At 43.3% G+C, this 144,179-nt stretch overlaps 2 protein-coding genes across 3 annotated transcripts; both read right to left on the bottom strand.

The window, feature by feature from the left end:
• Positions 1-1,117: 1,117 nt before the first annotated feature.
• Positions 1,118-42,561, bottom strand: LOC146173761 (venom metalloproteinase antarease-like TserMP_B). Of its 2 annotated transcripts, none has more exons than XM_084583395.1 (10): positions 42,399-42,561; positions 39,344-39,471; positions 36,974-37,045; positions 29,497-29,618; positions 21,701-21,747; positions 11,367-11,475; positions 9,282-9,452; positions 5,465-5,594; positions 2,577-2,690; positions 1,118-1,313 (listed from the first exon to the last, which is right to left on the bottom strand). In XM_084583395.1, the coding sequence occupies exons 1-10, from the start codon at positions 42,466-42,468 to the stop codon at positions 1,203-1,205; spliced, it is 1,074 nt and encodes a 357-aa protein (XP_084439521.1). In that variant the 5' UTR covers positions 42,469-42,561; the 3' UTR covers positions 1,118-1,202. The 2 variants fall into 2 exon arrangements, with proteins under 2 accessions (XP_084439521.1, XP_084439520.1); XM_084583394.1 differs by having other exon boundaries at positions 39,335-39,471.
• Positions 42,562-50,305: 7,744 nt separating this feature from the next.
• Positions 50,306-61,761, bottom strand: LOC146173762 (uncharacterized). Its single transcript, XM_084585262.1, has 10 exons — positions 61,499-61,761; positions 60,640-60,905; positions 55,740-55,995; positions 54,763-54,831; positions 53,375-53,464; positions 52,888-52,977; positions 51,966-52,000; positions 51,742-51,879; positions 51,137-51,252; positions 50,306-50,328 (listed from the first exon to the last, which is right to left on the bottom strand). The coding sequence occupies exons 1-10, from the start codon at positions 61,712-61,714 to the stop codon at positions 50,306-50,308; spliced, it is 1,299 nt and encodes a 432-aa protein (XP_084441388.1). The 5' UTR covers positions 61,715-61,761.
• Between the last annotated feature and the right edge of the window lie 82,418 nt (positions 61,762-144,179).

Below are 144,179 nucleotides of genomic sequence, written 5' to 3' on the forward strand. Positions count from 1 at the left end.
TTGGGAACACTCAACACAGTTGGCTCAAAATTGCATTCAGGAACTGAATTACTCAAGCTTCAAATATTAAATGAAAATATAGGGTAATGAGCTGTGGCATATAAAATTGTCACTTTTAAAAACCGATGGAGCTGGTCATCCTTCGCCCACAGCTTATTACTTCAAGCAAGTGTTTGCCTTGTGTTTATGTCCGTTTCGAAACGGCAATGGTTCAAGAGAAACTTTATAGCGTCAGTGCTTTCTCATTAGTACAATATCAGCTTTAAAAGAAGAAGTTAAAATAAAGGAGAAGTCAATGATTATGAGTCTATTCAGATTTGCGCTAGAGGCATCTTTCGAAAAACAGGTAAGACTGTTGCTTGAAAACCTTACGAATGTTATATTTACTTTCAAAATATCTTTTTTTTTCCGCTACATTGGGCAATTTATTAGCAGCTAATTTTTGTTACGTCGTCAGTTAGGCGAAATTTGTTGCTTCAAGATATTTTCAGCTAAATTTACGTGGTTCAGAATAGCGCCTTACTAATGACACCAAAAATGAAGCACTCGCCTTGATGGTTGCTGCTGCAGTATGGTCGAAAAATGCAAATGAAAGAACGCATTTCAAAAATACGGAAGAAGATGAGAGCGGCACGGTGGGTGCCATTAATTGGTTTTAGAAATTATTGTCCTACATTTAAAGCATCATAGCCGTTAGTACTACCATAAACGAAGTCTTAATGAAGAGACAGGACAGATACCAATCTTTGGGCACCGCTGAGATGCTCCGCTCAGAGGTCTCCACTGCTATAAAGCATTGAGAAAGTCTCGTTCAGAAACAGGCATATAACGGTATAAAATATGAGCATATAAGAACAATTTAGCATAACCGCCCTTTAATGCGACGCTACGTGATGTGCTATTATTAGAGAGGAAACGTGATCAGGGCCAGGCTTATGGCATTCCGGCTAAAAGCACTTAGAAGTTGCTTGACGGTAAACTAATAAATTGTAGTTAGGTCATACGATTCTTAGTAAAGCGTGATGTTTAAGCAATAGTAGAGTTATTAGGATTGTTACCACACAACTTGTCACATGGTGTTGCAAGAAGCTGAAACCAGAACGACTGATATCATTGCTTGACGTATTCCGTCATTCAGTGTTGTCATTTTTATTTACTGAAACGTAAGTGGAAACCATTCTAGCTTCTTCTTTGGATTGTCCTTAAGTTGTGAGAGAAGGTATGCACTTTGTCTTAATTTTGGACACACTTGCGACAGCGGAAAAATTAAAATTTTCCCAGTTTTTCTCTGTGCATTCACCTTTTCTGCATGTCTGTGAGTGATGAAAGCAGGAAATGTGACGTCAATGTACGGGAGGCCAAAAATACAACAAACAAATAACACAAGATATTAACGGGAGGATGTACTAATAAAGAAGACCTGTTTGATATATCGGTTCTGTTAATACGCCGTAGCCTCAGAGAAAAGGTAGATTCGTCCAATTATTTTCAATGTTTCTTCTTATGTTATCGAATACGTCCTAGAATGATTTCTTGCAAAAACATTCTGATCGCTGAAGCACTACCCCATCATAATCATTTAAATGGAAGCCATTTATAGCATTGTGCTAGTACTAATGCACGTAGTATGATTTGGCTGCATGAGCGCTGCAAGATTTGACAGCTATGAGTCACTTTACCTCTAACGCAGGAAAGTGGGGAAGGTCATTTTTCCTTCGTTTCTTATGTGTTGAGCTCTATCACAACCTTCAAGACGCGTCCACTGTGCCGTCATCGACTTAGGTTAAAAGCCTTCATTCATTCTACATTACAACGGCACATAAGTTCTAAAGCCAGGGTTTCAACCTTAACTGTGGAAATTTCAGAGATTACTCCTAGGGAAACTAAAGCTGTTCCTTAATTAGATTCTGTGCTCTATAAAACGGAACTACCCTGTTACTTAAAACGGTAATCATCATGTCAAGGAAATAACGCAGGCCATGAAAGAAATAATCTGAAGTCTATGTGCTTCTACATGGAGGTTTATTATTCCCATGGTAACATTCGGCTCTTCAGCACTTGTACATGCTACTTACTTCCAAACCCCTGACCATACCTTATCGTTCACGCAGTCGTGATTAGAGTGCAGTAGGGTTCAAGGGCATTCTCACACATTCCACAGCTGACATCCTCATGACCGCTAGCCATGGCCCAAGACATGTGTGAAGAAAGCTAACGTAAAAAATGGCATGCCTCGGCGGCAGCCGAATGATTCCAGAATCAAATATTCAGATTAGCAAGTAGGTTCAGAAATATTTTTACAACACCGTTTTACAAGACATGAAAAAATATACATGAATAGCGACGTAGTTTTTAGCGCCACTGAATGACCCCAATTGCGTGTATTCTATAATATCATGGTGAAGATATTCATTGAAATTCTGCATGTTTTTCATAAACCCCAAAAGAGAAGTTTTGCAACATTTTTTCTGTGATAATATAACGAAGCCTTTGTGTACACTTTGGAGCAAGACACAACATAGAATATAAAAAAAAACCTGCTAGGAAGTAACGGCTTGCGTGCGGTATGCCCTCACCTTGCCTTCAGAGCATTCCATTCCATCTAACAACTTCTGCTCTACGCACCAAGGACCTGCATCCTCACGCTGAAAGTTGCAACATCTTATATAGCATCTTGCATAGTCGCTTTCCTGCAAGTGAAATGTGGTCAAAAATTAGCGGCAGTGAATATAACTGAATGCTCAAGTCAGAAGATCAAACGCAATACCTTTCTCTCTGTATAAGCAAGTGTAGAGTTTTTCTGGGATTTTTGTTCTACCCTTACGTAAGCCATTCTTTTGGTACCAAAACTTGATTTAAATATTTCTTCATTTCACAGTGGGTATGCACTTATCTGTGACCAGTTGTTAAACATAAAAATAATCAACATAAAGAGAAATATTGGTGTCCTCACTATGATCAAAAGTATACCTTTGCCTGATTATTGAGCTGGTATGAATCACAGAATTAGGAACACTTAAGCTTCGCTTTAGCCAAGCCGTATCTATGTGACGACGTGCCCTAAGAGTAAATTATCCGCCCCTTCTAAAACGTAGGACCTGTGGCGCCATCTGGTTTTAGTGTGTGAAACTGCATCTCGTATGGTTTAAGGGCCTTCAGGGACAAACTCGGCAGCAACGAAATGAAGCCAAGCCATGGTGAAAGCAGAAAAAGAACAATGTGGTTGAAATAACCATGTAGACAAACACATGTAGACAAACACACAGGACGAGGTCACACATACAATTTGGCTGAGCACTAAAGTCCTTGTTATGTCGCTTGTGGCAACAGAACCCCTTGATTCTTCATTCTTGACAGAAACAGCTGGTGCAGCAAACTATGCTGTACGCTGCGTATCTACACGACACGCATATAATGCCCGTGCGTGTAGCCAATGAGCACGCCGCTTTTCAATTCTTAGAGCAAACTCAGGTTTCAAATCGATCATTATCTCAGCTGCCGTGCTGCCACGTTTCGGAGCGCGCATTTTTGCTCGCCATCCTGGCCTGGGGCCATTTGACGGGCAGCTGGAGAGCGAGCACGTGAAATCTGCGTTAAGGTTTCGAGAGATGCGGCAGTCGGTCAAAACGAATGCTCTGAATCCGTCGGAGAACCCTCTGCGAGAAGCAGTTGGACTGCCGTGCAGCGCCTGCGGCTAGATACAAGTTCAGTGCGAATGAGTGTGACAAAAACTGCAATGCAGCTTTATTAGTTCCCTTCCTAGATGTGGGCAAACGTGAGGCGGCAGGGCCTCAGTCCTCTGATGATTCAGACATTTCGGCGTCAGGATCAGTTCGCCCAAGCTGCCTTGATGCTCTAAGCCACGAAGCTTAGCTCTACCAATTTATAGTTCCTCATCCGTTTTCATCCGAACATTTTCGTCTAACGCAGATAATTCTTAAGAAAAAAAATACACTAGCCTATTATACTGCGCATATCATAACGAGTGGTAATACAAAAATCATCATCACAAAAAAAAAAAAAACAAGGGACCTAAACATTTGTATCAAACTGTTTACAAAACTGAATGGCGTATAGTGGGCTTGCAAGGTAACTGGTAGAATGAGAAACCTTCAACCAGACTGATGTGTTTCTTAACCGTCTTCGAACATGTCACAAAAAAGAACAATCTACCTTTCCTGGCAGCCATCTGCCTGTTGTTATCGCTTAGCACGTCTACTAGTCGAGATATGAGAACGAGCAGCGGATCGCCTAAAGGCTTTCATTACAAGAGAGTGTTTATAGCTGGTTGAATCTGAGTTTAGCGGAAACATCAGCGCAGCGTTTTCATGCTTGATAAGCAAATTCTTAATGGACAACATTTTCCTAAAACGAGTAATGACCAATTGTATTTCGCTCCTAATAATTAACTTTAGAGAAGAAAAATATTGAGGATTTGGTCTAGCTCCTTTGCAGATGTGATGGTGTTCTCCAGATCTACAGGATGTAATTGTGTCAGCACCTTCTTTACATTTAGTTCGGCACCTGTAGTCATAATTTTTTAATATCTCTGAATACAAAACCAGCCTCAAATATGTCATAATGCCCTGCTCCTATTTCTTGCCCTGTACACCCGTCAGGGCTGAGCCAGAGTGAGCGTTTACGAGACGGATTTTTGCTTCACTATGGCAGTTAGTATGGTCCCTCGTATCAATGTATAAACAGTCGTGCCGGTAACGGTAAATTTACATTCTTCACGTGAGGGTACATGCCAACTGCATCACGCAACAATAATTCAGTAGTTATTTACTTGGATGTCTGTGCATCTGCAGCCACTGTTCGCACAAATAAATGTTTTCTTTCCACATTCAGTGTTTCATAGCCTATCACAAAATAATATTCCCTTCGAACATATTACACGATAGCTTATTAACAATAATATCTCAAAACATTTTTCCTTTGTTGTTTAGGTCGTCGTCAATACTTAGAATTTGGACAATGAGTCATAAATAATTAAGGGTTATTACCAAAGGGGGGATCACCAAAACTAATTATTCAGATTTTTATTTCCTACAATTCGCAAACACGTTTTCGGAGCTTAAGGAGACCGTTTGCTACAACTCCGCACGTTAAAACAGTTATTTATGAGTTATGGCCCTATTTTCATATAGTGCTTTTGCTGTGCTGATTTGTAGCAAAGTAATCGCTTGTCGGCATTAACACGACTCACTCTTGGATGCAAGGCGAAGTAGAAAACGGGTTCTTTTAGGTTTTGCTTAAGTACAGATAAAACTTTTAGGTGACTCTACAATTCTGAGTGCGATAATAGTATCCACCGGCTGCAGGTTTCAATGCACGGTGTCTTAAACGCCTTACGCACCCCCCCCCCCCCTCCCACAAAATAAAAAGTGCAAATTCTTGCAAGGGCTGGCGCCTGGTGTTCTGGAAAGTCAAATAAAAATGCGAAAAGAAATGTCTCACGCACGGGTGCTGGCGCTGCTCCTTGTCCTAGAAGAGCCGTGCACAGGTTGCTGGTGGTCATGTTCCTTCCGGGAAAATCCTTAGTTCTCTCGTATGGCTCTGCGGTTACAGTAATACAGCCTGGGGGAAGTGTTCTGGAGAGAACAGCAAAAAACAGTTTTTTAGCAGAAAGTGGGCTGAATCAGAGGAGCTAAACAGTTTCATTCCTCAATCCAAAGAACCCACCATACTGAACACTAACAATAAGAACGGCAAAAGCACACGCCCTTTCGCGAACTGCTATGGCAAATAGGACTTCATATTTATGGCAAGTGAATACCCGCTGCATGATGCGGTGGGGTGGTCTAAAATATGTAAGGCCCTGAGCGTTCATAGACGCGGTTTTACTCCCTGCTGCAGGGAGTTTCTTTTTTCGGCCCCTAAAATTGTAGTCTACTACATTCATTACATAAACGTCCATATGAACCTTTTTTTTTGTTTTATTTTGCTTCGGGAGGGTTTCAATATCGCGCTTGCTTCTCCCTCCTACTAACCAGAGAATGCCGTCTTTTCGGCAGTTGGTGCAGCGTATAGTGCACTCTAGTAGAATTTCACTGTGGCTACCACATGCTGTCGAACGCGTGTACGAGCTCAGTGTAGCGTCGCCAACACGGCAATGCCAATTCTTTGATTAGAAGAAGTAACTAATAAAGAATGCAAGTAATCTAAGCTCGCAAAGGTATGTAAAATAATAAGAGTGCAGTGAACCTTTTTTCCTATTTATGTAGAAACACCATAAAGTTGAAACAGTGCGCCAGCATCGTGGTGTATCATACCTGATACAAGAGTAAATACCATTATTACAATGTAATGTGGTGGATTATTGCGCATATGATGGACCCAACAATATTCTCATTGATGTCCCAATTTTTGAAGAACAGCTTCCAGTCACATTGAAAAAAAAATGTTTGCTCTACCTATCAAGTTTCTGCAAGAAATAAAACATGCCCCCCTCTTGCAGGTTTGCAGTTAAAATTATTAAATAATATATAAGATACAATATGCGTAAAGGCGTGAAGGAACGCATTAAACTCAAAAGGGCAATATGAAAGTACATCCATTGTTATTAGACATTGGAGAGCGTTTTTAATAATAGTCTGTAATGACACCAACGTATGGACATTCAAACCTGTGCTTTCAATTTAGGGAACAAAGGGCCTAGCGGAGGAGACATGGCCAAACTTCTTAACCCGATATACTAACGTCGTTCTGACCCCTCACGTCTCCACAGTAATTCAAAATACGTTTTTAAGACGCGACGAAAGATATCGCGAACATGTTCGGTTATGTGCTAAATAGAAAAAAACATCAAGGCGTGTCGAGTTTATTGACTTGGTTTCTTTGTTCATTGGCGCTACTGAGTCAGGGGGGGTGGTCATGATGGGACCCTATTTAATAATTACTGCTTGTTAGCATGTCCTCAAACATAACTATCTTTTTCACAGAATTGATTCAGTCTGAAGTAACATATTCTGGCGCCTGCATTTACATAGAGACATATAGCATATAATCTTATCTTGAAAACGTTGGAGTGATGGGCTCCACCTTTCAAGTTTCACGTCAACAGGCATCACGTCTACGCAGGAAATGCCTTGATGGTGGTGTGCATTGTAAAAATTAATATGTTTGATTTTTACCTATTTTATGTCTGCATCATTCTGATGGGAGACTTTGCTGCGAACGTTACAACAAACATAAAAGTTAGTTTAGCTTAGCAGGAATACATGTCTTGCATATCAAATATCCAGTATCAGTGAGGTGTTAATATTGTCATAAAGTGTATTCAGGTGGCGCCCTATAGACGCAGAATCTAGAGACTCGTGCACTTGTTTTTCCAACTGGGGCTTACGGTAAATTAGCTCTTGACTCTTTGATTCTACCCTCTCACCTATGAACGCAAATCCCCGTGTTCTTGACAATATCATAACTGGATGGAAAGAACATGAAGACACGTTAGGGAAGACGAAATAGGAGGTGGTACATGCGCTGAACCAGAGAGAGACTGACTGCTGACACAGTGTCCCCGACGTCCCGTTTTTAACGAAGACTTTCAGCGTAATAACTTGGTGGAGACTTTATGGTTACAACCAATCTCGTCAGGAACGGCTGTACCACTCAGACCTCGCTGCAATCTACACCTTGCCGGTTTGCCATTTTCCATTTCTGAGATGTCCCTGGACGAGGACGCCGCGCCCAGGTCAGAATCGAACACCATCTGGCCGCATTACCGCGAGCTACGATCCTTCGCGAGTGCTGCGGTGAGGATGTGGACGAATGGCTCAAGCACTATCAATGCGCCAGCCGATATAATAAGTGGAACGCGGCCGCCCAACTTGCCAGCGTGTTGTTCGCGCTCACATACACGGCTCTTGCGTGTTACGAGAACCATGAAAGCTCTTTCGCGTTGAGACCTGCACCCCGTTCATAGAGGCGGTCCTGAAGCTTTACAGAGTCACTTCACTTCGCAAGTCTGAAGAGAACAAAGTCGGCCACTTGCTTAAAGGCTTCGCCGTAGATATCTATACCTAACTCATCAGTAAAGAGAACCTGGCATCGGTATGGAATGTGATCCATCATTGACGCACATTTGAAAACCTTAAGGTGCGTAGTTTTAAGTTTGGTTGCTGTCCCTATGATTCCAACCATTGACTCAACATCCACCAATGACCTCGCCACTACCAATCGCCAGATTGTGCGTGACCAGCTCGCCCGTGGCAGAATCTAACCCACCGTCCCACTAAACAGTCATATAGGTATCCGCTGCCTCAGCCTCAGCCACTGTTTCTCAACCCAGCGGACTATGATGGGTACCCGGCGCACCAGCAGTCTCGATAATGCATAGATTGCATATCCCCCACGATAACACCACGACGTACGTATGCGCTGGAGTGAGCCAACGTCAGTCATCTTCGAGGAGGACGTGATATCTAATGCCTTCCATATGGGTCGTCGCGGCGTGGAGCTTCGAGGAGCGAAACCCATGTTTCTCGCAGATTTAATGGGCATTTTGTTTTTCATTGTTCTAAAATCAAATTCTTTCTTGCGTTATTGGTGCTTACGTACTTGGGCCTATCCTTGTCTCTTTTTTGTGTATCGTCATATGTTTACACTCATCAGTTACTTCAGGAAAATCATGAACCAACAAGGCCCAACTGAAATTTTATTGGACCCGAAAGTTGTGGCTTTTTATCTAAGGATCATGAAAGCGAGTTTGCATTCTTCCGCAAAGCTATACAGCGGTGTGATTTATAAACCGTCTGAATATAAAACAAGGACTAGTGGGGATATTTGAAAATAAGGTTCATGCCTCATTTCTGACTGTAACGCTTTAGTCTGCGAATGATATCTCGCGATGTCACCGTTGTGTATTTAAATAACTGTAAGGGGCGTGTTGTAGGGAAGTCTGGAAATTAGGATTGAGAGAAATAGAGAAGCAAAGAAGAACGTGGGAGGAAGAGGTACCGCAGAGGAGTGCTAAGGTAGAATTTCGACTTCCTGGAGATCTTAACCTTGCAGTGACATCGCACAGCACACCGACTAATTTGCGTTTCGCCTCCATCGCAGACAGATAATTTTCGCTTCATTTGACAATTCGGCAACATTACGTTTCCGAGTGGTTTTCTATGGCGCATTCTACATAACCAATATTGAATATCGAATGCTATAAAATTAGGTACATAGCTTTCTGTCATGAAATAATGTAGGCGTATATTCTTCAATACACAGACAATCAACACACACTACAGCACTGCTTCCTTATACAAAAAAGAAGTTCGGGTTACCTGTAACGGGCTCGAATTTGGTCCATGCTGCACTTTGAGAGCTTGTACTTTCTGACACCAAGTAGATCTCCATTTCCCATAAGGTACCCTTGACTCGAAGGACACTTCTTCGCTCCAGGGACCTCATAATGGCGCTTAATTGGACCTTGTCCATCATGTGTTGCCCCTATTCTGTGAGAAGTTGAGATGCAACAAAACTTTTTCTAGCAAATAAAACTTCTCGCGATATGGAATGAAGCATGACTGTCTCAAAGAAGAAATGGCCATAAACATGGCACAAAATGAAAGAAAATTGTTAAATGTAATGCCTCACAGAAGTATTGTTTCTCTTGAAAATACATTAAATATTTAACTTAGAAAATCTCGATGGCCGTCGTGGGTGATGAAAAATGCTAAGCACCAGGTAATGCTAAATTAATGAAGGAAAATGTCTGCACTGGCAATGAATTATTGCTATAATACATGGACACCTATAATGCATGCTATGTGCATGATTTATAATATTATATTCATGGGGCTAGGCGAAACGGCTACGGCGCATGGGATGGTGCATCACTGGTAATCCTTCTTTGCCGATAATATGCAGTGTTGAATGTTGAACTTGCCGTGGAACGCCGTAAAAAAGGAAACCGAACCATTTCTGGTTGCCTTATTTTTTTTTTTGACACATATGCTCACATTGCGCCGCAATACAAAACCTTTAGCTCTTCCTACTTCTGAAATACATCGGATGTAGCCGGCAATACCTCGCTATCAATGTACACTGGAACCAGAAATAATTTAAAATGCTTCTACCCTACCCAAATACTGGTACAATAACTTAGGAGCTTATTTTTGCGACAAAGCGAAAAATGAGCGTACGCAGTTTCGCGTTCTAGCTACCAAAATTCAATAATAGACCCCTTTCATAAATGTTAAGTCGGCTTCACCTCTATGCTGCATTCCCCACTAATGGCAGAACTGCAATGTATTGAAACATTGTATTATGGCCATAATTCATATGATTTATGCATCAGAACATATTCGCATAACTGCCCTATTACCACTAAATGCATCTGTGTAGAAGCAATATGCGATTTCAGGTCTATATCGCCGTTTTTCTGGCAGCCAGTGACGCCATGTTTGGGGAAAGAAGCAGCGTGGGAAAGCCTACTTAACGATTTTTGCAAGGGGTCTATTGGCAACAGTGACCTGTGAAAGCCTAAGGCTTGCGCAACAAAGCAACAGGCTTGAGCCTGCCGTTGTTGCAAGTTGCTAAGTCGAGAGAGGAGTGTCTCCCTATTAGCTTCTAGGGAACAAACAGGAAACAACGTAAGGGAGCTGCTGAAGGAAAAGACCTGTCATTTGCAAGGTTTAGAGATGGAAGGGTGAGCTAAGACTTTCTAGCTAACACAGTTGGTGTTTGGCAGGATGGAGAATAGTGATAGGTAGCGAGTGAGACGCAGTGAAGTGATTGCTACTCGAAGAATAAAATCTCTAATTATTTAAAATATGCTTAAACTGCTACTGCTATAACGAAAACATATTTAATATTTTTATCAATACCAAATATTAATACGTGTTGATATGGAGGTAATTGATTAGAAAGGAGAAAAAGAAACAATCATATGTTGCTGGCAAGATCCAAACCCACGACTTTTGAATATACAAAGGCCGTTTTGTCACGTTGCAGCAGCTACATGTGGTAAATTTTATTCTACGTGCTAGTCAACCATCTCAATGAATAATATTTCACATTTATTAAAACAAAAATATCTCTAGTGATTTCATCGACAGCGCTAGCCTTCGGCTTCAGTCGTATTCATCCCATTAAAATAGGACCTGACTCCCCGCCCTCCTATCGTTGGGGCTGCTACAGATTTATGACATTGCTTGTAAAGACATACCCAATTAATTTTCCGCAGTATAAAATAATCGATAAGAGGTTCTTTACAAAATCAGAAGCAAGTTTTCCAGCATATGAAAGGTTCAAATGTTTGTCAGCATTTTGAAAACGAAGTCATACAAGATTACAGAGGTGCATCACAAAATACAACAGACACAAAAGCTAAGCGCTTCTATTTTCAACATTGCATTTATACTTACAAATGGGCCAGTTCGTGGGCTAAAGTAATTACAGCAGCGTAGGAATGCGGCTTGTCGTGTACAATTGCAATTTTCATATCTGTGCAAACAAAACTCGTTCCTGCGAGCCCTGAAAAGGTATGCACAGGATTTCAAGACACATTTATGACCAGAAGGCTTTCTAAGTAAACATTAGGAATGCGAACTCAAAACCATCATACCTTTTTGTTGTAGCATTAAAATACCTTATGAATTACAAATGATTTCTTTGATCCTGATTTTGTCTATAATTTCATTTGACGCACAAAGTGGTTAGTAATTTGAGGTTTGAGGACCTAATCTCTTGTTTGCTGACACCATATAGCCATTTCCAAAGCGCCACTTATCTATTAAATAGCAAAGTACAAGATTCCGACCATGCCGAACACGTTTTTATAGCGAGTACTCGGGCCTGCCTCGTGCATCCGAAACCATTCAATACAATACCAAATGGCCCCGCCTGACTCTCGAACGCCTCGGTGATCAGCTCCTGCTGCACAAGTGCGGATTAGATCGGAAAGGTACGCATACTCTATTCCTCCGCCTCGCTAAAATTACAGCGCTAACGCCGGCCTTGGACCCCAGTGCACTTGATAACATGTTCCGCGATGGGATTACTCTTGCGCCCAAAGGTTTTGCAACGACAGCCCACGCCTTATTAGAGTACAAATATCAAAACCTGAGCAGAAAAGATCTCACTGGACCAGATCTCATTGGACAACTAGTTCATGCGAATTAATTTATTTTCACTTCATGCTATCGAGGACGCGTGTCATAAAAGGCGTTTATTGGTCAAGGTGATATGACGGGGCCGAATAATGTCAATGCCGAGTTAGAAGGTGCTCTTGTCGCAGGTGGCATTTGGAAAGTTACGTAGACAAGCACTGATTGTTGTCAGGTTTGTATACATTGAGCTGAAGTCACGTGGCCGACTACGAAGATGCGGTGGTCTTACAACATGGTTAGATATGATGGTTGGATTTGAGGGAGTTGGCAGTCACTGCAGCTAGTTTGCAATCATGTACACGATTCATGTATACCATCACTGAAGGCAGATCGAAGGCTGACTGTGTCTGCTATACTGGAAAATCAAAATACATTGTAGAAGTCGCAGGATCGAGTCCGTAAAGGTGCAGGTTGAATTGCCTATCTTCTGTACGCGCACATATATCAAAGAAATATCGAAGGATGGAGTCAGTAATAGGTGCAGGTTGAATTGCCTATCTTCTGTACGCGCACATATATCAAAGAAATATCGAAGGATGGAGTCCGTAATAGGTGCAGGTTGAATTGCCTACCTTCTGTACGCGCACATATATCAAACAAATAGCATATTGAGCTACATTCATAGAAACTTGGAGCAGCAAAGTAACTAGGCGAAATGATTTTGGCACGTATAATAAATGTATGAAAACCACCCAGACTAGTGAAATTTCTTCTAGAACTATTTTTAATATGTAGGTACAACCATAGAGCCTACAAACTCTAAACGTGCCTCTAGAGAAATCTGTCTCCTCTCAAGCTACTGGATGTGTGGTGCAATCTAAGGGCGGCCCAAAGTGTAGCGGTGTTGACCTTGTGGGGTAACTGACAGAAACATGAAACAGCAACTTTGCTGTGACCGTTGCCGAATTTAAATCGTAAGGTTTCTTGAGCGACATCAAATTCATTTTTTATATGGGCTCCTAAAGTTTTAAGGACTGGGTTCTTCCCTGAACACAAGTAAAGACTTAATTTGTTTCATTCCTGCGAAAACCCTTACTGTTGGCGAAATATATTTCAAATGAGTCATTTATATTCAGATGCTTCCATAAAGTTGCATTAATCTCCTCAATGTTGCAAAAAAATTTTATTCAGGAAAATATATTTTCATTAATGTTCTACAAGTACACCTCACATCAACTGAGCTCTTCAAAATTAAATTTGTCATCAACAGGCTACGATATGAAACGAGAGTTATAAATATTACTGCATCACTTTGTTTGAACTTCAGCGAAGTAAAGTGACTTTCTTGTTGCAGTTCTGGATTCTGCGCTCGCACTTCCTTCATTAGTCCTAATGAATTCTCGCTTGCGTTTTGCAGAGCGACAGGGAGGGGCGGAATGCAGTAAAGCAAGCTAGTTTGTTATTCTGTAGTGAAAACCAAAAAATATACGTGAGCCTTCAATATGTAACGTCTTTGGTTTGATGCTATAGATGTGACCATGAGATATTAGGCAGTGAGAACCAGTGAGATGACGAGAAGAATTTGGCTCGGTGTGCCCGCTGCTTGAAATATATATATTGAAATATCAAAACGCGAGGCTCCAACTCTATTCCGGTCTGCATGTTTCAAACCTAATGCACGGATTACCTTATTTACTTGGAGATATATCTAGTATTATCTTTATAACATATTAAGCTTCCTCAGCTTGACTCATTGCAGCAAAAAGCACTTAAATAGCCCCCCAATAAATCTGGACAAGCTATAGCGTGCTTAGACTCAGAATATTGCGAAATTTTGCCGGCTCTTGGGAGCTTTCCAATTTCTATAGATTTTTCATCTACCGTCCAGATGCACCCCTTGCTAGCTTCCCTCAGATATTGCTAATTTGGGTCCCACATCGTACATATCTGGGCAGCCTAATGAATGAAAAAATAGTGAGAACAATCTTTATTTGTGAAAAAACGGATGCCCACATAGAACAAGCATAGCAAAAAGTTGGCAGCGCACAAAAATCCATAATTGCCTCAGATTTAGAACCTAAAGATGTTTTAAACCTCCTGTCGGTCACCTCCTCCAAATCAAAGCTATACCGCCATTGTGGCTTTTATTTAGACAAGCTTGATTTTCCCTCATGAATGTACTGCTCTCAACAGAATATTAGGGAATTTTGAGCGTTATACGAATCCCCTTCTTGACCAACTGTAAAAATAGAATGCTGTATTATCTCACATACCTTTCCAATATGAGTCTCTTCCTAGAACTGGTCAATCATGGAGCGCTCAATTAGATCTATTTTCACACTGACCAATTATACCGCAACTGATGGTAGGAAAACTTTTATTTTTGCCGTTTTTCGTCAAATATTGCCAAGGTTGGTAAATCTGCGAGTTAGCTCATTGCAAACCGATGAGCTGACACAGTTGTTGATGTGTACTGTCGGCAATTATTCCAGGAGAGGGGGGATACGGGTGGTTGGTACATGATCACGAATGGAAAGAAACAGCGTTACTAAGACTGGACAGGAGAGTAGACAAACATGCGACTTTGTTTTTATGCTCTCCTGTCCAGTCTTAGTAACACTGTTTCTTTCCATTTGGCAATAATGCACACTTGAAATAAACCTGGCTGTGGAAGTCTTGTAATCTATAGTAATAGCGTATGCTTAGAATCGTTGTGTGAATTTAATTGTTAGGAGGCGCACTTATTGGCACGTCGATTATTCTATACATATATAAAAGGGCAGATTCCACAATGGGTTGAAGTCGTTCCGGAGTGTCGCGCCCTGCAATCTGCTAATTTATATCCTACAGCTCCATTCCATGGGAAAAACTGATTGTGAACGTCTTGTTTGTAGACCAGAAGGTTCGAAAATATCTCGTATTTGCCTTAACGTGCGCTACAAGAAGCTTATGTGGGAAGCCAGGAGACGCGACACCTTTCCAGCCTTAATACTTCCCGTGTGGCATTAAAGAGGCCCTGAAAAGAAAAGCTGTTTACTACAATTACAAAAGATGAGCCAGCGATAGGCATTCAATCAGGAAAGTTTTAGTTTTAATAATGGGGTGTTATAGTTGTAAGTTGTGAGTAAGCATTGTGTTTGTAATAGGTTTTTATTCATAAAAACTGAGTATATAAGACAAAAATAGAAAAAATATTTTCTGTCCTGCATCCAAATTAGGGTAGATTACGCTCACGTGTAAGACTGCTGACACAGCGATGCTGTTTTCGTTTGGTTCGACTAAGTTATACGTGACTCTACTTCCAGGCTCGTCATTTCTCCCTGTTGTAGTTGATAGTCGTCGCCCCATCAATGAGCCCTCAGTAATCAGTAAGTACATGTTATTACTTCAGTACTATCATTCATTCATGTGGAAGTTGGCGAAGGGCATTTACAGCCGCTTCAACCATGCTCCCTCCTGCAACGCCTACGTGATTTGCGCCTACACATGCAAGGCAGTGGTAGTTGTGGGCGCGACCACCATGCACTCCGCCTTCAAGCTTTGTCGAAATAAGTCCAACGACAGCATGCTTCGGGGCGGATAGCGCAACACCTTCAGTACTTTGTTCAAGAATGTAAAGTTCGTCCTCGTCGAAAAAATGTATATCTTGTCAGCTTACCAGCTCCACGCGATCGACATGCTTTTTTATTATACCACGTGGTTATTCCCTCCCCAAAGGGTGCATGTGGTTGTAATGGATTGCGTCCTCGGCGACCGGGTGCGCAAGGCGTTCACAGGAGACGTGATTACTGTTAACACATGCTGCTGCTCGAGGTCCAAGAACAATCCACGGCTTAAACAGCATCGATATTAAAAAATCTTCCGACGATTACGTTAATTCCTAATGCGAAATTTGAGCTCAGCTCATCAGCTGTTTCACTTTTTCGGCATATTGAGGCAACGATTTCGAACAAGACATGTATATACAATTGCAAACGTTTTTATTTTCCAGACATATTCCTTCAAGAAACACTCCTCTAACCGTTCTTGATTCTCTTGAAGGAAGCTTTGTGGTCGGAGAAATGGAGAGAGCAATTAAGTTATCGGGAGGTTGCGGGAGGCAGTGCGTGGGTCCATGGGAACGTTGCACGGCGAATACATATCAACGGCTGACTGATGCCGCTGACACCGCTAGCGAGTTTATTCAACGTGGCTCTGCGTTTTGGCTTGGGTTGTATGCGGAGCCGCTTACAGAGGACAAGGCCGATGACGACGCTCTAAAAATAATACAATATATATATATATATATATATATATATATATATATATATATATATATTGTAAAGAAGACAAAGAACGGAAAACGCTGCGGCATCGCCAGCACCATCGCTTGTCTCCGGCGCCCATCTCTCGTGCTGAAGCTGTGCCCTGCGGCTGGCAATTCGACCCTGCTGTGTCCGAATTACTGGCAGCGCTAGACTTTCAAACCAACTATTAAATCCACATTTCACTTGGTGGAGGTCAATCTGAGGTTTCCTGTACCCATCTCGCCCTGGAACTTCGCAGCAGAACGTTGACTACCCCAATGACAGAGCCGACTTCATTGCACCTACCTCCGCCCGTCACCTGCACAGGTGCGCTTGGTCAACGGGATCCCGCTAAATTCAGTGGAAGCAGCGATGACGACGTCGACGATTGGCTGACCACTTACGAACGGGTCAGCCGTCACAATAACTGGGACGACAACCGTAAGCTCAACAATGTCATCATTTACTTGAGCGACGTCGCTAATCTGTGGTTTAGAAATCACGAGTCGGACTTTACTACCTGGGCGAATTTCTAGACAAAATTTTTTGGTTTCTTTGGCCGCCCCGCCGACCGAAAACTCCGCGCGGAACAGCGTCTTCGGCCGCGACTGCAGCTGCCCGGTGAAACGTTCACCAGTTAGATTGAGGACATTGTTGATATGTGTCGTCGCGTTGACCAGGCCATGACCGAGGCCGTTAAAATACGTCATGTCCTCACAGGAATTGATGACGGCGCTTTCAACATGCTCATCGCGAGAGGCCCCACTACGGTCAAGGAAATCTACGACCTCTGTCAAAGCTAGGACGAGCTCCTGAAGGAGCGTGTTTTGATTCGCCAGCCTCATGCATCACTCGCTGGACTAGCCGCGGAGAGGGAATCATCTAGCCTCTCTGAAGACATCAAGGCTTTTGTACGCCAGGAGGTTGCGCGACAACTGTCCCTGCAGCCATATGTTAAGGAGTCGTCAACAACTGGCCTTGTTCCGGAGCTTCGCCGCGCAATCCAGCAGCATGTATCTTAAGTCCTCCCTAATCCTGTTCCTCAATCAGCTCCGGTTGCACCCTCAATGCCGTTCCCCACGCCCACAATTTCGTCGTCCGGCGTTGCGCCACTGAACTACGCTCCAGCGTTCGCGCCGGCTCCTCCTCAAGTATTGCGTCGCACGTATGCCGAAGTCACTTCAAGTCCACCGCCTGAGCCAGCATAATTCTATGCTTCGCCCCCCATGCGGTCGGCACCAACAGCTTTTGCTCCCCCCTTGCTTCCGACACGATCTCCATGGCGCACTTCAGACAACAGGCCTATTTGCTACCACTGCGGCATCCCTGGGCACACTACACGCTACTGCCGGCGCCGAATAAATATGGCCTTTGCTGCACGGCCTGCGCCACCTTATTTGGCCCCCCAGTTCCCAGTCCCATCGGGTCCTCCAACAGCACCCACTGATCCTCCGGACTTCCTCCGTCGTCGTTCGCCATCACCACGTCTCCGCTCCATTTCGCCAATGCGCCGACGACCCGCTACCCAGCCGGAAAACTAACCGCCGCAGTTCGCGAGGCACGAACTGCGTATTTGACAGTTTTTCATTCCTCGTCTTAATCCCGCAATCTTTCTTGGGGCGCACGACGACCGTTTCCCACCTCATTGACACTGGCGCTCATCCACCTCTCCATCAGCGGCCGTATCGCGTGTTCCCGACTGAGCGCCATATTATTGCCCAACACGTCAATGACATGCTCCAACGCGGAGTAATTAGAGAGAATCCTGTGGCCCATGGTCGTTTCCTGTGGTCCTAGTTAAAAAGAAGGATGGCTCCATACGATTTTGTGTTGATTACCGCCATCTCAACAAAATCACTCGTCGTGATGTGTACCCCCTCCCACGAATCGACGATGCCCTAGACTGCCTGCTAGGCGCAGAACTCATTTCCTCACTCGATTTACGCTCCATGGCAGAGGCGGATCTTCCTAAGACCGCCTTTATTACTCAAGACGGACTATACGAATTTAATGTTATGCCATTCGGACTCTGTAACGCCCCAGCCGCATTTGAAAGAATGATGGACACTGTACTGCGCGGCCTGAAATGGAACATTTGTTTACGCTACCTTGATGATATCGTCGTCTTTTCAACCGACTTCCCGACCCACCTGACTCGACTTCGCCAGGTCTTCACCTCCCTAACCCGCGCCGGTCTTCAACTGAACTTCAAAAAGTGCAGCTTTGGTGCCCGCCAGCTCACAATACTCGGACATGTGTGTAAAGATGGAGTTCTGCCTGATCCTGAGAAGCTGCGCGCCGTCGCTGACTTTCCGAAACCGACCACTTTGAAACAACTGCGAAGCTTCGTGGGCCTCTGCTCGTACTTTCGTCGTTTTGTTCGGAATTTCGCAACCATCATAGCCCCCCTTACACAGCTCTTGAAAGGCACCCCTAACCTCTCCTCTTGGTCGCCAGCCTGCGATGATGCATTCGCGACACTGCGCAATGTTCTGACGTCACCGCCAATCCTTCGCCATTACGACCCTACAACACCTACAGAACTTCACACCGATGCCAGTGGTGTCGGCCTCAGCGCCGTCCTCGCCCAGCGCAAGCCTGGCTTCTCCGAATACGTTGTCGCCTATGCAAGCCGTGCTCTCACCAAAGCCGAGTCCAACTACTCCGTTGCCGAAAAGGATTGCTTAGCAATCGTGTGGGCTGTAACGAAGTTCCGCCCTTACTTATACGGCCACTCCTTCGCGGTAGTTACAGATCATCACGTTTTCTGCTGCCTCGCGTCTCTCAAGGATCCGTCGGGCCGTCTCGGGCGCTGGGCTCTCCTGCTTCAGGAATACGACATACGTGTAGTGTACCGCTCTGGCCGCAAGCACTCTGACGCCGACGCTCTTTCTCGGCCACCGGTGAGCTCGCCTAACTTATCGTCCCCCCTCAAACATCCTTGTCAGCACTCACTATTGAGGATATGCCTTTCGAGCGACGATAAGATCCTTGGGTTTCTAACCTGCTAGATATCCTCAGGCACTCCGCCGACAGGCCTCCCATTTCGCCATTCGGGACGGCCTTCTCTACCGAAGGAACTACAACTCAGACGGCAGAACGTGGCTTCTTGTCATTCCGCGCCACCTCCGCTCCGAGGTTTGTGCCCACCATCACACTGACCCGCAAAGCGCTCATGCCGGCGTCCTCAAAACCTATGATCGAATTCGTCAGAGGTACTACTGGCGGGGAATGTACAATTTCGTACGTCGCTACATTCGCTCTTGTACCGCCTGTCAACAACGCAAGATTTCTCTCCACCCTGCTGGCCCTCTCCAGCCTTTACCGTGTCCAGCTCGCCCGTTTGATTGCGTGGGAATCGACCTTTATGGTCCGCTACCATGCAGTGCCACAGGTAATCGATGGGTCATCGTCGCCGTCGACCACCTGACCCGTTACGCCGAGACTGCTGCACTTCCCGCGGCGACAGCCCGAGAAGTAGCCCATTTTCTTCTGCACCACTTCATTTTTCGACATGGCGCCCCCCGCGAGCTACTGAGTAATAGAGGTCGTGTCTTTCTTTCCGAAGTAGTCTAAGAGCTCCTGTCGTCTTGTAAATCGATACATCGGGCTACAACTTCGTACCACCCACAAACAAACGGCCTCACGGAGCGCTTCAACCGTACGCTTGGGGACATGCTCGCAATGTATGTTACATCTGAATCTGGAAGCTCCAACTGGGACCAAGTACTGTCATTCGTAACGTTCGCGTACAACACTGCCACCCAAGCAACAAATGGTTTTTCGCCCTTCTTTCTCTTATACGGCCGTGAACCATCTTGTACTCTGGACACACTTTTGCCATACCATCCAGATACCTCTGAGTACAGTGCTTTGTCAGATATTGTACAGAAGGCTGAGAAATGCCGTCAGCTAGCTCGCGGGTTTACCTCCAACACTCAAGGCTATCGCAAAGATCAGCGTGATACCGATACCTCTGCTCCCACGTTCCTGGCCGACAGCTTCGTTTGGCTGAGCGTTCCTGCTACCAACAAACTAGACACCAAATACCACGGACCTTATCGCGTCTTGGAACGCACATCCCCTGTGAACTACGTCATCGAGCCAGTCACCCCTTCTTCCGACCACCGCCGTCGCGGCCGCGAGATTGTCCACGTTAGCCGCCTCAAGCCATATTACAACCCTCTGGTCGTCTCTTCTCCCTGAGTCGCCAGGATGGCGACTTCTTCACGTGGGGGGAATGTAAAGAAGACAAAGAACGGAAAACGCTGCGGCAACGCCATCACCATCGCTTGCCTCAGGCGCCCATCTCTCGTGCTGAAGCTGTGCCCTGCGGCTGGCAATTCGACCCTGCTGTGTCCGAATTACTGGCAGCGCCAGACGTTCAAACCACCTAATAAATCCACATTTCAATATATATATATATATATATATATATATATATATATTGTAAAAGAAGGCTAGGTCGAGACGGCAAGGACAGCGAAGCCTTGTCCAGCGTTTGTAGACCGATCACGAACCCAGGCACGTGCCGGAGCCGGCGCCGCGGGACGATGATGATGGTATGTACAAATGAAAGAAGATCCACAGAAGGCTCACAATATATATATATATATATATATATATATATATTTATATATATATATATATATATATATATATATATATATATATATATATATATATATATATTACTGGTTAAAACACGCGAGCATGTGTGCTCGAGCATGCGAATGAGCCTTTCCCCACCTATGGTTTACCTGATTCAATATTTCATTTCTTGATATGATGTCTTGAGTCCTTGGTTTTGCGCTTGGCTTTCAATTTCGCACAAACGGCCTCGGATTCGGCAGCCTATGAGCTCGCTGGAAAAGCTTCAGCTCTCACTCTTTGACCGTAATTCATTCATCCGTTTGTGTAGTCAATAAAACTGATTGCTGGACTAGTTGGTGTATAGTCACATGTGTCTGGTGCAAGTGTCTGGGTTGTTGCGTCTTTTTGTTGCGCTATTAAAGTTTGTGTAGTCGTGTGTAGTAATGTTGAAAATTCTCATGGGAAGTCCAAACGCAACAGAAATATTACCTGAAAGGGGAATTTGGAACTCGCTTCGGTATCTAAGCAGAGCCACATGGCAGAGGACACATAGCACCGATGGTATGTAGTCCTGTATATTCCCGACCTTCAAAAGATGTATCTCAGATGAAAACGTTTGCGTTTAGTAATTTTTATTATCAGGCCTTAGAAAAATACTTGGATTCCCTTTATTATTGAATTTATTGATCTGTGTACTTAGCACTGATTTCCTTAACACTGCTTTCTTGATATATGTTACACGATCAAGTAATCTTTCAAAATATGACCTACCGCTTGCTGTTCCCTTTTTTCTACCTTGTTCAACTGCGATTTTGTCTCTGGAACAAAATGAAAAAAAATTATCTGGCAATGAATTTGACAAGTTGAGGCGCAATTATTTATCAGTGCGATGCATCCTGGCTATTGTTGACTGTTAGAAGCTTTAGTTTCATATCTGCGTACATTTAAGGCTAGCAAGTGTTTCAGTCTCTGCGCCTATATGCTGAATCAGTTTTTCTAACTTCTAAAGCACTAACGTCCATTATATGAAGTGCTAGAGCTAGGATTTCCTTCGTCAAGTTTGTTTTTCTAAAGCCAAAATTGCATACCAGTATGCCTTTGAAAACAAAATAGCATGTTTAAATCATTTGTATGCAATAAACATATTTATGGCGCATGTTTCGCGAAATATTTGGCGCAAACTTAGCAAAGGCATTCGTTATTTTGTAATTTTTAATCAACATACAGGTGGTGCTAAAATCCATCTTGCAATGTCTTATGACGGGCTTTTGAAGAATATTAAATTAATAAATATTAGCGGCAATAACAACCATCCTAATGTAAACAAGTACATAACCCACACATTAAAAGTGTCCCGCACGTTACACTCCCCCTTTATAAATTCAATCAGCGCGAGTCCCACACTCCATCTTTTGTTCCTTCTTGCAGCTGCCAGCCAGTGCTAGCAATTGTCCATCACAGAATTGCGTATTGTAATGTTGCGCAGAAAACCACCCTTCCTTTGGCGACAGCCTAGATGAGAGCGGCAAAAATGGCATACCAGGCAGACATTTCTCCAGATACTAGTCTGCTTCAGATGCAGGAGGAGCTTTTATCAATTGGGTCATGGCAGGAATGCAGAATTTTCTGTACCTGACTGAAGACGTTCCCTTCAGTTGCTCCATAGCTGCCAGAGTAAACCCAAATAGGTCCTTGAGTACTTGTCCCGCAAAAGCTGCCCAGCAGAAAAAATACACTACCTCATAGTGGCATTCGAACCCCAGAGACGACACCATCAGCTCTCGTTTCCCGTTGCCCCTCTGATTTCCGTCATTGTTCAAGACTCTATCAATTCGTGAATTCGCAGTAACTGTTTTGTTGTTTTAGCCGCGAGACGTTCTAAATAATTAAAACAAAACTAGCTGGCAATTTTCTGCCCTTGGTTGAACAATCACAATAAATTCATGAAAGAAGAATCGGCGCTGTTCTCTAAGACGCATTTACGATTAACCGCCGCAGAGTCACTTACGATGGCCGGCTTAACGCGACCGGCACACTGTCTGCCCAACTCAGTATTGTTCCGAGTCGAACGCAACGCAAAAGTTAAAGTGGGACCCTGCGGGTCTCACGTATAGGTGGGGGAAAATACCTTATATCTTCATTAGCCGCTAAGGGGGAATGAATTCGGAATTTGCTTCTGGGCATTCTCATTTAAAATGGAAAACTCATATTTGGCTTGCCATCATAGAGGTTAAAGCTGAACCTAGGGAGTAAAAGACTCCAATTCTCAAATCCCGCTCAAATGCGTCCACTGTGGAGATCTTGAGGGCAGGCGTAAGGCAAAGGCAGTTATATATATATATATATATATATATATATATATATATATATATATATATATATATATATATATAAGTATATATATATATAGTAAACTTCGCTAAAAAACTCAATGCAGCTCGCATATGCCGCAGTGAGAATATATATAGAAAATGGGAATCCCCCCTTGTGACCCCCATGGCCCCCTTGTGGAATACTTTATAGCAGAAGAAACGCACATGTGAGCTTTAGGCCAGAGGAAGCTGGACTAGTCTAAAAGGTCAAGCCCAAATACAATCTCAAAAAATGTCCCCAAAGAGCTGTCACGGGACTGCAAAGTTGACATGCCCGTTTGCTGCCCACATGGGTCCGACATCGTGTCCTGCAGAGCACATGGAGTGCATAAAGCTAGAAGAAGAGGTTTTCCTCACAACATCGCCAAGAATCTGTATGAGTACTGAAGGGCTGGAAATAAACACATCAGCATTCTTTTCACTTCGATGGTTTGTGAGGCACTGGAGGGGAGATGCAAAGAAGTTGTGGGACTTGAGCAGAAAGAAAACCAGCTGGCCAGAATGGGCTAGCCGCATAAAACCGCTTTATATTGTGCATAGTTGATGTCTGGGTTGAAATACTGTGAAAACCCCCCAATGCCCTCATCAGCTATTTCTGAGGTACGCGAAGACAAAGGTAATCTATATTCAAGTTCCGTGCTTTAAAAACGGGACAAACCTTAAGTTGACCCCGAGTTGGCCTCGAAGTGACCCACGTAGCGGCGCTTATCATGCCGACATACGTCTATGGGGTCGAATGGGAGGTACTTTGAGCGATATTATATATTGTAGAATTATCCGTGGACCCTATTCTCAACACGCATGAACGCTCTTTAGCGCCTTATTATTTTTCTTAGTGGTTCTCATGATATAGTCACGTGTTTCAAATTGGTTGAGCTAAATTCCAAGCTGTCGAAATGGCTTTTTTCGGTAAGGTTAAAAGGACGTGGTCTATTAACGCTGCCTAGATTGCAAATATAAGTAATAATGGGGAGAGAAAGAAGGTATAAAGGTACATATGGTAGGGAGGAAAGCACCTTTGCTTTTACTACAAATGGGATGAAATGTACTCCTTGCTGTCAAAGGGTCCTTTCTGAAATCTCATTGGCAGACGTCGTATACCGGAAAATATGCCATAATGACGTTTTATGTCGTAAAGAATGTGCTGCTGTTTCGGTTGCCGTTGCTGTAAATGATTAAAGTTGGGTGCCACTTTTATTACTGCCTTAAGGTGACGAAAAAAAAAAACAACGTGAAAAATCTGAAGAGAAGTATAGTCTGCTGTTAGCTCCCCGCAGGCGAAGTAAGGTGTACAATTTCGTTGTATATGTAGAAAGCATTGAAACGACGCCAAAAGAGTACTTTTCAGCTTTGCAGCCTTTCAGAGAATAAATAATGATTATAAATTTACAGCCGCAAGAGGGCTCTAAATGCCCTCCCGTTGCGAACGCTTTGCCCTATACAGGAACCATCGATTCGCGCGGTTGTTGCCTAGCGTGGAAATAGTGGCATACTAACTCAATTGGTTGATCTGCGCGAGACGAGGGATTTCTTAGACCACCGCGATACATTTGAATTATCTTTCTAACTGTTCGTGAGTGTGACAACCTGAGGAGGCATAATTTGTGGTTGTTGTGCAAGGAACAATGCGAAGACAGGCAGCGAAGGGTCACCAAGGACTGCTAAAAGTCAGCAGTAAATGTTCCCTTTTGGCTAGCACTATGCATTCCCTTTTATGTTAATAAAACGAGCCTTCCCACGATGGAAAAGCAAGCAATATAATGAGAGCTTCCTTTTTTTAATAAAGTATGCGCCATAGCTATGACACATGTTTCCATGTCATATTTGTTGTGTTTCATGTAACGTTTTTCTGATATATGCATACAGGCTCACCATTTGCTTATTTTTTCGAAAACAAAAAAAGTACCCCAGAGCAAGCTATTATAATATGTTCTAATCATATTATGTTTTTCATTTGTTAATTGACGTTTTGTGTTCTTTGCTCTTGTTAATACAGCTAGAAAAAATTCTGCATTTATTACTTTGCATTTGACCGTTTGGATATTATGCACGCGGCGTCACCCTGGCTTCATGCCATGATTTCCTCAGTCATCATGCGCTTACTTTCCCTTTTCTCCCTTTATCCCCCTCTGCACGTCTAGGGTAGCCTACTGGGCATAGCCTATACAGTTAACCTCCCTGCTTTTCCGATCTTTTGTTTATCTGTCTCTCTTCCTCAGGCATCTTTCGCGTTTCGCCGGAGCCTTTCGCGTGCCATGAAAATTGAACCGGCTAAGTTTAAGGCCCAAAGGTGTACTTTCCACTTTGCCGGTTATATATCCCTCTCCCTCTGTGTGTGTGTGTGTGTGTGTGTGTGTGTGTGTGTGTGTGTGTGTGTGTGTGTGTGTGTGTGTGTGTGTGTGTGTGTGTGTGTGTGTGTGTGTGTGTGTGTGTGTGTGTGTGTGTGTGTGTGTGTGTGTGCGCGCGTGTGCATGTGGGCATGTGTGTGTGTGTATCTGTGTGTAGAAGATACACACATGGTTTCCCTCTCTCTCTCTCTGCATTGCTTTCCGCGACCTCAAGCCGACCAAAGATGTTAGAAAGTTAAGCAGACTTAATAACCTGACGGTAAACGTTCATAACCCGGCTGTGCGAAAAAGATGGGCCACACAGCCAGTAGCAAGCACTAATTGAGACTTTGGAAATTGACCACGCTGTCCGCATGAACACTTGTTCGCGACTGCTGGAGCTACTTCGCATTCATTAGATTCCTTCTGTTTTCGACAAAGTCCTTAAACGTTTCAGTCATAGCATTCAAATGCAACTGATAAGTGAACATGGCGAAACTGCCCCTCGCGTAACAATTAGCATCAACTCGACTTTCGTATCTTGATGACCTGGTACTTAATTGTGCAGCTGTTTGCTGTAAGGGATAGTTCTGTGTCAAATATCAAAGAAAATCTGGAGGTGCATTTAAAACTGTGGACATGTACGAACGAGGAAGAATATAGTCCTACCTGTAAAATGTTTTTGAGCGAGCGTTTCGTCACATATATATATATATATATATATATATATATATATAGGGTCTTTCTGCATTATGTTTTTCCGTGTTTCAGCATTGCACCTTGGCTGCCATGCATTACTCAGCATCTGAGAGCCATGTTAACGGGAACTAGCTTGACATTAAAAATCGAGGGCGCGTAAGCCGTTTTATATAATGGCTGTCGTGAAATTGCCTCCGGCTTGGTGGCAATGCATGCTAAATTCAACGGTAAATTGAATTCAATCTGTGAGCCGTTACACGAAAAATGGTTGCGTTACAATTTTGGTAGCAATGTTGGGATAGCAGCCATCACATTAATGTCATCAATAGTGAAAATATAGAGAGGAGCGACATGTATAGTATAGGCTGACATGACGATGGGCTTATTTGAGCATGGGTCTATATAAATCCAAGTGATACTTCGTATTGTCATATGAGCCTTTTGATAATGTTATGAATTGTTTTGCTTCAATTGTTGTGCAGCTAATCATGACGCATTTTTCTTATCACCTCTTGCTCACTGAAGCTTAACTACCTTTTTACAATTGCCTGAGATTATAGATATTGTTACCCACCTGACAGAAACCGTCAAGTGCCTACAGTATATATTAAATGAACGAAAATGAAAAAAAAAAAAGAACTTCCACACGGTGCACTTAATGTATGTCGATGCACTAACACGAAACATTTTTCTTTATGCCCCTACATGTGGCTGCATGTTCGTTTCTTTGTCGGTTGGCGTTTTTTACCACGACTCGCGCTCAAAATTGGACGTTTTTTAGGATCGAGGCTCAATTACATGCTCCGTGGCAAGAGCCACACGAGATTGCTGCGCCGGGGTGTTTTGTGTCAACCTTGCTAGATGACGCCCCGCGTCTCTGTAAAGGGATGTCGACTCTTTATATTTGTTTTTGTTTTTTCATTTCGCTTGCGCATATTTTGAAATCCATCCGTCGTCCTCCGTACCTATACGAGAGAACATGTTTCCGAAATTTTTGTTCAGTTTAAAGTCTTTTTCTTACATACTGCATCCGTTGTTCTTTCCCTTAACAACCTCCGCCGTGTTTACGCAAGACAAGAATTATAAAAACGTACTGACGATGACGACGTAGAGTATCCGCCAACCAAAATCACACCCAACCAGACATGGTTCCGCGGTTGACACAGTGTTTGTCTGCCGCCCTTTTAATTGTTCCGCTGTTCACACAATGTTTATCTTTGCCGCCGTTTTAGTTGTGTTTCCTTTGATGATAATGCAGCCTAGGAACGACTCAAAGCTTTCTTTTAGTCTGTACATATACTCTTTCTGTGCATGACCACATTTAATAAAGGGCATGCATGAAATAAGAAAGGTCAGCGCAGGGTAGTGGTTCGCACTATTACCTTCGGAATGAACGGTTGTGGTTTGGTTCCTAGTGCTGACACGAGTTCTTTTTTTTTTCTTGTCGGTCCGTGCGGACAAAATTTCTCAACATTCCCATAGGACAGGTTCTTTCCATACGTCCTGTCAATGGCAACGGCAACCATAAGCCAACAAGCGCTTTCGCGTTAATAAATATGCGCTTAACAATGACGTTTGTAGCCACAAAGGCATGTACGCATTGTATAAAGTCTATCTATTTTAATTCGCGTATTCGGTATTATACCTGCACACCAAGCTCTCCAGCAAAGGTAACCAAGGTGCTGACTCAGCGTAGCGGATAGTAGGGGTGGCGTGCACAGTCATTTTTTTTTATTTGGGAATGTGATTAGTTATTACAAAATATTAAAATCCGAGGTATTGGGCATAGCATCAAAATTTCAGTTCAGAAGTTTTATAATAACTTGAGAAACCCCGACGGGTTTGCGCAGTGGATACAGAGCTCAACTACTGTTTCCGAAGATGCGGGATTGATCCCGGCCTTGACGGCAGCTTTTCTGTGGAGGCAAAAAGCAACGCGCCCGTGTGCAGTGCGATGTCAGTGCCCGTTAAAGAGCCCCAGGTGGTCGAAATTGCTGGAGTCCCCCACTACGGCGTCTCTCATAGCCTCAGTCGATTTGGCCCGTTAAACCCACAAACCACAACATATTAGCTTCAAAGCCTACTAAGTGGAGTGTTTGCTCCTTGCATAGAATAGTCAGGTTTACTTATGAACCTCAAATACCAGGTGTCGTGTCAATAGGTCCTCACACATATCTGCCCTCTAACGCACAGGCAAAACCAAATAGAAAGCGTGCCTTAAAAAAAGGAAAACTCAAATACGCGCATAGCGTCACTCCCATAGCAACGTTGGCCCAGGGAAGCATTATTTATTCGGCAAGTTTTTTACACAGTTAGTAATAAACGAACCTTACGGCAAAGAAAGCATTGTGCAAATATCTCATTCATCTCTTCCTCTAAACTGATACTTCGGCATTGAGAGCGTGTCCCCGAAGCCGTTAATTATAGAGTTAGATAACTAGTTTACCATCTTATTATTAGATAATATTTATATTAGAAATATAGATATTCTTTTGAAAGTCACGCAATTGGCCCCGTCAGCAATTAGCCTCTCTGGGCTAAGAGCTACCGCGTTTGAAAATTTCAGAGTGAAATTTAAGTGCTCTCTAGTGTGCAGCAACTTGGAAAAAACCGTAACGCTTCACCCCGGGAAGTTGAAAGACGGTTTAAAAAAATTCCTAATCTCAGGCTTCTATTGACCAGAAGTTCTTATCTGCAATACAAGTCGCCCTCTTAATCGAATATAATGATTCATTTGAAATTAAAAACAAAACATGCGCGTGTTTTTTTATTACATTTTTATGTTCAATATTTGAGGTGGTTGTCTATGTCACCTGTGATATTAAAATGATGACGGTTGAACATAGCCACGAGTTACATTTACATGCATTTTGAAAATCAGGCTTTGTTTGGGCTGATAGTTTGGGGACAAAGTATGTTTCGTTTGATTTTTGGCCAGTTATTTTTTGAGGGGGGGGGGGGGGAGATGATTGTGTTTGAAATTAGGTAAAACGGCTCCGTTGTATTGCTATTCAGAAAAATATAGTTTACTGCTCCAAATAAAATACGCATTTCCTCTGATACTTAGGACCGCATAATTGTTTCTAGCACATAGAACCTGATATCTATAAATATACTTTGCTCAGTAACTAGAGTTACAAATCTATCTTTCCGTTTCCAGCTTACTTACTTTGTAATGAGGGTTACAACATCGCAGATCCTAAAACAGCCAGTCTTCACGAGCTCCATCATAGTACTACGTGTGTTTGGGCCATCCACAAGATGGTTAACGTAGGTTATAACCTTTGAACTCTATGATAAAACAAAATCATGAAAACGTTTTTTTGGCATATAAAATATATGGGTTTATATAAATATGGCTTTAGTTAGGGACAAAAACAAGATGGAATGCTCCAAGTAATTAATGAATATAGTGACATAGTTTGCGTAGTGGCGCATCCTGTTTGAGAAAAAATGAGCGCAGTTTTCATGACATCAGTCTTAATATGTTTTGCGTCTATTGTGACTAACTTATAGCAAGCAATATATTTTTGGTCTGGGAGGTTGCAGACATTCAATTCATGCACTGTTTATAATTCCTTCCCTTGTTTACGAACACTAGAATACATACATTGCTGGCAACTGATATCTATTGACCGCTGGTCTAACCAGCAAACAATTACAGGGCCTTGTATTTATGCACCCTAAAAAAACAGGCTGAAGCGGGGAGTAAAGTCCACTTTGGTCCTGGATTCGGACCGTTATTACTCAAGAGGAGCAACTGCGGCAAGAAGCGTGCAGTGTGCAAATTGGACGGACTAACATTTAGTCCTGGCTCGAAAAAACTAAAAAGAGGAGGAACGGGAAAACGAATTGTTCACTTATTCCCTGGTCACTTCTCTGCCTTTCTTCCCCCCTTTTCTGGCACGCGTTTCGGGTACAGGGCGCGTGTTTCTGGATCGATGGGCAAAACGTGAATCCTACAGAGGGGACTTAAACATACAAGGAGAGGCACAACAAAAGCGACGACGAGGGAGTGATTTTATCTAGAAAAACAAGCTAAGAGGCGCAATGGATGATTTTGTCCATTGGGCAATGCCTGTTTCGGCGCCGCGGAAACCTCGATATGAGGGGGCATGCAGTCACTGCCGGTCACTACCGGTCACTGCCGGTCACTGCCGGTCACTGTCGTTCGAAATAGTAACATGTCCTACCCATTAGCTGCTGCGATGATTCGAACCACGCTACGTCGGAACTTTATATCTAGATAGTGTAGCTGCGTTACATGCGAAGCAGTTGCAGCCCCTGCTTCTTGGCTATCTTAACGTCTATTATCACTCGACTGTTCGTTATTTTGTGCTGCCGTGCCATTTTGGTTTGCGCGTTGGAGAAATTATCTCGACGCACGGCGCGTCAGGGAGGTGCAGCGACTTCAGCCTGGAACCATGTCTATCTTATTGCGGTAACTATAACGTATGTTTACTATGTACTTGCTGAATTACTTTCTATGGCTACGTGCTGTGTTATACAAGCACATGAGCCGGGCTCTGGTTAAAGCGAACGCTCCTTCATGTGCGAACCATGTATCTGTGAGGTGGCTGGCGTGCACTAAAAACATGAGCTACATGACTACATAAGGCGTTTTACTGCATTTGTTTGTACAATGGTGTAGGCACCAGCTTGTGGAATAAAGTCGTGGATGTTTCCACTTATGCTTCTGTGCCGCTGCCTTCAGACAACACCAGTTTTGCGCATCACAGAAAAATTATTATTAACTGCTTCTTTTCGAGGACTGTGGTCGTATATCGAGCGTCACACTTATGAAAGAAACATTGTCACTAGCATCCTTGTAGCGACGCTAGACTATCTCCCGTGTATGTCTATTCTTTGAAATTTTTCAGAATAATATTGTTACGGGAAATATTCACAGTAAGGCAGTTGTCCACGCCACTGAGGACAGAGTCGGTAGGGCTAGGGGAGTCGACGGGATGACGGGACAAGCAGTCTGCATCTTGGTGAAGCCGGCCGGACTTGTACACGACGGAAAATGTATACTCTTGTAATCGAAGCGCCCAGCGCCCCAAACGGCCTGTAGGATCTTTGAGGGAGGAAAGCCAACACAAGGCATGATGGTCTGTTATAACAGTAAAGTGCCTGCCAAACAAATAAGGGCGGAATTTTGTAATAGCCCAAACAAGTGCCAGGCACTCTCGCTCTGTGATAGAATAATTTTGTTCGGACGTAGATAAGAGGCGGCTGGCATACGCAATCACCCTTGTATGGCCGTGTTGTTGCTGGGCAAGTATAGCTCCAATGCCGTGGCCACTTGCGTCGGTGCGGAGTTCAGTATTGGCAGATGGGTTGAAATGGGCCAAGACGGGTGGAGTTGTGAGAGCAGCAATAAGTTCCGAGAAAGCTGCAACTTGTTCAGGCCCCCAGGAGAATGAAACGTCTTTCTTTAGGAGATTGGTGAGAGGACGAGCTAGCGCTGCGAAATTCGGGACGAATCGTCGGAAATAAGAACATAGGCCAATAAAGCTTCGAACATCGCTGGATGAACGTGGAGTGGGAAAATCTCTGACGGCACGAGTCTTGTCGGGGTCAGGCTGAACGCCAGCAGCATTAACCACGTGACCAAGGACTTTGATTTGTCGGTGACCAAAGCTGCACTTTTTGGAGTTTAGTTGCAGTCCCGCGCGGCGAAAAAGCGCTAGGATTGTAGAAAGACGACGAAGATGGCTTTCAAATGTAGACGAGAAAACTATTACATCGTCAAGATAACACAAACAAGTGGTCCACTTGAAGCCTCGGAGCAAAGAGTCCATCATACGTTCGAAGGTTGCTGGGGCATTGCAAAGGCCAAAAGGCATGACTTTGAATTGATAGAGGCCGTCAGGGGTGATGAACGCTGTTTTTTCACGGTCTCTCTCGTCGACAGAGATTGCCAGTAGCCGGAACGTAGGTCGATGGACGAAAAGTAGCTGGCTCCGTGCAAAGAATCAAGCGCATCGTCTATACGCGGAAGAGGATACACATCTTTTCTGGTTATCTTATTTAGATGACGATAGTCAATGCAGAATCTCCAACTGTTATCTTTCTTTTTGACCAACACAACAGGGGATGCCCAGGGGCTGCTGGAAGGCTCAATTATGTCGTTCGCCAACATTTTGTCGACCTCTGTTTGGATGACGCGTCGCTCGGCAAGCGAAACACGATAGGGCCGCCTGTGAATAGGACTGGCGTCACCGGTGTCAATGCGGTGACTGACAACTGTGGTTTGACCCAATGGGCGGGTACCGAAGTCAAAAAGGTCACTGTAGGTGAGCAAAAGCTGTTTTAACTCTGCGGCGAATTCAGGCTGGAGATCAGCTGCAATCATGCTTTTAACTGGATCAGTGCGCGATGTAGAGGACGAGGGAGATGTTGCAGGGACGGCATTCGGATTATCGGTAGCCAGAGCTGAAATGGCACAATCGGTCATCGGCGACAGCTCTGCTAGTGAAATTCCCTCGGGCAGAACCTGAGTAGATAAGCTGAAGTTAAGGACCGGGAGGGTAGTACGGTTCTGGGAGATGTGCACAATCAGATGAGGAAGGGTGACGTGCCGCTGCAAGATGACATCGGTAATGGGACACGCGAGATAGTCGCCGTCTGGGACGGGTGGGAATGGTGACATAGGGATGTAGACGGCAGCTTCAGGAGGTAGGCGGCAGAACTGTGCTGATCGAAGGCGGGGTGAGCAGGAGGGGTCTTCAGAGCAGAGCGGAAGGTCCAAGCGAAGTAGGCCGGTAGAGCAGTCAATGAGGGCAGAGTGGGCTGTTAAAAAGTCAATGCCAAGGATAACGTCGTGGGGGCATTCTTGGAGGACGGTGGACAACACTGGAGCATGACGACCACCAATGGTAACTCGCGCTGTGCAAATGCCAACCACGGCAGCAGGGCTTCCATTGGCAACGCGAACTGTGGGCGAGACGGCTGGAGTAAGGACTTTTTTGAGGCGACGGCGAAATGAGGAGCTTAGGACGGACAGTTGGGCGCCGGTATCAATGAGAGCAGAAACGGGAACACCATCCACAAGGACGTCGATGCGATTATTTTGTAGGGCAGGGGTCAGCAGAGGTTTTTCAGTCCGGGTCACAAATGCAGCGTCACTTCCGGGAGCTGCATTGGCTAGTTTTCCGGTATGTGGCTGGAATAAGACGGGGACAAACGGCGGCGAGGAAGAGGAGAACGCGAGCGTCGGGTCTGCGGGGATGGTGAACGGTTGGCATCACGAGCAGGGACACCGGGGTCAACAGTGGTCTGGTCGGGGCGAGGTGAGGTATAGCGAGGGGCATAGTCTCCGCGGCGGTCGACGTAGTTGAAATGACGAGATGGCGTTTGCCAACGGCTACGGCAGTGACGGGAAATGTGGCCAACGCGGGAACAAGTAAAGCAGATGGGACGATTGTCATGGGTACGCCACTCATTTGGATTGCGGTACCGATATCGGGGCGAGAAACCGGCAGTAGGTGAGGCAGCTGCAATTACTGGAGGGGCAGGTCCTGAATCCACGGTGTCGGTGCGGCAGGTAGAAGGAAGACCCATATTGGCAACCTCTTGGCGAACAACAGCCTGAATGAGTGATATTGTAGCCAAGGTATTGTTGGGGGTATGCGAGAGTGAAGCTGCAGGAGTCATTGCCTCGAGCTCTTGGCGGACGATGCGGGTCAAAGTAGTGTCATTAGTTGGCGGTCGAGGAGGCGGAAGATCGACACAGGAAGAGCTGGCAGCCGTGTTCGGTAGACGGTCGAAACGATGTGATATGCGTCTCTGTTTCGCTTGTTCGAAACGTCGGCATACTTGTAGTACAGAGTCCACGGTGGAACAATCCCTGCATAAAAGGAGGTTGAAAGCATCGTCGGCAATGCCTTTTACTATGTGGCCGACTTTATCCTCCTCAGGCATGGCGTGGTCGACTTTGCGGCACAGGGATAGCACGTCCTGTATGTAAGTGATGTAAGACTCTGTAGACGTTTGCGCGCGAGAAGCGAGCGCCTTTTTCGCGGCAAGGTGACGGCCAATGGGCTTTCCGAAGAGGTCGTGTAGCTTCTGCTTACAGATGTCCCAAGATGTGAGGTCCTCTTCATGGGTCTCAAACCACACCCGCGCTGTCCCAGTCAAGTAAAAGATGATATTAGCAAGCATAAGTGTGGGATCCCACCTGTTGTGCTTGCTGACTCGTTCGTATAGAGCCAGCCAGTCGTCGACATCAACGTCGTCGGTCCCACAGAAGGTTCCGGGGTCACGGGGATGGGCCATGACGACAGCAGGTGCGGCGGCAGTAGATGTAGCGGCGTCAGTAGTCATACTGGTGGTAATAATGCGTCGGCCACTGCGGAGATCCAGCTTCTGACGGGGATCGAAAGATTGACCTCCACCAAGAGATGTTACGGGAAATATTCACAGTAAGGCAGTTGTCCACGCCACTGAGGATGCTCACAGCACAGCACTCGCACAGCACAGCACTCGTCTTCGTCTTCTTCTTCTGGGGAACTGTCTCACTTCTTTTTCGTCAGCACGGCCAGCGAATACCGCTCAGTAACAATATAATCTTGAAAATTCAACTCTACAAGCCGCCATTATATGTCTCATCGCGTATCGATAACATTTGTATAGTGGGAGTGCCAAATTCTTGAACTGCATTGTACATATTGTTACTTGAAGATTAAATCTATATATTTACATTACATTTACAAGACGGCTTAAACTGGCAAAGCAGCGAGCAGCACCACGGAAACAGTCCCACGTCGTCATCATCTATCTACCTTTTTCTTCCGCGAGGTCAGGAAGGGAAACACTTCTTCCTCTTCTTCCCGTAACAATATATTCCATATGGCTGAAGCAGCACTGGACTGGAGCTGCCTGCCTGGTACACTGGTGCTTTCCGACGATGTCGAAGACTTCAACAGAAAGCTGTGTACTGTGCAACAATGGTTGATTCTCAATACCTAATTTGAGTCATAATGTCTTGCATGTCTAATTGTGTACTTTGGCTTAAAGGCGATAATGTACGAGTTGCACACACCTTAACATCTGCTTCTTCTTTATGGTTTTATTGCAAATGCAGACTATGCTATATGTTGAGTGTTATTATGTTTGTATTTTCTTAATTCCAACTTGTCCTGAGATTCTGGCGTCAAAATATTTGCTACTAACGGGTGCATACTTTGTTTTGCTTACCAGTGTTAGAATTTTACCGTGCGAATTCTACACTGCCAATCTAATTTGGCTCTTATGGTAAAATTTCATGTACGTGTTTTCTTCTCTCCCTTTCTTTTCTTTATTTATGCCCAGCCCAAATACCCTCTATATTGGCGACTGGGTAAAGATGGTAATTGAAATACATAAAAACTTTCCAAACTGAAGTCAACTATCTAGTTTTGCCTTTCTAGCGAGGATTAAAGCGCAGTCGACCATAGCTAGAATTCCCGTGGTTGGCGAGGCAGCCTGTAAATAAAATGTTGGTCTTAGTGGTTGATTGGATATTCCTTTGAAATTTGTTGATCTGTACCAACAATTATCCTTGAGGCAGTCATATTTCCTCTCTCAAGGGTTACTCTGAGGGTAAACAGTAAATCCTGAGGGGATAATATTTGCACTCCAAAGATCGCTACTGGGGATCAACCTTAAGGGAATAATTTTTGCTCTCCTTAGAATCCTTTTAAAGGATCAATTGTTAGTGCCTTTGAGAGAATTTTCAAGGAGGAACCGTTATCTTCATACAGTTTCTCTTTTGCAGACTAAACGTTTATCCTCTTGCAGTGGGTCCTTTAAAGGATTATGTTTGTGGCAAATAAGACGAACCACAAAAGGACTAATATCCCAATCCATGTCAGTCCTTTTTTGTTAGAGTGTTTTCTTCGTTGTGACCTTTCTTGTCTTACAGTTGCAGGGACAATGCGACTCGAAGCAAACAGACAATAGGGAGAAAGCGGAAAAGCACGCTTAGGTGCGTCTTGGGCTAGCGCCTCACACTTAGTTGCTCAGTGGCTGGTTGCTACCTGCCTATCATCTTCTGCTAACCTTTATGAAAATACATTATTAGGAAGAAAATTCAACGCAGAATTGAAGAAATGCCACGTGACTAAAGCTAACTGTGACAAGCAGCTTTTCAGTATCTATAATAGTTCATAGGATCCACCTTTCTATATGCCCTGCAGCTCCGTGCGGAGAGTGGTAACTTTGTGAGTAGGTACCTCTTGTAGCATCGAAGTTCTCTGAAAGGCTCCTTTTTGTCATTTCCAGACGTGCGAAGAACATACATGCAACGCTTTTTTCTGTAAGGCTGTGCTGCATTGTTAAATGAGAATATTACCAGGTGGGGAAATGTTATTAAAAATTGCTACTAGCGATATGTGTGCACATCAGCGCACGTCTTTCATCATTTTCTGGTCGATTTAGATGTTTCTCGAAAATGGGAATCATGTATTTGGCAGCTTACATGGACAGTCGAATCATGAATACAGATATTCAATGGAATACTTTATAATATTTTGGTATACAAGATTGATTATTGAAAATGGAGACAATTGTTCCGGCATGCTAAATATTTATGCTGCTGTACTATGTGCTTGGGAAGAAAGGAAAATAAACGATCCCCAATATTCAGTAGGTCGGGTACTTACGTTCCAAACTGTGACCCCATTAAGTTGGAATTGAACTTTCGGGTTCACCATCTCTTCGTAGATAAGATTAACCTAGACAAAACGAATGAAAAAAAAAAAATTTCTTCGCAGGTCACTGTGCGCGGCTACGTTGAAAAAGTTTAAACAACTGTTTTTCTACGCTGGGTCATTTGCGAATACGTAAACCACAATTGTACTCTGAATGAAGTTCAAAAGTTTAGCGCTGCAGTACAATAGATGGAAAAAGATTAAGCTTTTCATAAAATAGCAACATGTTGTTTAATCGTGAAGGGTAATTTTGAGACAGCACAAAGCATATGGTTTGCAATAAATTGAAATGCAGCCGCATTGCCAGCGGAAGCATGCCTCAGCGATTGCTTATAGCGTTTCAAATATTGGTGTCTAATATGATTGCTTTAGTTAAAATTTGCCGAAACAATATTAATTCGCAGAGACGCAGACGCTGAAAGAGAAATGTCTGCCAAACTCGTAAGGTACACCCGAGTTTGATATGAGCAGAAAACAAAGGTTACATTGACAGGCGGCATTCCAAAGAAAGGCGGTGAAAATCCAGGCGACTTTCCGGATTCGGACAAAAACTATTGGGCCGTAAAATCTGCCCAATTAGTCAAGACTTTTTACAAGGCCCTTCAGTTTTTATTACTAGACGGGGCACTGTCTGCTAATGACACCATTATGTAGTGTTAAAATCGAACACAATATTGCGCGCACCATAAACAACCAGAAACTGTTCCCGGAGAATGTGGCTTGCCAGGAGAATGGGAATTTATGTTATGATATTTTGTGCCAGCCGCCATAATTGCCTATTGTTGCTGCTTGTGTTGTGAGAATATGAAAGGTGCATACTGCAATGCTTACCGGACTGATGAAAAATAATGGTAGTATGATTATCAATTTTGGACAAACGTTTTCAGATGCGCAACGCTACGCATGCCTGACTGCGGAACTGAGCAGTGCGGGGGTATGTTTTAAACCAAAGTAAGAAGACCGCAGAGGCGCCCGGGCCACGTTGCAGTTTCTGAAGAAAAGAACCCTTAAAGGCATCAGGCCAGACAGATCGGTCTACCCAGCCGTGAGAAGGGAAGCGGCCCAAGCCTTCCGCATTTCACGCAGTCGAAGACTTCGCCCAAACTAGTTCGCCATTTTGCTCTTAGCAGCATTTATGACCTGCCCAAGAATATAGCTCGAGATGCGTTACGGCGAAAGCTTTTACATATTTCGCATTGTCGGAGTCCATTCGGTCATACTATACCTGCCAATGAAATGTTCTAATATTAAAAATAGAAATTCTATCTCCACCGGGAATCGAGTCTCCATCCTTCTTGTCCACCAGCCGAGCGCTTTAAGCAATTTCGCCACCCCTGGGATCGTGAAACTCACATCATAATTCTTCTTGTTTACCGTGAGGATTATAGTAGTAATTACAATGTCGCTGCAATCAGTGACAGTGACAGCGATGATATTAGCAATAATAATGACGATGAATTTAGTTGATCATGATAATGAGAGAATACGTGATGCACCATCTGCACTTGCAACGTCTTAGGCTTTCGTATTTCTGCCGTGTAGATTCCACACTGCTCTCGGAACTTTTCAGCAGATGATTTTATGCCGGAAGCTGCACTTCTCCCTTGCAAATTCTGAATGCACCTGGCGTTGTACAGGTGACCTTCAAGAGGAGCAGCGGAGATTGCTCCATGACGTCATGCCACGCGAGTCGCTGCATGTGCGATGTATGAAGCCGGCGGTGGATTTTTAGCGGGTCCCGGTAAAAGATTTTGGACAGAAAAGCTCGAAATTAAAAAAAATTATGAACGTGTTCTTTTTCTAATTTTTGAGCGCGTAAATGCGTAGCCTACCCAGAATGCTAGAGAACTTGAGCCATTAATAATATTTCTGTCGATGATACCAGTATAAATAATCATTCGCATATTTTCAGCTTCTTCCTGTTACAAAATGAACGCGTTAGAAAGGTATGGGCTATGGCATGGTGGCGACGAATAGCAAACATCTCATGAACGTGGGCTTATTGATTACAAATGACCCATTCTGAAAGGCCCAATACTTCCCCTATTGTGAGTGCACTTTGCACGACAACAACGCACATTTGCAGTAAATTGCGCAATACGCTAAAGCATCCTTTTTGTGTTTATAAGCAGCCACCAGTTTTCATCAATGTGTGCTTCGCTGGTCCCTATGTAGAAAAATCTACAGACTCAATTTTCAAAGCTAAAGTTCGCTTTTATCTGCCGGAAGCACGCTCGAATAAAAAATGCAAATCACGCGAAGAAAGAATTGCACGTGACGCGTAATTTATTCAGTAGGGTAGGCTCAGCGTACCGAATTTATCATTGCTCCGAAGTAGGCAGCCATCTCTACGTAGTCAGAGTAGTCGTCCCTGTAGTTCTTCGTTGCAACAATGCACACCTCAACATTAAAAGTGTCGCTGTTTTCTTGCGCCTCATCCTGGGATGATGCTGAAAATATAAGAGGTAGTAAGATAAGCCAGATTAATAAACTTATTATAAATCCTTACAGTACAAAAAACACGTTACGCTGCGTAACTACGCCAAAATGAAACTGAAGATTAACTTTGGACAGCAAATATAATGAAATGAATTATAAACTTTTTTGCACTTGCAGCGAGATGATTTGATAATGGAATCAAATCCGGATTTGTGTTATGTCGTGTGCCAAAGCCAGGCAATAAAGAAAAACAAATCTGGGGCGTGGCGCATGGTAAAACGCTGGGCTGGGAATCCAAGGGATGGAGGTTCGATTGTCCAGTTATCAATTTATCAATTTATTTTATGTTGGGATTCAATGGTGATTGGGCATGAGACTTCTAGTTGGTCACTTCGATTTTGGCGGCTCTCGCGCATGTGCACTACGGGCGGCGGACAGACGCGAAACTCTGCTCTGACCAGCGAAGTGTAGCTTTAAGCTACAATATCGTCAACGAGATGCCCTCATAGATGCTGCTGTGCCGTTCCTACTTCCTGCCTGTGCTCGGAATGACTGATCATTTGCTTGATGCTAACCTTGTTCGCTTAATATTTTGTCAATGCAATAAACCAACAACTGACCACAGTTCCCTTCGTGATGCAACGGTATTCTAGAACTTAGAACAGGAAGGAGGAATTTTTCCGCGATATTGGCTCGAAGGAAAAGGATTACGTCTTGCATAGATCCCTCAGAAGCAGCGTGCAGAGGCAGAGTTGAGGCAACAAAATAATCTGGTTTGGTTTGTTTGGTTTGTGGGGTTTAACGTCCCAAAGCAACTCAGGCTATGAGAGACGCCGTAGTGGAGGACTCCGGAAATTTCGATCATATGGGGTTCTTTAACGTACACTGACATCGCACAGCACACGGGCGCCTTGCTTTTCACCTCCATCGAAAAGCGGCCGCCGAGTTTGCCCTTGTATTCACTACATACCTGTTAAAAGCTTTTACAGTAAAGCCGGTTTTGTTTTCTCAGTGGCGAAACCAAACAATCTCTTCAATTTTATGGTGTTAAAACGCGCGCTATTCATTGTTGTTTCAGATGAGATACATTAACTAGGCGGCGACTGCAATATTTCTTGGTACTCAGATTCGTAGGCCTTCATAAGACACAAATACACACCAGCTGTGGAAGAATGATTGCACTGGAAAATTTCATTGTGCCATAGTACCGCTTCGCCATCGTTATAATGTGTGTCCTACGCCTTGAAACATCTGTAGGGACATGCCGACTGCATTCCGCTGTCTGGTACACAGTTACAATGCAGGTTGTAGTATTTTTATGTTAAGTTCGCTTTCGCAGATATTTCATATATATATTCGACTGTGGCGCTAAAATGCCTGTTAAGCCCCGACGGTCAAGATTGTTAGCGTCCGTCAGCATAGTTTTTCTGGAGCTGGCCAACACGTTGTGTCTGGCTCGGCGCTAAGCCCTCGTGTGTTCGGTCTTCTCGTGTATATTGTTTGTTTTGCGCTACAATATCGCTAAGCCCGGGACGTCAGTTATGGTTTTAGCTTACAGGATATCTCAGGTCCAACCTGTGAATTTTGAAAATCTGCCTGTACGACCTGCTACACGACGACTAGCATCGCCGAAGATGACGTGGCAGGCCTCTTAGGCTCAGAGTCTAACTGCACGTCCCCTGCTTTCCTGGGTTCTACAGACCCAATAAATTCCCGAAAAACTTTAACACAAGCAGGTGCATTAAACTTCACCAGCCTGCTGCGACCATTAGTGTAAGCGGACGATTCTAATAAAGTTATGCAGAGCTGGGTGCGTGCTCAATTTGTAGGCTATCGGTTGCTTGCTTACTTTAGGTGGAATTTACTTCTCTGCAGCATCATATTCATTGTGGAATGTCTTTGGCATACACAATGCACTAACGACTTCATTGGATTGAAAGACAACCACCGTAAATGAAGTAGCGTGAGTATCTATAAAAGATTATCAGCTATCGTGTGTATGTCTTCTTTCGTCCTTTTTTTTCGCGCTACGCTCGCAATATGCAAATGCTCCAACTCGCCCAATTTTGCATCCAAATTTTGTAGCGAGGATACAATTGTGAGCTAGCAAAGGAAATGAAATAGGGGATAACACGTACATACTTCCGAAGTGCGGCAACATGCAAGTGTTTTCTACTGCTCTGCTACAGGCGTCACGATGCGACACAGTTGCTCTACTTTACGCAACATCCAGAGCTACCTATTCATTCACATCAAGCTTTAATCTTCACACTACGTGGCAAAAGGAGGCTCCGTCACGTTGAATATTTGCGCGACCGAAAAGCCGGCCCAGCTGTTCACGCGGCCGTAGCGGTGTGGCGGACAAAGCAAAATATAATATATTACAAGTTGCTCTAAAGCACATTCAGTGTACACCTTGTATGATGTAATGTGGTAGTCAGGAACGGTAAAGCGCGTAGTTAGAGTACGTCAGATATATTTCATCTACGACTTGAGCAAAGAATGATCTCGGTGGAGCGGTCAACAAGCGAACGAATGCACCAAACGCGGTATAACCTGAGTCCTAGCTCCTTTGTTGACTGCGCACGAAACCATGAAACGTCAATCATGTGGTGATAACGCAGAATGAATCTAGATAAACCAATTAGCCTGGAAGAGATACGAGGATTAAATAGTGTATCTCCATAGCATTACTGTATCATTCGAAGGCGCCGTCACAGCTAAGGAAGATTGCGAGTTCAGCCAAACACGAGACATTCTGCATAGGCCGCATGACGCGTTTTTCCTTTTAGCAAGCTGGTTATCTTTTCGTGTGGAGGTATGTCTGCGCCTAGAGGAAGCTGTTCAGTAATTTGCGCCTTACTTCACAATACATTCGATGTTGAACACATGGCCGCATCCTTTTACTATAGGCGATACAAGCTAGAAAAATGCTTACCTGCATCGAACGTCTTGAAGAAAATCTGAAGCAGAATGTAAATACAGAAATGAGAGTGCATGCCACGCATGAAAGCCCCTAACAATGTCTTAACAGGCTTCAAACGCACTATGCTTTGTTCTCTCAAAGTGACGGTGCCACATATGTTGTCACATATCTTTTAAATAAAAAAAAAATGAAGTAGAAGTGCATTGAAAAGTTCGGAGGAACTCTCTTGACCTTTTCAGCTCAAGAGTCGTATTGTTAAGCGTAAAATGTCATTACAGATGGTGGCGGTTCAGGCAAGTAATTTATTCTAAGAAGGACTGTTAGGAAAATATTGAGGAAGGTAGTGCTGCTTTGCTTTACCTTTTTGTCTGATTTCATTTTGTACTAGCCAGTAAATGTGTTTGTCCATTCTTTTATTGAAATGCGGCCGACGACTAAGCCAGCTCATCAAAAATGAATACACGTTTCGAAGAGAACTTGAAGAATAAAAAGAAGCTTATCGGATCAAATTTAATTAATAGAGGGACAACAACAGAAGTAAATAAAATCTTATATTAGACATGTTTGCATAGCCTTTCGACACAGTTATTGCACAAAAAATAAATCACATTAGTGGAGATAGCAGACCGTTGCGAAGACCTGATTCCAGTATTCTAGAGCACATAAACAAAATATAAGGCTTGAGCACGCAGTTGCTTCTGCGCGAGTGAATCCCGCATTGTAATTTTTTTAGGTAGAAGCTCTATATCAGCTAAGACTGACATGGGCCGGGACGGTATAAAATTAGCTCAATTGGTGCACAAAATATGTTCGCGGGACATGGTCGTCATCAACATTCATACAAAGTGGAAACGTGTCATACTGGCATCGATGTTGCGTATTATTTATTTATTTATTTATTCAAATATCTCACGGGCTTCGATTGGAGTATTAATTTAGGGGGGTTACATAACTGGGGTGCGAAACAGGAGCATGTAGAAGATGGTTATTTTAACATCGTTATTTTCAAAACGTTAACATTATACAATGGCAAACACAAGAAAAGAGAACAAAATTTGAAAAGCACACTATAGAACACACTTCAGTAACAGCACACTTCAGAACAAAATGTTGCTTAGTTTTTCTTTGAAAATAACGTAATCTGAAGTGTCAACAATGTTATCAGGAAGACTATTCCAATGAATGATGGCACGGGGTAGGGCCGATGAGTTGAATGCAGTGGTTCTTCCTGAAAGGCGTTTAAAACTGAGGTGATTATGCCATCGGTGAGATGTGCGGGCCCGTTTTGTGAGAGGTAGTGTGAAGGAATGATGGCCATAAACAATTTTATGGAAGAGACAGATAAGTGCTATTGCTCTGCGAGATTCTAAGAATGAAAGGGATAACGACGCCTTAATGTTAGTTATACTGGAATGTCGGCAATAGTTGCGAGAAATGAAACGAGCGGCACGATTTTGTACGCGCTCTAGGGAATGAATTAAGTAATGTTGCTGGGGTGCCAAATGGAAGATGCGTATTCAAGTTGAGGGCGGACAAATGTTTGATATGCCAACTGCCGCGTGTAAGAAGGTGCACCTCTGAGGTTGCGTTTTAGATAACCTAATGTACGGTTAGCTTTGGCGGTAATGTTTTCTATGTGGGTCTTCCATGAGAGATTTGGTAAAAAGTGCACGCCAAGGTACTTGTATGATGACGCAAAGGTGACTGGAGTGTGATTAAGCAAGTAAGTGAAACGGTGAATTGTCTGTTTACTGCTAAATGTCACTAATTGGCATTTATCAGTGTTAAGGAACATTTGCCATGATGCGCACCAGTTATTAATGCGGTGTAGATCTTTTTGAAGGACGATGTGGTCATTAGCAGAGCGGATTTTTCGATAAATGACGCAATCGTCAGCAAACATTCTGAGTGTTGAGGTGATGCTTAACGGTAGGTCATTGATGAAAATCAGAAACAGTAAAGGGCCTATTACACTACCTTGCGGTACGCCTGATGTTACATCAATTAGAGGGGAGGAATTGTTATCAACAGAAGTGAATTGTTGACGAAATGATAAAAAGTTTCTTATCCAAGAAATTGTTAATGAATCAAGGTGTAAGGATGAGAGTTTCGCAATTAAACGTCAGTGTGAAACGCGGTCGAAGGCTTTAGGATAGTCGAGGAATATACAGTCGATTTGAAGATTTTCGTCCATACCGTGAAGCAGCTCATTAGTAAACTCGAGTAGTTGTGTCTCACATGATAACCCTTTTCTGAACCCGTGTTGTTATGAATAGAAGAAACCGTTGCCTTCTAAATGTAGTGCCGTGTTAGATGCAATGATGTGCTCGAGAAGTTTGCAAGATATACATGTCAGCGATATTGGGCGATAGTTAGCAACATTAGTTCGGTCACCAGGTTTGAAAATTGGAATAACTTTTCCAATTTTCCACTCGAATGGTATCTCTCATGTTGAAAGGGATTGGCGAAATATATGAGTGAGTATGACGCTGGAATGAGCCACGGTATGTTTCAAAATTTTTTAATTAATCCCACCAACACCACATGAAGTACTTACTTTTAGATTGTTAATCAATGTCGCAACACCATCAACAGTAACGTCTATTGGGCTCATGTAGTCATAGTCATATTCAGGTGCCGATGGAATATTGGAATAGTCTTCCTTCGTGAACATATTGGCGAAAAAGTTATTGAAGGTCTGAGGGCGTTCATCTGGAGCAATGGGATCTCCAGCCTCATTTATCAATGTAAAATCTGAAGACGTTTCGGAAGGTGATAATGTTTTCCAAAATTTTTTTGAATTGTTCTTAAGGAGGGATAGCAAATCGTGAGCCATGAACTTATGCTTAGCTTTCCGTATGGCCAAGCAGTTCTCTTTATCGGCATTTTTTATGTTTTTGCCGTGATTCGGGTGTTCTCAGCCGTTTAGCTGATTTGAAAAGTCGTTTTTTTTTTGTTCATCAGCGTACGAATATTCTTGTGGTACCACGGCTTAGATGAGCTAGCACGGAAACGTATTCGGGGTATATAGGTGTTCATTAACTGCGTGAGTTTATCTTTGAACTGACGCCAGTTTTCGTTAACAGATTCATTAGAAAAGAATTGCAGAAAGGAATCGCAGAAAGTTTGCAAGCTGAGGTTAATGGCATCGTAGTTCGCTCTGTTATAGTCGAAGATGTATTTCTGAGGTTGGTTGCGTGGGCGGGATGGCATTTTTATAGTGAAATGGAGCAGTTTGTGATCACTGAAACCATCCGTGAGGGAGATTGGGCTAACATTGTCTGGAGCCGATGTGAAAACAAGGTCTAAAATGTTAAGGCCGCGCGTAGGTTTAGAAAGAAGTTGAGTTAAAGAAAAGTCTAATGTTAGTTCAAAGAAATTAGCCGGGTCCTGTGCCGATGCAGTTAAGGTATTCCAGTTGATATTCGGGTAACTAAAATCACCGAATAAAAAGTGTCGGCCTTTGGGAAGTTGCTTCTTATATATGAGAGGTTAGCATACAGATTTGCTACGAAATTTTCTGAGCTATCTGGTGGTCGGTAGCATATACCAAGAAGGGACTTAATAGATGAGGACGTGATACAAACCCATAAAATTTCTAGAGGGGGCGAAATGTTGACACGAAAGGAAAGAATGTGATTTTTTATGGCGATCATTACGCCACCACCCCTTTTATTAGTTCTGTCATTTCGGTAAATAACAAAATCGGGTGAATCAGGTAAGACTTCGTCGTCAGTTATATCCGAGCGCAGCCACGTTTCTGTTAAAGTTATGATGTCAGGCTTATTATCTTCTAGATACGAGTAGAGTTAGGTGCGCTTTGGGAGGATGCTACGTATGTTAGTAAATGATATGGAAAGCGAAGGGATGACGCCGTATGAAGGCTCTGGATGATAGTCTGCCTTGTGTGCAACCGCTCTTCGTTTTTGCTATAGGGTGCATTGTTTGACAGTGTCGGAAGCAGCGTCGTACATATACACATCATTGTTAATGCGCAGTTTATCAACTCTAAGTTTAAACGACCCGCCCTCCGGCTTTGCGAAATCTAACAGTCTTTTGCTAGCCAGGCGCGTTGGGAAAGAAAAATCTTCGCGAACAAGATACTGCGTGTCTTCGAACTAGTAGCCTTTGTCTATGATATGCTGTTTGTCCTTGCAGTGCGCGAACTTGACGATTATCGGTCTACTTTTCTCTGGTTGGTATCGACCAAGCCGATGGGCCCTTTCAATTTGTGTTGGCTCAAGTGTGCAGCCATGGTGTTCCGCACACAGTTCCAACACCTTCGTTTCTGAGCTGAACCATGTTTCGGACTGGTCGTCAGGTATACCAAAGAAAAGCAGGTTAGAGCGGCGAAGTCTGTTTTCTGTGTCGTCACATCGAGATGTAATTATCTTTAATTGCTCGGGTAAATTTGAGGGACCTATTGTAGACAGTTCTGTGGATGGCGCTGAAATGTTTGATTTCATTTCTGCCACTTCTACCTCGACTGTGCGAATTCTGGCAGAAAGCTGTTTTAGCTCAACGTCCACTGATGCTTGCCACTGTTTTAGGGCGCGTAGGTCATTCCTGATATCATCCTGGCCAGATTCAAATCTCTGGACTGTCGCAAGCACAGTTGCGAGAACGCTTTCTTGATCGGTGCCAGGCAGACCGGGGTTTGACTCTACGTCTCCAGAAAGCGCTAAGAGAATGCTGGTAATACAGAGTGCCACTCTAGTCCTACAAACAGTGAGAACATTCAACCAGTGTCTGGGGCACGACACCACGAACAAAAAACGATTCGAGGTTTTAGCAGATAAAGAGTCATCATTGTAACTGACCTGGAAGAACACGAACGGTGAGTGCTTCATGGTGAAAGCGATGTCGTGCCCCAAGAAAACGCTGTCCAGTTGCAGATTATATCCCGCGCTTCCAACGCTGATAGCGGGGTGGGTGGATGTACATGACTGCAGTTGCCGGCCGAACTTGGCAATATCGTCCAGAAACGGCGGTTTCGTCCAGCTGTCGGCTCTGGTCGCGTCGGGCAGCGTCCAAAGTTGCAAAGGATCCGCAGCCGGTGCATTCCAAGGGTATTGAAGAACCAGGGAAACCTGGAAGAACACGAACGATGAGTGCTTCATGGTGAAAGCGATGTCGTGCCCCCTATAACCTCAATTTGTACTTTTGTAATAAAAATACCGATCATTTGAAGGCTGCGAAACTTCTGGTGCGTCAAATGTAGGTCCTTGGTTCACCTCTACAATTCTTCCCCTCTACTGATATCGCTTCGCTAGTAGCGCGGAGCAGGAGGCATTGCGTAAAAACGTTGTTACAACTTTCGTTGAGTGAAAGCATGCTGCCGAGGTATTATGAAGAGTCAACACGAAGGTCAATTCTGCTAAAGAAACTCGTGCTAGTAGCTGCAGCTACGAAGAAAGACAATCTAATTAGAACCCCCTTTTTGTTTTCGGAAAGGAGCAGCCGAAGAGAAGACTGAAATAATGCAATTTTCTCATTACAAAAGCATAAAAGCTGATGATGCTTTTGACGTCTCCTGCGTATTTAAGTGCACTACCTTTCTATTCATCTTGCGTCCCTTATACCTACGTGTAAAAAGTCGCGAAAATTTGTCTTAACACGTACCGTGCCTTTCTGTAATTAGTCCCACCAATAATCATTGAATATAAAGAGAGGAAGGGTGTTTGTACACGCATTCCTGAAAATCAATAAATGAGGTAAAGACATGTGTTTCGGTCTCATAATGCATTGGTGTTAGACTTTTGTTTCAGAGAGCTAGCTCTATAATGTCTTCCTGTCCGCGTTTCGGGCGCTCTTTGACCTTTGATTGATCCTTTCCAAAGCTGGCGCCAAATACTTGTGCTTTGCATGTTGATGATGATTTCTTCAATTCCATGAAGTTCAGCAAACATTGCCGTCTTCATCTCTCGCAGTGTAGCAAAAATCGTCGTTACTAGATACGAGAGCACAATCTCATTTCCGTAGTCGATCACGTTTCATGTAGACTTCAACACAGCCATATGCTGTGCAGTAACACCGGCGTTTTACACAAGTTAATCTCCTAAACACTCTCAAACTGTGCATTGAGCATCATAGTCTTCATGACATTTCATCTGAGCCCTCCTTCCTTTCTGTCAAGTAAATACGTCATGAATACATGCTGTCTAGCTAAAGACAGATAACATAGCCGTGTCTGAGAGGCTGCCGGGACCATCTAACCACCAGAAATAAGAGCAGACCATTTCGGAGAAGCTTATCAAGCACAGAAATGAGTCGAGATTGTAGTGAGAGCAGCGACTATGGCTGCGACTGATGGCTAACAGTCGTGAGGCTTGTTTCAAGGATGGTCGAACATGTACATGTTTTTTTGGTACAGATTTTGCACAAAAGATAAAATGTGACTGTAATCTGACTTTGGACTCTATCTTACCTTATGTACTTGAGGGTAACTGTGTGGGTTTCAGTGCACTTAGTAACAGCTGCTTAAGTATGTTCAACGAAGTTATAATGAAGTGCATGACTCTCTGAAGCGAAAACAGAGAAGAAATGCAACATAGCTGGCATGCTGGCTTGTACGCCTATTTTTCATGCATAGTCATTATATAATGCGGATTTGTTTGATGCGACTCCTGCATTAACTGTTTAGAAATTTTAAAAATTCAAAGTAAGCAATGAAGACACTGCTGGGGCCTTTCCTATCACTGCTTCTAGCTATTTTGCTACGAATGAGGTGCCACGATCTTGTGTTAGATGTGGAAAAATGTATGAGCCAATCAGTTATCTAGCATGCAGTCAGCGCTGCAATGGCTTAAATTCTTTGTACAGCTGCTTTAAATCTTAGCTCATGGAATGCCAGTACTCTCAGAAAGCAAGATAGATTGAACTTGCTAATGTGTTCAGTAGTTTTGCTGAAGAGGAAACTGGTAGCATTGTACGTTCACGCACCCCTGTGACCTGCAAGAAAACGAACGGTTTGTATAACCGTACTGTCTGTTAGGTCGTAGTTTTGCCTGGCTCAGGACTATGGTAATCATTAACTTAGAGATGCTTGAAGCACAATATAAAAGTTTTTTGGACATAACTGTTAGTTCTAAATCATAATGTGAGTTGAAGTCAACAAGATTCTAAATCCATGAGTATGCATGATTTAACGTAAAAATTGTCCCAATAGGGCTGTTAGAGCCAGTTCCCTTGCGCAAGAAAGCGGAATTCGCCGCCAGCATTTTTTTCTCTCGTTCATTGGTTGGAGCAGCCAAAGCCCGTGTTCATTAGGGCAGTGCAGTGGGTAGCCGTGGTAGCTATTTTCGAACTCTTTGCGTTTCATGTCAGGTTAAGCGTGTTGTCAAGCCACAAAATAAATTCCATGTACGATGATTTATTAAATGTCGTTCACTGCTATATGATGCACTTAGCAAGACGAAACGCTGAAAGTCTTCGCGTATGTCTTTTTGCTCATAACCTAGTAGTGCCGGAAAACATGATGCCTACAGTTATCGGTTCACTGTAAAAGAAAAGAGCCTTCACTTCAAGAGCAGATACGAATCAGTGCATTGTGAATTGCATTTTTCTTCTTAGCTTGTGCCTGAAACTCGCAATAGCCATTGAGGTAATTACGGGTTATTTCAGGGTGTACAAGATATTTTGCTACGAACAATAACGTTAACAACAGCGACCATAAAGTACAGTAGAAAGGAGAAGAAAGAGCACGCACTAGCACTACTTTCTAATAAATTTGCATTCAGTGAATGGTCAGTATAGATGCACCCAAGGAAGGAACGACAAACAGGCGGCTAACAACACAAAAATATTCGAAAGTGAGGTAACGTGGCTATAATACGGCATCTCCTCTAGCGAAGGAGCTGCTATCGGCGTGTTGAGACACTCCCCGTAAATCCTATATATTTTCAAAGCCTCCAATATGCTCATGTCCTTTGCTTGGGGAAGGCTGTCAATGAGTACAGAATTATCAAACTCTAGTCCACATTGGCCGCCTCTCTCGAAATCCCAAACGCGGCCAAGAATTTCTAAGAGTTTCACGCTTCTGACAAACGTTAATTGCTTGCTCACGCTATTGCCCGTTCTCGTATCGTCCGCTCTTTACGACGCATTAGCGACTGCAAGGCAAGGGTAGTTGACAAATTATTCATTTTACACAGTAAAATACCTGTTGGCATGTCGTATCTGACCACTAAAATTAAATTTTCCAGGTGGATTTTGACCCTACGACATCTACCTGTACTATTTGCGCAATCTTGAAGTGCGGCATGACTAGCGCATTCCAGTGGACAGTTTGTGCAACGTCCATTTTCAGGAGCCTAATGAACGCCGATATAAAAGCTAGTAGTGTTTTCTTGCCTCACGCCTCATACGCCCAGCGTACATGAGAACCTAAGCATATAAGCCTCATACGTAAAACTGTTAGGATAGCACCTTAACACATAAGGTTGGGTACATGTACATGTACATTAAAAACATGTTTTCATAAATAGTCTGACAACCGAAGTCGCCTGCGCGACGTTTAAGCGTCAGTTCGTGCATTAGTCAGGAAGTGGGTTTTCGATCGAACAAGTGGACATTCTACTGTTTCATACCTACTTTTAGTAGAGTGTCGTATCTCGAAGGCTACTTTTTTACACTTTTTCTTTATTACACCGATAAAAGGAAGCAAAACATTCGCCTGTATCAGGCGTCCAAATTCTTCTCGAGCTGTACCATTCGTACCATTCGACAGTACACGTCTGCTGCGCACTCACCCGCTTGTATGTATACTTCCCTGGGCACGCTCGTTGCTTCATTTTGAACCACTGTGGGTGATGAAGCGCCAGGCCTTGATCGCAGGCGGAGAAGGTTCACAAAGTGCACATTCACACTGGCAAATGCGCAACAAAGGCGGGACAAGAACGGAAAGAGCGCTGACCTATATTTAAGTACAGTGTGCTAGAAATAACCTTGAGTGAAGCTTATATTTTCTCTTCCTTGATTTGCCTTTGTTGCGCTGTTCTTCGGTATATTGCATGCCATCTAGCTAAGATGTGAGCTTTACGTTGAGAAGATACTCCATGGTTTAAGAGGCTGGAGCAGCTCCCCTAGTTTAACAAACATTAAACTGGGCATTCGCCTTCACATGCTTGGTAAGGTATTGGTATCTCCGGAAGGTGGCTCAGTCCGGAATTGCTAATTCATGGTTCAGAAACCAGGTTTTTGCAAAATCTGTCACGTAAAACCACACGTTTATAAGTTTCAAGGAGTCGTTCCACGGGTTAAAAGCACTGACGCGATCGTAGCTGTCAAGCCAGTCTTCAACGTCGTCGCCGCGGAGACCGGCAAACATCTGCGGGTCGCGCTGACGGCTGCTCACAGTCCAAGTGGCAAGGAAAGCTGAGGTGGAGTTGAAGAACCTATAACAGCGGCGTTCTCCACTTGGGTCATGTCGATGGTAGTAACGATCAAGCGGCGACCGGAATGGAGCTCCAGGTAGATGCTGGTGACGAGGCTGCTGGGGATCAAGACACACCTCCATCACGTGTAAGGACGGGCTTGGCGCACCAGGTTTATTGGAGACCTGAAACCCGAGCCGCACACCGAAGCGAAGCACACTCAATGATGACGATTGGTATCTACACGCGCGAAGCATAAAGATGAAGCAGCACATACACCCGTGTAAAGATGAAGCGCCGTACAGTGCTCACACAATTTTGTCATTCGCCTCTGCCTTCACTCCATCAAAAGCTGCATGCAATAACATCAAAACACTCATCTATTCACATACAATAGTCGTCATGATACACGATATATTTTAGCATACTTGAAAATAGCGAGGTAGTTGGCTCCTCTATGCATCTGTTTTCAAGCGAGTGCAGAGAGGCATGTGATAAAAGAAATATGCAAGAGTGACGCACCGAGGACGTATTTTAAAAGGATGCTTTCACTACTGTTCTGTAATGTTTAGTTTTTTTTTCTGAACGCTTCGTTTATTATTGATACCATAATTCTTGTATCTCCCAAATTGTGTGTTCACCTGTGGGTTGTGTTATTTTGTCAAAGTGCAAACAAGCTATTTTGATCCTTCGCATGCACATATGCTATGGCATGTTTCCTTTACTAGATTTATTCCAATGTGTGAAACATTTATTCTTGTACAAAGCTTAGTTTTTGAATCTTTCAAAGTTTGTACTCACTGGTGGGCTCGTTAGTTTTGCATGCCTTTAAGATAATTAAAGTTTGGAGACCGCAAATGCTACATTTTAGTCTTCCCATGTACGCATGATGATGATGATGTACACATGTCGTGCAGTGTAAGCTTCTTTATTGGTGTAATTGTACATGTTCTTGGTACAGTAGTACTGTAAGTATTCAGACGAATTGTAGTAGTCGCGGGAGCTGTTACTGTGTCTTTATTACCGTCGTCCTTGTATTGTTTCATGCAGCAGAGGGCCTATATTTGCAGGAGGGTTGGATTAGGCGAACCACTTTCCTTTTGTGTTTGTCTTCTTCAAGCAACTACCTTTCCCGTGGGGACTTCCCGGGAGCCCCTGAGGTAGGTCTCATTTGTCTGGACTAATAAAACAGTGTAAGTGATGACGGCGCCCATGATCTGTAAAAATAGCGTTGGTGATGTAGGTTGGAAAGGGAACGGCATGATGGCGCTCTTGCATACCACTTGTGCCTACACTATTAAAATTCACAAATGGGTGCCTGTATGAAATAAATGCTGTTGAAGATTTGTAAGCTATAAAATACGGGAATGTTGCAAGTGTGACGTTGGAATTTCTGAAATAAGTGGCTTCTTCCTGCACCTCCTAGGCAAGAAAAGTCATTATAAGTAACCCTAATATCTTTTCAATGAATATTTAAGTGTTGAATATAAATATTTTTTGAAATAAGCTCTCATTCTATTGAACCGGTTCGCGTAAAAGAATTTAGCTTTTGTATATACCCTCTCTTTTCAGCGAGAAACATTCTAAGCAGATGTACATGGATATTTGTCTTACATCTGCAAATGTGGACAGGTCGACGATGAAGAAACCACAAGCAGAGAAATGTAGGTCGTCCTTTTTAATGGCGTGGAGTAACATGTGGAGCTGAAAATCAAACAAAAGATGTGCGGAAACAAGTCTGCCCATGCTATTTACATTGTACATGGCTACACAAATATCGTGAGTTTGTAATGTTACTTTTAGCAAAACACTCAGAATAGGCAGATGGCGCACGTCGCATGTATAGCAATCTTATTCGAACCTCTATCAGATAAATAATTGCATCAACTTGAATTTACAACTTTATCTCACAGCGGTGCTTCTGATGTTCAAAATAATGAATTAATAGAAACAATTTGAGAAGGCAAATAATTCAAAGGACCCGATGGAATTTATTAAGAAAGATTTATAAATTTCTTTTTAAATTATTTCCGCAGAGGACTGTTCACGAATGCGCGTTAAAACCATTCGAATAATTTGGTATTGATCACATACATCTCTTTTCTAAAAAATATTGCCTTCTCAAGTGCCCGGTTCTCTACAAGTAACAAACTATATATTTTGCAAACCGCGGCACATACATTTTTGAAATAAGTCTGAGCGCCCTTACATTCTCTCTGTGGTGTATGGGTGAGCTTTTGTTTTTAAAAGTAAACCAAGTGGGCAATATTGCACAATACGTCAAAAGCTCGTTCCAGCGTTATCTTCGGGAGAGAGATACGCCAGGGCGCGTAAAACAGCTAGTAGCAACATAGGTGTACTTAAGCTCTTTCCGCAGGGTCTTTAGGATATTTCTGCAAGTTTCTTTTATTCTGAAGCTTGGAAGAAACAATTGGCACTGAACTTTACTACATATTCGGGTGTAAATAGACTTCGAGAGCCTTTCAAGGTGTCTGCTTTATCTGATTCCATTCTCTACTGCAATAAAGTGATTGCTTGGCACACACTTATTTCGCTTTCATAATAACCAAGTATGAGGAGCCCTACACTTACATGTGCCTGATGTAAAAATCATCTCGCGGGATAATGTGGCTTAAGAAAAGCTGCACATTTGGTCGACAGTAATCAACTGCAGCATTGTAACAAATGCGTGAATGCTAAAAGGGGATTATGGCAATATAGTGAGTTGCTTACAATGAAAACGCAAACAGTTTCCGACATCATGACGATTATGAAGTTTTCATCATAGAGGAAGGAATGGAGAGAATTCATGGTGATCTCTATAGAAAGAATGGTGAAAACAAGTTTAAATTTCTCTGAATTTCGAGAAATGGTTCTTTGTTTCCCATTCTCCACACAGCAATTATTATCGATAAGGCACTGACTAGAAGAAATAGGGGTACAGGTTGATTACGACACCAGTAATATGTGTGGTACATCGCAAACAAATATGCAACGCATACCTGCAGCAAGAGGTCTTGAGAGTAGTCCTCTAAAGGCATTCCTTGCACAATGTTTCTCAACTCAGTCACCTGTAAAACAAATGGTAACGGTATTATAATTATGTCCTGCCAAAACTTCAATTTATTGCAGCTTGTAGCCAGGCATGTTTGAAATTAAATTTACCCTTGAACTGTCTTCCCATAGTAAGCCTTTCTAGGTTGCCCTACAAGCATAAATTCAATACTGAAGATAATTCAGTGCAACCATTTCTGAATTTGGATGCTGCATTAGAAAAAATTGAAAACAAGCGGCTACATGATATTCATTTATTCTTCTAAGCAACGTTACTCGTATTGATCTCAAACGAAAACTCCAATTACTGTCCTTCTCGCTGTAAAGCAGGACATCCTGCATTAGCCACTATAGATGACATTGGCGCTGGTGAACTCTGTGGCGGTTAGATTGCATGCAATATAAATATTTCAGAAAAATACGTTCGAGCCAACATATAGGTTGGCAGCATATGGCTGGTAGAAAAAGCGCAGAATCTTGAGACACCAAGTTTTTTATCGCAGTGATTTTGGTGGGTAAGAGTGGTCGATGTAGTTGACTTACAAACCTTCTTCGAATAGGATTCCTTTGCCACTTTCGGTATTTGAGGGCAGAAAGTAGAAATTGGCGTCGAGTAAGGGCGCTTTCTCTAGAAATTTAATTGCACAAAAAAACTTTTTAGGTAAAGCACTGAAATGCGGTCTATAATGGCAACTCCAGTCCTCGCGGGATATATCTCTCACAATCTGCTGTAACGCTAGCTAGCTAACGTTTTGGGTTTTATTAAACGAGAAACAATTTACCTGAAGTGTTCGCGAATCGTCTTTATACTGCCTCTGTTAAGTGTAAAACAGCAAGTTATTAGCAAAAAACTCTATTCCGAACGGTTTGATTATGCTTCTGTGTAGTATGTTGTTTACGTGCTCTAGAAACACGCATTACGTACAGCGCACTTCATACGGTGATCTATGATGGCGGGCAGCAGGATACTGATCCAGTGGAAGAAGCCGAAGACTGAGAAGAAGACTCTGATACAGAACTTAAGCTCTGAAATAATGGTATAGTATGCTGAGGCACAGAGGATGGCAACGCTGTAGGCGTATCCGTATAGCAGGCTCGGCCCTAGTATGGAACTTGCAATGTCGGCGCAGTCTTTCAGCAGGTGCAGCTGGACACGCATGTGGTCTACCAGGAACACTTTGCTGAAACGGTATCACAAAAAAGATTTCGAAAAACTACTTACTTTTCTATGCTATGTTAGCTTAGGACAACATAAAGGAACATTTACTGAAGAAAAATATTACGTCCCCCTTGATTTAGTTTTGAAGCTGCCGTTTTTGCTGCAGACAAGTTAAAGCGTGCATTTAATGTGCGATATCTTTTAAGTAAAGCAAATGGCTGTTACTTCATTTCAGAGCGCTTCGTTGTATCCCTAATACTTGAGAATGAACTTGATACTGTAAGCCAGGGAGAATAAAATCGGAAACTGCGTTGAAATTGTTAAGCTAGAATCTTAAACTAATCTGTTCATTTTTATTTATTGGTGCATGCTGCTACAGTCACGGTATCGCTTCATCGTTTCCAGATTGGTGGCATATGTAAAACATCAGGTCCACTAATTGTTCTTAAATAATATTTTTGAAATCTTGTGCAACAATCTAAAAGTCGAGTACACTGGTCATAAAGGTTGCTGAGCAGAAATGGGATCCTAACCTCGCAGGAAGCAACCAGCTTGTTTTAATAGACGCAGATATATTGTGCAAGATTCAGAGGATACACAGCGCAAACTTGTCAGCTGAATTTGAATTGTGACCCGGTAGTGGGTGTATATCAGCGCTCTACAAAATACAAAAACTAAGTGATTTTTTCCAGCCACTATATATTTGTTCAATGCAAGCGAAATGTACAAGTAGAAATAACTTCCTAGCCAACTGGGGACGTTTATCACACCTAGGTGACATGAGCGTGATAGCGAAGCACTAGCTTTCTCATCTGGCGTAGTTTTCGTTTCACCCAATCCAAGCTAAGAGCATCTTGGTAAAAGATTACTGTGGCTAAATTCACTGCCGATGTGTTAGCTTACTCGAACTAGTCACAGACAATGACTTCAAGTTTAGATCCTAAACAATTGGCTTCAGTATATAATACATGCGAACCATAATCTACAGCGAATCTGTCTTTTTGCTCAATTACATGTTTCAAATTGGTTTTAAAAGCTAACTTAGTACAGGGGAAAGGCAAGAACACTAGTTGATATCAGCAAATGTGTTCAGCGGGTTCGCAACGACGACTTATTCAGATGAAGCGGATAGCGTTCGCTTGATACGACCTCATCGTGATTTCGTGCTAAGCGTAAAAGATTGCAAGCTGGCGTCTCTAAACTGCACCCGTCCGCTAATTCTGTTCTGTTCTTTCGATAGAGATGTCCACATCCGCAATTTAAAAACATTATTCCTCAAAGCCCTCAGCCACGAAACATCCGCCATATCAAAATTTTCCTGTGTGTAGCAGACAGTTCCGGTTGGTGAGCGTGCTGCTCAGGCTATCCAGCTCCCGTAATGAAACCTGAAATATCACGCAATGTGGTCCATTGCGAATACGTCAGAATTGAAAGCGGTCATAAAAATATCATTTCAAAATACACAATTTAATATTGTTCCTATTTCCGTGTTATGCTCGCGCTGTTGGTTAGCGGCGCTAGCTGAATCATGTAGGCCTTTTAGCGTCTTGTTCGTAGTCGTCTTCGCTAAAACCGAAATGCTGTTCAGTTTTTGTTAATGAAAAAGAATTTGAACGTATGATATAGAAACAGGTATAGCTGCCCTTCTTCCGTTCCGTGTGACTCGATCGCTAACGCTGTGTATGCCGGTGTTTTGCACGGTGTGTTGGTATTGTTCCAATATAGGGAGGGGCAACAAAATAAATAGACCTTTGTCGCTCTCAATAATTCAAAGTTATGAGGTTTCTAACAATTGCATAATTGAAAATAGAAACTGTACACAAACAGTTTGCCGTATTTTTTCTGTTGTCTTGAGATTTCACGCCTGAGCGGGCACTGGCTGCTAAATTAAATAGAAATCTCTTGCTTTCTAGTAGGTCGCTCCTGTAGTGACGATAGGCAAATGTCTTAAAGCGAGGCACACTATTCACAAAAAGTTCTCACCAGCATATGCACAACAAAATGAAAATACTGCTTCAGCGGGATAGCAATGAGCCAACTCCCCCTATTATACGAACAATAGCCCACAGTCACTGACACTGACGAAATAAACACATTATTAGGCCTTCAGGATAGCAGCGGTGAGCTAAATGAGCACGGAAGAGAGCAACCTCAAAATAAATACGCGTTTTATTATAAGGGGGGCCTGCAAATTATTTTGGCATTTGTCTTAGAAACCTACAAGCTTGTATACGTATTTCTGAGGCGTAGGTTCTACCAAAAACCGTGAGGTGAAATGGTTTTTGAGCAACCTTTATATGCACTAATCATATCACTTGACGAAGAGGTGATTTTTTTTTATAATTGCAAAGCTTGTTTTGTAAACTCGAGATTGATACCTTTGTGAAATTTGCGCAGTTAGATTTTACGTTAAGACGGACATGACACTCACGATTGAGATTAGTGATTTTACGACGAAATAAATGAAATACTTTATCAACGCGTTAAAGTTTATTTACACGGACAAATACTTATATCAAAAATGGGCGTCACCCAAAGTAAAAGGTGAACCAATTTTTTAAAATTATTTTTGACGCCAATGCGGTTGTACATACATAAAGTAAAAAATGCGGATTCGCGAACCGGCTCTGACGTTTTCTCGATTTGGCTATTTATAGAATGTTGACTTGCGCATGTCTTAAAAACTGTTGACGCCATTCGTAATGTTGATTATATACTAGATATTTGCATGATACTGGATATAGAGTGGTATACAGCGGAGCCATATTGTAGAGGGGATATGAAATTGATTGAGACTATTATCAGTCATTTTATTAGGCAATGATGTCATTCTACCAGTCGAAAAAAACTACAAAATCATGTCTAAAATACGACAAAATATTCTGTACTTCTGTCGCAAAAGTCAATTTTTTCTGTAGTTCTGTAGTTATCTGTAGTATGTTTCTATTGTCTCTAGTTCTCTAGCACTTTTCTGTCGTAAATACAGAAATGTCTGATGTTACAACAGAATGTTCTTTTGCCACAACAGGTTTCCTGTCAAAAACCGCACAGAAATTCTGTGGGAACAAGAGAAAATTTTCTGTACTTTTTCCACTGGGATTTTTCAAAACATTTTGCAAAATTAAGAAATTTATTAACTCGTCTGAACCTCATAATTGTCAGAGTTGTATTATCATTATTTTATTGCCTTGTAATTTTTGAAGGTAACAAAGTATCATATAAATCTAGTCGATTGTATACTAATGACTATGCCTTCACCAAAATAACAGCCGTCTTAAAAAGCACAGCACCTGCAAAGATCACACCGAGGTATATAGGTAGGCTTTAAAGCAAATATATGCAAATAGTAAAGCGTTACTTTCGTAGTAGTTCTCAGCATGGGCGGGTATGATTAAACGGATATGTATACCCTAGAAAGTGTAAATCTAGTTTTGCCCACCGTGTTGTCGAATACCAAAGATGGGGCGCCTAATTTTTCAAAGAAGGTCCTCAGTGAATTGACACAGAAATAGTTATGACCTCTGAATGGCTATGAGGAATGAGCAGCCACATCTGGTTAAACATTGTCTGGGATGTAAAGTTGTAAAGTGAGGAAAAATAAAAAGTGCATTGTAATGTTTCATCACCTACATGTATTATACTTATACACTCACAGAGGTCAGGAGACACGGAAAGTTTTGAAGCTTTTCATATTGCAAAGGACCAATAGCTTTTCCATCAGCAAATCGACTGTTCTCCTTTACGATAGGGACATTTTTTTTTCGGTAATGCTTTAGGGTATTATGCGCATATCGGCGGGGGGGGGGGGGGATTAGTTGGTTGGTTGGTTTGTGGGGTTTAACGTCCCAAAGCAACTCAGGCTATGAGAGACGCCGTAGTGGAGGACTCCGGAAATTTCGACCACCTGGGGTTCTTTAACGTGCACTGACATCGCACAGCACACGGGCGCTTTTGCTTTTCGCCTCCACCGAAAAGCGGCCGCCGAGGCCGGGATTCGATCCCGCGTCCTTGGGAACAGTAGTCGAGCGCCGTAACCACTGCGCCACCCCGGCGGGGTGGGGGGGGGGGGGGGGGGGATTAGTGTCGTGTTTTATGGTATTTGTGGATTTCATTCCTTTGGTTGTTTCTTTATACAGACAGATTTCACCGAATAAACCTCCAGTTGCCAGTCCTTGCTCGTACTGTGTCCCTTTCTCTTGTCTCTTGTTTTTTTGAACTGTTTACATATAAACAAAATAGGAATTCCTTAGCTAGGTAGATTTTTTTCGATATTTGTTAGAATATCAAGCTTGAGTCTAACGAGGTACTGCAGATAATGTAATCGAGTCAACAGAAAAACTTCCGATAACCACGTTGCCTCGTTGTCTTGTTGATAAGGTGTTCAAAAACAATTCTACAAACAAATTGTGTTCAATAACCGCACAATATAACCAACGAGTTATGGGTTCATCTTTTAGTATGTTTCAAATTTATTGGGGCGTCTTTTGAAGGGACACAGCTCGAACCAACAAGCTTGCATGGAGACACTGCAGGAATGTTTTCACTAACCTCCTGTCGAAACACTACGAAGGTTGCATTCAAGAACGAGTGTCAGTGATGGTCTAAGAACGAATTAATTTGCTCAGTATGCTTCAAGTGCAATGGTGCAAAGTTCATATATCAGTACCTGGTTTCTGGCGTTGTTCTGGAGCGAAGACACCGGTCCAATGTCATGGTGATGCAGCCAAGGTATAGGGTGAAGGTCTGAGAGAAGTACATCATCAGCAGTCGAGTGCTTGTGCACATAACAGCCAGGCAGGGAACGCCTAGGAGGGAGTAACTGATGGCAATATGATAGGTAAATATGTCCACCTCACGGCCTTCGTCCACCAGGATCGCTGTTCCGAAGTCGGAGTAGGTGTTCACGGCGATGTACTGAACAATCACGGCGGACTGCGAAATGTGGAGGGCAGCGCTTGAGAACATAATGGGGGAACGTTACACTATGCACCCTACATAGAGGCAAGTGGTTTCAATGTAACGCTTAATCATACCGCACGTAATAACCGCAAACATAATTTCATATCAGCGCTGTCATAGAAAGCCTATTAGATATCAGACTGGCTGTTTCTGCAAAAGGGACTACCAACTGCAGCTCGGTTTTATTACAATCCTGGGGGCCATTTGCGGCACTTTGTTCAGCGAAAGAATGAAGGCCTTCATTATTTAGAAGTTGACGGTGCTATTGTCTTCAACAAGAATGTAATCGCAACATCATGCTCTCGACAATCTGCCATCCTGATTAAAATGAAATAGGAAACATATGTCACTGATCTGCACCATTGAAATGGAGAAATAATTCATTTATTTCTGCGGCGGTGAGCGAGCATAAAGATTAGTCATAAACCAAATCTCCAAACATATATACATTAGGCGACTTTCTGATCAGCTGGAGACTAAAATGTCCTTCATAAGCAGCAGCAGCTAATAACGATGGAGTTATCTGAGCTGCCTACGACACCAATAGTATATGAAAGGCACCCCACCTCGTAGAGAACCAAAGTCCAGGCGAACCTAACGGTCTGTCGATGTACGTACGGTGGCACTGCTGTGTTGAGCTCAAAGAGCTCGCATGTCTGGACCAGTTTGACAAGCTTTGGCGCCTGAAGCAGCAGCAAGATGTTGTTGAGAGCGCCCTCAAGGGTCATCAATAGTACACAGATGATAAATATGCCTTTGTTAAGCTGGTCGGCGGGCCGCATGCCGTCCTTGTGCCTTTCAGACTCGGCGAACAAGACGACACCGACCACTGCAACGGTCAGATAGTGAGATAAGCCGTGTAAGAAATTGCAATGTTCGGTGTGCCGGAATTTCTGCTGTTGCACTAATGCTCAGGATGGAATGAGACGATTGCTCAGACTGCTGGAATGTTTGGAGTATATGCATTTGAGTGTGTATGGTTGTGTACGTGTGTGCATATGTGTTTTGTGTGTGTCATGGGAGGAGAGTTGTACCTCTGAACATGTTATTAACTCATTTACTTGGCATGTATTGCAGGCGCTGAAAAGTGGACAGGAGGACTAAGAGTAGAATACACTATTTCAGAATAAATGTAAATTCTAGTTTTCGAAACATAAATCTCACTGTGATAAATTTTGGCACAACTATTTACTCCATACCTAACTTGCATTTTCTTTACACATTCTAAATAAAAGCCATGCCATTCACTCTGATGTTTTTGAACTAGCGGATACTTCCAGGTATTATAAAACAACAAAGTACCATCTAAAGAAATGGCAATACCATCAACCCGTGATATGCTTGTTTCTTTAATGACGCGTATTTACAAGCTAACTCTGCCAGAGTGCACTGGTTACAAAACATGGTCTTAGACCTGACTCGATGCACCCGTCAGACATTTCGCTGAAGAGGTCAAAACCCCAATACCTTCCCTAGAATATCCGATTGTTATCAAAATCTTCAAAATCATAAAAGAGCAGTGTGCGGTGCAGGAGGAAAGTAATTTCTCTGCCTGCTTCCACTGCGTAGCCGGGCGGACTGTAGCAACTACATGTTGCCTCCGTTCACGTTTACCGCGAACTATTTCTGACGTCATCTGCCAAAATTATTCTCTAACACTCGTTCTTTGAAATCTCTCCTGCTGTTGCCTATCAATTACAAATAACTTATAACAGTTGTGTAGCTTTTGTAAAGTTGAATATAAATAATTCGTGCATATTTTTGACCAAACTGTTTTCAATCTGACCTTGTCATTATAATATTATTTTCTCCTCTATAGCCCTCAGCTCAGACGAGAACTTAGTTTCAAACCTTCTCGTTTCACTTTCAGCTTAAGCGTCGTGTATGAGTGATGTTAAGACGCAACAATTAAGTTAAAATGAAAGAATTGAAAACGTGAGTTTAACTGCAAAATAACCTCCCCTCTGAGGTCTGAATTATAGGATCCAATTTAAGTAACGGCTGAGTCATTGAGAAGTCATATAGACAAATTTTTCTAGAAGCCTTCTCTCATCTATTAGGACATAATAAGTTGGTTCCTCATAACAAGGTACTTTTAATTGGTCATTGCTCCACGGCATCCATTAACTACCTCTTCTGAAAACCAACGCATTGGAATCGTCATTACTATCTCTGATATTTCCTTTACCGTTGACAGGGAGGGAAAATACCGAATACTTAAACTGCCTTACGAATTGACGCTGGGGACTGAATCTCTTAATGCGCTTACCTCATTTGATCTACATTAATTATTTTTGTGGAATATTTGAGCTAAAGGTTTCTTCTCAGTCTGGCTAGTTCCATCCATAATACTTCTTACATTAGATTCGGATTCGTATTGTGTTCGATAGTTCCGTATACTGTTTTATAATGGGGTACAGTCTTTTCAGTTTAACCACCGGCCCGGCATGATGGTGCAGCACTTGAGTCTGATGGGCGAACTTGTGGTAATGAAGGTCTATTAGACCCGGTTGTCAGCCAAGGAGCATGGCAACCACGAACTTTTACTGATGTATTTGTACCAATTCATGCAATAAAGAAAAAAAAAAAAAGCATGGTGGTGCAGCAATTAACGCGCTCGGCTACGGTTTCCAAGAATAGGGGATCGAATTCCGGCCGTGATGGCCGTTTTTTAATGGAGGAAAAAAGCAAGGCATCCATGTACTATACGGTGGCAGCGCAAGTTAATGAACGACTGCTAGTGTAAATTTGCTGGGCCCTCTACTACAGCATCTTTCATGGCCAGCTGAGTCACTTTGAGATGTTGCACCCATAAACTAAGCTGACGAAGCTTTTATTTCCTACGTAAGGAGACAAACAACACTCTCTGTTACCGTTAGAGTGCAGTCAGTATAAGTATTTTATTGAGGGTTAATCTACGCCAAAAATCGTGAGAGTGTTTTTTCGATTACGGTGGAATTCTTTGTTCAGAATCGGTTTTGATCATTCTACAGTGATATGTACCACAAACCTGCCTTTGTCATCTGCCTTGAGGAGGTGACTGCTTCCTTGATTATCAACTCCATACGTGTTGGATACAATGAACCAGGAACACATTTGCGCGTGGTGTAAATTTTGGCGGAAACAACAACCGTAAAAACAGGAATATAGTTCAGACCGCAATTCTGGTCTACAGATAGCAAAGCCAACCCCCCTCCCCCCTTCCCGCCCTAAGCAATTCCCCAATTATCAAAAATAACAAAAATAAAGCTTGAAAAAGAATAAAAAGTATATGCATTGAGAGGCATCGTTACACAAGAACAAGTACGGCTCGAGCACCTGTGTATGTGTTACACCTTGTACTCATTGGCATGTACTACATGCAGCTTGCATTTACAGTGGAAGACAAAATGCTACTTCGGACACGAGAGTCACCCAGAACTATTCGAACTCAGGTCGGATAACAGCACGTCTTCTGTTTGGTCAGTCGGTTCTCTATTTTCAATACAGTGTGCTGTTGTATTATATAGGATGGGGGTGGTCTGTAAATAGAACGGGAACCATGTGGACGGTGTGCTGGGAAAAGTAATGCGGTGCCAGTAGTAGATGAAAAGAACTTTATTTGAGTGATTTGTCAGGTCTGCTCACTCGGGCTGCTGTTTTCAGTGAGAGTGTGAGATGAGAAGAGAAGGAAGCCACTCTGTACGCTGGGTCAAGCGCGCTTGGAATTGGCAAGCAGGCACGTTGGGAGGACCTATTTATTAGGGGACTTTATTTCTATGTAGCCTAGTTTTTCACGTAGTTAGTTAGATTACAAGGGTATTCCAGTAGACATTCCTGAGATACCAAAGCGCAAATCGAAGTGGCAATGTGTAAGTTAGTAGAATATTGCATGTTCCGGAGCGAGCCTTCACTATGATACACGCAAATAGGACACATTGACGCTGTCCCCTAGCAGGAATAAAGACTTAGCTTGAGCGTCTACTGTATTTGAAGTTATTAGCTCGCCTATTGAGATTATGTATGGCGCTTGCGCCCTACATATTCGAATATAATACAACTTTAGTATCACATAATTAAGGTCAATAAGCGACTCTCAGTGAATTAGCAAGGAGATGGTTCACGAAGCATATAAACTGTTCTCGGTGGAACAACTTACTGAGTAGGTAGTACCACATACAGACCGGGTACAAGAGATACCAGCTGATCCTTTTCGCCTTCACGTCAGAGAAACTGGTGGATCCAAGGTTCTCGAGGAAAAAGCAGCCCACAAAGCGATACACGCGGCCCAGGATACGAAGGCCAGCGTAGAACGGATTGCAAGTGTTGGAAACCAGTGACTGCCGTGCAGGTGGTTTCTTCTCAAGGTCAGCTGCTGAAACCAAAGCCAAGGTGGTCTGGGGAGTGTCAGGTGCAACCTTAAACTGGCCAGCCCATAACATTCTCGTCACTGCAATGGGTCTCCGCTTCCTCTTGACCGACAGGCTGCATACAGGAAAGGTTCCATACCTTGGCTTCAGTACTAAACACGAGGAAATTTAGAGAGGCTAAACGTGATGAACTCGGGCGAGGTCTGTTATATTAGATAAGCGTCATTGTCGTTCAGAACCTTGGGCGTACTGTTTATACGCATAAAATTGTGGTACAAAATAACGGGTTTCAACGAGCACATTCTGTTGAGGCATATATAGCAGCCTTCTTATATGTTTACCTAGTCATAAGTGCATAGAAACTAAAGTCATCAATATATTCTAATTCTGCTACAGCTTCGCCTCTACGTTATATTCTCTGAGGGAACTGTCGCGGAACCATATGCTGTATTTTTAATTTCTACAGATAATATTTTAAACTTAATTACAGATACCTTGGCGCAGTCTGTGCAGGTGGATTTTATAACAAGGGAGACAATATGTATCTGACAGAGCTCAGTGTCGCGTTATTTTAGAAACAACGATCTGCAAACAGGTAAACAATGGCATCCCAGTGTTGTAAGGTACCTGGTTTTTGTTTTAATGGCAAGCTAGAGTGCAAAAGCTGTTTAATAATTAAGCACTTTGAATTCCGAGGTAATTTAGAATATGACGGCATACTTCTCGACAAACGTTTGCTAAACATTACGATTTACGAAGTTTGTTTGTTTTGTTAGTGGGATACATTTGAACTAACCAAAGGCATAAAAAAGAGAAAGTTCCTGAAAGTTGAATAAGCGAAAGATTCATGCCGGCAAAGAAACGGTGACCGAGCTTGTTTTCAATTTTTGATGAATCAATTATGGTCAACACTTTAAAGGTTAAAATCACATAATTATTCAGTGCAAAAATTGGTAACTATCAACATAATTACTTAAACTAGTTCATGCAACAGACAGTTTAAAAGAGGTGAGGCTCTTACTTGTGCCTTTTCTACAGAACACGCGTTACGCGCAAGGTCCCTTTGCGAGAACGCCAGGTTCCGTTTGGCACAGGTAAATGCGGAGGAGGCGTTTTATGTGCTTGCCAGACAGTCGCCTAACACGTGCTCGTTACCAGCCTGGTACCAGAAACAAGATGGATGGAGACTAGTAGTGAACTATGCCGGTTATCATTTTTACGCCTTCGAATGAAGACGCGACACTTCCCACCTTGAGAACTTAGGCGTCGACATCCATCTTCTTTGTAAGCTGCAATGTTGCTTTTGTGTGAGTGCAGTGCCACTCATATGGATTGCTTGGGGTTTAACGGGCAGTATCGATTCCTTCCAACACAGCGCCAAAGAAGCGACGTATATTTTATACGTCGCATTGACACGCTGCGCCACTTTCTTTGCTTGCGACTATGGAGGTTTTTGAAACTTTGCTGTCATCGATGATTCCTATAAAATAAAGCCTTACCCAGTAGGATGGACAAGATCTATATATGCATAATAAAAATTCAAATATCCCAATTTCTCAATGGAATAGAATGGAAAGGAACATAATACCGAACCATTGATTGCTATATGATTTCTTACCTGATGAGTTGCTTGAACACCAGCTGTCGATAGAAAGTGAGACCACGAGTTGTCAAACAGGAAGGATCAAAAATTTCTGTCCACGTCAGAACTCAAACCCCAACTGTTTAGCGTTTCATTCGGGTGCAGTAATCGCTACACTACGCCGACGTCCGGTAAAGAGGTTCATGTTTCTTTTCTCTAGCATTAGCGTTCTGGAGGGCGGTTGCAGGAATCGAATAAAAAACTTTGACTCAATACCAAAAGTATGTACGTAACTAAAATAAAAAAAGAAAAATGAATTTAATTTAAAAGACTAAAAAGGCAAATAAAAATTGAAAAGGAAAAATACAGAAAAAAAAATAAATGAAATGTCAGCAAACATTAAAAACGCTATTATAAAATGAAAAGGATTAAGTACGTTAAACACCACCCAAATTTTATAACGAACCCATGGTATTACTAGGACTAGAAATCGCAATCCTTGTGTACCTCCACACGTAAGCATACTTATGTACACTGCTGTAGGCTCTTGATTTTTATCTATGCTGAGCTTCTGTTGCACTTATGAGAGCTGAGCGCGTTGGCCTAACTCTGCTTTAAATAAGGACTACTATAAGGGCGTTACCTCTTAAAGAAGCCTCAATTTTCGTGCTTGATCATAACAGCCAAGAAAAGTTTGTTTTTTTTTTGCTTGGTACATCAACCAGTCAATTTTGAGAGGGTTGGGCATAAAACAGCGAAGGAGTTTGCTGGTTGCAAAGTAACTTATAGTTCTTAATTTTTATTGGCTGCATCTCTACAGCTTATAGGGATATATTCAACTTTGGTACAACATGTTTTCATTGATAATTTCTTGCACTTATCCTCATGCATCTTGTTGAGCTCCGCAAATTCTATCAAGTGAGCAGCTATTTCTCCAGCAGGTCTTAATTTCGCCAAAACTTTCGAGGAACGTGGCATAGACGAAAAAATTGCTTTCTGAGCATGGCTTTTTTTGCCAAGAAATTTGTTTAGAAAGAGGTCATAAAAATGTGCATCTCTGAAAAATAAATCAGTCATATTTTACTTACATCCCGGGGCGATTGTGCATACCACTCTTTGCAGAAGAGTCAGAAGAAGCTGACAGTATTCCCCTTCAAGATGTCAGTCCTAACCGCAGGACAGGACAACGAACAGGAGTGGCATATTAGGAGCTTTGCTAGAGTGGTTTGTTAAAGAAAGTTATGGCTCCAAAGTCGTGTGATGTCCGAAGAACCAATATGCACGGAAAGCTGGGACACTCGGGAGGATACCCAGAGTTCGCCGAAAGCTGAAACCGATATTACAGCAGGATGTAGCGACGAACATTATACAAATAATCTGAACGTATGCCGTCATTTTAATACGCTTATTTCAATGGATCATGTGTTCTGCTCTCTTCGCAAAACCTAACTGGCTGGCCGTGGAAAAAATGCGCCTGGCGCCTTTGCATTATTGCTGCACCGTTTTAGGACTTCATCGTTCCACCTACTTCATTACTTATGCATTTAGGTTCGCAGAAAACCTTATTTTGGCTATTCCTTATAAATTTTAGAGTTTTCAAGGTGACAGCGGATCGACATACTTTATTTTGGATGGAGAAATATTTTCCGAAGGAAATCAAACATGATTGCAGCCCGGAAGAAAGGAGCTAACAGCACTCTCAGGCTGATTCTAAAAATGTAACGGCAAGTTGACAACATTACATTTTCTGACAGTGGTTTGTAAAAGCTGACTTAGCGCCTCTCTTTTCTCACTCTCTTTAGTTAGTAAGTTTTGACTACCTGTTGTGTAGTTGCACTAGACTTTGTCTAAAAGGTTCAATGTAAGCCGCCATTGCTTATTCCGTACTATTCCAATTCATTTACTTCTGTTAGAACCCGAGAAAATGAGGGCTAGCTCTGAACTCGAGTTATTCTTCTACGTACAATATCGGTCACACCTTTGTCGATAAAAATAGTGATAATGATACCAAGGGCTGTACCTTGAGAGAAACTATTTCTTCAAAGAATAATCTGTAACAATTAGGAAGGCTAACCAGCTACTATTAGCCTGTTCCGCTCTTGGGGTATAGTGGGTGTGACGCGAGTGTCGAACGAACGAACTAGAATGGTTGCTAGGGCGAAGGGTGTCACGCAAAGACGCAAGAGTTCATCATCTTTACTGAAACATAAATTAAAGACGCATTCATAAAAATATTTGTGGCTTGCTACCGCTGCAGTACTTTTTCACCAATTCAAGTTCTACGCTCCACATATAGTAAGAAAGATCGATATGGGCATGATAGAGTGCAAATATTGCGAACTCGTGCGCGGCGGTCAAAATCCAAACGTGCCGACTGGAAACTTGTTCTTTTTCTCAGTGGCGCCAAAGGCACGCCATTTCTCTTTCATCTCAAGTCACGGGGTATGACCGAGCGGACGGTAAGAAATGCTGCGCCGTGTGCAAGCAAGTGTATGCTTTTACTTATGCTTTTGTCCTTGAGAGAGTAAACGAAGAGCTCATTGAAAACAAAACGCGGTGTCAAGCAGGTTTTGTAGGCTAAAAATCCAAACAGCATGTCAAACGCCGTGACTATGGAAAGTTTAGTTGAAAAATTAAATTACACATTTATGCTACTTACAGAAAAACGGTCCTAAAAGCAATGCTGTGACTATGGCAGCATCTTCAGGCAACCGGATTGATTATCCGGTGTGTAGCGGCCAGTACAAGATTTACAATCGACGACTGTAGTGGTGGAATGCCACACGTGGCTACTGCTACTGTCCAGCCAAAGTATAACGAGCGCACCAGGCAGTTATTTTGCTTTACATTAAAGGACGTTTGCCAGACTGTGATCAGGTGGAGGTATTTCACTTTACGTCAATTTACTGAGCCCTCAGTGCTTCCGAGAGTGGCCGGCCAATCCTGAAACAGCATTTCGAATATTTTTTTTTTACTTCATACTTCTAATAAAATTGATATTACCCTCTCAATACAACCATGCATGCGAAAGAGCAAGCTCAAAACCGTTTTTTATGCCGTGGTTCAACTTGATGGCCGGGGCCAAACATAGCTGTCAGTCACAAATATTATCTTATGACACAATTTCTAGGAATGACGATTCCCAAGCTCACTATGATGATGCCATAAAGACACATGTACACCCCGGCAATTATTTAACACTACCGTGCGAGCGTCGATTGCCTAGGGCAGCGGTGAAGTGCATAAATAAACAAAGCGGAAATCCGGTGAGGGAACGTGTAGGGCGGTGTTATCATGCTGCTTTAGCGAGCGTCGTCTTCTTGGCTGTTCTGCTCCACTGAAAGCAACCCCTCGAATCAAGTTTCATGCCCGAGTTCCGAAAGAGCTTGTTATAACTCTTGTGTGTTTGTGGCTTCGATTGGCGCAAACATGTAAGGTTCAAAATAATACACTTGGTTCCTGTTTCATTTGCGGGCACTGACTCGAGGAGTTTTTTTTTTTTTAAGTAATGAATCGTGCCCATATTTAATGTGCTCTGCAATAGACATTGCGCACAAAAACAAGCAGTGGCAGCTTCTATGGGCCCCGATATGTCTACCAGCCGATTCTGGCTGGGTTTACATCGCAGTAATCGAAACAGCGTATCAGGTGAAGCGTACTACAGCAGCAGGAATTGTGGGCGGACCCTCGACCTTACATGCTTTGTCATCTCCTGCATCTTCTGGCACAGCAGCGCCGGGCAGTCAACGCTCGCGTGGTACTGTTAAAAAATTGGCCGGGTGTACCATTAAGCACTACTGGCCAAAACCAAACTATATATCAATGCACACTTATGCAGTGGCGCTTGATGAAGTTTTCGCAAATCACAGTGCTGCGCGAAACACCTGCGATGCTTTTTGAAAATTGTATTAATCTTTTTCTTTTTTTCACTGTTGTAAATCCTAGCGATCGTTTTCAGCTGCTTAATATATGCATTCAAAATCAATGTATTTACTCTAACAAGTATACAGTCTAGAGATACAGTAAGATGTTTATGCCAGCTATTGGAGCGATCCGTAAATCTTCTGGCACGCCCCACGCAGTGAGTATCCTGTCGCCCTCTGACCATTTTGTCACTCTTCTGCTCCTGGCAAGGTATATGTACTATGGTAGTGAATGCTCCATAGACGCCCATACGTTAAAAACGTTGTGGCGCATGGGAGTCAAGCGTCCAATGAAACCTGGGAGGCCATGATATTGAATGACGTCACGCATACGTTTACTTTGGCGCGAATTTTAAACAGCCTTTTTATAAAACTGCCTCGTGGCATTGACGAGCCTGCATCCTTTGAAGGTTGTTGCCTTTCAGCGCGCGCCAACGTTTGCCATCTAAAAGAACACGAGTTTCTCTTTACGCCCTTTTTATGAGCAGTAGATCTAGCACAATGAAAGTGGCTGGTCAAATTAGCGGCGTAGAAAGGCAGCAATACTTCCAAACATAGATCAAGCATGATTATTCATAATGCAAATACTGATGCGAGTCATGCAAGTACTTTGGCAATGTACTTTGTCCCTCAGGACAGCAAGGTGTGGTCCAAAAACACCGGTGTAACCGGACAGTCATACCCAGTTACGTACTCAGTTCGCAACAAAGCGTACCAAGAACACAAGTATGGTTTTGATATGCATGGTTTATTATATCAACCAAGAAAATACAGCAATAAGGCACAAAAATAAAAAATGCATATCACAGACAGCACGAACAGTAGCGCTGTTTAAGTGAATATCAGAAATCGCCGATTATCAGCATCGCCGATTATCAGCATCGCCGAATATCAGCAATTTGGCGCTCGTTATAGTTCCGGGTAGAAAACATAGAATTAAAAATGGCACTTTCCGGGGCCATTTTAAACTCTTAGTAATGTACATTTATTTAGGGTGTCATTGGTGCAGCTAACCCTAGGCGTTTTTACTCACAACCAACCGCAAACAAGAAGCTGTTCCAGGCGAGAAAGCAGGCGGGGATTGCGTCGCATAATTTAACTCTGAATGACAGGGAATATGTACAGCACTTTGTAGCACTGCATAATTGTTGTTTGCTAGCACTAATAAGGGCTGCAATGCATAATCTCTTTCTGTTTTCTTTTCCATCAGTCTGTGCGCAAAACGCAGTGCAATATTGAATTTTGTATAGGTTACTTTCTGTTACATAGTAGAGGGTAGAATAATGTCCTACCTAGAAGATAACATAAATCAAGTGCGTAACAACTGGAATAACCTAGGTTAGTAGGTGACTATCTCGGCTATAGGCGCAGAGATGTAGGGCGTCGCGATTTTTAAAAGGAACACGCGCTGAAGGACAGGGGACAGCACCTGTGCACGCTTCTAGACGAAACAAATGTCCTAAGTTTATGTTACAGCTGTTGTGCCGAATGACCCAAGATAGCCCAGGGCACTTATCTAAAACAAAAAGGAACGCATTTGCCCATCATTACTGAAGTAAATTACCCCTGTTCATTTGACCCCATTAAGCGCTATATTCCTTTCCTGATATTGAGCAGATATCGTCTACTGAATGAGATGGAGCCTTAATTTCTAATACTATAATTAGATTTATTCGTTAAGGGTGTTTTGTACTTGTGTTGTAATGAATGGTCCACGAGGCTTTTATTCATGTTTTCTTTATATGACATCGACTTCCTTATATGATAATTATTATTCATTACCCTAATATTTATCATACAAGCAAATCGATGACAAATAAAGGACAAGGGCTGGGGCGGCCATTACCCCGTCGGTAACACGCAGATGGGATCTCAAGAAGACATCGGACCCACCACATGCCCGAAGCGTTCGACAAGAGCTGCTGAAGTGAGATTTCGCAATCTGCTGTGGACTTGTGCAGGGCCAAGGGCATCAAGGACACAGATTCTGAGCGAAGTGGGACTAACCGCAACAAGGGAACAGGACTTCTCCAAATGGCTCACCGACTACTATAAGAGCAGGAGCCTTCTCCGGTTCCTTGCAGAAAATTATTTGCATAGGTATTTATAATATGCCTCATGACAAGTTTGCGTAATAAAAAAAAATATTATCTATTCTTAAATGTTTGTATGCATCTCATGTAAAAGAACATTTCTTCACGAAAGTGTACCGGTGTATCAAACTGCTGAGATGAACAACCTCAGTTTCAAATCTGGGTTTATTCGCTTTATTGATAAACAGGCAGTCTAACACAGTTCTCACACTTCGTTTAAAAAGAATATATAGTAAATATTGAAGAAACTTTTCTTTGTTTGAAAAGTTTCTTGGCGCGAAACTGGAAAAACAGCACAGAAGAAATTACCCTACAGACGCAGCCCTATTTTTTATACGACAGCTGGGGTTACAACTGCATGTCGGTCACAATAATAGCGTTTGAGTGCGAAATATCTGTGACAGAATCTGCTGATCACTTTTCCAATCCATGTGTTGCTAGAATGAACAACATTCCCTTGCAGTCACATCAGTCTTGGCGCACAACCGGGCTTTGTGCTCCCAAATTACTAGCATCAAAAGTTACCAGATTTCTCACGCCATCTGAAACCAGACATTTTTGTAATGCAGTGTGCAACACCGAATTTACAAGTCAAGTTGATTGCAAAAGCAGATTAGGACTCGAAGATCAAGCGAGATTTTGGTATGCTATACAGTGTATTACTATTTTCTTCTCAAAACTTACCAAGTAACAACTGTCTATGTCAGGCGCTTCTGGGCAACAGTTTCGTGCAGCTTTTTTATACTGTCAGTCAGACATTGCAGAGTGCTAATACATCCCAGCAAAGTGGAAGATGTTGGAACGGCTGCACAGCCTTCTCCTCATATGGCGCGTTTGCGGTTGTTTCTTAGCCACCAAGTTCAATCGCACAATCTTAACCGCTCAAGAATGAGCTGGATGTCTTGTTACAGCGTTTTCTTTCTGATCTGCGCATCACTTCTCTTTTTGTTTAGTATATCGGAGATTTATTCCAGAACGCTAAACGTGAAGGGTGCAACCGTCTCCGTGTCCAACTCTTTCTATACGCGTATGAAAGCGATTGTTGCCATATAAAGCTTGATTGTGTTTTCGGTCATGACCTTCAGATCTGAAGCTATCCTGAAGTTCTTTCGGAATGAACAGTCGTTTCATAGGTCGCTGATTCTCCTAGCCCGTCATCGCCCAAAAATGAAATGCTTAGACACTCGCGTTCTTAAGGCTTTACTAATTGCCTCCTTAATCACGTATATTCTCTATATCTTCATTTTGCTAATGTGACTCGCTTACCGCCGAATCATCCAGTACATCTACAAAATTGTGTGAAATGCACTTTTTTGACTTGCGATCACGACAACGAAGCCACAATTTGAGCCATGTGTGAAGTGCTGGTTAACTATGTCGCGATCAAGGCAGACCTCCTTGAGGAGAAACGAGATTCAGCTCTCACCATTAAGGACGTCGAAGAGTTACGAAACAACATTTTCAAAATACAGAGGAATACAGAGCCTGACAGAAGAGATCAATAAAGTCTTGGGTCATTGCATCTTGATGTTCTGTCTGCAAGCATTCAGTATAGTCGCCATATGGAGCTACGTGCTGGTCCGGCTTGAAGTCGGTTATAATATAAGGCTCTACCTCATGCTTTGCGGTCTCCACCACTCGGCGTCCGCCATGGTGGACCTTGCCTTGGTGAGCCATGCTTTCGAAAAGGAGGTATTAACGCAATATGCGTCTCGTATTAAACGTCCTAATTATCGGTACATAGTCTGGTATCCTGCCTCAATTTAGATGGAAGGGCAATTCACAATGGTAAATTAATGCTGCACACAAACACGCAAAGCACATCAGTTAGACATCACCTTATGTACAGCCTCTTTTTATTGCGACTTATACATATAAATTACACTGGGCGTAAATAGGATATTTGTCAAGCCTCGATGATGCCAAAAATATACCCTGCTTGTAATCTTTACGTATCGATATCGTGGCTGGAGAATGCTGCATCCTACCTATTGCAGTAAAGCCGTAATGGTGTCTTATTACAACTAGAGTTTAGCGAGCAACAACAGAGCGCACCAAAATAGCCTGCTGCCTAATATACTGAGAGAAGTAAAGAATGTTACGTGAAGCAAACCCAGCTGTATTTATTAGTGTGTCACTGTCGGGAGTGACTTGAGTATATCCTTTAGCACGAGCGGTTAGTTACTGAAATTTCTGACACAAGGGGAGTAGAAACATGCTTCACACCTGTAAGTCATCAAGAGTCAGCAAAGCGTTGTGGACTGATGTCAGGTTGTTGAAATATGTGCCGCAGGGCAAACAGATACACCCTATTAGGAAACACATTCACTTTATTAGAACACCTGCTTTATTGAGCGCAGAGTTATCCATCCTTTAGTGTGCATCTAAATTGAGGCAGAATAGTAGGCTATGTACCGATATTTAGGACGTTTAATACAAGACGTATATTGCGTTCATACCTCTTTTTCCGAAGCATGGCTCACGACAACAGCTTTCGATAACTATTGACATATTGCAATACAATTATCTCTAGCTAGCATTTGTTTCGTTATCGATTATAAGTCATTCGACAGTTACGAGTACCTGTTGTTTCAGACTCAAAAAATAAAGATTGCCCTAGCTGACGTAGCCAGGGCTTACACGTCACCAGAATGCATACCAGAGGTATGAAAGGGATATTTTTGGAGAAGCCAGCTTAAATATTTCGCCCAGAGAAAAGCAATGTTTAAATAGTGTCCTGCAGATCATTGTGCAGACCCATTATCCAAAGTGCAAACCACCTAGATAGATAAATGGTATACTGTTTTCGAAAGACATACATTCTGCACCATTAAATAAATTCAAGTAGCAGGAGACATAGCAGCGGCATATACTGTCCACAGCATCAAAAATTTGACGCGAACTTCAGGACCCCAGCAGTTTTTTACTATGCTAATTTCAGAACAATTGGTTACATTTTGGTCCAGATTGGTGGCAATGAATTAATGTTCTTGTGATCTTTTTAATAAAAAAGCAAACTTCGTGGGCATGGCCAAAACAGCTGCCCAATATTTGGGTCGAACATTTGACTTTGCTGTCGTTGGTGTTTCCTTTTTATCTTCCGAGATAAACTTTGTGCACGACAATATTGAACCTCAAGGGATGTGTCTGCCTGGATGGGAATTTTTCACCGTTGACTTGGGGATGCTACTGGCTGTGAGTAGTGCTCCCTGTTTATATCTACCTCATTTATAAATAACAATGAGCAAACACGGGAGCGAACTTTCTTGGATTCACATTGATTCATTGATTTCATTAAAACATGATAGCATATTTTATTGTTATATTTATAGTATTAGAAAGAAGCTTTCGCAGCGTGGTAGAAAATAATATATATGTAACTATTATGAAGTTCATGCAGGAAACTTAAAATTGCATTGTTTCTAGAGAGCCTACTCGAAACAACTGCACATTTATATCAACTTCAACAATGCTGCACAGAGGTTCCTGCCAGAAGCGTTCATGCAAATCCTACCTTTGCATTCTTAAGTGTTTCTGGCTGGTAACCAGACATGCTAAGTTGGCTATTTGATGACGCACAAATCACTTATTCTCCTCCACTCAAAACAATAATAAAGACTAAAATTTCCTGTGAATAACATAGATGTATGTTCCAGGGTGAAAGTGTTTAAGGGTGCCAGATTTGTGTAAAAGAACACGAAAAGTTCATTCATCTTGCAAAGGCAGGAAACGATAAACGACTCGTCTATGCACACGTAGCTGTTTCTGAAAACAAAATGCATCTTTTAATTTGACAGGGAGCTGCTGAATTTGACTCCATGCGATATGACAATATGACACGTATATCTCAAAATTAGCGCCATTAATTCTATAACTGGAAGGCAAGCAACTAGCGAAAATTTAATCGGTTTATGACGAAACAAAATAGAAATAATCACGGCAGTTGGAAAATCCAGAAATTTGATACCATTAGGCTACTTGTATGTAAAATCATTGTTAGATATTTCTTGCCCCAATAAAACAAGGTTACTGAGAAATTTTTGCGAGAGACTATAGCTTGATTGCTTGGCCTGAGCCAATGAAACAACGGTACAGAAACAAGACGAGAAGAGTGATTACTATGACTTCAGTAAACAGGCCTTAATGAAATCCGCACTATTTATAACCGCCTAGTCTTTAGCATTTGTGTAGCTCGCTGGTCTCTTTACAGAAGTGAAAACATTAGGAAATAAATAACGCCTCTTTACCATTTGTTTTTGTACACATTTTAGGATAAAAAAAATAATTTCATTGACCATTCAAGAAAAAATAGGTCTCTAATATTAGGTTATTAAATTTGTTCCGGAACGAAGACGACAATCCTCATGCGCTTGTTACTCGGTTTCAAAGATATGCACATTATGCGCGTCCTTCTAATAAGCCCCCTTGTTCAAGTTACGTGGAGAGAATTGCACATCATAATCGCTGTAATGGAAACAAAAAAGATTTCTGCACCACATTAAAAAAAAATCTTGAATATACAACCCAAGATGGTTTGATTGGTACGCCACAATCGTAAGAAACTCTTGCCCTTCATAAGTTTAAATACATCGCCTCATGATCACATGTGCACCTCACCTCGTTTATATATTTTCCTTATATAAATTTCTGCCCAATCCCAAATCAATAAGAGATATGAGATCACAATGTGCCACTACCCGTATCCCAGTACCTGTGACATTTTCCGAGTCGTAGTTCGTAGTTATCCCTTATCCAAACCTAAAAAAAGTTATTATACCGTTGCACACAATTGCATCGCCAGAAGCAAACGAATCCCGTGTAATGTACACTTTATTTTTTCCCAGTTTGCGGGAGCGGCCGTCACCTACGACGTCGTTTTCATACAAACAGGCGAAGCCATTCTGCGGAACTGGCGCCCTTGAACGCATTATTCATCCCGCCTGATAATGTAACTAGCCTGTAGAATAAAACCATAACTGCAGCATTGATGAAATGGCTCATACCAAAGAGACAGAGTTTATTTATATTCCTCACCTGCGCGAAAAATTGTAGTGCCGATGCAAAGGAAATTTGAGCTCTATGTAGAAAAAGCATAGGCTACCTTAATGAGGCCACCCTCTGAAAAGCTCAATAGGTCCCGCATGGGCTACGACGGGGCTCAAAACGGGCATGCCCACACATTTCCTACGTGATACCCTTGAGGGTTACTCGAGGGAAGGTCAGATTAAACTGTGGACTACATGCAGAAAACTCCTAGGCTGCCCCAAATGGGGCTGTCACCAAAAACCTGAATAGTTTCCACAAGGCCTCTAATGAATAACAAGCTTTTTAATACCATTTTGCACACTAAAATCCGCTTTTCAAGTTGTGCGCACGTCCTCAAGAAACAAAATGCAGTTCTCTGCGATTTTCATTCTTCCTGCCAAAGACGCTGCTACAGCCATGCATTGAAGATATCAGTGTTATGTACCTAAATGTAATGAATAACATCCGCCTCGAATGATTACCCTTTCTAGCTTGACATTGGCAGATGTGCGCCCAGGTGGCCCTGCTAATGTCGGTGCGCAACTTGAAGCTCACGTTCCTGCTTGGCTTCAGGCGGTCGCTGTTTAGTTATTTAGCAATATCTTGTCATCGATTAGGGGGGTGTGGTTGCGACATGAGTCTACGGTATACAGTGCGGTGTCTGTATACACGGTATACAGACACGGTTGACCACCATGTATAAGTCGCTCCCGTCAACGTGGTCGCTCCCACGCTACGCTCAAGAAGTCGTTATCGATACCTTTTAAGGAAAGATTTGTGACACCTGGAGGAGCTGCATTAGACACCGGTTTCTGTTGGTTATTGCAATGATACACATTCAGGGTTGAGCAGTACAGAAAACGTTTCTAATTAAAACGTTGAAGTCGCCTTAGGCAGCTTCTTTGGAGGTTGCTCCTGATGCATAAGAAAAAGGAAGAAGGGCATGCAAGGGGAGCGTAACATGTGTTTTGAAAGGGCGCTATACTGGTATCTGTTATTAAAGCACTTAGACTTGGATGGTGCTCCTTCCTTTTAGTAGAGAGATGTGTTTTGCCACAATCTGGTAATAGAGAAGAAAGCAGGCATACTCCAGCCGCTGGCGCACATGCCTTCCTTCTTGTATAGCTTACTCATCTGAAATGTCTGTCTAAAACTCACAGATGAAAAATTCTTGTAGGTGTCTGTAGTAGTCTTATAGAGCGAGATATATTCTGCCAAGAACATGAATGTGGCAATGGGGACCAAATGTTTCAACAAGGGCTTATCATAAATAAACGTTGGGGCTGGCATACAATTTTGTGCATACCCCCCCCCCCCCCCCGCCCCCATAGCATGCTACTAAAATATTTAGAAATGATATTAGTCGCATTCATTAATTCTGTGTAAAATAAAGTGGTAAAATTTCCCAGTGTTGGGAATCGAACGCAGGGCCTCCCTGTGCCGAAATAGCAAGCCACACATAGCTAGAAAGGCTAATTTGTCCAGCCTGTTAAAAGAGACCTGAAGATTTTTGTGTTTGCGTATGTACTTGTATGTGTGATGCAGCAGCAGGCATGTGAGTACTGCAGAATCAAGCAATAAAAGATGAAACGAGAAAAAGAAGGAAAAGGCAATAGCTTTTGTCATTTTAAGGCAAATAATAAAGACCTTTAAGTATTTTGTCTAACGTATTGGTCTCTTTCGTTTTGGTGATTGCAAAGATAGGGTCCGGTTGGTTCGTGTAACTGGTTATAGACGTCCCTGTCAATTTTATGAGCCGCTGGAACCGACTCCGCCTCCGCAGGATCCCGCGCTGGTCTGAAACTATACCTACTCCTGTTTCAATCCGTTAGTTTGGAGTGGACTTAGCAAAAACAAGCATGTGCTCTCACTCCGTAGCTGAATAAAATTAGATTTCCTAATCGTGTAGGTCTTTCGTTTTGGCGCGTTTTTAATAAACATGAACTTTCGCTTTGCGCATGCTCACGTTTCAACTTTTCTTTGTCGCCGGATCAAGTGTTCCGGGGAATAGCCCGTTTGTTTTACAGTTACTAGTACTGCAAGTGTCTCGTTGAAACAATAACTGCTAAAATGAGATCACCACATTTGTAGCACTTGTTGAGAGCAGTCAGTAATAGGCGCACTTATTTATCTGCGAGTCTCTTTTCAGAACGCTCCCGAACAGCTTGCACTAGGCATCCATCCACTCTTATCACAACTAACGCGACCTTTTAAACACCGGGATCGCTTCCTCGGGCTCTACAAGAGCAACAAAATACGTCACGAGACATTTTCAGTTCAGAGATAGGGCGCTTAAAAGTGTGCTTTAAATGTTGATTGGCTACACACTGTTAATGTTTCGCGCCTCTATAATCTGCTTTTTATCGCGACAGAAGGGATAAAAGTGATTTTGTGTTCAGAAATGTGTTCCAGGAAAAATACATTTTGCGATATGCATATTATAATCGTCGTTGCATCCTAGACCTTGAAGGCTAAGGGAACCTTCAAGATGAATCGGTTAACTAAGAGACTCTAGAAGAGCGGTTGAGAGGTGTAAAGCCTCAGGTAACAAATTGGTATAAAGAATATCTCTGCGATTGGAAGCTCCTGGACAGCTAAGCAGAACTATAAAACATCTTTGTAAGTTTACGGAGGCGCACACAATTCACAGAATATTGCGCAAAAAAAATGTTAACAAAATACTTGGCCAGGGGCGCAATGGAGAATCGCATGTGAGGAGAAACTCGGCATCTCTGGGTGCTTTGCTAACAAATTTAGATCAATAATTGTGGTGTTAAAAAAAAAGTCTAATCTTGGAAGCCCATTCCACTACCTTTTGCTTGTACAGCTTCCAACAGATATCAGATATCATGAGCTTGGTCGGAAGCTAAATGGCCCCTGAAATGTTGCTTGCTGTACAATTCTAATGCAAAAGGTCTATAGAGGGAGTATGTGCGAGTATCCGAGCCTAATTTGAAAAACTTTGCATGTAGCCGATATTTTGCAAACAACATTTAAAAAGTGCCCCTGGCGACCGCTTGCAGTATAGACTCAGGAGACATATCTGCGTGCGCAAACTTCCCCACTAACGTCAGTGAAACTGCCACGCGAATATGGACGCTTCCATTTTACGCGGGCGGGTCACGACGGGGTCGAGCGCTCTCACGACTTTTTTCTTCTTTTTTTTTTTCGCGCGTCAGCGTATATTAAGTAGATAGAGAGATAGTCCCTCTCTTTGTAAAGAGAGAGGGAGAGAGTAGGGTGTCAGTGAGAGTAAGAGATAGTCTCTCTGTTTTTCTTTCTCTTTGTCGCTCTCTCTCTATTTCTTTCAGGAGGAATCAGGGGCGTTGGAAGGATCGCAGCAGTGCGATAAAAATGCTTTCGCCATGCTGTATGTAAGGTGATTTAGGTTCGACCATGCAATTTTATTCTTTTGATATGAAATAACTTTGTTTGGTCCCAAAAGAGTGCCGGCATATCAAACTGGGAAATCAAGCTCCCGGTTCACTATTCTAGAATAGGTGGCTTTATTGTAGGAGAGGAAAGTTAAGTCGTTCCTGGCAGGCTTTCACGAAGAAATAAAGAGCAAGGATTCAAGAGTATCTGCGTTCTTTTTGAATTTCCTTCGCAAATATAGAAATGGCCTAGCAGAACGTATCTGGCAGAGTAGTTCCCATCTTTTTTCTATTGGACGGCAATAAATTGCATGTTATTCAGAATTATAGCTTTTCAGTGGCGAATATCTGACAAAAAATCTGCTGATATTTTTTCCAATACACACGACATCGGGACTAAAGAACACTCCCGTGCAATCCCAATCCCTATAATCTTCACCCGCCATCGAACCCGATTTCGCCAAACTACCAGCACAAAAGTTACCACTCTTGTCTCGCCATGTGATTCTGTCCCCATGTACATAATACAGTCTGAGTCGTAGAATTTTCAATTCCCCTTGATTGCGAAATCAGATTACACTGGGAGATGAAGTAAAATTGTGGCGTGCTGTCTAGGTCATTATTACGTTTCATAAAAGAACAGATTATGGCACGCTTTCTTGAGCAACATTTTTAGGCGGCTCTCTGCTACCGTCTCTCACACAGTGGAGAGCGACGAGGACAGCTGATCGCCATGCCAGCTCACCGTACCCGCCGTTCCGTAAAGTGGCAGATGTTGGAGCGGCTTTATAGCCTTCTCTTATTGTGGCGCGTGTGTGGTTGTTTCTTAGTCGCCAAATTAAGTTGCACCAACCTTAACCGCGCACGAGTGAGCTGGAAGTCCTTTTACAGCGTCTATGTTCTGATTTGCGCCTCACTTCTCTTCACGTTTAGGATTTCGGAGATTTATGCCAGAACTCTCTACGTCAGAGGTGCGAGCGTCTCCGTTTCCAACTCTCTGTACACGTCTATGAAGATTATCATCGGCATGGAAAGTTTGATTGTATTTCTGGTCATGATCTTCAGATCTGGCGCCATCTTGAGATTTATTCAGAACGCACAATCGTTTGAAACATCGCTCATCCTGCCAGGACGTTTTCGCCCTAAAAGTAATTGGTTAGAAACTCGCGTTCTGAAGGATTTGTTCTTCGCCTCTTTCAATGCTTATATAGCCTTTCTCTTCATTGTTCTCATGCGACTCGCTTACAGGCATCTGAGCTACCTCCGAATTCTCCAGTATTTCTACAGAGTCACGTCCAACGTACTGTCCGTCACTTTCGACTACGGCAACGAAGCCACTATTCGAGCCATTTGCGAAGTTCTTATCGACTATACAAGAATTCAGGCAGATCTCCTAGAGGAGAAGCGAGAGACAACTTTGTCCATTAAGGACGTTGAAGAGCTACGGAAGAACATTTTCACTATACAGAGCCTCAAGGAGGAGATTGATGCAGCCTTGGGTCCCTGCATCCTGATGTTCTGCCTAAGGGCGTTTAGTGTAATCGCCGTATCGGGATACATGGTCGTCCGTCTTGGAGTCGGTATTGATATCAGGTTGTACATTTTACTCTACGCTCTCTACGTGGCGTCCTCCATAGTAGATATCGCTCTGATGAGCCACACTTTGCATCAGGAGGTATGAATGCAATGTGCACGGGGTAGGGAACGTAGGAAATGCGTTATTTGTCTATACAAACATAGCATCACATCATCGTCAATGTTCGAAAGAAAAGCAATTTAAAGTTTTTCATTTTGGTTGCACACCAACACGCAAAGCGCATTCATCAGACCTCATCATGCCTACAGTAATCTTGTTATTGTTTATTATTATTTTTGGCTTAAATGTATTTGCTGTAAACCTCTAATCGCCTAACGACGTTGGTTGTTAGAATAACGCCGCTGGGAATTTGGTGCGAAGTTTTGAGGACAGCGCATTACAGTATTAGCGTTTTTTGCTAGGTAAAAAGCAAATCAATAAAGCTAAATGCCACAATTTCTTGAAGAACGAGAAGAATATGTTACATAAACCAACCTGTTTTATTATTATTACCGTGGTAGGTCCTAGAGCGACAACGATTTATTTTGCGCCAGCGCCTAGTAATAAAAACTCGTGGGAGTACTGAAAAATAAGTAGCGAGTTGATTGGCATTTTAAATATGGAAGTATGATAAAGTTGTGCACATATATTACGTCGTAAAAATGTTTAATGTTATTGCAACATGTGCGACTTAAATCAACAGAATTGTTTATTAATGGCGCATACTCGGGCAGCAGTGAGGTTTCAGTCCCTTAACTTGTCCCACAAACAGGGCTGCACCGGCAAGTAGGTGAATTATTGATTTGATATAATAGGTTGACACGCAGTAAGTATTTGCAATTAATTCCAAATCATTGAACTGGTGTATATGCGTATGTTCTTCAGGCGGCGAAAGTCAAGCTCGCACTAGCTGATATTGCTATGGCTCAGACCTCGCCAGGATGCCTTGAGCAGGTAAGTAAGGGATCTGTTTGAAATAACAATTTTAGCTAAACCTCATAATAAAGCATGCTTTACAAATTATTGCATAGATCAATACTCAGCCAGCTGCGATCATGTGGACCAAAACAAAGATATTTTGTGTTCAGAAAAAAAATAGCCTTTCGGGGAGCATAACGGCAATCTTTATGAGTAAAACAAGCAAGGGACGGGGAGCGAGAAGATTGGGACGACAGATTGTGGCAGCACAGATGCCTGATTCCTGAATAAAGTATGACATAAACTTCAAACGCATATCACTAGTGGTGCATGCTTTTTTTATAAATATCTTCAATGTCGCAACATTAGGAAAATATTTCATATAATCAACCCTTAATAAAACAGCCATTTTCGTATGCATGGGTGGCACCCCTACCCAGTTATTGGAGGGGAAAATATATCATTGCAGTTGTTGACTTTCTTTTTTTTTTACAGATAAACTTTGTACATGAAAATATCGAGCCTCGAGATATGTGCCTTACTGGATGTAAATTTTTTGTCGTGGACTTAAAGATGCTGCTTGCTGTGAGTAGAGCTTTTCAGTTACTGTGTGTTTTATTCTCAAATGCTTATAAACAAAGAGGCAAACATTTTTTAATTGGCTTACTGCTTTTTGATACATAGTTTAAAAAAATATAGCCTATTTAGAGGAGGGACTTGCAGTATTGGAAGGGTGTGTTTACCGCGTGGAAGAAATATGCATTATGATGTCAGTAGTCGAGAAGGAAAATGTACGCGAGCAATGTTCCTATTAAAAAGCTAATAAAACAACAGATTTCTTGAACTACCTACCAGACAGCTTTAAACCGATATTTGTTCAAAGGTGGCAAGGTCTCTTCTTGCCATAAAGAAAGGAGTTAGGCAAGGAGAGACAATCTCCCCAGTAGTATTCACAGCTTGCTTAGAGAAAGTATTCAGAGACTTGAAATGGGAGCAGTTAGTGATAAAGGTAGATGGATAATACCTCAGTAATCTGCGATTCGCTGATGACATTGCCTTGCTAAGCAACTCGGGGGATGAACTGCAAATAATGATGGACGACCTAGACAGGAAAAGTAGAAAGGTAGGCATGAAAATTAATATGCAGAAGACTAAGGTAATGTTCAACAGCCTCGGGAAGGAACAGCAGTTTGCATTAGGTAGCGAAGTACTGAAAGTAGTAAGCGAATATGTCTACTTAAGGCAGGTAGTAACCGCAGATCCGGACCATGAAAATGAAATAACAAGACGAATAAGATTGGGATGGAGCGCATTTGGCAAGCACTCGCAGATTATAACTAGCAGCTTACCGGTACCGCTCAAGAGGAAAGTATACAACAGTTGCATTTTGCCTGTACTCACCTATGGGGCTGAAACGTGGAGGCTAATCAAGAGGGTTCTACTAAGGTTGAGAACAACTCAGAGGGCTATGGAACGAAAAGTGTTAGGGGTAACGTTCAGAGATAGGAAGCATGCAGAGTAGGTCAGAGAAATAACTCAAGTTACCGAAACTCTAGCGGAAATTAAGAAGACGAAATGGACATGAGCAGGACATGTAGTGCGAAGACAGGATAACCGATGGTCGCTTAGGGTAACAAACTGGATTCTAAGGGAAGGAAAGCGTAGCAGGGGGCGGCAGAACGTTAGGTGGGCGGATGAAATTAAGAAGTTCGCAGGCCTCAAGTGGATGCAGCTAGCACAGAACCGGGTTAAGTGGCAAAATATGGGAGAGGCCTTCGCCCTGTAGTGGGTATAGTCAGGCTGATTATGTTGATGATGATGATTGTCAGACTTATTGATGCCCTTCCTACACTGTGGTGTTAGGCGTCACCATTTGTAATTCAGGCAAGCCTAATACATGCTTACGTACATACATACATACATACATCAGTTCAGTTCAGTTCAGGCGTTCAGTCGTGTCTGACTCTTCGTGACCCTATGGACCATGTCACACCACGCTTTCCGGTCTCTCACTATCTTCTTAACATCACATAGCTTCATCTGCAATGCCTCGAGAATGCCATCTAACCATCGCGTTCGCTGCCTACCCCTTCTCCGGCGACCCTCAACCTTTCCCAACATCAAATCTTTCTCCAGCGACTCCTCTCTTCTCATCAGATGACCAAAGTAGCTGAGCTTTAAGTTTAGAATTTGACCCTCCAATGAGAATTCAGGGTTTATGGTCGACAATATCGACTGATTTGATCTTCTGGCAGTCCAAGGAACTCTTAAGAGTCTTCGCCAGCACCACAATTCAAACGCGTCAATTCTTCGGCGGTCAGCCTTTTTCACAGTCCAACTCTCGCATCCGTACATGTATGTATGTATGTATGTATGTATGTATGTATGTATGTATGTATGTATGTATGTATGTATGTATGTATGTATGTATGTATGTATGTATGTATGTATGTATGTACATTACATACATACATACACACATACATACATGTGTGTATGTATGTATGTATGTACATTACATACATACATACACACATACATACATACATACATACATACATACATACATACATACATACATACATACATACATACATACATACATACATACATACATACATACATACATACATACATACATACATACATACATACATACATACATACATACATACATACATACATACATACATACATACATACATACATACATACATACATACATACATACATACATACATACATACATACATACATACATACATACATACATACATGTATGGCTCATATTTCTCAAGACCCCAGAAAGGCCAGCCTCAGGAAAAGAATTTGACTGGAAATAAAATCAGGTAACCAGAATTAAGCTATTCCTCAATTGTATATATTCTCTTGCAAACAAGTACGCGTATATGCTTAAGATTACATATATATGTGTGTGTGTGCGTGTGTGTGTGTGTGATACAAACACACATTCATACTTCTGAGAAGACCGCTTGTTCAATTTATGTGAATAATTTCCTAACAATTACAGTGTAAGCAAAGAAAGACTATTACCCTGACTCGCAAAAATCTAGATGCACAAAGCAAGGAAGCTCCACTGGTACCGATTACTTCTCATGAACTCCTGCATAGCTTCGCATTTTTATATTACCGAAGGATCACGACGGCACCGTATTCTGTTTATATACTTTTACGTGTTTGCTTTCTTGTTCTATCTCTCCCCCCCCCCCCACCCTCTTGATAAAGAAGAGGGATTAAGCAAGAATGCGCTGCTGCCAGCGTGTAAGGTTTGTGCTCTAATTAAACTAACAGTCGCAGCAGGACACATACCCATCGTCCAGACTTCAAAAATCTTATTACACCTTTGCACGCTTATAGAATATATGAATCTAATGAATTCATATGTATTCTGAACAGAAAACTCTTATGACGTTCTTATTTTTCAGCAGGTGGTGGAGGCGGCTGTCACATACAGCGTTATCCTGATACAAACGGGCGAAGCACTGCTACAGAATTGGCGCACCGGATAGAGTTTTTTGTCCTGCCCGCGAATGTACCAACACACCTACACGAATAAACCGAGAACTACCAAAAACGTCACTTCTGTGGATCCTGTTAGGGAGTGTTTCCTTTTTTATATTTACCACACGTGTGAAGAAAGCTCACTGTGTTTTATCTGAATCTTGAAGATCAGTAAGGAAAAGCGACTGCGGTATGCTAACTTATCTCGCTAATATAACTAGTGCTTTCGATAGTCTACACCGCATAAGCAGAGAAAGAGGAACAAATATAATATAATGAATTAGTTGATAGAGTCATTTTCTTGTATAGAGTGTGGCATTGCGGTTTTTTGGGGCTGTCGTTTTTACCATTAAACCTTGTATCATAATGCTGGAAGCGTGCCATCCGCTGGACCTCTGCGATCATAGCAGATTCCAGTAGACCCTTGCCGCCGTCCGCTATGGGGTAAAAAGTGTAATAACCTTTTTACCATCATGGTAGAACAACCAACTAAGTTACGTTAAGGATTTACAGACATGTGTGAGGTTCTTCCAATTGCATTCGACCAATAATCCTGAGACAGAAACCGCAAACGATGTCTTGGTCCTCTGCAGATTAAACAGAAACGCGGATGTAACATGCGCGAGGTAACATGTAAGATGCGAAAACAACAGAAGTAATATACGCTCTCCGGAAAAATGAGGAAGGAAAGAAAACAGCCCTATGATTAGCACTTTTACAAGAAAAGATGAAAATTGACAACTTTTCTTATTTAAACTGTTTGCTTTAGCTACCACAAAAAACGGATTAAGAACTGGAGTTTGTTATTCTGCGTCTGAAAATATGTGCTTTAGCCAACCTAATTACACACGATCGTCACATGCTTGTAGGGAGTTCTAAGCATTTTCAAGGCCGTCAGTGCTCAGCTTTCTACACGTCGGTGAACACATAAGAATACAATCCCGCTTTGTGTTCAATTGCCGTAATGTTGCAGGTGAGCAATGCTTTGTGCAATATGTTCGTATTAAGCTGATGGCTTGACTGACTTGCGATGATTTCCCAATGAATAATTGATGTTTGAGTTTCAGTTTAGTAACCTGAGGCTAACTAATATTTGCAGGGCATATGAAAAGTCAGGCATGCATTATGTTTGTTAATAAGTTAGCAAACTTGTCTGCAGCTCTGATGCTGTGTGCACCTGAATATAAAATGGCCGTGGTTTAGCTTCGGATAAACCTAGTGTCAAGCGATAGCTGACACGATTATTGTTGTTGCGGCAGGCGTTGATGCTGATGCGGCGGTGGCGCCAGTAGCCATCTGTGCTGCTCGCTGCTCACGCATTGCAGCGTCCTCACATTGGTGGGGCATTTCCGCATATGTTTTGGCTTTGCCCTTTTCTTCTCCTTCGGAACCTTTCATATCGTAGCGCAATGTCCTCCAGATTGTCAGATGCAGCCAACCGACGATTGTAAAGGGCATGGCTGCTCAGTTGCTCTTTCCTCGTAATCATGGCGCGGCAAGCCTCTATATATACTCGTGATTGATGTCAGCGATAATGTGTCTCGCCATGGAACTGATCACGCATTAAGCTATTTCCCAGGCCAGCCAATCTTTGATATTCCACCTTCACTTTGACCTTTGTCGGAAGCATCGCTACTCAAAGTTGCTACGGCTTAAGTTCTAACTTGAACCCTAAGCTGTTTGAAGGTCATCAGAAGCACACGATGACCTTGGCTTTGCCTCGCGCGTGAAGGTATCGCTTCCATAAATATTACAGAACACCTGCCTCGTAAAGGCAATATGCTTATTCCTGGTTATCATTTCTAGGCACCTTCGCATTACGGAAGTAGGGATATAGAACCTAGAACGCTGTTAAATTTCAGTTTACTTATTCTGCGGAGGATCCCTTCCGCCCTTCAAAATAAGCATAGTCACGTGGATACATTTAGAGTGTACATGATATCATCAACACTAGCCGCGCCATAGGATTTGCGGTGCTGTGATTACCGGAAACCAGCTTTTGTGTAACGGTATTAATTACCTCAAGGCATTAGGAGGATATGTGATGAAGAATGAATAAATGAAAAATAAATGGAAAAAGGTTGGCGGATTTCATGAAGTGCAGGAGTGAGCGATAATGAGGTCACTGCGAACAAGCGATATACGAAGCAGCTTCTCGTCCTCTTTTCACTTGCCGGCAGTCTTATCTAATACGGTAAAACAATTGAGTTAGTGGTACCATTTGTTCATAACGTTTAAACGCACTATTCTGTGGCGTGGTGCGGAGTATTAACTTGATCTGTGGCAGCAATTTATCTTTTATTTTTGCTTCTGTCTAATATTTATGTATACTGGGTTCGTCTCTTGATGCTCCTCTCGAAACTGCCAAGTCTCATTTTGTTGATATTCAAATACAAGCGTTTAGAACGAACATAGAAATATTCAAAAGTGTGTAATGGAAATAGACAAAATATAAAATTATGGAAGGGAAAATGAGGGAAAGATAAAATGCTTCTCAGATTAGTACGACTGATTCATTGATTGAAAATTGCTTATTTCCTGACAGGTTGGCGTTGTCCATCCGCTTAGATGACGGCTCTGAGTTCTTCGTTTCGAGCGGCGCTTCAGCCAGCCTGATGTGATCAAGCTGCGTTGCTGGGTTTCACTAAGCGTCAGCGGCTCCCTGGAGGTTACTCGTTTCTCATTATGATATGCTTTTTTATATTTGGGCATATCTAGAAGGTGTGAATGATGTGTATTGAATTTTCGCAACTTTTTCATGTCTTGTATCTTCTTGGGTACCGTTTGATGTTGAGCACGGGGCTGTGATGTGGTACTGTTTGTAGGAATATCCAAATAATCTCGTTCTTCCTTGTTCGGGCACACGATATAATGTGTTGTGTTTGCCAGTCAGGACAATTAGAACGCGGGCAAGCTCGCGAGATGTTATGTTTCATTTCCCTGTAGCATGGAGCGGGTCGGTGCTCATATCGTTGTGATCTATGTTTTTAAGCAGCACAAATTTCGTATGTGAATTTTTTCGTTTAAGGTGCCTTTTTTGATATATTTGTCGACCGTGGGCTTGCAGTGGCGGGCTATTCTTTCTTCAGTACTCCAGACAAAGCAGGAGTCAAGGCCATTTATTCATTCACTTCTGCGGAATTATGTCCGGAGAGAGCTGCTAGCTCTAATCGCTTTTGTTTTATTTCGTACCACTGTGAATATAGATAATATGTTCAATTGTTCGAAAGTTACGGTTGTCTCGCGGCCGTAGTTACGTCGGGTATCCACAAATATTCTCGTTTCTCAATTGAACGGACCAAAGATATCAGGCAACTTGGCCTCTACATGGCAGGGGAACGCAACCTTCTTGAGACTGTAGTAAAAACGAAGCATAGGGCGCACTTACCAGCCAGACAATTCTAGATTTCTGCTTCCGAATAACCCTTTTTGCCAGCAACTGATAGTGGAAACGCAAATCGATCAACGCTCTCGACTTTTCCCCAAGACGGGATGCTATAATGATGCCTGCCCTTTTCCCACAAGGCTCCGGGGATGTAGTACACAAGGTATTCGTAAGCGCTACATAAAGTGAATATACAAAGCGTGTTCAACCTCTACAGAATGAAAGGGCACAAAAAGCGTGAATGACAGCGATATGAACAAAATCTCTTAAATAAATTTAGACAAAGTCATCTCGTTGTAGCGATAAAAAACCCCCAAATAACTAGAAAATGATTCTAGGCGTTGCAAGTTGTTAGCTCAATTCCATTCTCGAAAAGAGGAATGATGTGATCATATCCTTTAACAACTACAAATTAGCTGGATACCTTTCCTATATTTCCTACAAACAGAGCAGTGGCGAAGAGGAAGTAGAAAATGCTCGCGTGTGGAGGCAACTGCAGCCGATGAATAGGGAGGACCTTCTTACTGGGTCTAATCCTCTTTAGTCAAGACGCCGTGCTGCTAGTATATTTCCCGGTAGAGCAAGTAAGGGCTCAGCTGTGAAAAAACAATTCCTTAAAATGATGGCCTTTTATCAGCGGCCCACGTGCAACTATGAATGAACCCGAACGGTAAATAAAAAAATTGTAAAACCACAATAAGTAGTTGTCATGGAAACACGATGACATCAGCCAGTCAAAAGAAAAGTACTCTAGGCGGTTGAGCCCAATGATATCACAGCCGGTTGGTTTTTAGAGATACCATCTCTGCGTGTTTATGTTCCTCTTTCATGCAAACTGAACTGCAGACATGGCTGAATGACAGCTAGATAAGCCCAGTGAGCAAACAATACCGGGGTCCTTTAATTTCATCACACTGCCTATAGCCTCTCGAATGTACACAATCGATAACCTTGGTAACATTTGGTAACCATAACATATCAAAAATTTCAACCTATTTTTGAATATGCAAAGTGAGTAGGATAAACTCGCGGTGCTTAATGTGACGTGCCAGGTGAGATTTTTTTCATAGCGTTGATTTAAATTATTTGTACACATCGGTCACTTAGCCACACTGAAAGCTTCTGGGAGTAGCTATAGAGTACGTTTATTTACATTCCACGATGACTGAAACCAGCGAAGGTTACAAAACTATCGCGCGATATAATAGCACACTTTATGCCTCCGAATATGCATTACGTGAAATATCCTAAATCGTACCCAATTGGCGCTTTTGTGCCGCCTAGATCACAGTACGTTTTTTACATCGAACGATCATTGAAGCCAACGAAGGTTACAAAACTATCACGCGATATAATATTCTACTTTATGCCTCCGAATATGCATTACGTGAAATATCTTAAATCGTACCCAATTCGCGCTTTTGTGCCGCCTAGAGCACAGCTTTTACTTTCTGCTGCTTCCTTATCAAGCACAGGAAGTTACAGACACAGAACTTCCCCTTTGTATTTTATTTGTGCAACCAGCCTCAACGTGAAGCTGTATTATGAGCTGAGCACAAGGCGAAATTAAGAAGCTCTTTAACTAATCATGGTGGAGAGCGCTGTTATCGCACCGCTTTCGGAGTCATGAAACACCCTATCACCTGTTCCTTAAACAATTCGAGCCGATGCGCTAAGGTTTAACTCGGATACTGCCCTTTAGTAGAACCTCGGCTGCCAAATCGTAGCACCCGGGGACAAACGCGACGTCGGTTGCCGCATTTTAATGCAGGCGAAACACGGAGTTCGTCTGCAGTGCGATGTAAGTGCGCGTTAAGGAACCCTAGGTGTTTTAAATTTCTCCATACCATTACACTGCGACACCTCTTTGTCCGTTATTTCACTCCCACCTACCTATTTTTGACCTATGGCTCTGTGCAGAGCACTCAGGTAAGCCTGATAGATACTGCACCTTGCCTTTTCTACAAAAACACTTGATTTTCTTTTCACCCAATAACAATGAGGACGACCTGTTTGGTTGAGCCTCCTTTCTGCATGCGAACATTTGAAACCGGCGGGAATAGGCTATCTGAATAAACGCCGGTTTCAGAACTGTGTCTTTTGTGTGTGTGCTCCATGGCGGTTGCTCAGGGGTTGTGGCGCTCGACTCTCTAAATAAAAGTAGTTGCTCTACAGGAAAGGAAGGGTGCAATATCTGTCACACATTGTTGGCGCACCCCTGAACCGTACAGTAAAATAGGAAGAAGGTGACAGTAAAAGCGCGAAGAGAAAAAGACGTTCTGCAGTGAAGTGCTGCGCGTAATTTCGACCGCGTGCAGCTATTTCGCTTGTACTGCCATCACACAGCACACGGACGTCTCTCGGTTTCACCTCCATAAAAAAAGAAACGTATATGATAGGAATGATAATAAAAAAGCTCAATATATAAAAGCTGAGAGAATGGGCATATTGCCTTTTTTGCTACAAATGAAAAACAAGACGGGTTTTGTATGTGTCTTATTATTCGTTGATGCTAAATGCTTTCCAATCATTTAGTATAATTTGTTTTGGGAAGTCTGAGAAAAATTGTTTTAAGAAATATATTTGTACAATCATGCTGTTAATTATTCTAGACTGTAGTTATTTAGATTATCCTAAAATGCAGACAAATAGTTTTTACGTTCTCTATAGAAAAAAATCGAACAATTTGCTGGAAACCATTCACGATTATAATAAGGAGATATGCATAAATATGAAGGCAAAACCCGAAGATAAACACATTTCCAGACATTTAAAGAAAGTGTCATTTTCTCAATTATCAGTTGGCATAGTTTGGCGCCTTCTGCAGATAGTTTTTTTTTTTCTTTTTGCCAGTGCACTCCCCTGTCAGTTTCAAATTCAGCCACAAAAAAGAGAAGAAAGAGAGAGTGCTGATCACCATTCATCACCTGATCCAGTTAAGGGTTTTTCACGAATCCTTTTTCCGATTACAATAATAAAGTGCCGCGAAGGCGAATTACATAAAACACGTGTATTATTTTGAGCAGTCCATGTTGCAAGTGCGACATTGTCATAACATCACTGAGAAATTCAACAAATGTTATCTTTTAGTTGATTCTTCAGTTCTTAGTAGAGCTTACAGTTTTCGCGTTTTTGATTGGACATTCTGCGGCACGTTTTGTACAATGTGGCAGCGTGTCTTAAATCTTGCTGTCAAAAAAGACAATCTGGTCTATTACCCGTTCTGTGAAAACCAGGTGCTAAAAATACACCTTGTGTTTCTAAAAGTAGTTCGCATTTATCTAGGTTCTTAAGACAGCACCTCAGATACGAGACATCTGGTTGCTCAAACTCTAGCATGGTCGCTGAAACTATAGCGAATGGAAATAGAATAAAAGGGACGAACAGTGAGCACCTACAAATGCTGAAGAGCAAATTGAATCCTAAAGTCTGCTTTTCATGGGGCAATATATGTAATATTATTATTTGCTTGAGCTAAAATCTTAGCTTGCAAATTCGTCGCTGGAGTGGGCTGCTGCTATGTAAAATCAATCCGCAGTAGAAGCACTGGAAGCAGACTAAAGTTGCCATATTTGTAATAGTATTATTATTATAAATAACATTCTTGGCGCTAGCTCTGCGCAGTTTTTGTTGACATTTTCAACAGTATTCCTGCAAAATATAATTTCTTCAATGTCACTGCCGGCTTAAAAAAAAAAGAAACCGGGAAACGGAAATGGCGTTTTTCATAATGTCTGACTAAATATCGCTCAGTGTTTCATTACATGGATGTTTTCGAAACTATTGGTCATATATGAATGATTTCTAATTCGGAAGTTCTGTAACAGAACCCCCGCGTGCCAAACCCATAGGTGGGTACAGATAAGACAGAGCTGTTATCAGCTCTCCTATTCAGGGATATCGAGCCTTAACTATTTGGCACTTCAAGTATCATCGAATGCAATGTGCCCTATCAATGTTCTTACCTTTTTATTCCCCGCTTTAAGTAAGTACAGCATGTAGAATACATGTCCTAATCAAAAATATATCTAAAATATGCTAAAAGGCGCAGTTTGTAATTAACTCTGAACCCTGTTGAAAACTAATTCCATTTTCTGCTTCACAATTCTTATGCTTTATTCTTATGCTTATGCTTCGATTTACGCTTCACAATTCACCGGTCAGTTTCTTTTTGCCATGCACACTCAAAAGCGAAACATAAAGTGATCAGATATTTTCCATTAGCTTATGCCCCCCTTCCCACTATGTATCCACTTCTTTTCACTATGCAGGCGGCTGCTTCTCAACCACGGCAAAACACATTCTTCCGTTCCACACGCAATCCACCCTTCCCAAACATAACGTCCCAGCAGCAATAGTATACCAGTTTCAACATATTGGAACATTAGGGCGATCATGTATAGTTGCTACTCAGAATAAAAAAAGCTCACCAGAGAAGAAGTACCCAACCAAACATTTAGGATTAATTCAACAGCTTAGTGCAAATTGCGCAACAAATCTCTCATCAGGCCGCATTTCAATTTTTTAGATGAACAAACGAGACGTATGGAATAAGCATAACACAGCAAGTTTATTTTCGTTACCTTGCATTTGAAATTCACATTTGCAGACCTTAGTTATTACTCCGGAGCTTTTTCTGAAAAAGGCACAATAACATCATAAACATATAGTGCTTTTCTTCACAGCAACGAGCAGTGTGCTAATATTGAGGCAGAAATACGGCAGCAATAGAGGGTGCTGCATCTAAATGCAAGCAAGTTCGTAAGTGAAAGTGAAAGTTTATTAGCTTGAACATATTTACAAAGTGCATTTACCAAAGTGAGCACTATACGAGAAAAACTGCGAAACCAGCCAATACACCTAGCCTTTACTATAATATTTTTCTTTTCGGCAAAAGATGTGGTGGCAATTATCAATTTGTAAAGTGTTTATTTTTCAGCTGTAGAAGAAAACGTCAGCGATAAAGCTGTAGATATCGAAAAAGGGCTAACTTCGTTGCTTCCACGAAACTAGCATTTACGCAAAATATTTGTACCAGGCCGACTTTAGCTCGCGCTATTAGAGAAGCTCTATCGTGATGGTGGCACATTTTAAAAAAAGCGAGACTCGTCCTGGAGCATGAAATCCCCTTTCCGCCTGCCCTGCAGCTCTTTCTCCTCTCTATATTTTAGGCGTACTGGTGAGGGTATAATATAGTACCTACTCACGTGACATATTTTTCAGGACAATAATGTCACGTAAGTCCTAATGTTACAGAAACTACGTATCTAGACGTTGATCGTGATGGTCTACAACACTTGTGGATGGCAAAGTTCGTCATGGTAATAACTGAAAATTTCCCCTGTTATTCTTACCAAACAACTAACTGTCGAGAGAAAAAAACTATTGCTGATGGGATCAGTTCGCACCAGTTATTTATTCTGGAGAAAGCATTATGAAACAGAAATTACATGCTTATTAAATAGACTGGCAGACGCTTAAAAAAACAAGGTGTTAGATACGTTTCGAATGAGGACCAGTTGAAACGTCAGTAAAATCTTGATATGTTTTTAAGCATGTGCCAGTCTATTGTAGAAACATACATATATTTAATTTTCCTTTCAGTTGTGTGCTTAATATACATATATATATATATATATATATATATATATATATATGTATTGACACATGATATTCATAGACGAAGAAGATTTGTACCGGCGATTCGGAGAAGACGACGAAGCGAAACGGTGCTCCGCTTTCGTGCTGCCCTGACTGGCTGTTGGTGTTCTTCGGTTTCAGAGTGCCAGAGCGCCTTCTGTGTAACGTTACGTTACAAATCTGGTGGAGAAATTGCCAGGTATCGATCCAGTCCTGCATAACCAACCTGTCAATACGGAGCTTACCCCCGTACATCAACGTTTCGGCCGCCGCCTACGTGGAGAGCCCCCTGAATTCGGACCCCTTCCGGCCGCTACCAGGACGACGCATCCTCAGACGGCCGTAGAACCTGCTGCAATGACATCTGAGAGCAGGCTTCCCACCCACATCCTGTGTCATCAGCCGCAAACACCCCCCTCCTTTCATGGTGACGTGTTCGAGGACGCCGAGGACTGGCTTGAGAACTACGAGCGAGTTGCTCGTTACAACGGGTGGACTGATGAGCGCAAGCTCCACAACGTGTATTTCGTTCTTGAAGAGTCTGCACGGGCATGGTTTGAAAACCATGAGGCTGCCTTCCCATCCTGGGCAGCCTTCTGTCGTGATTTCAAAGCCACCTTTCCTAGCGCCGACCACCGGGAGCGAGCAGAAGCTGCGCTACACTCGCGCAATCAGCGCCCGAACGAGAGCGTGCGTATGTTCTTTGAGGACATGACACGCCTTTTCAAGCGTGCAGACCCACAAATGCCGGAAGATAGGAAACTGCGTCACCTGATGCGGGGCGTTAAACAAGAGCTTTTCGCGGGACTGGTGCGCAGTCCACCGCGCACTGTGGCGGAGTTTCTCAGCGAGGCAGCGACCATGGAGACAACGCTGCAACACCGAGCCCGTCAGTACAACCGTGACGTGAACATCATTGGGTCCGACGCACCTCCTGTGCATATCGGCAGCGACATGGATGCACTACGAAATCTCATCCGTTCTGTCGTGCGGGAGGAACTGCAAGCGTTCCGGATGCCTTGCAACACAACAGCTTTTCCTTCACTGGCTGAAGTCGTCCTGGACGAGGTGCGTATGGCAGCTCAGCAAGTTGCTGACGTTCCCCAGCAGCGCGCTCCCCACCAGACGATCGACGCGAGGCCCACCTACGCGTCCGTCTTACGTAGGGCTCCCCCGCCGGACCATAGTATCAACGCCGCAGCTCCAGCAATGGAACCGCAGGGTCCTCGCATGGAGCCGCATGGGGCCTCACTACTCCCCTCCGCCAATCTACCAGCGACCCCGTCAAGTATGGCGGCCCCGGGACCGTCGCCCCCTGTGCTCTCATTGCGGGGAAGCCAGTCACCTTTACCGGGCGTGCCCGTACCGCCGCGTCAACATGCGGGGTTTCGCCTCGCAGGAACTCCACCCTCGGAATGACGAACGGCGTACTGAGATTGCGAGCGACCTTGCAGCGCGACAGTATCCCGTCACGTCCGGTTACCAAGAGCGTCGGTCTACGTCCCCGACGAGCTACCGTTCGACAAGTCCCCACTCTTCCCGACGCCGCACCTCTCCCAGCCCTAACCGGGAAAACTAATACCAGCGGCCTTCGGAGGCAGGGTAGCTGATTTCGGGAAATGTGAAGATCCTCCGTCATCGCCAGGCCGACCCGACGAGATTTCGCTTGTGTCAGGTAGCGACAGCATCCGGCATACTACCTCCGATTTATATGTAACGATTGATGGAGTGGATGTCACCGCGTTACTTGACACTGGTGCCGATTATTCAGTAATGAGCCGTGGTCTCGCCCGAGAATTGAAGAAAGTTTTGACACATTGGTCCGGCCCTAAAATTCGCACGGCGAGAAGCCACTTGATCGAACCTGCAGGCAAGTGCACAGCGCGGGTCGGCATCCGTGGTTTTGTGTATGTCGGAGAATTTATCGTGCTTCCTGAGTGTTCGAAAGACTTGATCCTTGGTCTAGACTTCCTGCAGACCAACGGCGCTGCCATTGACCTGAAAGAAGCGCGTGTTTCCTTTTCGACGAAACGAGCCGTGGCTCACATTGAAAACGAAGATTCGGGTCTGAACGTTTTGCGTATAGTCGACGATGACGTGAGGGTTCCGGCACGTTCTAGTGTGTTGGTTCTTGTAAAGCATGACTTATTCCACGGTTACGAGGGCATCGCGGATGGGCACCTTCCGCTACTACTCGAGAAGGAATTAGCCGTTGCTCGAGGACTCGTACAACTCCAGAACAGTTGTGCTACTGTCCTCCTGACAAATTTTGCTAAGGAGATGCGGCATCTCGCCAAGGACACGGCTTTTGCCGTCCTTCACGATGTTACTGCCTTGCCTCATTTATGCACCACCGGAGCGAACCCTAAAGAGGAGGCCGCGCCTTGTCATGCTCTGCAGACCATTAAAATTAACCCCGACTTGAGACCCGATCAGAGGAATCTTCTCTCGGCTCTTCTGAGCGATTTCGCAGACTGCTTCGCCACAGGCTCTAAGGTCGGTCGTACTCCTGTCGACAAGCACCGCATCATCACCGATGAGACCACGTTACCGGTATACCAGCGCCCGTACCGGGTTTCTCCTAGGGAACGTGACACCATTAAAATGCAAGTGGATGAAATGCTTGCGGACGACGTGATCCAGCCTTCGACGAGCCCATGGGCATCGCCAGTGGTGCTTGTCAAAAAGAAAGATGGCACCTTGAGATTCTGTGTCGATTACCGGAAGTTAAATAACGTGACTAAAAAGGACGTCTATCCGCTGCCCAGGATTGATGATGCCCTCGACCGACTACGCGACGCCAGGTACTTCTCCTCATTAGGCCTCAAAAGCGGATACTGGCAAATCGAGGTGGATCAGAGAGACCGAGAGAAGATTGCATTTGTGACGCCCGACGGCCTATACGAGTTTAAGGTGCTTCCGTTTAGTCTTTGCTCTGCACCGGCCACGTTCCAACGTATGATGGACATGGTTTTATCAGGTCTGAAGTGACAGTCGTGCTTGGTGTACTTAGATGATGTCGTTATTTTCTCGCCTACTTTCGAGCAACACTTGGACCGGTTGCGTATCGTGCTTCAAGCACTCAAAGGCGCGCAACTAACGATCAAGCCTGAGAAATGCCACTTTGCTTTCAGGGAACTACGCTTTCTCGGCCATGTTGTCAGTGCACAGGGCGTTCTCCATGATCGCGAGAAGACTACCGCAGTGTCTAATTTTCCACGCCCCACCGACAAAAAGGCACTTCGACGATTTCTAGGTCTTTGTTCATACTACCGACGCTTCGTCCAAGATTTTTCTAAGATAACTGAACTACTGACAGCACTAACCAGAGAAGGCATACCCTTCCTGTGGGGAGACGATCAAGAACAAGCCTTCCAGGAGCTTAGAAGCCGCCTACACAGACCCCCAATACTCGCCCATTTCGATGAAGACGCCGCAACCGACGTACATACTGATGCCAGCAACGTTGGCCTCGGCGCGATACTCATTCAGTGGCAAGGCGGAATAGAACGAGTTATCGCCTACGCGAGCCTAACACTCTCACGATCAGAGGTGAATTATTCGACAACGGAGAAGGAGTGCCTTGCGGTAATCTTGACCATCAGCAAGTTTCGATCATATTTGTATGGACGACCCTTCCGTATTGTCAGCGACCATCATTCCTTTTGTTGGCTGGCAAGCCTTAAAGACCCGTCTGGACGCTTAGCTCGTTGGAGCCTCCGTCTTCAAGAGTATGACGTCACTGTCGTGTATAAGTCGGGACATAAACACCAAGATGCGGATTGCTTGTCACGCGCGCCATTGAACTCCACTGCAGTGGAAAACGCCGACGATTTTCCCTTTGTTGGGGCCATTACCCAATCCCATATGGCTGACCTTCAACGCAAGGACCCGGAGCTGGCGCCGCTCATCGATTATCTGGAAGGACACGGTGGTAGAGTACCGCTTGTTTTTCATCGTGGCTTGCAGTCATACGCTTTACGAAGTGGAGTTCTCTATAATCGCAATTTTGAAAGATCCAAAGAGACATTTCTACTCGTAGTGCCTACGCACCTACGGCCTGACATCTTAAGCGCTTGTCACGACGAACCGTCCTCCGGCCACTTGGGAGTTAGTCGTACGCTTGCAAGAATTCGGGAGAAATACTATTGGCCGAAATTATTACCTTCAGTGCGATCTTACGTAAAAACTTGCCGTGATTGTCAACGCCGAAAGACTCCACCCGTGAAACCAGCTGGATTTCTTCAGCCGATCGCTCCACCGAAAACTCTTTTCCAACAAGTGGGGATAGATCTTCTTGGTCCTTTCCCGAAGTCAAGTAATGGAAAGCGTTGGATTCTTGTCGCGACAGACTACTTGACCCGATATGCTGAGACCGCGTCGCTCACAAATGGAACTGCCACCGAAGTCGCAGAGTTTTTTGTCCACGACATCGTGTTGCGTCATGGCGCTCCGGCTGTTATCATTACCGATCGCGGGGCAGCTTTTACGGCCCGCCTGACTAAGGCTGTACTGAACCTTACACACACTAGCCATAGACGGGCCACGGCATACCACCCGCAAACTGATGGATTGTTGGAACGGCTAAACAAAACTCTGGCCGACATGCTGTCTATGTACGTGGATATAGAGCATAAGACCTGGGATCAAATCCTCCCATATGCCACGTTCGCATATAATACGGCACTTCAGGAGACAACGCGGCTAACACCCTTCGAGCTTGCCTTCGGCCGTCGAGTGACCACTCCACTGGATACAATGCTGCCCGCATACACCGACGACGAAGATGAGCTTGACCTGGACATTGCTAGTTTTACCCAGCGTGCGGAAGAAGCACGGCAGCTGGCAAGGCAGCGCATATACCTACAACAGCAACTAGACGCTGATCGTTACAACAAGGGACGGCGCTTCGCTGCCTACGAGCCTGGAGACTATGTGTGGATTTGGACGCCCGTTCGTCATCGCGGGCTGTCTGAAAAATTGCTGCGCCGGTACTTCGGCCCATATCGTGTCCTCCGCCGCCTCAGCGACGTTACTTACGAAGTTGAATCCGTGACCCAAGATCCCTCAAGCCGCAGACGACGCAAGTTCACTGATGTTGTACACGTCGTCCGGATGAAACCCTACCGCGATCGCCTCGCTGACTATTCTTGAGACTGATGGTGCCCCGTTTTGTGTTGTGGTATCTCACACCAACCTAGCATAACATCTGTCAGCTCATCGCATCAAGCAGCATTTGCAGCATCGAGGCGATGCTGCCAAGAAGGGGGCAATGACACATGCCATTCATAGACGAAGAAGATTTGAACCGGCGATTTGGAGAAGACGACGAATCGAAACGGTGCTCCGCTTTCGTGCTGCCCTGACTGGCTGTTGGTGTTCTTCAGTGTCAGAGTGCCAGAGCGCCTTCTGTGTAACGTTACGTTACAATATATATATATTTATCTACCTGAGGCCGGGAATGCATTGGGTGCACAGATTTTTCTTTAAATTTCAGAATTAGTCAGTATGGTTATGAAGGTGAAAAGTAAAAAACGTTTTTCAATAGCCCTGATAGTATCGGCTCAGTACAATGTCCAATATATTGGACACTGGGATTCTACCCATTGTTTTTTTACCAAGCGCGCATGTATTTACATGCCGCAGGTAGTTCTCTCAAACTCGTGTGCAATATTTTTAATAACTCCAAAGGTAAAGTAGTGAAAAAGAACGTAAAAGCGAGCCTTCCTTTGCTCAAAAAAAGAAACTTTCGCTCGCTTCTTCACTTTTTGCGGGCAATTTCAAAACATCTTCTCTCCTTTGTGATACAGAAGCAGAGCTGGCATTTGGTAGAAAAGAACATTGCTTTATATTAAAAAATTAGAAATTTTTATATTTATGATTTATATTGTTATGATTTATAAATTTTAATTTTTAATTGAAATTATAAATTATAAAATTGAAAAATTGCGTCAGCTGTCTCATCAGACACGCGAGGCCGGTCTGCTACGCAACAAAGAGAGGCGATTTCGTCCGCAAGCCGCTAAATGCCAACAATACTCGTCTGCTATTCATAACAAGGTCGTGGCAAAAGCGCGGTCAAAATGACCGGGTTGAGTCCCAGCGCCCAACACAGTGATTACGCGAAATCAAAGAACGCATGAATAAAAGTAAGCGCTTGAACAGTTTAAATTTCTTATTCTGCGCATTCGCTGTTGTATTACCTTTAATATAAAATCAAAGATATGCTCTGAAAGTAGGTAGAAATACGAGAAACAGTACTTCGCCGACAGGTGCCATAAAACGCGCGCCTCTGAACGACGCCGTTTTGAAAAGTTTTGGCGGGAATTTGAATGATGCGTTTTCATCTATGTTGCATAGATGGCGCTAGCAGGTGTCCAATATATTGGACTGCAGGGTTTTATGAGGATGAATGCCTTGGCATAGGAGTACTGTCTGATTACTTAGTGTCCGATATATTGGACAAATCCCCATAGCCGGGTATATATATATATATATATATATATATATATATATATATATATATATATATATATATATATATATATATATATATATATATATATATATATATATATATATATATATATATATATATATATATATACATTTTCTATGGGAAACATTTCTTACTGCTAAGTACACGTAAATGTCTCCCTTTAAACACATGCAGGTGCCGTCGCGTAAGAAGTGTGAGATAATATTTTGCTAACGACAAGCTAGAGCGCGCACAAAATCAACTTTCCTGCATATGCTGTCGCGAAAATGTTTCCTTATAGCACTGTAAGCAGAGGACGCAATACTTCAATGGCTCACTTACTGTTTTTTTTTTGCATAATGTTTTTGGGCCTTTGGTATTAGAATATTGCACCTCATTGGACCCATTTCCACGGGCGCAGCACGTAAGGCACGTATTATTATTTTTGTTCAGCTGAGGAAGAGAAAGTGGCGTGAGAAAACATCGGCTGAAACAGGTCTGATAAATAGTGGTATTTACACTACACCGCATATTCCGTTTTTTACATCAAAGTTCATCTTCACTTAATCTGTCATGTGACCTAAATTATACCTGTTATTACGGCCACCTTAATAACAATGGTTACCTACTCTTTGAGAAAGGACCTCTTCTATTTACCCCTACCAATGCAGCGGACGTGTGAAGTATCCCCATCATTTTTATCTTTAAAACTCCTTCTCTACCTCCAGACTGCTCGCCTTTGTCCCACCCCGTTGGCTCCTACTGAGGGCCTCTCCTGTTCAACCCCGCCATGGAGGAAAGAAGGCAAGGCTCAGCGTTTGATGTCGATTTACGTAAACAACCGCATATAGTTTTCTGTCCCACGGAACAAAGATTGCGGCACATCCAAAATAAGCAACAGAGATTTGCGATCTTACAAACCCTACAGCTGCAAGTCATACCATGACCTACCATACCATATAATACCTTATCATAGCATACCCATACCCCATACCCATACCATTCGATCTTACCAACCTTACAGCTGCAAGCCATACCATGACCTACCATAGCATATAATACCTTATCATAGCATACCCATACCCCATACCCATACCATTCCACACAATACTATACTATACCCCTTATCATACCCATACCATACCATACTATACCATAAAATACCATACCATACTATACTATACCATACCATACTCCCGTTTGATTCTCTTTCAGTATAATGCTTGAATTTACTTTAACAATACATTGGATGTGTTTTAAGGCAATTCATGCCCATGTGAGTTTTCTTTTCTTTTTTTTTTTTTTGTTCCCAGCAACGAAATGTAAGCTTGTGTGAAGTCAAAACTCGGGATAGAAAAAGCGTGATAGTTTGAACCAATATCGTAGTAATTCTAACCAATCAAAACGCTCATGTTTATCAGCATTGAAATCTCAATACCCAAAACACTAAAGCAACAGAACGCTCAAAACTGGCAGCGACGGCAAGCAAACTTGCGTTCTTGTATACATAAACCTAGAACTTCTGGAAAGCACACGAATGTATCAGGCGCTATGACACCGATTCTTGGAACACTGACGATATGAAACCGATTCTTGACGCACATCTGAGGAAAAGTATCTTTTACCTGTTATCTGACACGTTGAGATAGAGAGTAAAAAAAAAAGCCATTTCTTTTATTTCCATCTTCTTCTCTTCCTCTGCGGTGCGGTACAGGTGTCCACAAACAATTGTGAAAGATACTGCGCATTTCCTTTCCTGTGAACCAGTTATTATTACTTATTAATATTACTATAAAACAGCCGTAAACTAAATCTTCATTTGTGAACCACATTTTCAAAGCATGAGGCTTATACCTTGTAAATATTTTTGTTCTTTACTTCGCCATCTCTAAAGAGGCTTTTTTTTTGCTACATTAAAGAAAAAAGAATGTTTTCTGGACCCTTTTTTGCATAACAATAGAACTAGCAACCACCTTCCTTGACCGTCTTAAGCGATTACAGTGAATGTTCCTGTAACAAGATACGGTTGTCCAAAATGGAGCAGAATGTTCTGGGATTTACGACGTAGAAACGCATCCCCTACATCACACACGTATCTCTCCTATTCGGCAGTTGGTGCCAACATGAATACCTTTCTCACCGTGCTCATGGCGATGGTAACATGTTTTAACCAGTATTGACATTACAAAGCGAATTATTCGTAACCAGAGCTAAAAAAAGCTTTTGTTTGAGGACGCGGTCTGTAAACTTCAGCGACGAGTAGCAAGTTACTTTCGGCATATACATAAACTATTTCGACTTCAAAAACAGCTTTACGCTTAACACAAGCTTAGCGCGAAAAATAAACTATCTGTTGTTTAGGGCTGTAGGTAACAAGTCCCTGAAAAAAGGCCGACCAAGATTCGTCCCTCAAAAAACGTCCCCAGGAAAGGAAACGCCCCTCAGGAAGCGCACCCTAGGGAAAAACTACGCCCAAGACGCAGAGCTTGGCTCGAACAGTAAACTATCCGGAACTCACTTCGCGAGAAACTGCACACATTTATTGGATTATTTCTTTAAATTTGAGAATAGACATTGCAGTTGTGCGGGACATGGGTCCTCTTATTGGGTACATGACATGTTGCAGGAACTAGAAAAGGATACGCGAGAAAGCATGGTGAAAGCACCCACGACATTACATCTCACTAGTGTTATTCAGGTCATGATCTCCAGTTTCCTTTACGGGAAATACTACAATTTAGGTAATTTGATTGCAGCCGTGTAATATTACACATTAAAGAATGCCCAACTGGCTGAGCGCGCAGGTAGTCTCGGGTAACCGGCCAGATCAGAACGCGTCAGCAAAGATCTTCTAGTGACGAGGTTAAACCCTTTAGGGAACGAAAGGGTTCAATTGCTGCACTTACGGGGATAACAGGGGAAAAGCTGGCCTAGCCTTTACCTGTTCTGGACCGTAGCCAGCCTGAACTACGGCTATTGGCTACCGAAACCGGCAGTAAGGGCTCCCTTTTTCCTGCAACCAGAGCGAAGTCAAGGCCTCTAGGGACGGGTCGCTGCTGGAGTACCAGCTAACACCACGATCATGCAGCGTAGATATTGTATGGAAAAGGACTGTGCTCAACACTTCGAGCAGTGATGTCCCACGAACTCGTTGTTCTCGACCACTCGTCTTTCTGTTACACAATTTCTCTTTCGAACGCACAGTATCAGTTCACGGTTCGTAGCTTCCAAACCGACGGATAGGAGCGTTGTGACAGGTATCAGCGCTGCCTGCTACAGGGAAACTCACTGTCCGCATTATAGTACAAAGAACTGCAGTGCGAGGAACAAACAGCGGGGTTCAAACTTTCGAGGTTCAAGCTAAAACCATAAAATATTTTTGGTAATATAAGTAAAAGCTGGCCACAGTGACTGAAATTCACGCCTGATAAGCCATGCACAAATAAAGACAAAATATTGACTTCACAGTGCGTTTGATTGCGCACGCTTACGCAACATGTTCCTTCTTCGCAAATAGGGACTTTTATCGTGGCGCGTTTTGCGGAGCCATATTTTTTGCGACCTTTTCACCAAAGGCCGTTGTTTAGAGGCGGAAAAAAGTTTTATCTTACCCCAGATTTTCTTTATTTTACAGTTTCTGAAACATTCATGCTGTTATATCAAACCAATTTACCGTTTAATATCATAGTTGAACATTAAAACCTGGAAAAAAGCTAAGGTTGTTGACTGATAAAAGATAATCTTATTGCAATTGCCCAAATATCGGGTTATGTTGGACCCCAATGAATTGTGTAATGTTGCTAAATTTTCAGCTTTTCAGCTCTACAGCAGAATATTTTCATTAAGCGTTGAAAAGAAGCTAGCTTTTGCCGTAACTAGGACAATTGTATATCTAAACATGGTATTTATTATTCTTCAGTAAACCGTATTCGGCATAGTTAGCGTGTGGCTAATTCAAATGCTTGATACATAAGCTATAGGTAATGCACCTCTTGTGGAAAAAAAATGAAGATCTTCTAAGAGGTGTGATTATATTCTACCAGCTAGCGAACATTCCGAAACTCAGCAGGTCAAATTGTTAGATATCATCGCTAAATTTTAACAGGAATGGTACGGCTCAAATTGGCTAGATAATATACGGAGCGGAAAGTAGCTGTTGATAAAACAAACAAAAAAAGGCTATCAAGAGTTGAGCATAATCTAGCAACATTTTTCAGCCCTTCCAGGGGTTGTGGCGCCACGCCACTGTTCGTAAATTAGTTCGTATGCAGCGCTATAACACCACTTGCATTGAAAGTGTCCTCTACCAGATGAAATGGCAAAGGCCATCTGAACATTATAGGGAATATTTGAATTGAATAATTGACACACCAGCCCACAACGTACAATTCAAGGTTCCTTGAATTTGTACACTGAACACAAAAGTTTCCTAAACGCTTTGGGGGTTATCTTGTACATTAGAAATTATTTATTACATACCAAATACCGGGAATAAAAATATGTTAAACATATTTTCGACAGCTATAATTTCAGAAAGAAACACAGAATGTGATTGCGTATTCAAAGATTTGTATAAAGCCTTTGAAATTAAAAAGCTGATAACCCGACCCAAGAGCGACTGTGTATAGCAAACTTACGATGAATGACATATATATCATATCTTATGTTCGCTCGCTTCATGCTGTCACAAGATCTAAAGAATAAATAGTTTTCAAAAATATGGGCAATCCTGCCGAATACTTTGCTCAGGCATCACGAAATTCAGTTAACAGTTAAAGCCCCGATATACGACTCGCCATTTAGCCACAGCCATACCAGAGATTATTTTGCCCCAAAAGCAAAATAGTGGTTTTCAGGTTTTCGTAATAAAATTAGCAATTGTATATAACTTACCGATCCAACCCAGACATGGTCAGTTCTGTTGGGTTTGCCATTATGAAGTGTCTCATTATGTACGAATGCGCAATAAATGCCTAAAGGCGAGGTTTGATTAGGCCAAAACTTGAAACTGCTATTGGTCACATGAGGGCATCCTTGCTTTGGAGAATCGGTTTCAGCCAGTCCTGCTGGTAAAATGAGACAAAACTTTGTTTAAAGCTAACGGAAAAAGTTGACAACTCTTATCTCCTAGTTATCAGAAGCAGCCGCAATCGCGAGAGTGTTAGTCAATGGTTTCGCCATCTGATGTTTGGTGATAAAGAATTTTATTCAATGCTTGCCGTATTTACCGAGTTTAAAGCGAGATGAGAATATTCATGTGCTGTGCGAACTCCGCAGGCTGTAAGAAATTTCATGTAGTCTTGTTTAGTGGCGTCGCAAGTTACTACGCAAGAAAACCAACTCTACTGCAGCAGAGGAAAAGACTGCCCAAAAGACAGCGCCTCTGATTGTCCTTCATGGATACCAGTCCTGCACTTTGCAACCCCTAGCTTCAAGCCTTCCTCATAAGCTTTGTGTTATTCCGAAATGTTAAATAACATTTATTTACTGTATTTTCGCGAATTTAAGTACCCCATTTGCGCAGAAAAGTTTTAAAACGCTTCCATGGGATTGTAAGAACCACGACTTTCAAGAAAGAGCGCCTATCCTAGGCTGCCAAGCCCACTTGCTCATTCTGCCATTTAGCCATAGCTGCCAGAGTCACGAGATGGCTAAGCGTTTGTATCGTGATATGCAGCTTCATGTGTTGGTGTGATCCAACACATGATGCATTGAGAGTATACACAACGCAAAAAAGATGTATGAAGTACACAGAGGAGCGCTGGTAAAGCAACACTGTTAAGGCAACGTTAATCTCTCAAAGGACGTACAACACGCAGCGCTCGTGTGTGTACTTCATACGTCCTCGTCTTTTTTGAGTTTCCTACCATCAACGAAATACCAACTTGCCTAAGCGTCTCATACAAAATGATAGTTCGAGGCAGAGAAGGCTGAAAACCGATAGAAAGGCAGCCCGGTACTTCTAACAGCATTTTGTTGCGTGGGCATGTATCCTCAAGCCGCCTAGAGCTTGACGTTTAGGCGGAGTGCAATCGCGCTTGGCGAATATGTTTGGAAAGTTTGTTTGCTAAATAAATTGCTATGTCTTGCGCCCCCCTCGTCGAGATGTCGCCCGGAAAACAAACGGCGACGGGCGGCTGGGTTCATGTTAATTTATTCGTATATAAATATGACCCCTCACTTTGAGCATTGTGGGCGTAAAATAAAGGGGCCGCTTAGAGTCTACTAAATACGGTATTTATTTATGAATAACCTCGAGGCTTATATTAAGCCTTAAAGCGGGGAAGGTCATTTGTAAATAAATACAATGTAAAAATAGTATCAACTGAAATGAACATATTACATCGCTAAAAACAGAAACAAAATCTAAATACAGACCAATCAGCTCAGATTAGGAGTACAAATGCCTATAATTACGCCACAGGAAAGAAAAAGAAAAAAAGAAAATTGACAGCAGCAGTATACTGCGAAGTGGTGATGAGAATGTCTTATATAATACGGCAATTCGCTTTGGAATGCTCTTCATAGATTTGTCGAATTTATAGGTGTATGTGATACTGACTAATTTCCTAGGTAGGTGGTTTAGGTCAAGATATAGTAAATTTATTAAATCATCACCGCCCCTGGGAAGTATGCCCAGAATTCTTCGATCGATGCGTCAGTGTCTAAGAAAGTCCGTGAAGATCAAAGAAATAACAGCTTTATAGTTGCAATGTGAGTTTTATTTTAATCCTTGACAAATGTCAGGTGTCTGTTGCTTTTGAAACTGTTACGGAAGAAGAAAAAGTGATATAGCACATCGGGATCCTTTTGTGCGGGCAAGTAACCTACTTGTGTTGATATATTTACATATGATTTAGTATACAATCATGTAAGGAAGATGTCGCAGAAGTTATGTGTACACAATGCTGGAGAAGTGAGTAACCTAAGTATAAGCAGAGGTTAAGGAAACTATCAGTTACGGCGAAAGCTGGCTGATGCAAGCAACGAAAAACAAGACCATTGTATCAGTGGGAAGTAAAATGACCCGAAATGTAAACTGGAGCTGCTGTTGCTCGGACGAATACTTGGGTTAACAAGTCATAGAGGTCGTCGCAAAAAGAGCTGTTTGAGACGGGCGGTGAGTAACCAACAGCCAAAGCGATCGTTCTAATATCTAATGGTAAGGCAGTACCAAAGTATTTTCAAATTGCTTAATATGTTCAAAACAGTGCAACTATTTACGCACCGAGGACGCGTCCACCTGCTCTTTCCATTCAGTCACAATGACATACATTGAATTGTTTCTGGTACGATAAAGATTAATTTTTCAATTTTGTTAGACAATAGCGTTTCATTGAATAAGATTATAGCAGCATCTATGTAGTTATTTAAAGTGCTCAGTCAGTAACATTTTAGAATAGGCCTCTGAATGTGACGGAAAGAGCAAAGTTCTCAATGTATGCTGCCAAATGTTTGAAAATCCTAGGCTGGTGGAAGATTTTATATGGCCTGATCAGCTAGCCTTGAAGGAAAAAGAAGGAGAAGACGAATAATTGTCGGACTGTAAGGAGGCTTCGTAGACGAAATCCTAGGAATCATTGAACTACTTGCGCGTTTTGTGTGTAAGAGCCTTCTGCACACCACTTTGAAAACCATGTATGAATCAAAGCCCCTATCTAAACTCCTTTTTACGAGCGTGATTAGCTGAATGCCCACTACCCTTCATTTCTGTCCGCTTTGATAAATAGACTTCTTGTATTCGAAGCTAGAAACTTTAGCAATAATGCGTTGGTCTTCTCCTTCTGCCTATTTTACTATTCTGAACTTAAGCACTATGTCCACAGATGAGAACTGAATGCCCAAACATCACAAACCATAGCCTGAACTTCATCTTCAGACAGCGGAAAGTTTTCAGTTTCATCGTCTGAAATACGGCAGAATAAGAGGCGTTTCAGCCTGGATGTGTCTTTGGCAGCATCAAGGCTGGCACATTGCTAAGCTACTTGTTGTTCTACAAGAATTAGATTCTTACGTGTCTTATTTCCTGCTGCACATTTTTAAACCAAAGCCCGAAGTTCCTACATTGACGTTGATCTCTTTTATTGCGGTAAGCCTGCGGCAGCAACGCTCGATATCGTGTTACTGCGCTACACAGACGAGCACAACCTTGACGCCGCCGTCTAGCTCCAGCACGTAGAGGTAGCGCGGCAGCTCGCTTTGCTGTCCATTTAAAACCAGCAGCGCAATGACATAATTAGGACATAGGGATGTGGACTACAAGCTGGGAGGTCGAATCTTGGTCTGGACGCCGGTCCGCTGTAGCGGCCTTCGAGAAAACCAACTAGGATTATGTTTTTGTCCATACAAAATCTTACGCAGCGTAGAAGAACTGCAATATAATAGGTCATCTCTGTGCGTCAACGTCTGAACAGCGCTATCCATCCACATATCGCGTGGCCAAGCGCCTTAAGCTCCATTATGCCGACAGAACTTTTCCTTGATGTCTCATGTTCTAGTCTGTACACCTCTATGTTTATCCTAAAATCATCAAACAGTTTATTCAGGTGGGAAATGTTGCCACAATCCGAATCAGTTTCTCATTATTGCAGTTAACAACCACTGGCATTCAGCCTGATGACTGATGTGATTGCAGTGGGCAGGGCTTCCTGCATTTTTGTCTTGTTCACATCCTATGGCCCAATTACGTGTTTTTCTTTATTTGAATATTGTCGCAAAATACGGTGATGTTTACCATGACTGATTTCAAACAAGTATGGCTGTCTTCAAATTAATATATACTGTTTCAATTTGCATTGGCCCGTTAGTGTAAAGGTTCATATCCCGATGTTTTAATTTATAATGGGGAATATAGGTTAATTGCTAGTTACACGACTGCTATTCACGTCTGCTGCTATCACCGCAACCAACGTAGTTTTGTACAGGTGGAGCTGAACCAAAAAGGAGTCGATTTTAGTCTGACCCGTTTTTTAGAGATTGGTTGCCTAGAGCATTGCCACTACCATGTATCATAGATTAAATAATTCATTGTGTCATTCATGATAAAGCGGATACCAACAGCACACAAGTGCACAGGAATCCACAATGACATCCTGTGACTTCAGCCTTTAACCCTAAGCGATATATATGGTTAAAGGCGGGACTTATGTGCCCCTATCATTTTGACTAAATGTTTCCTGTCGTGTGGATCTGATTGAAATGATGCAATGAAAAAAGCCTTTAGAAAACGTGACGGCATCATCCAATGCGGTATATTCCACCTGCCTAATCACTGCTCTTACGTCAGATGTAATCTGCCAAGAGGAGGAGGAGGAAGATGAGCAGTAAAGCCAGGTACACTGCCAAGAGTTGTACACTAAAACCCCAGGCACGACATGTAACATGCCACAGTTGATGGAAAAAGTGTTGAAGGCAAGACAGTTATATGTTATGCTTATCTTGGTCAAACTGCATCAAACCACACACTTTGAAATTCGCTTCGTTCGTGCTAGGTCTACACAACTTTTTGCGACAGTTTAGAGGCTTTATGATACCACTGTATACGATAGCGTACACTGTGTGGGGATTACATTACAACACTTATAATTTGTAAACTAGAAAACCTGCACAATACTATACTGCCCTACTAAGTATATTTCTAACTTGCATGTATTTTGTTCGCAAATTTTTTTAGTACAGCTGGTCAAGTGGCCCACTTCGTGCTTGTATTACCATATCTACTTATACCTACTAGCTGGCAAATCTTTAGGCATAATTGGTAACAGAACTACATAGATAATTGCTATAATCATTTAATGATAACAGAAAGTCTCCGAAGGTATTTGACTCCAGTTCGCTCTCAATTACTTGAAAGATCATGGGGTAGAGTCCCAATATATTACTTCTTATTCGGGGAAATATACCTATAAAGAAGACAAAGTTGCCATTTATCCTACGTTTGTTGATTGTAGAACTGAGTTTTTCTTTGTGAGCAAGTAACAAACTTTGACAGTCCAAAAAGCTTACACTCACTAGAATAACTGTAAAAACGCTTCAGAGGTTTGTGCGTAAGCCCCACGTTCCTTGTAGCAATGTTTGCGCGTTGCGTGCCTCCACAAAATGTGCTAGTCTTATTTGGAGCAGCCAGAAAGTGACATCGTAACTACGTAAGAAGTGGGAAACATTTCACTCATTTTTGATGAGAAAATCACGCTAATTTGAATTGTGACGTACTTAGACGATATCCGAAGATTCAAGCTGCCTAGATGTAAACTGAGCAGACATTTCATCCTATGCTGTATGGAGGCAGAAAAGTCGTACTTTATTTTCGGTAACCAAATATTGCTTTAAACGAAACCGTTTATTATGTGTCAAAATGAAATACATTTCTTTTCCTGCTGTGTCGTCATAAAAGAGCATAATTTTGGGAACACTAGAAGGCTCGGGAACTGGATCTTTAAATGTAGGCGTCTAAATATAATAGAAAAGAAAACATCTAAGGCAGTTTCAAAATGCCGAATCTTCAGTACCTGCACACGAGATTTTTCTCTTGCTTTTTCGACCCTTCTTAGCGTCAGAAAAACTGATAAGTGTGACACTGAAGCGAGAGCCGCGATGCTAGCCTCAAACGGAAGTCCTAAATTAAGTAAAATGTAGCACATATATAAACGCGGCCTGTCATGCATGCGATTTGAGTATTGTAACTTATCCCTCTCCCCAAAGGGTTGTCCGTCTGCTTGGCCAACGCTCCTGTTAAGGGGAGTTCAGATAAATAAGGCAGCCTCGGGGTGCAGATTTATTGACGGCCCTGCTATGCATGGCTATTAGCCACTCATCTCAGGCTCACTCCTATCATGCAGTCTAAGGCGGGTTCGAAGACAGCGTACATTGAGCACGGTAAAAAAAACGACCTCGTGGGATCTTTGCTTGCGGTGTAGACGAAGCCGCCGTAAGGTAAGCGTATTCCAATAGATCCATCCATGGTCACAGAATCTGGCAGGAGCGAGAGTGCCACTGCAATCGACTACAATTGCCCTGCCTACCTACCTAAATATCAATAACAATGAAAACGCCTCCTTTTAAAACATCTTTACGTTTATGAAACTAATCAAACTTCTTGTAAGCCACTATGCTTTTAAAAATGAAATATGAGACAAAGTCTTGTCAATGTGAAAGGTCTATGCAACAAAAGCATTATAAATATTTTGGATATACAGGTTGCCAAGCTAACTTTAGCCAAAAGTTAAACAAATGAAACATTTGTGATAGGCTAGCGAAACCGCCTGTATACAGCTGGCAGCCATATGGTACACCACAGTCAATATTGTGTTTTGCAATTTCCTTAATAGTAATTAAGGTAATTTTTCTAGTTTACTAACTCTTTCCTTTAGACAATAGTTTTAATTTGCAGAGTTGGTGAGCAACTTCTAAACCACCCTTCTATATATTTCCGATAAAGAAAGCCTCACGTGTATCGTTTTTCCAAGTCCTAGACAAAGCCTGCGAAATACAAAAAAATATCGCGTGACTGGCGCATTCGTGCGTCACTATTGTGCTGCTCTCAACCTGGATTTTAGTGAACGAACTCAGCTGCTGCCTCGGCTCCACGAACCCGTTGCAGCGGCTGGCCGATATTTTTACGGTGGTTCTTCGTCCGCTTCACGCAGTCGACGCACGTATCGACGCAAGTCGGTCCCCGCGCCGGCTGCAACCATCGTCAACATATCAGCCTGACGCTGGGACTAAGCTGTCGATTCACGGCCGCAGCTGATTTCGCTCAATCAGGCCACGATTTGAGATTACCACAATCGTGGCGCACGAGTACATTACTCAGGAGATACTTTTTGTATTTCACGAGATTTCTTTACAGCTTGGAAAAACTATACACGTGAGGCTTTCTTTATCGGAAATAAACGAAATAGGGGTTTCAGAAGGAGCTCTCGAAATTTGCAAATGAAACTTATTGTGTAAAAGCAATAGCTAGTGAATAAAAAAATTATCTTAATTACTGGTTAGTTAATTGCAATACCAAAAATTGCCTGTTTGGTGCACAGGCGGTTTATCTGGCCTATCTCAAATGTTTACCTTTTTAACCCTTGGCAAATGTTAGCTTGGACACCCTGTGTATGTCGTGTAACCTCAAGCTAGGAACCATAGCCAAAGGTTGGCGAACTCCGAAAATTATTTATGTTTTCGAAGTTGAACATGTATGCGTTAGACATGATTTGATTTTGATAGACTATTAAACACTTTGGTGTAGCAGCTTTTTGAGATGCTGAAAGCCGTTGAAATATAATTTGATAATTCTTACCGAAAGCGAAAGCGACAATAAAGCTGAAGGCCAAAATAGCAATCAATGAAGTTATAAGTCTCGCTGCATCCATTTGATATCAAGCGTCTGCTTACTTCCACACGCAGCTCAGTTATCAAATTTGTATCTGGAGAAAGAAACAGTATATCAGACTGCGTTTTTAGGCACATCTTTGATTGAGAGATGCGATATTTTAAGAGACCGAAATTGGAAGTAAAGAAGCTAGGAGAGCTATGTAAAAGGAAAGGATTTGAAGGTCAAGGAGGCCAGTCAAATAAAATTATCGTTCTCAGGTAGAAACACAGTTAACTCTGTGCCTTACGGGCAGCGAAGTTCTGCGCACCCACCTGCACATTACCATCTGCTGGAAGAAGAGAGTAGAGGTGGTCCAAATACAACTCCATACACGTCTTTCTTTTCCAAAAACAGGTCACTAACTATGTTTTTGCGCGATAGGCGACCAGCCACCACATGTTGAAAGAAAGTGCAGTCAGTCGTCGCAATGCAGGGGAGCAGTAGTTGGTGAAATAAACATTCGAACAGAGACGTCTAAGTTAGGTCAGGTTAGGAATGGTTAGGTTAGGGTTTCATGTTGTTAGATGGAAGACAGCGGCGCAAAGTATGATTCGGTATTCTGAGCCGACGGATGGAATAGTGCCCGTGCTTTACGAAAAGTCGTAACGTTGAACGACAGAGCATGAAGACTATCTGCTGTGTGAACTCATTATACAAAATTAATCACTTAAAGTGCATCAGTGTGGACGATCGAGTGGCCTATTCCACACAGTAGCTGCCTAAAACGCTGCACGGCCATGGCTGTAATTATAAATGATATCTCGGCCGTTTTTTATTTCTTCCGTGTACTTCCGCGGATTTGCCATACGAGTTGTTTATACAAAGCGTGGTGCAGTGTAGTTTGCCGACCTTGAGTGGCCGCTTATAATCAGTGAGTATTTGTCTTCTGCGTTATTCATGGCGAGCCTTCATTGATTTAACCAGTCGCTTTAAACTGCGTTTAAGGTCTACATACATTTTAAATCATAATAATTGGTTCACAGGAAAGGAAAGGCGCAGTGCCACACTTGCTCTGTAGATCTTATACACAGCTGTAAGGGAAGGGAGAAAGGTGGGAGAAAAAGCGGTAAGAGAGAAGGGGGTGCCATAGTGGAGAGTTCCAGAATAATTTCGACCACATAGGAATTTCAACAAAACTGAATATAAGGCGAGTTGGTGGGAGTTAAGCATTTTCAACAGCGCAACAAACCAAGACCGGGAAAGAAAGACACACAGATAAACCTTTCTTTCCCGATCTTCGTTTTTCACACTGTGCAAAATGCTTAATCACCTAGGGATCGTTAACGTGCACTGACATCGTACAGCACACGGGCGCTGCTTAGTTCGCAACGCAGCCGCTGGCGGTCGTGGTGGAACTCGGGTACTTTGGCCCTATATAGCGGCACCACAGCGGTGGGGAGACGTACATTTTAACGATCACAAATTTGAGTGCATTCGAATGAACAACACGAAAAAATAGAAGGACCAGTTAATTGTGTTTCCAAACAGGACACCTTTTAGCGGGACCATTAAAAGGTGCTCAACAAGCTTACCGGTCGTATTAACGCAGTTATTGGGGGCACATTTGCGGCGCTCAAATTATTTTCTTATGAAAACAGTTTCTAAAGAAGCTTACTGTTCTGGAGATCATAGAGAACGTGTACCCTCTGGACATAAATATGAAAGTGAAACAAGGCGCAAATAGCACATGAAGCCAAAATATTTTCGAGTTTTATCCATAAGCGCTCTTTTCAGAGTTCTTCGATTCAAATGTGTCCTGTAATTGTTTTTATTTTGTACCGAGTGTAAGCTACAATTTTGTAATGTACAATAAGCACATAGAATAGCGCAATTTAACAGGGAGAGACTACAGATAGAAAGGGAGAACATTTAATGCAAGACAAAGCAATATTTATATCTTCGCCGCTTCAAGAGCAAAAAGATATTTACCATTCGAGATTACGCCAGGCACTAACTGAAAACAACACGAATGCACGTCCTAATGAGAAGTCGCCACGCGGAACTGTGTATGCGATAATTAGAAAAACATGTACCCCTTATTCTAATACATGGCAGCTTTACGCTAAGGTAGTTGAATACCAGACGCATGGTAATTCTTTCACGAATGTGGTGTAGCAATCTCTTATAATGTAGCTTCTTATGGAGGCTAAACATGAACTGAAAGACTTACACATAGTAACGCGTATTCTTTATCAGCGTTCTGGTAATATAAAAGTATTATAAAACCTAAAAAAAAAGGTCTGACTAGTCACAGGTTCAGTCATATATATGGGACTGACAATTTGCTGAACGCTTACGAGGAATTCAGGTAGCACAGGATGTGGAGCTCCTGTAGGTCCCATGTAGGCAAGTGGGGCTGGATTAATCACTAACATCTGCATCGGCCCCGATGGGGCAGAAATGGACAAGGCTCACTTCTGTTTGCCCCTGTTTGGTCCATATGAGACCTATTTCGCCTTTCCTTGCGCTATCTCAAACCATATTCCTGCATCCAGGTCACCAGTGTCCTTGTCGGATATTTAAGGGCAGATCCGATCAAAAGGAGGGCTATTGGGCGCGAGCGCCACCACTGGAGCAGACGGCGCTAGCGTCAACATTGGGGAGCAAGTGGGATCGTGGGACTCCTCTTACTGCTGCTGAATCAGATGCTCGATTGAATTTGCGCGTTTTAAACGCTTATATTCGCGTTTTTTTTTTTTACTTTTTTGTTTTTTCTCGCAAAGTCAGACAGGCTGGAAATTCGGACTTGCTATGGGACTGCAGTGATCTTTGAGAAGTGAACTTCATCAGTGAAAGTGAACCTTTACGTCTTTCGACACGCTGGCTTAAAGCGTTTTCGCACTTGAAACAAGGCTTTTCTGAGTTTTAGCGTGTGCAGGACAAAACTCGTTTTCAGTTTTGAACCCCGTGAAACACGGTAACTCGAACCACCTTTGCAGGCTGAAGTGTTCGAAACTGTTTTGCCCCAGAAGGAGCGCAGCGGGGTTTGCGGAGCCTCTTCCAAACGCACACCCCTGAAAGAGCCGGGCGCCGGGCCGGGGGAACGCTTGTACCCAATTTTACCGGTGGGTGTCCGGCGGCGGGTTTCGAACTTCTGTAATGAGCGCTAGTACTGTACTTTTGATCTTGTATCGTTGCTGAATCTGCTGAAGTTTATTTAGGCTATTGCCATGGCCCTTTACTGCACTGTATCCGGACGTACGCGACGGAAACCGGCGATAGCTCCCATTGCTACCTGAAAAAAAAAAAAAAAGCTCGCGGAATTTTCTTCAAGATTTGACTGGGCAAGGAAGCCAGTGGTCATTCTCATGTATGCAGCAGACATTTCGGCGAGCATGTTTTCGTCCATGGAGTTCGCAATAAACAGTTCGGTGAGTATCGGCAGAAGTAACGTCGCGCGCGTTTTGATTTGCGCTTATCACATGGGAAGATAACGGAGATGTATAGCCAGCAAGATAGAAAAGCTGCTGCTTTCACGGAGAACAAGGAAGGATTGTGCGAAAGACAGAAGATCTCACTCTTCTGAGTTGACGAGTTGACGCGGAAGTTTGAATGAAGTGAACTAAAGATGTATGATGAGCCTCAGGCAGCATATGCAGTGCTGAGGTAATTTCAAATGTCAGAGTACGTGAATAAATGGGAAATAGAGCATCACATGTTGTGATATGCTAAGGTATGCGTCAGCAAAGCTACTCTGCGTGGGGAAAAAACAAATATACGCGCCCGAATCATAATGACAAACATGACTGCGTGGGAAGTACTTCTTCCTACACCTATGCAAATTAGACCACGTTTTCGTCAGACTAACTTGTCTCTTCTACTATGTTCAAGGGAGCACGTAAGCGGAACCGCTTCTGTCAGCGCTATTTGAAAGCGGTCAGCGTCGGTCAGGCGCCCAGCAGCTTTGATTCCTCTAGCAAAGAATTCCTATAATTGAGATTCACTGGTAGCTTGCTGCTGACGGGTTGCGTGGAAGCTTCAGTTCTTTCCATAATTGACACAACAACGCTAGCAAGTCCGAGTCATATTCTAGGTACACCTATCGGCCGAGCCCACGCTTCGGCAGCTAGCTGGCTCGATGAAGTGCTGGTTTGCTGAATTAACGAGCCTAATACCTCAAATTAAGCTCAAACAAGCCCAAACCAAAATGTAAATAAATAAATAAATAGGTGAATACAGCATTAGCACGCAACTAAACTGCATAGGAAACAATCGCGCAGCAGCAGTTCAACACGCGTTATCCCACTTAGTACGTCACGCGGGGCTGCCGAGAGGTGGCGCCACGGTATGTCCTCGCGCCCAATATGGCGGAGGTTGGCTACAGGCGAAAGCCGTTAGCGCCAGAGGCTGCCGAAAGTCGAACCTCTGCACAGAGCCAAACAGGTACATCTGCCACGCAGTACACGTTCTAGATTTTAAGAATTAGTTACGTTTTAACGGTGGAGAATGAGTAGCAATCAATAGAAAAGCCGCTATCTGCGCTCTCGGCCATGATGCAAAATCTTTTACCACTATAAAAATTTTCTGCAGCAAATGCAATCCTAACAACAGGTATGGTAGCACTAAGATGATGAAATTAGCATTATATCTGGTCTCACTTCGAAGTGTTCAATTTAAGCTTACCGCAAAATGATGCCTAAGGGACGAACCAATGCGAGAGCTGCTATTTGATTCTATAGAATTCGATAAAATTAAATGCATTATTTATACACAGGGAAGCAGCCCTTCTTATATACCTCATCCATCTCTGCAATCGAGTTTTCAGACTGTTTTGTAAACACCTTTTTGTCTTGTTTGAGCTTCTAATCAACAAAGTTTCTTCGCGGATCTTAAATTCTAAATCTATTCCGGAAACACATAGATACATCGACGTCATTCGAAACCATAGGAATATTCGAATTATAGAGAAATAATCGTAACGGGGATATTAGCGCTATGGTGATGAAATTGACGTTATATTTGTTCTCTTTCTCTTAGAAGTGTCCAATTGTAGCTTACCGCAAAATGATGACTAAGTGGCGAACGAAACCAATGCGAGAGCTGCTATTTGCTCCTATAGCATCCGATAAAGTTTGATGTTTTATTTACACACAAGCAAGCAGCCCTCTTTTATATACCTTATCCATCTCCGAAAGCACCTTTTCAGAATATTTTGCAAACTCGTTTTTGTCTTTGGTGAACTTCAAAAGCTGTGAAGGTTTTTCGTGATGTTTAAAGGCCAACACTATTCCGGGAATATATAGATATCTTGACGTCACTCAAATTATATGTATATTTGAATTGCACTTAAATAAATCTAAGCTATCATCTGCTAAAAATATTAAAACTGCTAAAACATGAAGACGAGTTTTAAAAAAAAATTGCTATTGAAGTGAAAAGACATTTAGAGGCCACAGATCTGGATTGTTTTAATGATTTCAGGAGACGAGTGACAGTGGTCGTTTGAACGGGCCAAAAACAGTGAACAAAATTCAAAACAGCTCCTGATCCCCACATACGGAAACGCAATGTTGTGATTAGATGGAGTCGCCCCTGGGGGCAGCGCAGGTAAAAAGGTAATGTATACATTAAAGATTTGATAAAAGCTTGAAACATTGGCTGGCGTCGTGATCTGTACCGAATAACTATGAATAAACTCATCATCAGACTCAATCTTTTCATTATCAACAACAAAATATATAAATTATCCCCAACGTTTGTTTCGGGCTCGTAGATGGTTCGCGCCAGAAAATGTCAGCATAAAGAGCCCCACAATCCTCCTTCAATTATCTGCTAACCATATATATTGTCTTCTAGAGTTTCTTCGGTAGATGAACGCTCCGTGGTCGCATCCCTGCACCTCCTTCAAGATGTTTCGTGCTTTGTACGCACAAGGGGGTTTATTTACAGGGTGCGCGAAACGTACAAACGTCCCTCTGCCTTTGCTCTTTTTCTTCGCCGATCTACCCGACCATTCTTCTTCATCTTCCGTCCATGTTCTGCGAAGGCGCATGACATTATATATATATATATATACATATATATATATATATATATATATATATATATATATATATATATATATATATATATATATATATATATATTGTTAGCCTTCTGTGGACCTTCTTTCATTTGTACATGCCATGATCTTCTTTCATTTGTACATATCATCATCATCGTCTCGCGGCGCCGGCTCCGGCGCGCGCCTGGGTACGTGATCGGATTAAAACGCTAGACAAGGCTTCGCTGTCCTTGCCGTCACGACCTCGCCGTCTCGACCTAGCCTTCTTTTACAATAATATATATATATATATATATATATATATATATATATATATATATATATATATATATATATATATATATATACACACATACCCAGTCAGAAAAAACTACAGAAAATTTTCTGATGTTACGACAGAATTTTTGTGCGGTTTTTGACGGTAAACCTGTTGTGACAACAGAACATTCTGTAGTAATATCAAAATTTTCTGTGGTTACAACAGAAAAGTGCTACAGAACTACAGACAACAAAAATATACCACAGAAAAACTACAGAACTACAGAAAAGTACCACAGAACTACAGAAAATCTGATGGTTACGACAGAACTACAGAATATTTTGTCGTATTTTTGACACAGTTCTGAAGTTTTTTTCGACTGGGTATATATATATATATATATATATATATATATATATATATATATATATATATATATATATATATATATATATATATATATATATATACCGGGTGTCACAGCTAACTTGAACCAAGGGGTACAAAATAATATATTCGAGGTAGTTCAGTGAAATCAATCGCATTCAACTGCCAGCCTCCTTGGGCACTACAGGCAATTTTTTGTTTTGCAATTACTTAATTAGCTAATTATGTTAATTTATCTAATTTATTAAATATCGACTTTAGACCAAACGTGTAAATTGGAAAGTTGCAGAGCACCTTCAGAAACCCCAATTTCATTAATTGCGATAAAGAAAGTCTCACTTGTATCATTATTTCCGGGCTCAGAAGAAAGCCCGCGAAATACAAATAATACCACGTGACTAGTGCATTTGTGCGCCGCGATTGCGGTGCTCTCAGTCATGGTTTGAGCGAACGAAATCAGCTGCGGCCGTGTCTCCTTGGCCCCGTTAAAGCGGCAGGCCGATATTCCTGCGATGGCTTCTTCGCCCGCGTCAGACAGCCGGCCCACGTGACGGTGCAGTAGCAGCGAGAACGGCGAGCCGACACCACCGACATTCTAAAAAGGCCTCCTTCTCTACCATCAGGGAACGTCACGACAAACGAATGAGCGATAAGGTATCAGCCACTGAATCTGCGCATTCAGGCTTGGGTAAAGGGGCGAGATGACATTATGTGACTCGACTAAAATTAGCACTGCACCTTCATTTGCCGGTTCTTTATCGCCATCCGCCTGTCGTGATGTGGCTGCTGCGGTGCGCAGGCGTGGCCAAAATCGCGGTGGCGACGGGCGAGCTTGAGCTCGCTCGAACCATCGCCAACATTTCTGCCTGCCGCTGCAACGGGACCATCGGGTCACAGACGCAGCTTATGTCATTCGCTCAAACCACGACTGAGAGCACCGCAATCGCGGCGCACAAATGCGTTAGTCACGTGGTATTATTTGTATTTCGCGCACTTTCTTCTGAGCCCGGAAAAAGGACTTGAGACTTTGTTTATCGAAGTTAATGGAATGGGGGTTTCTGAAGGTGCTCTACAACTTCCCAATTCACATGTTTGGTCTAAAGTCGATATTTAAAAATATTAGAGAAATTAACATAATTAGCTAATTAAGCAAATGCAAAACAATAAATTGCCTGTAGTGCGCAAACAGGTTGGCAGTTGTATACATTTGGTTTCACTGACCTACCTCAAGTACATTATTTTGTAACCCTTGGTTGAAGTTAGCTGGGACACCCGGTATATATATATATATATATATATATATATAAATGCGGGCGTGTGTGTCTGTGTGTGAAAGCATGCATTAATCACAGTGGTAGCCGGCAGAGCAGAAACAGTGTTTAGCTGATGGTTAGGTGACACACTGTAAGGTAGCTGCCTTTCTCATTTTCGTCTGCTTGCGGCAGCTCATAACAACTTTACTGCGATTTCGTACTGCAGGAAAGTAAGTCAACATGGCGACAGAAGTATAGAAAGGTCTTAAGATTGCTTCTAGGGATCGTACGATCGACGAGGATGACGGCGGCGAAGGTCATCGGAGTGTGCTAACAGTTCAACGGGGTAGTTTGCAGCAAATTATAATATCGCACGATTGGCCTGGGGGTATTTGGCGATTATATTCCTGGACAGGGATTTTGGAATCGAAGCTAGCTAGAACCTTACGTAAGCACCGGGAAGGATTTTTGTGTTTGCATGGCTTCTTGTGGCACTATTTTTCCGAAGCCACTGAGCGGGCTGTTGGCACTGAGAGTGCATGGCTGCTTCCAAAACCGAGGTGCATTGCGAGGTATAAGAACGACAGCGCAGGATGCTGTCGAGCGGAAATGATGGTTCTCGGCAAAGCACGAGAAAGAAGGTTGAGAATTCGGTTATTAATTGAGGTGCTGGCTTATTGTCAAGTATAATCAATTGTGGAGTGTGGCTCCAATTGGAGTGATTGGAGGCAATGTACACTTAGTGCATATCACCCTCTGTGGCATTGCAGTACTCAGTGACGCCATTCTGTTTAGGACGGCAAGCGCTGGTGACATGTAGGGGAGGGTTGCACGCATTTCAGAACCTTTCAACAAACTTGTACAAGCAGGATTTGCCCCTATCTTTATTTGGTAAGTGCCCGCTCAGTACGTTTGCGCTCGACAAGGTTAGTAAGGACACCTTCGCAGGAAGCTGTCGTACAGCAGTAGCGGAGAAAAATTCGGCTTCGCTGTTACAGTCAAGCTTGTCTTCTATACGTGGTAGGTGACGGACATCCTTTGGTGTAATAGCACTTATGTGTTGGTAATCCAGGCCAAAATCGAAGAAATACATATTTCATGATTGCTACACCACCAGGGAAGTGTACGGACTGCTGGAAGCCTGAATCACAAATCTTCGGCGCAAGTCTGATTTGCTTACATTCATGCTGCCCACTGAGGCCGATAGATGATGGGAACGTTGGAGTAACGTTGCGTGCACAGAAGTTAGGATGTGATGAGCCGGGGTTGATGTACGAATCAACAATATTTACTGGACGTGAAATCAAGCACAAAATTTGTGAGGCAATTTGAGCATTTAGGCGTATTAATGAGATGAAAAAGGTGCTGTTCAAGGTTATGTTGCTGGTGAGGAACAAAGCAGACTGATAGCAATCAGGCTTTCGATGACTGCATCGGCCGTGGGAGATCCTGGTGGCACTAGAGTGATGCGATCAAGAGCCACAGGCTTGGCGTGTTGACTGCATTTGCCAGAATCCAAAGTGACAGGGCAAAAAGGGCCAGCGATGATGGTAAATTTGATGCGGCGCCTTCGTACAGTATGTACTGATGAGGGGACAAGAAGGCATCGTTGAGGCCGAAAACAGAACACGGTGTGAAAAAGTCTGCAGATTAAAAAAAAAGAGGCACATGTGCTAAGATATCTGACACAAGCTGAAGGTGGAATATCAGTGACCTGCTCATTGTGAATATGACTAGTTCAACAATTTTAGCGTGCTTCGGAGAAGCAGAGCGAGCGCGGGGAGCTCAACTACCCCCCGGATGCATTGAATGCCGGATTGATCTTGAGCTAGTGCTTTCCACCCTAAAATAACAACACTAGAAAAGCCACGCAGTGTAATAAAACTGAATATGCCTACTGAAAACGTCTTAGAGCATTACTCAGGCCGTACAGGTACAGAGCGGCTCGATGTGCTCCGAAGTTGCAGTTCGAAGTGAATAGTCAGGAAGGGGAAAAGAAGTTGTTCAGACGTAACAGTAGAGACAAGCACAAGGAAGTTAGAACAGCGCCAGCGGTGATAAGCGCTGGAATAGGGACGTTAAGGACTTATTTTCGTTAAATTTTGCGGGTAAGAGCATGTGCTTTGTGAGGTGAACGGAAGCGCTGTTATTTCCTGCGAGAGTCAATCCATTGGTTCTTCAGCAACGGAGATGCAGGTAGGCGAGGCATCAGCGACGGCGTACAACGGCGTGAAGATGACGAGTGGTGCGTAGGCGAGAACGCTTGGTCAGAATGCGTAGGAGTGGTGAGGGGCACCGCGAAAGGTTGATGACTGGGAACATGCGGCAGGGCTAAAGACGCACGGGAGCGCGCCGCGGCGGCACAGACGGGCAACACACTCAGTATTGCTACATGCGAAAGAAATGGGCTGTTTGTTAGAAATGCGCGAATGTTTCAGAGGAGGTGGCATTGGACACTGAGAGGGAAATGAGGAGGATAAACATGCAGGTGAGGGTTGTCTTGCCATGTCGTGGTACACATTTAGATAGGGGAAAATATGGGCGCCGAAGGTTTGAACCATCGTATCGAGGCAGCTTCTGCAGCACTTATGAGAGAAGCGCCGTAGAGAGTTTGACAGCTCGTGAACTGAGGTGCTTTGGCAGCTTTTTATCGAATGGCCTAGCCAATCCCAGATGACAGCTTCGAGGTTGACTCATGAATGAAGAGGAGCAGAAGGAACAGACACTCTTCCTACAGAATCTTATTTTTTGGAGGAATTCAGACGGTCATTGGAATCAGATGCGGCTTCTGTCGTTTGTTCGGAATGGTGAGTGACAATCTTTTGCTAGGAAGCTGTTCGTAGTATACAAACGTGAGATAACATCAGTCATTGTGCAGAGCCCTTTGCTCACTAATATCGGGAATGCGCCTTCATGGATACCTTTCTTATGTGCTCAGTGTTGATGTTATAGGCCATGAGGGGCCAATGCAATGGCACGAGTCTAAACTACCTTCCATATAGCTAGTAAATGTTCCCCTGTCTGCCACCTGCGACCGCGCAAACAGTGCACCGTGCGAACTTTTCGGAATTGCAGGGCCTACGACGACACCTGTAAAGCGGGCTCTGAAGTTGGCTTATGTCAGGATATAGGACTATTGATTTGGCTACTAGTTTGGCCCCTCGTGTGAGTTAAAAGATGAACATACTGAGCTTGATCATGTCGCTTGATCTAATATGATTGCTGTTGCATTTATAAGAAATATTCAGTCCTCTACGTCAAGATCATTTGGGCCGATCAACCCTGCCGGTGACAGGTGGAAAAGCATTTCGGAACACGGTACACAATATGCTGGTGATGCCGAGCCGTAGCTGCGGCCGCCAGAAGGAAGACAGTGGCTGCGGAGCTCCACGTTGTGCGGACACAGTGGAAACGACGACCTCCTCTAAGTGAAAACGGGGTTTACGACAGTGATTGCAGTGAAAAAAGGGAGGAGTGAATTGCTGGCTTGGCTGCTTGTAGACTACCGGGCATCCGCCTTCCTAACGTATTCTTCTGTTTCAAGCCTTACACATTATTATGACATTATTGCGTGTGAAGTCCTTGTAGTGTTCATCACTTCAAGCACAATTTAAACAGCTCGTTGCTGTAGGCGTCTCTCATAACCGGAGTCGCTTGCCGTCGTTACACTCCAGGCAACGTACTAACAGTGTGTCGCTATAATTATGAGAAAACGAGAGAGACATTTTCTTCAAAAATAGCTGTTACTTACTAACGAATGGAATGCGATGAATTTAATGTATTCATTATCAGTCCTATATGAGCATGAAGGGGCATAGCTCATTTTATGATGGCATATTTAAAGAGGTTTGGCTTATTGAATTTCACCGCGGTATGGAATTCGGACGCGCCTTTGTATATACTTTCTCATATATGACAAACTAGCTTAAACCTTGGTGAGATGTATGTATGAACAGTTATGAAAGCAGGCAATGATTTTTTACTTCCCCTGCTGGTCTGACTTAACGAACTAACAGTCACCGAAGGCTGCAAGAAGTCCATACTGACGTTTCTGGTTGTGTGGGCTCGGAGTGCCTGGAACTTTCGATGTCCACAGTGCTTTGGTCAGGTCAGCAAGTGGCTTGGCGGCGGGAGAAGTTCAGCCGAGGCGAGAGACCTCACGTTGCCGTCACGCGGCAGAGACGCCCGATTTTAAAGTGTATCTATCCAGCGAACCCAGCACGACGCTGGACGTGCATGCTATTTACGAGTTCGAGGAGCACCACAGGAGTCGGCCACTCCCAGGTCAGGTAACCACGGTCATAGAACGCGATCCGCAGGAGTTGCGAGGATACTCCCAGGTCTGGTATCCCATGTCGTAGGTCAGGTGGGACGCGATCAGCCGCAGCTTCTTGACCACCTGTCCTCATGCAACGCTGCTCCGTCGATATCTCTCCTACGCGCAACTCTGTCTCGCAGTGGCACTTCACCGCAAGCGCCACATCTTGCGTCTTCTTGTCTTCTCTCTCGTGCCACCGCTAGCTCCTTACAGTTGCCCGGCCGCTAGAAATAGCGAAATAGCCGGGGAATGAATGCTCTTTGCTACGGCGGCACTGCTCTTAGATGTGCCCTCCGAGCGTAGGCGGAGAGTGTGTGTGTTGAGATGCATCCGGATCTTTTGTTTTCGCTCTCTTTAATCACAAAACAGAGAAAATATTGTGCATCGCACCTGCGTTCTTTGCTCTTCCTTCTTCGGAGTCTGCTCCGCTGCAGCGCATGGCGCGGCAAGAATCTTTTGCCTGCATGAAACGCGATGTTGGGGTTAATATTTAGTTTAATTATACTTTTCAGCTTCTCGGCATAAGATAATGTGAGTTTATCTTGCCATCTTGTTCTTTCTTGAATCGTGAGGCCGTCATTCTTACGAGTCCTACTTTTTTATATGCATTATTGCTGTTTTCTGCCATCGCGTAAAAGTCACCGGGCTGGACCCTTGCTCGAAACAGCTTCGAGCCTAACTAATTTCAGTTGTAAAATCATCCGAGGAGCTTCATGACCAGTTGCCAAACTTTTTTCTTTATATTGGGAGGCACCCCTTTGTTTTTATTGTATTTAATAGGCCTTAACATTGATACACACAGAGTAGAACATTTAAGGTTGCGGCTTTGGCATCTGAAGGGCATATCATGTTGTTTTTCTTTAGCTTCAGTAGGTGGCCCATGGGAACACTTTACCTTCTTTCCGCTAAGCTCATTTGGCTTCTGCGTCGACTGCACGTTTTGTTGTGCTCTGGTATTCTTGTAGCTTTCTCCTTATTTACTTTCGACTGCTGATGTCAAACTTTCTTTATTACCAATTGGATTTTTGCTCCCTGGGCGCTATGTTAATAAATCGTGTTGTTCACGGAAATTTTATTCCTCCTATGCGTCGCTTGTTTTTCAGATCTGAAGCGCAAACGATGACCTGATATTTTTTAAAGATTCATATAAAAGCAGAAAGAAAAACAAGAAAAGGCTATGACATGACATGACACATGTGAAGACAACCAAATGATTTATGTCGACAAAGGTTGGCTATTAGGTAGCAGACACAGCATAAATTAAAAGAAACAAAACACAATGACTCCAAAACTCCTGAATACTACGTGCATGCCGAAAGAAGGCCAGTCACAACGTTGTTAAAAGCACCTTTATAATTGAGAAATCACTGTTATCTTTCGGACCGAAAGCTGTTGCTGAACGCAATGTTCTCATTTTTGACCAGATTGATAGAGGGCGAAGCGACACACTTATCTGCCTCCTGTGTAATCAAATAAGCTTGAAATAGCTCCCTCTAACTCTGAGCTGGAAGATCCGAACATGGTATTTGTGTTCTCAAAGTTGGGTAAAGAATCTTTGCACTTCAAAAAATGTAAAGCTACGCTGGCCAATGCAGAATCTTTTAAGTATGAATCCACACCAAAATGTCCAGCTGTATGTTATGTTATTTACTTGACACCTGCATGCTTGTTCGCTAGAAGCGCATATGCAACGAAGTCAAAGAAATGTTATTCATCTGTTCGCATACAAGCCCAATTTCATGTTCAACCAAGAATAGAAGGGGTTTTAGTGGTTAGTTAGCTCAGTAAATCAGTAGGTGTCTACAGAAAGCTGACAAAAATGAAAATCTATCTGTTAAAATTTATAAGTCTATATAAAATTATAAACGACGGACACATTGGAGGAGATTAGGTATAAATTACAAGAGCAGAGAGAAAAAGGCAACGAGAACAAACAATTGGTTGTCATGAAAAGTAGAAACGCTAGTGGCAGTGTATTCACCTGCATAGAAAGCAAAACGCGATCAAACAACACAATTTCACATGAAAGTGACCACATGCGTTCGGTCTGTAGCAATCGGTACCATTCTCGCATTGCTTGCCGTTTCTTGTCTTTTTGTGGTAATGTCGCGGAACTCTTCACTATGTTTATTAAATATATGTGGCAAGTAATTAGGCCTCCTAGTTATGCGATCATTTGTAAACACTCATTGCTTGATGAATTTTTAGACCTTCCTTAGGGTAACGGCTTTTTTCAACAAGCACGTTGTCATCATTTGTAGAGCACTAATGCGTCAGTTTAGGACAGTGAAATAGTTCCTGCATTTCCATTATGTCTAACCTGTCGTGTAGTTAATTCTTGTCGAACGGCCGTAACGTATTACCGTATGTATGTTACACTGTTCACTGTTCTGATGTTTATGCGATATAAAGGTTCTCGTTTTTATTCGGCAGCAGTGCCATATGTTCTAATTCCGCAGGTAATAACTGATTGTGTCGAAGCCTTTTTATATGACTATCCTTAAATGTGTTGTTTTAGCGCTCAGATTGTTCATCGTGGCTGACACAGTGCGAAGTCTGTTAGAGATATGTTCAATGTTTTAGGTATGTTTAACTGATCAATGTTTATTCTAAAAATATTATTGCAAAGTACTTTACCGGAGGTTTAGATGGTACGGGGCAGCAAGTGCGCGGATTAGAGAGGGAACCGGGAAAAAAAAATACATATTTTGAAGGATTCGTTTTTATGAGCTTCTAAAACAGATGAGGTTTGTTTTTACCGACTCAAATAAATGAAAATCTGTGCCAGCCAGCATAGACATTGCAAAAGTCTTGTTGAAATTGTTTGCCTCCGCCACCCAAATCAGCGACATCATGGGCGAGTGCTGTGACGTCTGCATATTGGCAAAGTTGACGTCATTTTCAAGAAACGCAGTTATGAGACATATATACTGAATAGTAGTGGCGCCTGCTCCCTTCCTTTCACTAGGGTTATCAGCAATTATAATACACTGCGACATGTCTGCAAAGTAAACCTGAATAAATTGATGAAAACATTCCTTTGAAACCCACCTATTCCAAATTTTCCAATATTGAGTACTGTTAAACAGTATTGAATGCTCTTGAGAGGCCTAAAATAATGGTAGTCTAGGGTAGTTATTTCCGATTGCGCCGTTAACATAATTCGTGAGATCTTCTAAGAGCTAGGCGGTGTTCAGATTTTTCGTGAACCCATTTGAACTTGACTGTTCAAGTAATATTTCTTGCAGAAAGACAACACCACAGATGCCACGTGATTTTTCCGAAATGTTTGCCAGGTCAGATATAATACAAATCTGCCTGTAGTTAGCATGGTCATATTTTCTTCCGGTTTTTTACAGAGGCCAGAAATTGAATCACGCAAATCTTTATATTAAGATTGTGGCTTAGATGAATCATGTGGATATGATCAAAATCAGGCAGATTCAGCGCTCTCATTTGGCTTATAATGTTCCAAAGTTATCCTTCATCTAAATCAAGACGGCATGCTGTCTGCGCATATTACCGGATAGGCCTATATTGTCTGTACGTCGTACTCCGAGGGCTGCGCACCTTTTCTACTGCTTGAATGAAAGTGTCGCACTCCGCCCAGTGACTGAGCCTCTTATTTTGGAAAGTTTTCGTCTTGTCGGGCATTCTATCGTAGCCTGCTTGGCACGGTCTATCGTGATATTTGATAATTTCGAATTATTTCTTTCATCACATATTTTTGCTGCTAACTGCGACTGGGATCAGTATCTTCATTTTGCCTGTCGCATTTTGGCTGTTATTAGATTGCGTAATGTTCAAAATTCTAGCTTGAATATGGCATTTTACGGCAATTTTGTACACTTATGCGGAGCTTTAGCTTTTATATGACCGAGCTCAATAATTTTCTGCGGCAGTCTTTCGATGCAGGCGAAAGCAAGGCACACGTGTGTTGTGCGATATTAACGCACAGTAAATAACTCCATGTTTTCAAAATTTCCAGAGTCCACTTTAGGAAGTTAATCTACAAACTAAACTCAACCACTTGTTATCTGCCATCATTAGGTTTTAAATTTAATCCTTTTAACATTGTCTCCTATAAGAAATCAACTGAGTAAATTACTTATGGAAGCTTAGGTAAACTAGATACAATAAATCATTCCAGTATATGCTCTGATTAGCCTACTTCGCGGCATGAACTAAGAGGCAAAACCGCGTAATCGTCACGATTGCCTCACACGTGTCGAGAATTTTAGCCGGCCAACAGCTTTCCTCTGGAGCGAATTGTTGTTTGTCAAAAAAGCCATCACAAACGTACAGAATTAAAATCCCGCCGATAAATAGTATACTCCACCTTCACGACTACTCGGAAATATAGCTAAATGCTCCTGGTATTTTGTTTCATTCGAGGTTAACGACTCTAACTTTCTGAAGATCATTCTGCATATCAGGGTGATCAGGGTAGGAAAATGTCCTGAGTTTGTTGAACTCTTAAGGTTTTTTCTACAAAAAAACAGTCTAGTAGCAGTAGAGAGTGAAGAAAAGATTTACCTTGTCATGTAGATTCATTAAGTGGATTTCCGGAAAAGGAAAAGGCTCAGCGCTGTCTTAGATTCGTTAAATATACGAAAACAATATGTTCTACTAATCAAGAAGCCCTTCGCAAAAGTACGGTTAAAAATATAAGGTCCTGGCTTTTTGTTTACCAGCTTAACATCAAAGTATTTCAAACATCCTGCTTGCAATATGAGTACATCATCTCGAAATTCACTTTAGTTGCCAAATTGTGAAAGAAATTGACAGGACTCGCGCTTTTGATTCTCTAGTGGTTGATGAACGCGTTAGAGAAACAATGCCTATAATAAATGTAAGTTTAGATGCCTGTTGGAAAATAAAGTTTAGTAAAGCTCCTAATCAACAAAATATAGTGTTCAGTTTTAGTTTTTGTTTTCAACACATAGGATTAACTACTTATTTTTATCCTATTTGTTGGCTGCACAAAAGACGGGAAACGATTTTGACCGTGCGGTCTAATGGCTAGTGCAGTATTATTCAATCTGCGATTGAGAAGCCTATTCCCCATAGCATTCACAGTAAAGGCCAGAATCACCGACGTTCGCAATGTTTAACTATGCTAAGCACATAGCTTCTCAACAATTTTGGTGCTTACATAAAGAGTTTTAAAAGTTTTAATGTTTTTCTGCCAGAGTAACAGTTCAATCCGGCAGCACGACCTCCGTCGCCTCTGTGGTGCCTGAAGCTCCCATGTGTGCGCCTTCCTACTCCGGGCATATCGAAGAATTAAAACTTATCAATGCCAGACCTTCAGCAACACACACTATTGATGCTACACAACGACTATTGGAACCATATTCACGTCTGTGCAGATGGCTCAGTAATCCCTTCTAGTTCTGCATACGTCGTTGTTGTTCCTGTGAGGCAAGCAAAAATCTACAATCTATTTTGCATACCCTCTACTGGTGCAGAACTGGCCGCAATTCGTGCTGCTCTAAAGTACATCTCTGGAAAAGCTGCTCAAAAATGGGCTGTGTTCTCTGATCCCAAACCTTCCCTAAAATGTCTGCAGTTGGTCTTGAGCAAAGGTGTCCATGAGCAACTTGTAGTGAAGGTTCGACATCTCCACCACTAGGCTTTACAAGAGGGTCATGAAATGTTCTACAGGTGAGTACCAGGAAATAGTGGAATTGTAGGCAACAACTTAGCTGACGATGCTGCTCGATCGACTCACGATACAACCAACGTTGTCAAGAAACCATTGAAAGGCTCCGATCAAGCAAGGCATTTTCAAATAATCGCCCGTAACGTGACCAGACAATGACGGTATTTGACTGCAGGCTGTGTGTCCCGCTCGCAATACTTTGACCAGTTTGTTCAACGGCGGTACTATACGGCCTACCCCCTGTGGTGCTACAATGTTCTGTCGGCTGTGGCTAGGAGTGGCGTTTACAAACGCATATTTAAATCTCACCGGAATGGCAGACTCTCCAACGTGTGAGCATTGCGGTTGGGTTGAAACGATTGCGCACATACTTTGTGAGTGCCTTCAGTTTGATCGTGAGTGCGCCTTCCAGACTGTACACTCCGCCACTTGGACTCTCGCGGTCTGGCTGAAGATGATTCTGGGTATAGTGCCTAGAATATACTGACTAGTGTGTCGAGCGCGCCGGCTGGGATGGCTCGAATAGGAATGAAAGCCGCCGGCGGCCGCATAGCGGCGCTGTGGTGCGAGAGGGTGCGAGCCGGCTTCTCGCGCACATTGCGCCGCGCTGCTGAGAGTTGGAAAGGGAGCTGCGCGTTGCTTTGGCTCACGTTTAATACTTTGTTTTAGAGCCATTTCAGGAGCTTAGGATTGATATAACGTTTTAACATGCTAATGTTAGTATCGAATTGCTTTGTGCAGGTTGCTCGAACTTGAAAGCTCAATCGGTACGTGAGCCACACGCTAACCCGGTAAACGCACATGATAGCTTTCGCGTTTGGAGGAATTCAAACTCAAAGAATACAAGTCACGAAACACAGATTCGGTTTAATAGAACGAAGGCAGCATGTTTAATCAAAGGTGACAATGCGAGTGGAAGGCAATGCTGGCATGTTCTTCCCATTTGTCCAGATATCCTAAACAGTCTTCCAAGAAACGCATATCTGGGCTACCCAGCTTAAGTGCACGCTTGGTTATCCTGGAGGTCATTACTCGTATCAGGCGATTGATTAGCTTGACGAAGTCTTCTGTTGGTTGCACCCGAGTGTATATATTCTCCACATGCCGCCGGTGCAAAAAAAAGTCCTTTAATAACCTCATCTCCAAAAAGTTGGAATGCAAGGTCAACCTTCATCTTTTCAAAGTTATTGGGTCTTAAGCATAAGCTAGGCTGTCATCCACGGAAGGTATCCGCATCCATGTAACCAGAATGAGAATGTCATCAAACGGATGACGGCCTCCGTGGTGGTTAGATGTCTGCAGTGTAGCCTGGCTGCCACTCTGTTCACCCACAATGCCCGCTTCACTGGAGCCGGAGGAGTCGTTGCAGTCTTGAAAGCCAGCTTCGAGAAAACAGGAGCCCTCGTTGATTTCCGAGCCCGAATCGCCGGGTCCAGTCCCTGCGTCCCGCTTATGGCGTTTACGAGCTGGTTGCTGCTCGCATATGTTTCTTTCCTTCCTTTTTGGTGCCGTCTTGGGCACCAGGTGTGGAGGGTATAATGTTAACGTTTTGAAAATAACCATGCTAAAATAACCATCTTCTACATGCTTCTGTTTCGCACCCCAGTTATGTAACCCCCCTCACATGATAACTCCAATCGGAGCCCATGAGGTATTTGAATAAAAAAAAAATAAATAAAAAAACAGCAGAACACAAACGAGGAACCTTTACTTACAGCGGCTAATTAAGGTACATCGCGGCCTGCGATTGCACAAGGTTTTGCCGAAGTCACCATCTTTTGAATGAAGAAGCTGACGAAGTTTTTTTTTTTTTTTCTCAGATACACAATATGCACGAGACGCGGCCGGTTAATCGCGATGAAGCTCGTTGGTAATGCCGCGCTTACGGTGAAACATGCGCCTAATATATAACTGCATCCATATGACATATGTGTAGCGCAAAAGGACAATCGAGGGACACAGAAAAGGTACACAACACAGGTGCTGTCTGTAGCGCCTGTGTACACTCTTTGTGCTACACACTGCCATGGAGCACCGTTACCGACTCGCCCAGGTTTGCATCCTTGTGAATATAACTGCATGCTCTAAAAATGTTTCTCGCCAACAAAAGCAGTTGCCGTTTACCTTCCGTCATTTCTATCGATGCTTCGTTCCCATTGTACAGAATGCGTACTTACGTAGCATCAGATAGCGCAGTAATACGTACGCTCCTTGTTCTAGCGGTAGCCCCGTTTGCCAAAAAAGCAAGTCTTCTCTGTGCACCACCGCTTTCTTTTTGGCATTTTTCTCTGCAGTCTAGTGAGAGGCACTGGGGAAACAACAATCGGGAACCGCGCTTCACCACTGGCGACACAGTAAAAAAAAGAAGGGATACAGGCGAGCACAGAACGCGCGCACAAAACGAGAAAAAAAAAAAAAAAAACCGATGCAATCGCCGCCGAGCAGGTAGAAGTGCGGAACGACTCGCATGAGCAAACACCTACACCGTAAATAAACTACTGCACCTTCGTGAAAGCAAAAGACGCGCAGAAGCAGGTTTAACACGCACGCACAACACCAACAGATTGCCGTATTCTGAAGAGAGAAAACCGCGTCGTCTGCTCAGGTGGCACCCTCCCGAGAAGCAGCGCCCTCTGCCGCTAACGATTGGCTTTCATTGCAAAGAGCGCCATCCTCGCCCATAGGGAAGCGCGGGCGCTCGTCACACTAGCCAGTATATTCTAGGCACTATATTCTGGGTTCTTGGATGGCTCCTCCATCACAAAGGAAATCAGTGAAGGAGCTCCTTAAGTTCTAAAGGACTCGGATTTGAGTTCCAGACTTTAATTGTACGCTATCTACCCCCTTTCACTATAGATCTGTGGACAAGTGACAGACTCCTTTCCATGGCGCTTTTTCTTTCCCTTTTCTCCTTTTGTTCCCCTCCGCACCCCTAGAGTAGCCTACTGGGCATCGCGTAATAAACCTCCCTGCGTTTCTATTCTATTCTATTCTATCTCCCTTTTATGCTTACAGGAGCGGTTGGTTTCCCGATCTCAATGCCCAAGAAAATCAACATGGGAAATAGCATTTAGCTCGTTGCTGTGCAAATAGCAACACCTGCTGTGCTGTGCAAAAGCAAAATCTTTCAAATAGCAAGACGTATTATTACCGAGCTCATGCTACGTTGATTAATCAAGGTATATGTCAACAACTTCATTAAACGCCCTCAACTGCCAGAATAATACCCCCTCCGACTGATTCTCAAACCGCATCAGACCAACTTCATACCCACATCTCAATAATTATTAACAATTTCAACATCGCGAAACTCGGCTCTTTGGCATTCAACTGCTATGAAAAATCTACTATTTTTAATGTGATCGCACTTTTATTATCCTCTTTCGTCTCCTACGCATCGTTTTCAACAGGTGTCATTCTGCTGCACTAGAGAATGAGATGTAAATACATTGGTGCACGCTCAATGCTGTCAACATTCATAGATTTGCCTCAGATCCTAACAGTTTCTGCCGTTGACTCTATGTTACTCTGTTCAATTTCTGTCCCATAATATAATCACACAATTACAATATGTTTTTTCAGACGTCACACTAGATTCTTCTTCTTAAGTATACATGAACCTCTAAATGCCGCACGCAAAATGTGAAAAGGTACAGCGAAAAAAAAATACAAAATACTTGGTGAATTTTAGATTATGCGTAGTTCTTGTCAGCGTTATTGATTTCTTAAGCAGATAATTTTTTGCAGGTATATCAAGTAATACTGGAAACTGGCATGGCATCGCAATGATTTGTCGCCGGATAGTGTGACGTGATTTTATATCATGAAATATCCGTGTTAGAGAAGCTGCGGGTGACGGGATTAGAACCACTGGGGCTCTTGAATCCCAAGTCGATACACTGCAAATAAAACACACTACCGTAGAGCTATGTGAAACCAGGCCTTTATAATTACTTGTGTAGTCTTTTACATATAGTCATAACTTAAAGCACAATGAGAATTTTTGATATTCTTTTATGCTTAGACCGGTTTTTGTTGCCTTTTTAATACGCATCTTTTTCTCCTCTCTAGGTTAGTGCGGAAGGTGTCTTTCTGTCAGCGTCCTTTTTATTTAAAAGGACGCCTTTATTTTCTTATTTACGCCTTGAGCATTCATATACGGAGTGATGTTTTTCGTAGTGTGTAGGAAAAAGGGGTACCAATCGAAAGCCTGCTATATGCAAGGGTTAGATAGTTATTAGTAAGCAAACTTGGTGCTGTGGCGCAGCTGTATACTGCAATTTGAGGGAAATCATAACATTTTGTGAGTTTAGTAACGCACATTTAGCATCACGGCAAAACATTTTTATTGCGTTGATTGAGGTATTTCTACCAGCTTTGAAAAATCAGAATTCACAGACTCTATTGTCTGTCGGAGGCAAATTAATGTATACGGGATCATAGGCTGTATAAAGCATTACCAAAAACAGGATTGTCCTTTTTCGCGAATAACACATGCTTATTGGTATTGTGCGGTGATTTATTTGAGATAGAATTCCACATGGTGTTCAATATATATATATATATATATATATATATATATATATATATATATATATATATATATATATATGATATTCTTGAATCTGGGATAATACATTTGTTCTCCAGTCGCTTGTTCTTACGCCTTTTCGTTCTGTAAACGGAAAAGAAATGAGGTTTAGCACACGTTTTGCATATCTAATTTTATGTACTGTCAATGCTTATGCATCTAACAAAGCAACCCTTCTTATTTAGTTTCACTTGATTGGGGGGCGAAACAAACTGGATGCTTTTCATTGAATAGCTACAAGACGTCAAAACACAACGAGGTATGTTGACTGGTGTGTAGTCCACACAGTTCGATTCGTGCTCACCGACGAAATCCTTGGGTGTTGACAATGTTATACCTTCATAAAGGATGTGAAGGAATAGCTCGCCAAATGGACTACACCTTCTACTAACTACGTTGTGCCACATGCCAAGCACTATAGGATAACCTATCCAACTAATTACGTACACGTCCACATATCTTCTAAGTGACACCCAAATCCTCATCATGCCGCAACTCCCCGAAACACACCCAGCGGGTCGGCCTACCTTAAGACGATCTAAGGTTGATGGATAGGGCACTGTCGCAGGTGACCGCAAGATCACTTTCAAACTGACGATCCTCCCAGTATCTCACGGCCAACATCCCATTTTGCAAATAAATTTCGTCCTCTTCCTCCTCCTCCTACACGTCAGAGATCGGAAAGGAGTGCCTTCATATAATTGCAGCAGTTGTGCATTGGGATTGTGAGTGTTCCGTGAAGTACAGTGCTTTATTAGCAGATCAGCGAGCCAACAAATGTGGAAAAGAGTAGAGGACAATTATACGAGGTGCATAAAAGGGGAAAATTGCTCCAGACACAAACCCAGCCTTTCTTTTGTGCCAGTTGCTGTTGGCTCTGCTTTTGGTAGAGAAATAAGGCGCATGAAAGGCATTCCGAAAAGCAGTATGTGCATTCCGTTCATCACGTTAAACTAAATGCTGCGTAGTATCTCATCAGAAGTCCGCAGAGGAGTGCGATTTTTTTCAGGTTGTTTTCAAAACATCGTGTAAAATATGGCAGTAGCAGTGCCTTTTTGACGAAACTTCAAGTGTCCATCCAATAAATCCAGAATGCCGTTTTTAATTCATTATGCCAGAGTGAGTGCCTTCCAAGCAGCATCGCCATATGACAATAAAAAAAGACACGCTTGGGGGCCATCCCGCTCCTCTACTGGCATTATACTTTCCGGCTCGTTCCAGTGCACACAGACACAAGAAACCCCTTAGGAAAGTTAAAACTTGGGCGCATTGAGAACCGAAGTCACCTCTGCTTCAGCAGTTGCAAAGCAAGTTACATTCCCCACCACGTCCCATACGTGGGAAAGGTTATGGAGTTTCCAAGCCTCTGTTACCCAAACCACTTGCGGCCAAAAAGGCTGGGATAGAGACCCTTTCTTGGCGGGCAACGTACCCCTAAGCTTGCTCTGTGACGCATGAAAACGTCCTGTTTTTTTCAATAAATATTTCACCAAACCTCAGGAGTGTTTCAGGTAATAAGATGACATATAAGCAGTAAGTGTACCTGGTCTAAGGGCCTGAGAGGGTTTAAAAAAATGAGGGTCAATCCGTAACGACTGCCTTATTTTAATAACGAAATCTTTCTGATGTTGTTTGAATGCCTTTAGATGTTAGGTGTAAAAAACAAGAAATTTTTTTTCGGGCGTAGCTGTGGTTTAGGACGCTATCAGACATGGTATTGACTTGCCTGATAAAAGGACAAAAAAGCGAAGAATAGGTTAACTCTTTGCAAACACAACAAAAATATGAGGATGAAGAAAATCATTGGCACAGTTAAAAATCGAGCAATGTAGGAAGAAGGCAATATCATATATTCAGCTGCTTGGCTGAAATTACACTCCTAAATTTCAGATACGCGTGACCAGATAGGCACTTGGGTGTTCCTCTTGAGTCTTACCGTGACAGTTAACAGTATTGAAGAGGGCCGGCTAAAGAGATAAAGGACAAAGCTGGACAAGTGGAAAGGGACCACCGTATCGATTATTTTTTCAGGGCCACCATTTGTAATCTGTTATTTATCAGCAAGTTCTGGTAGGTTATGCAGGTGTTGCACTGTTCACGGGTAAACATTAAGTAGCTACACAGGACTTTCGCTATATTTGTCTGGGCGTCTGAATGGGAGCGCTGCTGCCAGAATCTGTTTAGAGGAATAAAAGGCGATGGGCTGGGACTGAGTCATATTTTGTGCTACAGCTGGTCAATCGTTTTCGTTGTTTTGAGAGACACAACAGACCCTTTTTTGCACCAGTATGCAAAGTTATACTGAGATGGTTATACTAGGGTTGTATAACCTCTAGGGTTATACAACCCTAGTGGTTTCCGCCAGGATTAGTGGTTGTTCAGAGCAATTGAAGTAGGTGTGATGTTTCATTTGGCTTGATTTGAAAGCAATTATCTGTCAATAGTGATACGACAGGAACTGTGCTGCGCTTTGTGCTGCATTGTGTTATCAATGCCCCTGTACAAGGCCATGTACAGCCGGCGGAAAAATGTTAGAGGGAAAAGGATTATTTATACCCTAGGGATTGGACTGTTTAATATGTAAGAGCCCATAAATTATCGAATATCTTTCATATATACTATCGGGAAGGAGTTTATTTGGGATATGTTACACAGAAAGCTAAACAAAGATTTTCCACTAGACTCGTACGGTATCCGGTACTTATGCGTAGAAAGCGAGAATGAGGTGCCATTTAATTGAATTAGGGTCATGGTTCTTCACTGTAAATGGCGCTCAAGAATGGCTGGTTACCATTGTGATGAAGACGCACGACCTGTTGTTGTAGTGGTTATTTATTGTATGTACAAAAGGAAAGAAAAGATGTTTGCCAGCCCCGGTATCTGCTATCTTATATCTGAAGCACCTGAACTGGGGCGGCGGAAATAAAGGGATAGCGAGGAGAAGGTAGAGGAAATCAAAGAGGTGAGTGATAGGGAGAAAGAAAAGAGTAGGTAAAAATAAAAGAAATATATACACTATGGTACAGTATACAGTAGTTTGCATCAGGCCCACCCGCAAACGTCTTAGGTCACTGAGTACTCGGCACGTCGGGCGGGCCTCCGCAATAGCTCCACGTCCAGGCAACTGTTCACTACGCACGCACTTGCACACTGTACAAAACACTGACGGCTGTCGTGGGCGATCAGCCGTTATTGTGGGAAGTAGCACACGTGGAGCGTTCAGTCCCAGCGCGCACTATCTGGCGAGGTGAAATAGGCGGGTCATCAAGCCCGCCTGTTCGATGTACTCACACAAGCTCACGTGAGCTCGCTCGCGGGCGCGCGCACAGCCCGGCGGCCACAGGAGCACAGCTACGCTGTCCGGGATTACCCCCTGCGCTCTGTAAGCCGCCAGCAACTCACGTCGTGGTTCGGCTAGCGCGGTGCAGCGCAGTAGAAGATGTTCGAGAGTTTCTACCTCGCCACAGCCGTCACACACGTCACTATTGGCAAGTCCGTGGCGCATCCGTCGTTCCCCAGGCCACACACATCCAATGCGTGCACGGAGGATCATTGCGCGTTGCAGCCGAGTCAGCGAGCGGCCGCTGACACTGTGAATGCGCTCACCTCTTGCGATGCGTGGATCGGGGTGCTGCGTCCGGAGGTGATCGTCGATTACCGCACGCACATCCTCCAAAGCGAGTTGCTCGTCGCTAGGAGGGAGTTCATGTGCTGCGGTCCCGAGCTCGTCGGCACGTTCGTTGCCCTCTATGCCGCAGTGCCCGGGGATCCACTGTGCCCGTATAGCGCAGCCACGCTCCGCCAAGTGCTTGAGACGTGCGCGAATCTGGCACAGCAGCGGAGTTCCCCGGCCGGTGGTTCGAAGGCGGCTGAGGGCAGCGCGGGAGTCACATAGCACGGCACACCTGGGTGGCGGCGGAGTCAGTTCAAGCAGTAGATCCAGGCCTAGGCGTAGGCCCAGCAGCTCCGCCGTGGTGGAAGAACCCAGGTATGACAGGTGCAGCTGTCTGTGCAGTTGCAGGGCGGGGATGGTAGCCGCCGCTGCTAGCGAGCAACTGTCTCTGGCCACGGAGCCGTCGGTGTAAACGAGGAGGTGGTGTTGGAGCTCCTCGTAGATGACGGCTCTGGTCAGCTGCTGCACTGCACAGGGCGGTGTGGTGCGTTTCCCCGCGATTCCGACAATCTCTCGCTGAACCTCCGTAGCAGCGGGCCAGGGCGAGAAGAGGTCGTAGGGGGGCGTTGCATTGGTGAGCTGCTCGTACTCGAGCAGCGCCGCTCCCATGCGTGAGTGGCGATGATGTCGCAACCGATGTAATAGCGGGCCGCCGTCCTTTGCGCGCTGTAGGCGATCGATGTGTCGGAGCGCCCGCCGCGTGGCCTGAAGTTGTAAAGGCCACGCACCTGCCTCGGCCAAAGTAGCTGCGCATTGAGAGTTCTGAGGAAGGCCGAGGCAAATGCGGAGCGCCTTGCGATGCTCGACCTCTAGCTTCTTCCAGCATGGTTTGCGCAGTGTGACGAGCGGTAGCGCGTAGAGTATTGCCCCCAGAGCCGCGGAGTTGTACAGCCGTAACGCTGCTTGCTGGGAGATGCCCTGGCCTCGAGCAGTGAGCCTGTGTACGGCGGCGGTGGTTCTCTTCATCTGCAGGCAGGCCTTGATCGCCGCGGGTCGGAAGGAAAGGCGCTGGTCTATGTCCAACCCCAGGTACCGCACCGAACGTCGCCACGGCAAGAGGGTCCCGTCCAGTGTGAGCGGCGGTGGTCGTTTGCGCGAGCTCGGAACACAGGCCATTGCGACGGATTTGTCCGCGCTGAGCGAGAGACCTAGGCCGCGCAAACAGTCGCTCACCGCCGTCAGAGCTGCCTGCAGGCACGCACGCACCCGTGCTGCCTCGCCCGGCGGTCCCAGGCACCACAGAGCAATGTCATCTGCGTATATGGAGATGTACACATGATGCCGGCAGCCTGCAGGCAGGCAGCCCGGCACCACCGACATCGCCACATTGAACAGAAAAGGTGACAGGACAGAGCCCTGCGGCACGCCTAGCCCGACCGGGCGAGGCGCCGAGAGAGCACCCCCCCCGCGAACGCGCATGGAGCGCGCCTGGAAAAAGCTCCGAATGTATTGTAGCAAGCGTCCGCCCACGCCAGCCCTCTCAAGCGTCGCGAGAATGGGAGCGCGGCAGACGTTATCAAACGCGCCCGACACGTCCAGCAGTAGAAGCAACGCAACCTGCCTCACTGCCTTCGCGTGCTCGAGCGCGCTGACAACATCGGAGATGGAATCCGCAGTGCACCGCATTCCGCGAAAGCCCGTCTGCCGCTCATCAAACAAATCCGCCGCCGCAGCCTGCTCGTTAAGGCGATGTAAAGCCATGTGTTCCATGAGCTTACCAGCCGCAGATGTTAGCGCCACTGGACGGTATCCCGCGAGCTGGGTTGGTGGGCGTCCTGGCTTGAGGATGGGGCAGACGACTGCCGTGCGCCAGTCCTCCGGGAGGGTCCCGCGTTCCCACACTAGGTTGATCTGCTGCAGGAGAACCAGCCGTTGATCTGCGTCCAGGTTGCGCAGCATCTGGTAGGTCACCCCATCCGGCCCTGGCGCCGAGCGACGGTGGCAGCGCTGTAGCGCATTGTTGAGCTCTGTCACTGTGAAGAGGGCATCACAAGGGTCACCAGGGGTAGGAGCGCTGGCTCTGTCTCCGGAACTCAGAGGTGAAGTTTGGCTGCCTGCGTTCACGGGGCTTTGCGGCGCAAAGCGGTCCGCAAACCGCTCAGCTAGCTCCTCGTAGTTAAGGCCGCTAGAGATGGCGAGAGCGGCCAGCGGCTGCGGGTTCGCTTGTGGCGTTGTGATGCGTCGCAGGGTGGTAAAGAGCCGCCGCGAGCTACAGTCCTCCTCCATCTTCCTGCAGAGCGATGCCCACTGCCGGCGGTAAAGTTTGTTGGAATGCCGCCTCGCTGCTGCGTCCAGCCGATTGTATGCTGTCCAGTCGGTTGGTCGGTCCGTCCGCCGTGCTCGTCGCTCAGCTTTGTCGCGTTTTTGTCTCAGGTCGAGCAGCTTGTTGTCGGGCGTTGGTTGCCCTGCCCGAACCTCTACGCGGCGAGTGGCTGCGAACGCGCTACGGACGAGACTGGAGAAGAAATCCGCGCCGGACGTAGCTGCGGCTTCTACTTCGCTGCGGAAGCGGTTCCAGTTGACAATGGAGTAAGTGCGCGTGGCGCGAGCTTCCTTGGCAGTGGGCTCAATGAGGATAGAGAAGTGATCAGAGCCCCAAAGTGATGGTGCGCGATTCCAGGTCGCCTCGATGCCGCTGGACGCGAACGCTACGTCTATGCAGGAGCCGGGTGTGCCGCGTCGCCGGAAGGTGGGCTCGCCGGTGTTCAGCGGTGTGAGTCCCAGCTGTGTTACCATGGCGTGTAGGTCGTCTCCTCGCGCGGTGTTTCGGGCACTTCCCCACGCACAATGATGGGCATTGAAATCTCCGAGGATGATTTGTCGGGTGGCACAACACGAAGAGACTGCACTGAAGCACTGGGCATTCCA

Source organism: Amblyomma maculatum, chromosome 11, assembly GCF_055883805.1.
Source record: "Amblyomma maculatum isolate TAMU_Amacu chromosome 11, ASM5588380v1, whole genome shotgun sequence".
Taxonomy (NCBI): Eukaryota; Metazoa; Arthropoda; class Arachnida; order Ixodida; family Ixodidae; genus Amblyomma; species Amblyomma maculatum.

Coding starts and splice junctions, on each gene's coding strand:
- LOC146173761 (XM_084583394.1), bottom strand. CDS start 42,468: ATGCGTGGCATGCACTCTCATTTCTGTATTTACATTCTGCTTCAGATT. Junction 9,453..11,366: donor GCCCACGAACTGGCCCATTT/GTAAGTATAAAT, acceptor AACTTCTCACAG/AATAGGGGCAACACATGATG. Junction 2,691..5,464: donor AAGGAGCAGCGCCAGCACCC/GTGCGTGAGACA, acceptor TTTCACTTGCAG/GAAAGCGACTATGCAAGATG.
- LOC146173762 (XM_084585262.1), bottom strand. CDS start 61,714: ATGCGGCCCGCCGACCAGCTTAACAAAGGCATATTTATCATCTGTGTA. Junction 60,906..61,498: donor GGACTTTGGTTCTCTACGAG/GTGGGGTGCCTT, acceptor CACATTTCGCAG/TCCGCCGTGATTGTTCAGTA. Junction 55,996..60,639: donor AGAACAACGCCAGAAACCAG/GTACTGATATAT, acceptor ATACCGTTTCAG/CAAAGTGTTCCTGGTAGACC.